A 144,179-nucleotide genomic window follows, 5' to 3' on the forward strand; every position below is an offset into this window, starting at 1 on the left:
ATGTATTTCACCCCTCATTCCAAACATCTCGGGCCGTGGGAAACGGGTGTCCCTGTCCTTCTGCCCCCCCCCCCCCAGTTAACGACCCTGCAAACACACTATTCCTTTTCCGCTCAGTCGAAAATAACAGCAAAGAAAAAATTTCTCTCTCTCCCCCCCCCCTCCCCAGTCGTCGAGTAATGTTTAATGCAAAATGGGAAATAAGTAAGCTAAACACACAAATCTAGATCCAATAGAGGGCGGTAAGTCAGGGGGGTTATGAAAAATCATGTGCCAAATACCTTAAAGCTCCCCCCTCCCCTAAAAATTTCAATGACGCAATCTGCGCCATGACATTCCCTTGGTGGGCACCAAGCCCAAGTTTATACATTTTAGATCCCCCTGCAAAAAAAAGTAGCAGGGCTTCTAATTGCCTATTGTATTTCTGCGCCATTGAAAGCCATGGGCCTCTTTAGTACAGTGCCCCCCCCCCCCACTCCGGTGTCTGCGGGTAAGTCGATCGGGGCCTGGTGGTGGCACCGCTTTGAAAAAGCCCTCTCGTAGACGGACGTGGCCTTACATAGCCTAAAACTGCGTTGTGAGGTTTCCAAATTTTGCACGCAAAAACCCCGAACCGCCCAGTTTGCACATGCATATTATCAGGGCCTTGTACGGGAGGGGCGGGGGGGGAGAGAAAAGGCACCTGTTGGCCCGAGCCTGAAGGGACCCGATATTTTTAAAATGAGAGGTGAAATATATGTAGGGATGTTGGGTTAACAATATCGAGGAGACCCGTAAAAGTCATTTGTTAAATGAAACAGAAAAAAAAACAGATCCTTGCGTCTAACCAAAATACGAAAGTATCTTCTGCATTTATTCAAAAACTTAGCCTCTATTTGTCTGTATTCGTTATTATCGGAATCATTTTATTCAATGGGACTTTTAGTTTCACTTTTTAAGAGTGAACCGACTCAGTTTTTCGCTGCTCAGTATTGTGATAGCGCAAGATGTAATTTCTCGGGAATTGTTCGATCAAGCAAGGAAAAGGACGTCATTCTGCTGCTCAGTCTTCGAAACTAATCCGGCATTTTTTAACTATAAAAACGAAAACTATTTTTAGAAAATAATGCTACAACTGTTTGTCGATTCGTTTGTAATCATGCATACGTAATGAATGAGATTATTTAACTTATTTTTGAGGCGGAAAGAGATTTTTTTTTGTCATTCAGAACAATGAAATTTTAACATTTAAAATGCCACACTGTCTTTCAGACAAATGTTTATGAATTTGAATAAGTTACCTGTTGTTTTAACCTAAATGATTGAATATAATTCCATCTGTGATATATTTCTTTAGTTTCCTTGCATATTTTAATTCGGTTACTAATTTTCGTCTGTAGCTTTTGCACATGGTTAACTAAATTAGGCATGGTTAAGTCTGCAACACAACGCAAAAATCGTGTTTTACAGTGTCCTTTTTTGAAGATTCTTTTGGAAAGGAAATCTATGCAGTTATTAGATTAGTTTTTTGTTCATATCATAAAATCTTTTCCTTTGCTATTATTTATTTGTTGTACTTAATTATGTTATATGTCATCGTGTGCCGAATTCAGTTGGATTGTTTAAGCTAAGGCTCCTATATATACGAGCCGACGCATCAGCTTAAGATTAGCCATTTTGGATCGGAGCGCGTGTTTGAGTGGTTGTCTTTTCTGGCGAGTTATCGCGTTTGGTGATTGTTCACTGTGAGCAATTATTAGCGGCACGTGAATTATTTATTAAATAAAATATTATTTTCGGCAAACTTGGCGAAATCCGAAACTTTGCTGTGGTAACCCTAGCAGTGCAACAATTAAAAATCCGATCCAAAATGGCTAAACTTAAGCTGATGCGTCGGCCTATCTATATAGCGGCTCTAGTTTAAGCGTCTGAAGAATTTTCTTTTCACGCATAATTTGTCGAAAGTACTGAGCCAACAGACATCACATATAAAGGTTTCAACATACAAAACCATTTGTTAGAAAAGAAGTATTAGTCCTTGAATTCTTGCAAATGGGGAAGAAGCTTTAAAACATTGCAAAGCATGTGCACCGACTACCTGCAAAATTACTTCTTTTATTGAATTTATTATTATTATACAGTCGAACTCCTTATAACGAGACCTTATTTAACGAAAACCCGGATTTAGCGAGGAAATCAGAAGTATTTGTAAGGTATAATGTTAAGTCTATGAGAGCATTTCTCGGTTTTAAGGAGTAAATCCCGCTTAAAACGAGCAGAATTTTTATGATATGTTAATTTCTATCGACTACCAGCTCAGCTTATTCTTCCAGGAAAAAATTCCTTTAGCATTCGGAAGTCAAACGAATGTTAGTAATGGGTTATAAATCCTGAGAACAGGTGATGACGGCCCTTCTTTTGTTTTTTGGAGTAAAAAAGCGTTTGAAAACTATATATTTAGTGACGCCAATGTTATCATTTCCGAGGATATTGTAGCTCAAGTTCAAGCTAACGAAGATTAAAAAAAAAAATACTGAAAGTGACTAAGATAACGACAAGTGTAAAAAAATTGAAGCTGAATAATAGCCCTAGCCCGAATGTTTTTTGCTGTGCAGAAAAACTTAAAAAACTTTTTTCAAACTCACGGATGCTACTGACGATGTTTTTCGGGAAATGATTAAACCTCTATTACTCGTAGCACAAGAAAGAGACAAAAAGACAGTTTAAAGTTAATTATCTAACTTCTTTAGTAATCAATTAAATTTAAAAAAAAAAACTGTTTTAAATGAAAACTTGGATTGCTTCTACAGTCAACACTCGTTTATCGCGGTTAATTCCTTCCAGACTTTACCGCGATAGCTGAATTTCCGCGAAGTAGGATTCTAGATGTATTTTTCTAATTAGAGCGCATAAAACTTACTTACGGCAATTTAAATAGGTTTTTAATCATAGTTAGAGCCCCCTAGACATAAAACAGCACCCTTAGCCACCATTACATTTGTATTACTTAATATATTGCACAAAATATGAGAAAATTAGATATGTTAGACGTAATAGATATCACATTGTTAATTATTGGGAAATAAACTACACACACGCAGTTCTTACACACTACTAGTCTATGAAACAACCTCAACTTGTTCGATGATGAATCAATTGCCCTTTAGTGACCGTAGAAGCCCGCGTTCTTCCTCTACATTTACAATACAATTTAAAAAGCTAGTACATTGTTGAACACCATTTACAGATGTATTTATCACCTAGTAATAATACAGTGATTTATACTTTCCAGTTAGTGCTTAAGGGTTAAAATGAGATAGCGATTCCTTACACTTTCTTTGACGATTTTATACCTCCACTCCCTCAACTAGTACAATTAGCCCCTCAGACCTTACTTAAAAGCTTACCTTACTTTAAAGACATCCACTTTGTTATTCTTTTGTAGAAAAAAGGTTACACGAGCGCATAAAAAAGACTAACTACTATATTTGGAAAAAAAAATAAATAAATAGAAAAGGCCGTGATGTAGTGAAGCCGCGAAAGTCGAAGCGCGAAGTAGCGAGGGACGACTGTATATGGTTTTTTCCTCGAGTTTTACGAGCACTGTTATAACGAGCAAATAGAGCTGTCCCTTCACGCTCGTTATATGCGTGTTCAATTGTATTACGAATCAGAACCTTATCCATAACAGAACAAAAGGTCGTGGAATCAAATTTCCAAGCTTGTTGATAAAATTATAAAATGTATTTAAAATTAATTTAGTGTGGGGGAAAAAATGTATTTACGAAAATATCAGTTGTTTAATGCGATGGGTCTTAAATAATATTCTTAAACTTTCAACTCAGTAAAAAATGACACAATACTGTGCTCTTGTTTTCTTTTCAAATGAAAGTTGCGTTTCAAATGAAAGAAGCAGTTTTAAACATGTAGGAAAATGAAAGAAGAAAAATTGAGTGATTTAAAACGCATACTTCTATTTCCGCTGTGAGTATGGTGAAATTAAAAATATTCGGGTTGCACTTTCCTCGGAATGAACGTTTTTTGGAAGGAATTATCCAGTTTAAGGACTTGTTGACGCGTCAACAAGCTGATAAAGGACATACAAGACGGTCCGGTCCGTAGGAGTGGCCAGCCGAGCAGCCAAGGCAGTGCGCGCCGCTACAAGAGAAATGACGCTGGTCCTTTGAACTCGAGGAACCTCATTCTTTTACTAGGGCAATAAGAATGCGCGGAATTCAGGTCATTCTTGTGAGGAGGAAAAAAGATAACGTTTCCCAAAGATAAAACGAAGTCGACCAAATCATTCGATTTTTGCAGCTTTTGCCGAACAATAAATAGCAGCTGCCGATCGTCTGCATGAAATAAATACTACAACTCAGCCATTTAAACTTCAATGTGCCGTAATGGCCTTGCCGATGACAGAGGATCTCAGCTTTCGACTTAGAAATATATTCGAACTTGCTTCAGTCGAACAAAAATATTGAATTGTTACTATTTTTTGAACAGTTTATTTTCTTGTTTTCATTACTGCTTATTTTAAATTTTCAAATTTAGTTGTGTAGGGAGACGAACAAAACGTAAGCACGCAAATACTCTCGATCATACTCTTAAAAGGAGTTACTAGAGCAGCGTGAAATTACATCGGGGTAGTAGAGGGGGAGCTTGTTCGTGACAGTCCTTACATTAGGGCCGTATCCAGAGGGGGGTGGGTGACGCCCCCCAAATGTTTTGTATCGTAAAACAGAAGAAAGTTTTTTTTTATTTTAATTTTTATGTCAGAAAAGAAAAATAAAAGTTTTTTTTTATTCTTAATTTTGTAACTATTAAACGAGTGAAAATTTGAAGAAATACAGAAGAAACAATTCTAGTTCTCATTAGCTGCAAAACATACTTGAAATTTAGACCCTTAATTAGGGTTTCCTGCTCTCTTTTCGAATTCAATTCAGGGCCGTCCAGGGGCGTCACAAATGACTTTTTCGGGCCCCCTCCATATTGTTTACCCCTAGTTTCAACCCTTGTTTTAAACATATTGGACCCCCTTCAGACTCAGGCCCGGGCCAACGGGTGTCCCTTCTCCCCCTTGAGCACGACCCTGCCCTCCTCCCCCTAAAACTCTTATAAAATTTAAATTGCACAGATTTTGAGCCAGGGACTACCCAAGGGCTAGGTCCCTAGTTTCTAGTCCCTTTCCCTAGAAGCAGTCTGCTAGTATCTGGTTACCAAGATGTGCCAAATTCAGCTCCTTGATACATCCTGAATAAAAAATGCAAAAATCACGAGTCACTCGTTTTTTGTATCATATTTTTCAAGATCAATTTTTGTGACTGATATGTTCCATGTCTTGCCATTTATTTAATACCAAATTCAGTATTTCGGAAGTTATTTTATTGCTTGTTTTTTTATCTTACTTCTACTGCATACTGTTAATATCTTAAGCATGAGGGAAAAAATAACACCTTAAGAGAGACTGGTAATGAATGGGCTATGGGGATGAATGGGCCACTAACACTATATGAAAAAGTATTTGCATAAAATTATTTTACAGTGACATTAATTGATAGAACTATTTGTTCTTCTAAACTCATCCAATTTTCAATTGTTTGAGAGAAGTCATTTTTCCACTAGAGTGTGATGATCTGACTGAAAAACAATTTTTACCCTTTTCATTAAATTAAATACTAGCTAAAAAGTACCAATGCTTTCACTGCATATATGTTTGTTTGCAAGTCTTTCCACTTCTGTAAACTTATTTCAAGATGTATTTTGATGCTATTTGAATTTCATGTGTTAAAAATATCTGAATATATTTCAGAAGTATATTTGGGGCTGAATGGGCCTCTAGATCATGATTATGGATGGGCCACTAAAATATGGATTTTTTTCCTTTTTTTCTGATTTTCTCCTTAATATTAAACATAACTGGCTATCTAAGATTTAGATTATTGTCTTGTTAGAATAGGTTTATTGTAATTTCTAAAATTTGCACATTTTAACCCTAAGAATTAGCTATGTTAGTCACAAGTGAAATTCTATTCTTCTCTGAATTTTTTAGTTATTGACCAGTATCAATATTTCACCATTTGGATTTGATATAAGTGATTCCATCCAGTATTTAATAAATAAGTTGGATTAGAATTGTGTACTTTTGCTTTGTTGATTTTGCATGATTTTTTGAAAATATCCCATTGCTTGCTTTTGTAGACTGGTGCATATATTTAAGTATATTTATTACTTGTCTGTTTGAAAATCTAAATAATAATTCTTATTGATTATTAACACTTTGTAAGTGATAATTTTACCAAAAGCAATTAAAGTTTTAATTATTAAAAAATGTATAAAATTTAAAAGTACAATTGTAATGAAATTGATAAACTTGTTTGCTTCTATTTTTAATATATTTAAGGAACTTTTTTAAAAGCTCAAAAAATTCCACATATTTCCATTGAATTCATTCAGTGGCCCATTCATTGCCTTCAAATGGCCCATTCAGCCCCATGGTTGGGGTAAATGGGCCAAATTTCTATATTTTTATTTTCTATTATCATTCATAATAGACACTTTCGAATCCAATTTATAATATGACTTTTTTATGTAAATACATAAGTAAAATAACTAAAGAGCCAATTTTCAGGTTAAAAAAAAAGCATTAGAGAAAATTACAAAAATTAAAAACCAAAAATTGGCCCATTCATTACCACTCTCCCCTATTCTACTCTATTTCATTTTCTGCACTACTTGTGATTGAAAATTTTTTGTTTTGTTTTGTGTGAGAAATATTTCGTTGCATTTATTTAAAATGGGTGTGTCTTACAAAGTTATAATCATTTTGTAAGACTGTGCAATAAACTTCTGTGAAGTGCAAATGAAGTGCTATAAATAATTTTAATTGTTCTAGACTCTGAAAATTATTTAAGTTTTTGAAATTCTTTGAAAAGTTCTTCAATTTTGTCTCTTAAGTCTGGGGGGGAGAAACCCCCGGACCCCCTGAAGTTATGGGTGTTCTACATCCAACTTTGAGGGACATTCTCCTGTTATCCTTACCACTACAAGGTGAATAAAAAAAATAATAAGAAATACAAGTAACAACAGTCCAGGGGAATCATTAAAAGTCCAGACAAAAAGCATCTTCTATTAATTTTTTAATGTTTTAATGCATGTATGTGTGTCTATATGTATATACTAGCAAAAATACCCGGCGTTGCCTGGGTCAGTAATAATTATGAGAAAAAATCGTTACTTGCTTTTGTTTTCTGGTTTAAGTGAAAGAATTTAAAACACATCTTTTTGACGTGATTAAAAATCGAGTTTCTTCCTTACCCATAAGAGTAAAATAGCAATAAGTATAAAGAACAAGATAGTATTGATTTAGAAACGAAAGCACTATATTTAAGCATATACAAATTTCCAAAACATGAAATTATTCTTCTCATGTTTAAAAAAATTAATCTGTTGATACTTTTTTTTTTTAACATGGAGTCTAAAACCTTCTCTGTATTGCTATTGAAGTTGCTCGTAATCCCCTTATACTTGCTTTAGTTATTTTGGGAAATTTCAATCATTGTGGGCTCTTGGTGCGATTTTACCGAATTTGCGGGAATCGTTTTGGGATACCTTCGATGATGCTCCCTCCTTCTTTCCTTACTTTTGTAAAACGATATGATATTAATTTTCGTTACAAAGATATTATCGCCAGGTGCTGAGATACTTTTGGTCACCATAAAATGGTGCTAAACAGTTTCATCCGAAATGTTTCCAAAATAAGTAGTAAAATTTGGCGATTGTTTGAAATTGTGCAAAAAGGAAAATTAATGGAAGTTTTTGTTCTGTTTATGGATTTGCCTAATTTAGTTGCTGGATTATTTAACACAATAAAGAAAGTTTTTTAAAGATTCTTTGATTGGCGATATTTTATTTACATGGTGAAAGCTGAGAAACATTATGACATAGTCTTCGGCTTCAAAAACAGCGACGTTGAAAAAAACTGCCAAATGCATCAGCTACGGAAATCTTTCTGCAAAAATTTTGGCTATCTGCTGGTTGATTGGATAATGAGTAAGTGTTCAATAAGCATAAATAATAATAAAAACCATTAATTACATTAAAGTTCCGTTTAAATGGAAAATGATTAGCCAAATCATATATCATTTGCCAATCTTGTGCAAAAATCTTACTTCAAGATTTGACTTGAGAAAAGCCTTGAACAGTCACAAAAAGCAAAGATAGTCAACAATCCAACAATTGTCGCTATCGACAGGGAGTTGAGATGATACACTAAACACTGTATTGAGTTCAGGAAAGCCTTCGAACATGGAACTAAAAAGCTCATAACTCGTTTTTTATTCTACTTAGAAATTTCGAATAGGTGCCATCTTCAGCAGAAAAATCAGAGCTTTCGATTGACATATAATATAAATATGTGCAAGTATTTTTTCATCCCTATGTTAGAGAATTAATACGAAAATTGTATTTTATTGCTCCCCTAAGGGGGTTTTGCGCCCCATAACGGGACGAAAACTACCCTATGTGTTATTTTGATGCATAAGCTATATTATTGTAAAGTTTCATCAAAATCCGTTTAGTAGTTTTTGCGTGAAAGAGTAACAAACATCCATATATCCATACAGACAAACTTTCGCATATATAACAGTAGTAAGATGTGTTAGGGCAATGTGCAAATCCGAGCCCCTCCCGAAAACAATTTCTGGATATAGCCTTGCCTTACATGCGTATAAATTACCACACTATGGAATTGGTAGCAATGTTATATTCCAGGTTCTGGGGAGACCCTCAAAAATCCCCTCGTCACTCGCCTAATAGGAGTTCAGTAGTATTTGTTTTGCGGTATTTGAACCCTATAAACAGTGAAATTTTAAATTGATTATTGTTCTGGAACTTTTTGAGATGAACAGAGTAAGTTAACATACAGATATATATTTCAAGAAAATAATGGAACAAAATCATCGCTATTTCATTCTTTTCCGTTGTATTGAATATCATTTCATTATAAAAGAAACATTCTTCATCCTGCTTCTTTGTTTTTACATGCATTTATTAGTTATCTTGATCTCATTGGGGGGGGGGATGTTCGTGTGGTGGGGGAGGGGCACTCGTATACTGCACACATGTACATTATTTGAAAACTTCCTCATTATGTCGATCGAAATATAGCAAGCAAATAACTAGTAGCGGCGATTCGAGATGGGGGTGTTGTTTAAAAAAAATATTACCAAATGTTTGTAACACCTCAAAATACTTTGGGGAAAATGAGTCTAATTCATATCTAAGTGTTTCTTGAATGAAAGTTATTCTGTATAAAATTCATCAAAATCTTAAGAAAATCGTGAGTTTAGCTCACGACTTAGTACATCAATTTCCACTTATCTGCTTCAATATTCTCAAAGACAGTCCTAACAAAATTTCGTACTTTTTTTCATATTTTTTGGCAGCCATGGCTTTTAGTCCCCCCTTTTTTTTGATTGGTTGATTGTCCCCCCCCCCCCACACTTTTAAGCCTCAATTGCCGCCACTGAAAATAACGTGCCACATCAACTTTGGGTCCACGCTCCGACCTCATTGTCGTTCGTTTGTCCCCTGCATTCTATAATGATTCTTGTTGATTATGTCTGGTTAGTACATTAATATATAAACCAATTTAATTTGCTATAAAAAGATAACTGTTTCAACTCTAATCCATGATTCCTAGTGCTCTCTGCTTTTAAATTTCATTTCACGTTTAATTTTATTATTTTATGTCACGATCGTCATTTTTACCATTTTTGCGGAAGTAGGGAAGAGGAGACAAAGTCATTTGTTTGCTGACCTTAACAAAAGTACTTTTCTGGACCAATGACTAAAATCAAATGATTTTTTTCTCTTTTTTTAACACCAATTATTTAAATAAAGTTCTAAAAAGTTAAAATAACATAATTTCATACATAAAGTATCCGAAGAGACATTCATGAGGCATATATTTTGAGGCCTTTAAATCACACAAACATTAAAAGATGTTTCCAAAATTATTTCAAACTGATATTTTAAATGGATTTTTGTAGGATAACCAATGTTTGTGGAATAATGGACTAATGCTTTTTGAAGTTTATTTGGAAATTTGCATATAACTGAAGTGTATTTTGTGTTTATAAGAAGTTTGCACTCACCATTTTGAATTTTTTAACCTTTTTTTTTAAGAGTTAGGGTTAATCTGATCGATCCTTTAATGGAATACATACCTGTATGCGCAACTTAATCTAAATTTCATAACTTCTTTAAAAACAGCATCCGGCACCATGCCAGTGAAAGCATTTTAATTATTATTTAATTGATAATATGTAATTATATTTTTTATAAGAAAAAGAGAACACTTTTACAATTCTGTGTCTGTTTTTTTGGGGGGTGGGGCTGGGGACGAGTTAAAGGAAAAACTGCACCAATGCAGTGGATGCCCCCCCCCCCCCCCACTCTTAAACCAGTAGACAATTCCAGCTGTTTTCTTTTATAAATGGATGGAAGGAAGTTACTACTTTCAATATGCTAATACATCTAAGAAAAAACTATTGAAACATTTTCTTTAAAAATTTGGAGTTGTTCATTCGCTGGTGTTGGTCTGCTAAACCAGACGAGATTCAGTGAAACATTAGAGTTTTGGCTTGGTAGGGCGCAATAATAGTGTAATAATTATGCAGATAAGTGAAAATCATTGACGGTAATTAAAAGTATCTCCCTCCCCCAAGTTTAGTGGCAAGTGGACTAAACTGGTTCAGGGCTCATTACGGTGCACATTAGCAATGACTAACTGCTTAAGCCCAAAAATCAAAACTTATTCAAAATAAGTTTTGATTTTTGTTTATTTTCTAAATTGAATTAGTGTCTGGTGATTCATGATTTATTTCTATCACTTATTGTTCTAACTAGTGGATACATTTCCCTGGCATTTCGTTTGTTTTAGTCAGCCTAAAGTATTAATTCTATACAACCAGATATTTTTAAATAGCCTGTTTTTCCATACATATGAACAGTCCAAGTGAAAATTCATCACAATATGGACTAATTAACTTACTGTCCATAATTTGGTGATTTTAAAAATATTCTTTATCGTTTAAAAGACATTTGCTTTAATGCTTCTAATCACTTTAATTAATGATTCACTTAAATTATAAATGAGACACATTTTTTAATTACAAAGTAATATTGCAGTGATAATAAAATGAGGAATATTGCTGTATTTTTTGAAGAATGCAATGAAATGATGTTTTGATTTGGCAGGAAATCGTATCACAATAAATTGACATTTTACTTTTACAAAAAAATTTCTATTTCTCTGTTCTTTAATAATTTGTTAAAATTGCATAAAATTATATACTTTCAGTAATAAAGAGAATACATGTTTGTGAAATTTAAATTTTTAATTGATGTGTTTATTTTTCTTTACAGGAATCTGCTGCATATGTATTAAAGTTAACTTCAGACAAGCATTTAAAAGAGTATGAAGAAACTAAAATTGATTCTTTAAATGGCATTTCCAAAATGGGAGTTTCAAGTAAGTTTTTGACATCAATTCAAACCTGAATTCTTTCTAAATAAAATTATATTAACCTCCGATAATGCATGTTTGATCTCAATAGTTGGTTTTGTATCGTATAGTCACCTTGGTCACGAAAACCAGTCAAACCCACACTCAGGCAGACATTTTCTGAAAATTGTTGAAATGGTGCTTCAATTTCTAAACGTATCAAGGAGTTTGGCTCTAGCAACTTTGTCACTGATCTTGAAAGTATATTTGAGGCAGTGAGAAGCAAAGGGATGTAAGAGGGACATTTTCAAGTTTCCAGTAAAATGCATATACAGATTACGTCCTAGGTAGACTTTCATTGAATTTTTTTTCTAAATCATGCTAAACAGCAGCACCTACCAGGGCTACTAGTACTATCTCTTGCCCCAAGACAGAGGAGAGGCTCACCTACCATTTGCACTGGTTATCTCCAAATTTTTAATTTTGCCACTTGCATCCCTTTGCTTCTCACTACCTCATTTCTTCTTTGAAAACTCCCTGAAAAAGCGAAAGTTATTGGTGTCAGATCGGGTCAATACTGGTATTAAAGTAAGGCAAGATAACAGGGCCAAAAACACTTTTCCACAAACTTCACACATAGAAGTATTCCTTCTTTTGCAAAACTGTTATTACATGTTATCCCCCCATACACTCATCATGAAAAAATTTAAATTATGAAAAGTGACTCCTCTTGGGCCCGTCAGTTCAGAATTTTTCAATAGGGGGAGGGGGGAAGAGGGACTTGATGCATTTATTGGGAAAAACAACAAATTATGTACATATATGCACAATAACATGGTTTCCAAAATCTGGGGGAAAGGGAGACCTTCCTGATTGCTCAAATGACAGACCTGCCTTCTCTACAATGTTGAGCTGTTTATTCCCTTGAATTTGAATAAGTTGTACTTATTGTAAGCTTGGCTTTGTATTGTGTATGTTGCAATTAACTTTATATCAGAATGCTAATGTAATGCTTTTTGTTTTTCAGATGCACTTAAATACAAATACCCACCTAAGGGAATTGATTTTCAAGAATCATCATCTGACAATATAACACATAATAATTTACGAGCTCCAGAAGTTTCAAGACATGAAAACTCCAATTTTTGCATTACTGGATTGAGGCATAAAATTCTTCCTGATCCTCCTAAACTTATGTATGGAAGTTCTCTTGCTAACTGTGAAGTTTCATCTAGCTATAGATCAAACTCCATAAACGATTATTCAAATAGTGATGTCCCACCTCCTTTACCTCCTCCAAGAGGTACTACTTGTCCACCACCTACCCCTCCAAGAAGTACCCCTCCTTTACCACCTCCAATAAATTCTACAATTTTAAATTCACAAACTGAACTTGTAAATTCAGCCACAAATGGTGTTAATCACAAGCAGCAGTACATGAGACGCATGTCACCGGTGCCAACTTCTTCAAGACAAGCACTCAATTATACTTCGTCTGCTAGTTCTACTCCACAGCGTGGAACAAGTCCAATAACTTCAAATCGCTCTCCAATGGTTGTGGTGAATAATTCTCAAATTCATCAACAATTGGCTCAACAGTTACAAGCTTTATCTGTGAATTCCAATGGTTCATCTCTTTCTTCTTCATCCAGAAATGATACTTCACATCATACTGGTAGTCATACTGGTAGTCATACCGGTAGTCATACCGGCAGTTCACAAAACGGCAAATCTTGGTACTCTTCTTCTCCACAGCCTTCTTATGCATCATCAAGTTCTGGAAGGCATAGTCCAACTCCTACAATAAGTAGTAGTGAATATTCTATCCCTCCAGTTTTTCAGCTAAAAAGAACACCTCCTCCAGCTTACACTCCACCTTCCTCATATTCTCCATCCCCACAGCCTTCTCCACAGCACCGTGCTCCTTCTCCTGGTGCTGCTGTAAGTGCTGTGACATCTGTGCTTTCAAGACCATCTGCTCTTCAAGCTTGGAGCTCCAGGCAAGCCAAATCACAATCTCCAATAATAATGCAATCTGTAAAAAGTACTCAAGTACAAAAACCTATTCTTCAAACTGCTGTAGCTCCTACTGCGCCACAACCAACTTCCACCGTTTCTCCCACATTTACGTCTACTGGCCAACAACCAGCTGTGTCAAGTCCTCCTCCTCCATATCCTATTCACAAAGCAACATCTGCTGTCAGTATAAATTCTACAATGTCATCTCATGATTCTAATAATTTACACCTTCCTTCAGCTAATTCAGTATCTTCTGCACGAACAGTGGAATCATCAAATCCACCACCTTTATATCCTCGAAACCAAAATAAACCTCATCCGACTACAATAAATCATGGGAATGATCCCCCTCCACCTCCATATTTAATAGCCCCGAGTGTTCCTCAACCAGCCATACCACCTTCACCTTCTGTACCGCCAGTACCACCGTATTCTAATCCGATGTGGCAGACGCTTTCCTGTTCATCACAAAATATTGCCAATCAACCTCCTCCATACCTTCCTGCACCCTACAGTCATAGGCATGTTCCAGAACCTTCTGTTAGTGAATCCAAGCAGACATTATATTCTTCAGAAAATCAGAATAAATGGACTGAACAGTGCAACAATGTGTCTTCTGAAATTTCTCCTATCGACAATTGTCCTTTATCTAATGTTCCCACTACTGATCCACCAAGTTATGCATCTAGCGTAGCAGCTCTCACCGCACAGAGGGCGGCAGCAATGATGACAAAGCTCAACAACAACGTGCCAACTATTGTGAACAGTGGACCATCAAATTGTGCTTTTAGTACCAATTCTTCTCATATAAATAATCCTTGTGTTGATCCAGTTTTTAGTAGTAAGGGTGGAGATACGAAAGTCAGTTCAAACCTTGTAAATACGGTTGAAAGTATATGTACTTCTCAAATAACTGCTCTTCCTGGTTCATATGTGAATATCAATAATACAAATATAAATGGCATGCCAGAAGACGCATTTTCATTTTTCGACAATCACCACACTACAATTCATCGCAAACCATCTCCAGTAGCAATGGATACAGCCAGCTCCGCTTCTCGGTCTGAATCTCCTGTCTCCAGGGCAATTAATCAATCACCTGTTTCTTTCATGTCGACTACATCAACTTCTTCACCTTCTACACAATCAGATTCTACTCATGATTCAAATAAAATGATGTTAAACAAAGTGACCCACGAGTCTCCCCCTCCACCGAGGAAAATGCTTTCTAAAGAGAAAGAAAAAGAACGCCGTGAAAGTAAAGTGAAAAATTATTCTCCTGCAGCCTACAAATTTTATATGGAACAGCATTTTGAAAATATACAGAAATCTCTTCAAGAAAGAGCCCACCGTCGTCAGCAGCTTGAAAGTGAGATGGCTAAAGTAGGTCTCTCTAAGGAAGCACAGTGTGAAATTCGAAAAATGTTGCATCAGAAAGAATCAAATTATATCCGATTAAAAAGAGCAAAAATGAATAAATCCATGTTTATGAAAATCAAAACAATAGGAATTGGTGCATTTGGTGAAGTAGCTCTTGTTAGAAAAGTAGATTCTAATCAGTTATACGCCATGAAAACGTTGCGCAAATCAGATGTCTTGAAAAGAAATCAAGTTGCACATGTTAAAGCTGAAAGAGATATCCTAGCAGAAGCAGATAATGAGTGGGTCGTTAAACTTTATTATTCTTTCCAAGATGATGAAAACTTATACTTTGTAATGGATTTTATTCAAGGAGGTGATTTAATGTCCTTGTTAATAAAATTAGGAATATTTGATGAACCTCTAGCAAAGTTTTACATAGCTGAGCTTGTTCTGGCCGTAGAAAGTGTTCATAAAATGGGTTTCATTCATAGGGATATTAAACCAGACAACATATTAATTGACCGTGATGGACACATCAAGTTGACTGATTTTGGGCTATGCACAGGTTTTAGGTGGACGCATAACTCCAAATATTACCAAAGAAATGGTAAGTGGGCTATTGTTTATACGTTTTGCAGTTATGATTAGCATTTTTTGTACTTTATAAATAACTGATTTTTAAATGAAATAATTTCATTTTTTGGCAGCATTAGACAAAACTTTTGTTTAATTTAATTTTAAAATGTGTCAAGGACTTTTCGGACACCCTATATTTACTTTTTCCTGAAATAAATATTTTCAGTGTGCAGTAAATTCTAAAAAAATCCACTTGACTAGGATAGTGGGTTTTTTTCAGTGGGCCCAACCCAAAAACCCTGGTGAGTATTCTCAGTTAGGGCCGGGTTTCGTTCAACTGGGGCTAATCCCAGGGGTGCCCACCTAGAAGAGGTCATGGTGCAGACTGCAGCATTGAAATTTTTAAGGGGGTTGTTTTGAAGCATGTTTTTCACTTTTGGGATTGGAGGGGGGGGGGGGTGCTCTTGCATTTGGAGGAGTCTTTGTGATATTTAGGGGGGTGCCCCTTTGTTCTTGGATGGGGAGCACCCCTGCTAATCCAAATGTGGTAGTTTATAATAAAATAAGGGCTTTATGACAGCCCTCCCAGAAGGTGAATTCTGCTAGTGCTAGCACTGTACAGTATACTCCTGATTATCCATGAAATAGGGTGGCACAGTAACTCCAAATAAGCAAAACTGCATATAATCCGAATAATAGGTAAAAAATTATATTCGGTGCCTACAATAGCTAAAAAATATATTTATAATACTCATGCACACATTTAAATTATAACTAAAAACTTTGCTACATTGCATCTACTAACATTGAATATCAAAAGTATTTGTAAAATCTTACAACAAACAGTAACACATTCATTAGTTAAAAAAAATAATTGTGAAATGATTCGCAGATAATTCGACCGCCGATGATTTACTGCACTTACTAGACTATGAGGGATTTTTATGGAGATTGTATATATATATATATATATATATATATATAATGTTTTTGGTTTAATTTTCAATTGATTGATAAGCTTTGTAATAATAATTTTTTCATTTTTTTAAGGTGAACATGCTAGGCAAGATTCAATAGATCTGGATGACAAATGGAGTAATGAGTGTCACTGTAAGCCTAGCAGTCTAAAACCACTAGAAAGGAGAAGGAGAAGAGAACATCAGCGATGCTTGGCTCATTCCTTGGTGGGAACTCCTAACTATATTGCTCCTGAAGTCTTGCTCAAAACAGGTAATTAGATGTCAGAAAACTGTGGATACAAATTTGTCACAATACGATTGAAATCGGATAAGTGCACATCCATCAACTTGTGCACATTGTGTTGTTCAACACAATGTTACATTCTAGTTAATTATTATTTGCATTTAATTGCAATCATTACATACATCTCTGTTGATATTAACAAACATAAAAATCTGAAGGAAGTCCAAGAACAGTGATGGATCTGTGAGGACATAGTCTGAAATTCAAACAATGTAATAAAGGGTCAGGTAAGGTCATGCTGTCTGTGCACCAGTGACATTAAGGAAGATCTTGTAACCCTGCTGAGTGGTGAGAGCTCTGGTATGACCACCTATGAATCTTGAATTGGTAGTTTGATCAAATTTTGGAGTGAACAGGAAACATTCTCCCAGACTTTTGGCAAAATACCATGGGTGGTTGAGAGGAGTTCTCCCTAGGATGGTTTAGCTTTAACAAGGGATGAAATTTCACTGGAAATCTACATAGTTCCCTACTTAATGTTATATATTTGTAAAAATTAGTGTAAAACAAGTATATTTGTACTAAATGAAGGTTATTTAAAGGATGCAAAGATTTTAAAGATAGAAAATAAAGTATTTAAAAAATAATGAAATACTCTTAAAATAACCAGTGCTGTTTCAGTTGCATTTCAGAAACTAGCAGCTAATGGCTCCCTTTTTGTATTCAAAAACATTATAAATGCCTGAAATTCTTGCTATGATATATTCTAGGAGGCATTTTTGAGTTTGTTTCAGCCAGGGTTGGCTTTTTGCCGGCAGAAACTGGTTTTTGCCCTGGCAGTGGCAGAAACTGGTTATAACCGGTAAAAACCGGCAGAAACTGGTAGAAACTGGCAAAAACTAGAAAACGCTTTGAATAGCTCTAGTAATTACTTAATGACAGGCAATTAAGTAAAATAAAAAATATAACTCCATTTTGTCATTGCAAAAACTTAATATAATAGTTATTTAATAATTAGTGTAAAAATATATTAAATAACAAAACTGACATTTCCAAAGCAAAGTAAAATTTATCATAGTTGAAATTGCTATGTGTTAGAAATTTTAGCCTTGTAATGTTGTAAGTAACAAATTTTTCAGTTTGTTGTTTATAATTATTTTGTTTGCATTTAATATAAAGTGTAATATATATATATATATATATATATATATATATATATATATATATATATATATATATATATATATATATATATATATATATATATAATCAAGCAGTTACTGATAATCATTTACTCTCCTATATGCTCTATCCAAAGTATTTGGGAGTAAATTTATCATGTAATCAAGAAGAAAGTGCATGCACTTTACTCACAAATATTAACCCTGATTATGTACCTTATACCATTGCTTTAAAAAACAAATCGGCCCCTTTTCCCAAAACCTATTTTTCCAATCACGTTGTAACAACTACTCCAAATACCGCATGGTGGTCCAGTTTGAAAAAATGTGCTATAGATGAAAGTTATGTGAATCTTGCTTGTTCTTTGAGGATAATGCCAGCTAGTTCTGCTGGGATTGAAAGAATCTTCTCAAATTTCTCCTTTGTGCACAACAAATTGGGAAATTGGTTAGGTTTAGAAACAGCGTCAAAACTTTTATTTTGTTACAGGCTGCTACAGTGGGAAAACAATGTAAAATTTGATTTTGAACGGTGATAGTGTTGTAAATAAATTGTATTTGGGTTAATATTTAATTATTTTTCTTATACATTTTCTACTGTATGTCAGGAGTTGCATTTATGTCATTTTTTGAGTTTCTGCCAGTTTCTGCTATGCCGGTTTTAACCGGTTTCTACCAGTGGTTTTTACCGCCTCGGCAGAAACCTGCCAACCCTGGTTTCAGCATCAGTAAATGTATTTGATTTCTTTTTTTCTCAAAGGGGCCAAAATGGCACCTGCTCACACTTTTAGGTATAACCCTTTAGTTGTGTTTTAAAAAGAAGACAATTTCCTTGAAAATGTTATATTATTACACAGCACAATAATTTAGGAAAAGTCAAGGAAGAATTAAGCTTTTTATGAAAATACAGAGGAGCAGTTAGAATAAAAGAAGTGTGCTTGGGGTCAAAATCACCTCTCCTGTAACTCTCATGTTAAGGGCAAAAATTTCATCTTTCCGATTTTCTCCTCTGGTGTTAACTTACCCTTTCGAGACAGATAGATACCCATGAAAATAAAAATCCATAATCTAGGAGTGCCCACGTAGGAAGGGTGATGGCGCAGACAGCACCATAGAAATTTTTAGGGGGGAGGATGTTTTGAAGGGATTTGGGGGGGGGGGGGCACCTCTGCAACTTCAACTATATATGTAACTCCAGGGTGGCAATACAGATCAGGGAGATCAGGGAAAAGTCAGGGAAATATCAGGGAATTTTGAAAAAATAACAAAAAATCAGGGAAAATTGATTTTATGAAGAAAAAAATATTTTTTTGCTTTACAAAATTAAGTACTCTAATTCCCTACGCATTTTCCACCAATTATCTGTTTAAAAAAAAAAAAAAGTAAAATAAATGAGATGCGATTATACACTGCCGCATATTTGTGCATCTTTTTTAATAAACATCAAAGTATTGAATTTTACTTATTAACCACAGGATGAACTTCCTAAGATTGCTCCTGTGTCTGTTAGGTTGTTTATTTTACCTAGCTTGAAATTTCCTTATACGCTTTCAATGCTACGTAATATAAACAACCATACAGGCAAAGAGGAAGCCTTCATTAATACCTTAACTCCTTTGCCTTTATTCCATTGTCTCGAAGTAGTTAGTGTACTGTAATCACGATTTCAAGAAGAAATCTTTGGTTTTTGAATTAAGACCTTAAAAGTTTAAAAGTTATTACTTCTTCGCATTTTTAATTTAATTGCTAGAATTGAACTTTCAATAAAAAAAACTTTGTTTTTTGCTGTTATACTATTTGTTGTCACCGCAGATTATAAAGGTTTTCTTTTCTTCAGACTTAAGGGCTTCTTTAATTTTATAACCAAGTTGTATTTTTTTTTTATATATTTTGAAATTAATTAATTGCTTTTTTCTTTTCTTTTTTTTCCTTGCATTTCAAAGTTGTTTGTTACAAAAGCAATCTAAGATTTCTTTTCTTGTTAAATCATTGAGCTTTTTCTCCTTATCTTCCGACTATGAAATCACTACCAATCACATGTATAAAGGCTTAGAATTGCATTTAAAATTTACTTAAGATTATAGCTCCTACTGTATATAGGTTGGAAGTTTCAAATGAATATCAAATGCAAAAAACTTAGTTCTTTAATTAGGGCCAACATTTTTAATGTACGAGTAAATATTTACTACCATAATTGTGAAAAACGTTAAGTCGGTTTTTAATTAATATCTCCGGTAATTAAAGTTCTACAAAAATGAGGCCAAGCTAAAAACACTTTTGATCAAGTCACCTTTTGAACGAAAAATGAACTACCAAAATCGGTTCATCTGTTTCAGAGCTACGATGCCACAAAAAGACACACTGATACACACTTTTAAAACTCATTTCCCCTTCATTTTTGCAACAAGGGGGGGGGGATACAAATTGGCTTCTGAAATAATACCTTATAATTTAAATAGGGAATAAAACCTAATTTAAACAGAGTTTAAGAGTCTTTTATTCAAATATCTAAAAGTTTTTAGAATAGAAATAATCCGTTTAAGATCCGTCAAAAAGTAACGGATATGGATACAGATCTTTATTTTCCCTCAGATATCTACGGATATCTGGAACATCTCCTATTTAAAACATCCATTGGACAACAAGAAGCACTTATTTATTCAATAGGGTTTCTCTTGTTTCTTTTTCATTAAAATACTTGATATGGTGTTTATTAATGCCTTGTTATTTGTTCTTAGGCATAGTGTTTCTATTTCGAATTTTCTTGCTAAATTTGTGTTTTTTCTTCTAGGTTACACACAGTTATGTGATTGGTGGAGTGTAGGTGTTATACTTTACGAGATGCTTGTTGGTCAGCCACCTTTTTATGCAAGTTCTCCTGCAGAAACACAGTTGAAGGTATGTAGATGATTTGTGATTCTTTAAAAAAATACATTTACTTTCAATTAGTACAATGCAATTTTAAATAATTCTTTCGTACCCCATTTATAAATTCTCAAAAGTAGTCAATTTTCGGGATCTTTTATTCAAACTTTTTTATACATGATTTTACTTTTTAAAAACCTGAAACCCCGAATTTATAAGCAATCAATACATTGTGCTGATTCACAGCTTTTGTTGTTTTGGCTGGATAAGTTGAAATCATGAGCAAAGGAAGGTCGGGGAAGGGGTTGCCCAAATAGGGAGATGTTCTGAAAAATTCAAAGCTTGCTAGTTACAACAGATTATACAAACTCAATTAAATCTCTTGCTTGAAATTTTTCATCCCTAATGTACATTAAAATGCTCATTAGTTATAAATTAATATATAGCACCAAAGGATATATTTTCTGCTGTACTTCTGTAGTAAAAAAAATAATCATAGAAATTTGCATACAATTAAAAATTTTGGATATTTACTTGTATTTTGTCTGAGGCTTCAATGGTAAACATCCATTTTTAGATTGGGGGAGGGGTGAGGGGAGTTTTTTTGTGTTTTTTGCGGATCATAGTATCAGAAACCTCATAGACAAGTTGAAACACATTATTATAGATGAAAAGTTGGATATTATTGGAATAATTTACACCAGCATTATCAATAATGAAGCAGATTTATTACATTTTCAAGATATCTGTGCACCTGGAAAGTTAGAGAAAATCATGCAAAGTCCTTAACTTCAGCGAAAATCGCTCAAACATCATGGAAACTGACAATTGGTCAGGATTCTAGAACATGTTTACTTTCTGAACTTAACAGATTTGGTGTAAAATGCTCACACTTAGCCGTTTCTTTTGCTTTTACGCTTGTCTTGATTTTTACGCATTCCACAGTCTGATTGCATCCACTACTATAAAACTCGCTCATTTTTCTTTTTTATGTTTTACCTCTTGGACATTAACAGTTTTATGTTTGGCATTATTTTTAACCCTTCTTGTATGTCTCATTGTGTACTTGAGGATATTTCCTTCTAATTTTGGTGCACCCTTTCAAAAATTCTAGTTCATTTGCATCTGAATTGATTCAAGAGACTCTTAAAAAATATCATAAATGTTTATCAGTGTCTTAAATCAATTAAAATTTTAGAAAATAAAATTGGTATAAAGAATTAAGGGCGCTTAGAACGGCAATAGAAGCAAATTCGGGAATTTGCATTGATAACATTTTTAAAACATCGAAAAATGTTGCAAGTTACACAAATTCAGGAATTTTTCAATGTTTTTTAGCATATAAGGTAGTTTAATTGTTAGGTAAGTTAATGTAATATTTTATTTTTTATTCTTATCTATTTATTTATTGTGAATTCAATAAGTTAGTAATTATAAAATTATTGTTAGTCAAAGATTTTTTTAAAATTTATTACCTTTTAAAAGAATCAAATGTTAGATTCTTTATTTGTCTTTAAATAAAACAAGTATTAAAACATTTTTAAAAGTTTAAAACAAGACAGGGTTCTTACGGGTCATGGAAATCCTGGAAAGTCATGGGAAAAAATAAACCAATTTCAGACCTGTGAAAAGTCATCGAAAATTAATATTTTCATAAAAGTCATGAAAATTTATTTCAAGTCATGGAAAAATGTCTTGGGCAGTAAGAAAGCAACAATTACTAAAAGAGCGCTAGAAAATTGAGTGATTTAGTAATATTGCATATAAATTGAACGATCTCAAAAACAAACCCCGAGTTTTGGAATCCAATTTCATCCGCTTCTGTAACAGCCGCTCACCTTTTTTTATGATGTGATTTTAATACTGGGGCATTATTAATTTTGAACCCACCATTATTTTCAGTACTTCTTATATTTTATACTCTGTAGTAGTGAATTCACACTTCTTGATTTTGCCACACTCCCTCAAAAAGTGGAATTCAATTGCATCCGAGTTTGTTTTAACTACTTGTAAAAAGTTCATTATTAAATTTTTCAGAGTTTATCTTGAAATGTTGAAGGTTTTAAAATGAAGACTTTAGTCAGGCAATAGAACTTAGAAATAGGGGAATTCTAATACTCTAAAACAGTAGTGCCCAACATATAGCTCACAAAACTGATCCTTTTAGCCAGCTGGAATATCTGGTTTGGAAAAATGCATTTACTGTAAAAAGTGGCTTTACTTTAATGAACGAATAGGCTGTCCAGTTACATGAGTGATTAGATGCACTATTGACATCAAGGGGCAGTGATTTTATGAAGTAAATTTATTATTTTAAACTTATTCAATTTTTATCCCATTCATTACTATTCTGTCCTATTTATTAAATATTTATTAGACATTTAAACATCAGTGTATTGCATTCATTATATTTTTATTTTACTTAAATTTATGTGATGAAGACAAATAAGAATAATTTATTACTTTCAGCAGTATGCACTGATATTTTTTTCAGTCACAAGTAAATGCTCCAATGAGGTAATGGCACTCATGTAAAAGTTTTCTAATGCCCATTTCCGAAAAAATTGGCAAGTTTGACATTAAATAGTACTATTGTCTTCATGTAACAAGGTCATGAAAATATTTATGAAGTCATGAAAAAGTCTTGAAAGTTTTTTATCCAAATCGAGTATGAACCCTGAATAAAATAAAAGTCAAACTAAATTTAATGCAGGGCTTCCCATCCCCCCTAAGAGCAAGGCGTACCCCCCAAAAGCAAGAGCCCCCGCCCGCAAAATGAGAAAAATACCCCTAAAAACACCCCTCCTAAAAATTTCAATGGCGCCGTCGGCGCCATGATCCCTCTAGGTGGGCCCTTTTAACGATTGCTGTTCAGCTGTAATTTTTCAGTGCTATTGCCACAAGATTGAAATTCTTTTTATTTTGGGAAATAATTTTACAATTAAAACTTTTTTTCACAGGGTGGCGACGGGAACTGTGAAAAAAAGTTCCCTGATTTTTCCCTGATTTCCCTGATTAAGTTCACCAAATTTCCCTGATTTACGTTACCAATGATAATGGTTATCTTTCTTTGCTCTACTTGAAATCCATTGTATGTTTGTATAAAATGCAGTATTTTAAACATTTTAAGTTGTGTAAAGTTGCTGAACTTAAGATATATTTTAAAAAGATGCTACTTTTTTAATAAAGTGGTTTTAAAAAAACATATCAAGTCAATTTTTTGAGGGGGGGGGGGGGGGAACCTACAAAACAGTATATTAAATTTTTCTATATGGAAAGATTCTAGAAAATTTTTAAAAAAATAATTTACTTCCAGAAACCACTTAGCATAAGAATTTCAAGAAACTATTAAAATTACTCTTAAAAACATATGTGCATTTATGATAGAACTAAAAAGTAACTGAAATTATTTTGAACTAAGTTTTCAAACAGTATAATAATCGTTGCAAAAATAACAAGTAATAGCGAAAGAATAGAAGTAATGTGAGTATTCTTATATAACTAATTGACATATTTATGCAAAACAGATGAAAACATTTGACATCCATTCATAGGGAGCTTTTCTCTAATCAAGAACATAGGTTTTAATGAATGAATACAGCATTTTAACAATAAAAAAATAAAGATATTTACTTAAGTACACAAGTTAACTCTATTTCAAATGATTTTAGTATGCAATGAAACAAAATTTTAGATTGCTTTTGTAACAAACAAATTTGAAATGCAAGGAAAAAAAAGAAAAGAAAAAAGCAATTAGTTAATTTCAAAATATATAAAAGAAGAATACAACTTGGTTATAAAATTAAAGAATCACTTAAGTCTGAAGAAAAGAAAACCTTTATAATCTGCGGTGACAACAAATAGTATAACAGCAAAAAACAAAGTTCATTTTATTGAAAGTTCAATTTTGGCAATTAAATTGAAAACGCAAAGAAGTAATAACTTTTAAGCTTTTATAGTATTAATTCAAAAACCAAAGATTTCTTCTCAAAATTGTGATTACAGTACGCTAATCACTTCGAGACAATGGAATAAAGGCAAAGGAGCTAAGGTATTAATGAAGGCTTCCTCTTTGCCTGTATGGTTGTTTATTTTACGTAGTATGGAAAGCGTAAAAGGAAATTTCAAACTAGATAAAATAAACAACCTAACAGACACAGAAGCAATCTTAGGAAGTTCATCCTGTGGTTAATAAGTAAGATCCAATACTTTGACGTTGAGGAAAAAATATGCACAAATATGCGGCAGTGTATAATTGCACTTCATTAATTTTACTTTTTTTTTGAACAGATAATTGGCGGAAAATGAGTAGGGAATTAGAGTACTTAATTGCGTAAAGCAAAAAAGATTTTTTTTTCTTCATAAAATCAATTTTCCCTGATTTTTTGTTATTTTTTCAAAATTCCCTGATATTTCCCTGATTAATAAAGTTCCCTGACTTTTCCCTGATCTCCCTGATCTGTCGCCACCCTGTTTCAATACATTTAGTGGTTGAAAGATTATTGGGAGAAAAAATTTGTTTACATGTGAATTCTTATTAAAAATTTTTGTATGATGTGATGGAAACCAAAACAAATATTATCAAAAATTTTAGATTTATAAATGTAGCAAAATGTTAAATTAAATATTTTTTGATTATATCATGTGTACCACTAGTCATTGTTGCATTAATTGTTTTTAAGTTATAATCGTAGCTCAGCTCATTGCGTTTCAATTTAATTTGAATTTTTAGTAAGATATGTTAATTTTCCAAAGCATAGAACAACAATTTTATTTTCACAAAACACTACTTTAGATATTCTGGTGAAAATTATATGTTTTCTAGAAAATTTTCGTCCAGCCAGCCATGGAAAGTTACAAGCAGAACTTGTGGAAAGATGGATTTCCAAACTCTAAATGTAGCAGATACCCTGCATTTGTCTGGCAGATTGGGTAAGAGGTCAAAAGGGATTTATTTTTTGTTAAAGACGCTTTTACTTGTAATGAATGATTAACCTAATGATATTGAAATGGTTTGGGTAGGAATTGTTGTGCAATAAGGGTGAGAAGTTACGTTTGGGAACATTTAGTTTACCTTTATCTTCCTGTATTAGGATAAGATCATGTGATAAGAGACATTGTTTCACAATTTAACTAGCTTTGTAGTTCATCATATGTACAAAAGTGAGGCTGAACTAGTAAAAAAAAAAGCGAAATTGATTATAGTATATCAGTAGTTATCGCTTATAGCCATACAGTTTTGTACATGGTATTTTACATTACATGCTGATTCATCTATGGGTTAATTTGCAACTAAAGAAAAATGTTGAGCCATTGCTAACTCATCAAATGTTCTCAAGAAAGAAAGAAATCAGAAAACTATTTTAAATCCTTACACCCCTAGCTAGATGTGATCCAATGCTGCAAAGATCCTTTTACATAGATTTATGTTCAGGATTGTCTGGTTTTTTTCCCACTTTGAAAAAAAAAAAAAAAATCTGGAAAAAAAAAACACAATTTTTTTTCCTGGATGCTTTAATTTAGAAATTAAAAAGCCTGAACTTAACAACAACAACAAAAAAAGTTAATTCTTTTCATTTGAGGAACATTTTTTGAATCAAACTACCACACATAAATTAGTGTAGCACACATGATAGTAAGTAAAATACTTGGTGAAAGTTGAGGGGAAAGGGGGACTTGGAGTTTCTTAGTGGTAAGATGTTTATTTAAAAAAAATGAGTTATTGATAAAGTTAAAGTACATAACAATTAATAAAATAGAGCACATAGCAGTTTCAATACCAACTAATGCATTTACAAAATTAAAACGAGACAAAATGTCATGATGTTTTGAGTCTAGAATCAAAAGTCATAAAATGAATTGACAAGTTGGTGAACATTGGACTGGTGGTTGATGAAGAAAATCATCAACCCACCAATAGAGTGTGGCTCTGATAAGTTACGGCTTGTCTTCTTTTTGGAGAGTTTAGTGAAAAAGAGGCGAGTTATTGCTTAACAGATTTGGGTTCAAATGCTTTCGCAAAACTTTTGTAAAAGCAATGAAATTTAACTTGATGCCAATCACCCTTCCTCATTACCCCAAAAGGGAATAAACATTATCAAGGTCAAGCTTCAACTTATCTGAGCCACACTATAGCTGAAATAAAACCTGTACTGTTTGTTTATGAAAGCAAAAACCAGCATTCGGGATAGGTTCCATTTAAAAAAGGGGCAATAGGTTGAGGATGGGTACTTTCCATCGCACTTGCAATCTGTTTTTTCCAATGTTACTTTCACTTTGGTAGAACTGTTGAACACGTTATTTTGCATCCTTTTACTTTTGTGTTTCTTTCCCTATTTTGATAAAATCAGAGCCAAATTGGCAAGGAGGTCTCAGCTAAGGAAAACAAACAGAACCTGTCATCTAAAGTATTTGTTTTCACTTTTGGTTTATCAACTAAAGCAAACTTAAACACAACTACTTGTGGTATCCTAAGTTGTTTTAAAGTACATATAAATTTAAAGAAAAAAAAAGTATATTCTTTTTAATTCTAACAAATATTTTATTTAAAAAGTATAATGGTACAAACATTTACTATCTTGACATTAGATTTTCATATGATTCAAAATTACGAATTTGAGATTATTATTTTTTTAATAATTAAAGTTACTTATGCTCAAACATTTATACCATGACCATGAAAAATAAATCCTTTCTTTTTCTAGTAATAAGTAATATTGTTACGCAACCACGTTTGACTGCGTTGAGTCATTTTGTTGAATGTAATTACTTCTATAGTAAAAAATTGCCTAAAATTAGTTGTACAAAAGTGTATTTAACATTTTCTTTGCACATTTATTAGATTATGATTAATTTTTAATAATTTTGTGTTATTTATATGGTTAATGGAATTATGTAATATTCCTATTGCATCATAGCAATAACTTAATTTCTAAAACATATGAAATTTTTTTTTCCATCTTGTCCTATTTCTTCCAGTGTGCTGGACTTTTTAGAAGAAAGTGAGCAAAACTGTTCATGTTACAAACATCCCTCCCCCCCACACACACATTATAGCCCATGTACTTTAGTCTTATTGCCATGTGTTTGTACATAACCATGTGCTAACAGCAGTGTACGCCAAATTATAGACTTTCATAAACAAATAGTCCAACTGCAATAGGTTAAGAGAATTTATATTTCTAATTCTTTTTACAGGTGATCAATTGGGAAACAACGTTAAGGATACCTAAAAAGGCTGATGTTTCTGATGAAGCTGCAGATTTGGTGTTGAAGCTCTGCACTGTTTCCGATTCAAGACTGGGCAGGAATGGAGTTGACGAGATTAAGGAGCACCCTTTCTTCTCAGACATGGATTTCAGCAGTGATCTCAGAAAGCAGCCAGCTCCTTATGTTCCGAAAATTAGATATCCCACAGACACATCGAACTTTGATCCCGTCGATTCGGAAAAACTTCGCAGTAGCAATTCAGAATCGAGTGATGAGGGGAATATGGATGATTCTAGTGATAATAACAAACATCCAGAACATGCGTTTCTAGAGTTTACTTTTCGAAGATTTTTTGACGATGGTGGCCAAGTTTATCCCACTAGAACTAATATAGAAGAACCAGCCGAGAAGAAAAGTTCTCCGGTTTATGTTTGAAGAATGAAGTATTTAAAAAATATATTCTTGAGTTTGTCTAGTTTTACAAAAAAGGTAGTGACTTTCATTTAGGCGCGGCATTCTAGTTATTAAATGTAAATATGCTACTGAGACTTAAAAATTTTGCCAGTATTGACATACTTTATATTGTATAGGTCAATTTTGCATCCAATGTTTGAAAATGTATAAAATTGCCTTTGGCATTAAAACCATTACCTTCTTTGGCTTTGTGTATAAATGTAGGTGTTGATAAGATTTAAGAAAACTCACAAGTAATTAATATCATGTGGAAAACTTTCTGACAGGTTTATAAAAATCAAATACAGTGCCCGCCGCTTATTAAAATCACATTCGTTCTGAGGACACTTGATTTTATAAAACGGCTGATTTTATAAACCGGCATGCCTATTCTCACTTAAAAAATGAAAGGTTTTGAAATTTAAATACAACTCCAAAAAAGAAATAAATTATTTCATTAATTTTTGTTTGAAGTGTTCCAAAATACAGTTGACATTTTAAATAAACATGAGGTACATATTTCTTTTTATTTGCACAAGGGTTTTAATTAAACAACAATACAGTAATACTTTACCACAATGGAAAAGTTAAGATTCAATCTAGTTTGAAAGTTAACAAAACGTTAAAAAAGAGTTTTGTAACTTTATACGTTATATTTTCCTCTTTGCTCTATAGTGCATTGGTTAACATCAAACACTTTTTTTGACGTCTATTAGAGAGGGCAAGTTTGACACTGAGATCTCCTCATCTTCTGAGATTCCTTCACTTCTTGGTGATTCTTTATCAAAATTTTATGTATGACGTCTAAAAGTTTGATTTTATAAAACGGCGATAGTGATTTTATTAAAGATGGTTTTAGCATGTGTTTGATATTGCAATGACTCTGTTCTTCCAGTTTTGGTTTTAAAAAGCGGCTGATTTTATAATCCAGTGATTTTATTAGTGGCGGGTACTGTACTTAGATTTTCTTTTATGTAGTGAAATGAGAATATAAAAAGGGCTGTGGTGATCTCTATCCTTATTTCTTTTAGTACAGTAAAACCTGTGTAACTAGACCATTTGCGGTGCAGTACTTTAGTGGTCAACTTAGACAGGTGGTCAACTTACAAAGGGTTTGTTATGTGATTCTCAGCCAAATTTGGTGCATATTGGTGGTCAACATAGACAGGTAATCAACTTACAGGGTGGTCAACTTTACAGATTTTACTGAATGAAACTTTTGTAACATTTAGTTTGTTGAAACATTTTAAATTATTTAAAAATCAGCACTAAATGTAAAAACTAATATTAAGTCAATGTCTTATTCAACCCTATGAAATTTGTGGTTCAAATTTCTATCATTCAAGACGAAATTCATAAGCTTTTAAATGCTGACTTTTCTTTTCATGTGTTATGTGTCAACAATTGCTCCGGTGTTATCTGTAATTTCCCCATGGAAAAACAGACATGCAATTTTCTTAGTATGTTATTTAATTATGTGTACAGCTTGTTTATGGTGAAGGTGAAATATGCATTTAAATCATATATGTCAAGAGAAAACTCTTCCCAAAGGAGGTTATGATGGTTTATTTGCCTAATGCAGTTTTAGCTCAAAATATATGGATGTACCATGCTTAAATAATACAATCATGTACTTTCATGTCATCTGGCTTCAAATTGAAAAGTATGTGTTTGTTAATCAATGTAAATAAGTGTTTTGATTTCTGGAAACTTGAAAACTGCACGTCTATCTAGTCACTGAATATAGTTCAGTTGATTTCTATAACATTGAAATAAAGCTTAGCGTTTATTAGTTTTGATAGTTTTTTTTACATGAAAGTAGTTTTTGTACATAAAAATATGAGCTAACTGTATTTAAATTTCCATTTTGTTTCAATTTCTTAAATGATGAATAAATAATTTTCAAAAATGATTTTCTAATATAGATGAATATTCCAATTTATCTATGAATTTTCCTTTTTGCACAAGTAATCTGCTGAGCTAAACTTCGTTTCATATTAAGGCAAAAATTAAATTTTATTTATGTTTTAATTTTCCCAGCAAAATTTGTTTTGCCACATAACTAAGTCAAGCCCATGAGGTACTTCAGATCTTACTCATACATTTTATATTTAAGAAAGCAACTTTTTATCCGAAAATGGATGCACTTTTTGATGAGATTTAAATGGTAAAAACATATTTGTTCAACAGTTTGAAGTCTAAAAGCTGCTTCAGATCTTTCTTAAACATGTTATTTTCGGAAATAGTTTCAATCAGAATGTAATTTTTATGAATTTTATATGGTAAACATATAGTTCTGCTACTAACTATATATCCAAAATTTATACACATGAATACTCCTTTTTTTTTGGACATTGATAGTAGTTTAAACGGTACTAATCCATAATTCGGTTTATTTTCTTAAACAGAAATAAAAAATTTAAAGCAAAAATATGTTCCAGATTTGACTGCATATGAAGCATTCTTTTAACCAATTACCCATCTTATACTAAATGGAAAACTAGAAGAAACATGTATGAAGTGTATTTTTATATGTATGCATGCATATTTATCATAAGCAATTGTATGGGATTATATTGCAATTCACTACTTGCAATGCTTTTTTTTTATGAGAGAAAGTACAGTTCTGTTAAAATCAAGAACAGAGTTTGGTAATAAAAAATAATTTGATAATAGAGTAACTCATAACAATAAACTAGACTATTTAATTTCATATAAAATATCAAAACATACTAGTTTTAAGATGACATTATCTGAAATTCACCAGTGTCATTGCCAGTCTTAAAATACTGACATATCAATCATTCTCAAGTTATGCAAGCTTTGTCAAGTGCAACAGTTCTTTAATTTTAAATTTCAGAACTGGATATGAAGCACTAAATATCATCTTGTATGGTAGTAAAAGAGATCAACTTAGTAGTCTTGCAGATTTATTATAGTTTTACTGTTTAAACATGTTGAAAATTATGGGTGGGTGTGGTTTTAGAACATTGGGATTTAGAGTTATTGTTAGGACTTTTTAACACATTGAACAGGTCAGCAGAATCCTTGCTATTTCTTTGTTTTATCAACAGTCATGAAAATCACTAACTCTCATTCCATGGGCCTAACATTTTTTACTAAATGTTAACCCCCTTTAATTTTTTACTAAAATCTTTAAACTAGTGGATCTAGCTTCTGATTTTAAAGGGGGTCATTATTAAAATTTGAGCTCACCATAGGGGAGGATATTCAAGCATAAATAGAGTCCGGAATGCACCCCTAATAAATAATTTCTCAGAATTGAAGCCTTCAAAATGCTGTTTCAGGGAATTTCTACCAGCTTCAAGGGGGTCTTGACCCCATGACCCACTGCTAAATGAGCACTTGCTGCACTATAATGTATTACAACAATGACTTATATGTAGAGATTAAACTAGTGCTGTGCTATTTATTCTATAACAATAATATATATATATATATATATATATATATATTTACACACATACACCTTTTTCAAAAAATAGAGCTTCATTATGTGCTGGAAAAATCCATCCATTTTTATAGAAATAATAACTTTGAAGTGATATTTCTTGCTATTTGCATTCATATTAAGTATTATTCCATTGCTAGTAATTAAAATCAGATTCAATATTGTTGTACAATGTATTTGTTAGAATTTGTAACTAGTGATATGGAACATTTCTGTGCCTACACGCAAAATGCCTTTACATAGTGGTTGATGATGCAATTGATTACTAGTTTTCTCTCTGTTAAAATGAATGTTTATTTCCCAATTTTCTGTCAAAGTGCCTTGATTTTTTTTAAACTGATGCTTTTTAAAATCCTTTTTCTTATGTTACAAAATTAGCACAATGTACATATTTTGCTTTTGTTTCAAGCAAAATGAGATTTTCACTTGCACCCAGTTTTCCATTTCCAATATGTGCTGTAACCTGTATGAAAATATGTAATCTTGTTACATATCAAAATAATTAATTATCATTATAAATATAGTGCATTTTCACATGTTATTTTATTTCCGGCTCAACAGGTATTGTAACAAAGGATTTTTCATTTAAAACCAAAAGTGATTTTAACATAAGCGCGATTACAGTCAAAGTGCTTGTAAAGCTTGACCACGGATGACCTTGAAGCAGAAACACCATTTGTAACAGGTTTGTTATTATTTTGTAATAAATAGGACTAGTCTGGATGCACCTCTTACTACTTGGCATTATCTGGCTGAGTCTATCTATTAGAAATGTCACAAATTATGTTTCCGCTTCAAGATCACACGCCATATCTTAGTGGTCAAGCTTTACAATACATGTTTGGCATCTTTGATCTAGTGAAAAAGAATATTTATGCTTGAGCTGGGGCTTTTTCTCTTGTTGCAGCATGGCTTGTACATTATTTTTGTAAAATCATGTAAAGAATATCGACATATTCAACTTGAGCATATTTTTACTAATTGCAACAAGTTTAATTGTCTTGTTCCCATAAAAGTTCTGCCCTTGTTATATTCATTCACTTGATTTTGTTATACACATTATCTCTAAGAAAAAAAAGGAAATTCATTAGTATTTTCATTTGTTACTAACCATATATGCTTCCTTCCAGTTGATAACATTATAGCAGCAAAATTTTATTTTTATTTTTCTATTATTATGCTAAACAAAACAATGTTATCATTTCAGATTAACTTTAATAATTCATTTTTTTAAATCTTTATGTAATCAAGTAATATAATTCAAGTCAAGTGTTATGCTGACAGTAAGTGCTGTGATAAATACACTTAGTAATGTATTTTGAAAACCTTTATGATGCATTGATTAACAAACTTATGCTGTAAAAACATTAAATTTAGTTGAAGAATTTTATAATGTTAGCTGTAGGGGAAAAAAACTAGCCTAAAACAACTCAATGTTAAAGAATAGGACACACATTCTTCTAAGTGGTATATGTAAAAGAAACTCTAGAAATTGGTTATATATGTAAAACACACAGACATATGTAAATATTGCATTCTTTTCTCTCCTCCTTGTATAATAGCGTGTCCATTTTCATTAACACAAGTGTAAATATAAAATAACTCAAACCTGCATTGGCTAAGTGTGATTGTTTATAGGAAATTGAAGGTTTACATTAAAGGGCATTTGTTTTGCCTTTCTGTACAGATTTTAATAAAATGTTTGTTTTTAATATAAACATTTAGTCTCTTGATTTCTCTACTTTCTTTTAAGTTACATCTCAGTTTATAGTGGGTTGCCAAATTAATGTGGACATTCAAAAAATTTCATGATTGGATAAAGAAGTAGTGAAATTAATTCCAAAAATCTTACTAGTTTAGCATAATTGACTTTGATTATGTCCCAGATATATTGCACTTAGAAAATACATTTTAAAGCATAATAGAAGGATAAAAAAATTTAATGAATAAATAATAGAGTATTGCGACAATTTTTGTCACGTTTCATTGGGCCTTGGATAAGGCTTCAACTTGAATAGGCATGCTTTCTATACAGAGTTTTGTACATTCTTTTATCTTGGATACATTATGTTAATTTAGATAACAATCATTGGAACATACAATTACTCATCAAAGGAAATGTTTTAGTTATAAATTTTAAAAAGGATATACTAAGAAGTAAAATGTTTTAAAAAATTTATTACATGAAACTATTTACAGAGCATTAAACTTTGCTTATTCTGTCCCATCTCCATACTGAACCATCATCACATACACACAACAAAATTGAGCCATCTTTATTCAAACTTGTTTGTCGGATAGGACTGTTACACTTTGGATGAGTTAACACTGTACATCTGTGGAGGAAAAATGAATTCATAAGGGGAATATATATATATATATATATATATATATATATATATATATATATATATATATATATATATATATATAACAGGAATTTTGTTTTGAAGTTTATTTGCAACAATTAAGTGGAAAATTTTTTAGAGTATGCTTTTATCAACCTTTTTGCTGCAAGGTGCGCAGAACTCCAATTTAGACCCTGAACGCAGTTGTTTCACTACTCAACGAAGGACTCATGCTAGAACCAGGGTTGCCCGAATTGGACCCAATGGGTTTTTTTGAAACAAACCCATTATTTAGCCCACTTTTAGGTTTTTTAAAATTTTCTGAGAAGTTTTTAAAAAAATTAATTAATTTAAATATTTTCACAATTTAAACTTTTTTTATTTGTTCTTCACCACAGACAATGAACATAAAAAATGAATTTTGAACTTTAATAGAATTTCTTAAAGGCATTAAAAAAATACTTCAAAGATTTTAAATAAATGTATTTAACTTTTTTCTTAAACTGGTCAATAAATAACTCAAATTATCTTGACCAAGTCCTTTCACGTCTGATTTTGTCAATATTTGTAGATTTTACAGAGGAAACTAATCTAGTTAAAAGGCTTTCATGTGAATTATTTTCTGCTAACCAACACGTCACAAATCTCGAATAAACAAGGTTTTTTTTATAGAAATAAACAGATTTTCTTAACGGTCGACAGAAAACAGAACAGGTAAAGTATTTTCATTATCTTACGAAAAGTTTAATATTTCTTACTCTGTACACAGAAATAGAAAAACAGGCAACATAAAATTCAAAGAAATGTTTTGATTAAGCGGGAATTCAGTAAAAAGGGATTTAAACTACTTGAGGTTCTACAGTAGTTTTGCATAACAAAATGAAATACAATAAAGTAAAATGCAAAAAAAAAAAGTGTAGTAATTAAAAACGAACAATAGATTTTATCACTCAAGAAGTAACTTCGCCTTAACTGTTGGTAATAATGAAAATTAAAAAATCTGAAACTTCACCATTCTTGGGTTTTTTTGTCTTTTACACTTTTCTTCAGAAAACGCTGAATTTTAACTAGTTTTCCAGCTTTTTTTACCCGAAGACAATTTTTGCACTTTGTCCATATACTTATGCTACAAGTACCCCACATTTTCCCTAAAAAAAGACAAAAACCCACATTTCCTTAAAAAAAAGGTTTTATTTAAAAAAACCCTGGGTCCATGTTTTTTTAAAAAAAACCCGGGTTTTTGCCAACCTTGGTTAGAACAGACTTTACTACCGTATTTTCCTGCATATAATACATTGATTGTCTGTTAAAAAAAGCAATGTTGATGTGTGGATTATCTGTGATTTTTTTCTTAACACCAGCATACTGAACCTCAATAGTTACACAGTAGAATTCACCAATACAACATATTCATTGAACGCCGACTGAATGTTCTTCATTTTACAAAGCTTGTATGTTCTTTCTCGCTGCCCACCTATATGTTGGTTATTTTATGTTGATTGAATGTTCCTCTTAGTATGCAATTCCAGCCATGTAAAATAAACAAGAATACAGTGAATTTTGAAGCCATTTGCACAAGATTAGACAGTTTGCTCCTTTGTCTTGACTTTTTGTTTTTCGAGTAATTAGTGTATTGTTATCATGATTTCAAGAAGAAATCATTATATTTTAGATTATACTTCAGATTAATTTTGATTATGCCTTCAAAGTAATTACCTTTTCACGTTTAGTTGCTCAAATGGTATGTTAAATTCAAACTTTATTTTTTTTATATCGTATTATCCGCGGATTATACGAAGCACTTTATTTCTTCAGGACAATTTTAGCAACTGCGGATTATAGGCTGCCCGTGGATAATACGCAGAAAAATACGGTAAGCTGAATTTCTTACTTAAATAAAGTGGTACCATTTTTAACATTGGTTTTTATTTTTAAAAAATATGAAGGCACGGCAGCCCACAACCCAAGTTCAGCTAAAGCAAACCAAGTTTAGTCAAACAAAAGCACAGCTGTGCCACGCGTGTTCTTGAAGCAACTCGGGGCACCTTTGACCCCCTGTAACTTCGTTATGGATAAAACATGAAGCCTGAATTTTAAGGGAGTATAAGTTACAAGGATATGCGATATTGAAATTTTCATCCCATTTATACTAATAACTAGTTGCATTGCCCGGCTTTGCACATTCTACCTTGAAAATAAAAATTGTGTCAGATGACTTATATTCAACAATCAGGCTTAAATAAAAGAAAAAAAAACATCATGCAAAATTTCCCCTTTAAACAATGACGACAGATATCAAAATACTTTTAAGAAATTAAAATCAGAAAGATAAATTTAAAAAGCGTAACCATGGAAACACAAAATAAAATAATTTTACAAAATTAAAATGATAAAGAAGGAAAAAAACTATGGATTCAAAAAGCGTAACGGTGGAAACGAAAAATAAAATGGTTAACAACTTGAATTGAGATGAGATTTTTGGAACTTGATTTAAAACGGCTTGTAACTTTTTTTCTTTGAAGACAGAAGCTTCGACCATAGGTCGAGAAAAATCTGGAGTAAAAAATGTCGCCTTTTTAAATGGTGTCAAAACGAAAACTGTGGGACAGTTCTTTCACTTTACATAGATAGATTAAATGAAGAAAGTTTTGCCTAAATTTCAGCTAAGCATAAAAAAAAATTGAGCTAAACTGCCGCTGTAATTAAGTTACAGCATTGAAACAAATTACATAAAACAAGGAAAATTCTACCCTTTCCAATGATATATAATATTAAAATATGCAAGCAATTTTTTACCCCTATATTCGGGAATTTATGTGAAAATAGAGCCTAAATTGAAATAAATAAAATAACTATTTATTAGATTTTTTTCAAACTGATCTGCAAACCTTTCTGGTGCTGAAACAGATTTACCGTGAAAATTTCAGCGAAATCGACCAGGTAGTTCTTGAGTTTTCACGTTCACACAAACAGACGCTTTTTGGAGACTCATTTTATACTACGTAGAGATTTACAAATTATTGCCAGTTGAAGCTCTTGGAATTTTTTTATACAGTTAGTATTTGGCATGTAAGGGAAGGAAAAAAAAGAAACTTATAGAAATTTCAGTCACGTGATGTTTGTTTTACAGCTGCTTTACATTATTGTTGATTAATTTTCTGACAGATGGTGCTATCAAGTAGGAAATCCTTTATTAGTCAGTGGGAGCTTGGCATTGTTACATTTAATAATGAATACAAGATATACAAAAAATGATGACGGCATAAAATTTGAATTTGTATTGTAAAACTGATTTGAAGGTAGTACGAAGCAGGGTTTGCCAATATAGGTAGGCTTTAAATAACTTTTTCATGTTTTGATATTACATGATTTTTCTGAGCCCACATGTAATCAATTTTACACAGCACATGATTATAATAGCCAATGTTCAATATAATAGCCAATATCAAAATTAGTTATGTTTTATTTTCATTAATTTTCGTATTCATTTGAAATTCTCAAATTTTTACATGAAATGTATATTTATATAGAAATTAGAGACATACCGAGTAGCACTTTGGCCGAGTACCAAGTACTTGGTCTTTCATTACTCGGCCGAGTACTGAGTTACCGAGTACTTGGCCTTTCACTACTCGGCAGAGTTACCAAGCCAATTATGTTTTAAGAAGAACCACCGACACACATGTGATGAATTTTGAACTTACTGGAATTGTAGTATAGACCTCCTTGTCCATATAATAGTTTTTAAAACTAAATTCCTGTTGAAATTTAATTACACATTATTTAAAAAATTTTGTTTATGGCAAAAATTCTACAAAAAAAATATTTTTAAAATTAAAAAATAAATAAATAAAAGGTATGATTAATTAAGTTGGAATTAAAACAAATTATACCAATCTATTATAGTTCTAGTCTCCCAAACATAAATAATTTTTAAAAGCAAATAAAAAAATGTGCAGGAACACTGCAGACCAGTGTTTCTGCGTTACAAGGAACGTCTTTTTCAGTGCATAAAATGTGAGCTAAAGAATGTAAAGACATTCCACAAAAAAATCCGACTTTTGTCGGATGCCTTTAAATCCACAAGCTCACATTTTGTGCATTGAAAAAGGAATTCCTTGTAATGCCAAAACACGTGTCTGCACTGTGCTTTTAACGTTGTTTTATTTCCTTTTATTTTTTAAGCAAAGGTATTTTTATGTTTCTTATAACTAATTTTTGTTTGTAGCGAAAATCCATTTTTAATATAAAAATTCCATATTTTCTATACTTACCTTTTTTGCACAATTTTTAATATAAAAGTTTTATTAACTTTGGGGACATTAAAATAAAGATTTATTCCATTGAAGCATTACAAACTTCATTATTCTCAAAATTTAAATTTTGCTTGTAAATTTGAATTGCAAATGATTGCAGAATATTATATATATGCTTGCTCTTTTTTTTATAAATTTTAATATCTCTCTTGGGCAATATTCAATTTTTTGCAACTACTCAGCATTGGCCGAGTAGCTGATCAAAAGTTGGCCAAGTACCGAGTAGTTACCGAGTACTCGGTACATCTCTAATAGAAATAATGAAAGCAAAAATTAACTTTAAGTCTACGTATTATAATAATATAAGAAAACAAGCAACAGTAAATTGAGGATGCAGTTAGCTTTTATTGATTCTAGTTCAAATATCAGATATATGAATCCTGGTATGAAGATTAGGGCTCGACCGATGACATTTTTTGGCCGATGGGCCGATGCCGGTTGTTCAAAGATAGCCGATTGTTTTCCTCCAAATGGCTGATTGCGAATGGCAAAAAAAAAAAAAATCTAACAGAAATAAATTGATAAGATTGTCAGGGATTTAAAGGATCATTGATTCATTTCACTTTACTTCCTTTCTACAAATAAGAAATTGTAATTACAAAAAAAAAAGAAAAAATCAGATTTCAACCTAAATTTTTATTTTACGATCACCCAATTTATACTTCACAAGTTTTTTCGGCACATCTGTACATGCATATGTACCTAAGAACATATAGATGACCGAAATATCTATTTTGAACGCCTCCTTAGTTAATTATCACAAATTCTCTTGTGATGGCTTCATGCGCATAAACTTGCGTCACTCAAAAATGTTATGAAATAGTAAGTTGAAAACTCATATATACGTCATATCATCTGAAAGTTCGAGGACAAGTTGTTTAAAACCTTACCCTGAATAGTTCACATTACCGAAGTATGTCTATCTACAAAATACTCACCTTGAACGACTATGCACTTCAGCCAACGTTGATATGACAAACAAATAACATAACGTCTCGTCGGACTTGACTCCGTGTGACTCTTACCTGTTCCAAGCAAAAAACATTTGCATGGACGCCGCTTTCTTCCGTCAGGAGAAGATAAAGCTGCATCACAGAAGGTAGCCGAAAATGGCTTCCAGGAGTGTTTCCAAGAGTTATATAAAAACTGGCAGAAGTACATAGTCTCTCAAGGTGCCCTTTGAAGGTGGATGTGCTTAGGTAATGTGAACTATTTTGGGTAAGGTTTTATACAGCTTGTCCCCCGAACTTTTGGATCGTACGACGTACAATCTGTATAAGGTGTAGAGTTATGCTTCTCCTTTTTTGACTGCTGTATGATGGAACAGAAAGAACAGCAAAATAAATAAATAAAAAATAAAAATAAATAAATAAATAAAATAAAAATAAAGGAAGAAAAACAAAGAGACTGTTTAATAACCAATTGACTTTTTTTAAATTGAACATATAACTAAAATTTCAGTAATATTCTAATAATGTATGGATTTAGGTACACTAAACATCGTTAAAAAACATTAAATTATGTTGTTTAATCATTCAAAAAAAAAAATAAGAATAAAACTATGAAACCGTCAACAAATTACGCAATAAAAGTGGAAAGATTGCACGTAGATATTTTTTAGTCATCAGATTAAACTAAAAAGGGAACAGATAAATTACAATATTAAATCATAATAGGAATATTTTTATACTTATTTAAAATTTATGAAAGGAAAAGTTTGCATTTTTCATAAAAGCTATAACCGTGACATAAATTTTGCGAAAAAAAAGAAATAGCCACGAAAAGAGCGAGGTTCTTAAAACGCAGCCACAGTAAACATATTCAATATTTACATCAAGTTAATAACTGAATACATATACTACTTGATCTGATGTTTTCACACGTAATATTGAACAATTTGATTGTTTAATCTTTTATGAAGCACTACAAACAAGTTTAAATTAAATTTTGAAATTTAACAATAATTTTCTGAAATTTAAAAAATTGCATAATAGAAAATCCTAAGAAACTTTTCTATAACATATTATTAAAAATATGATGAAAACGAAAATAACTTATTCATTTATTATTATATATATATATGTATATATATATATATATATATATATATATATACAATTGAGTTCACCATGTTCTGAAGACAACTTCTAATGGCTCACGGTGTTTCGAAGCCAATTTTTGGCTTCACCACATTGGCTTCAATACGTCGGTATTTTAGAGACGTTCACCACTTAATGAAGCCAGTAGAGACGTTCGCCGCGTTTCGAAGCCACTGGCCCAATACCCTTAAAAAAAGATTCAATGAAAGATATTTTGTTTTATGCTCTATTAACCTTTTATAATTTATTTTGTGCCATTTTAAATTGATGTACATTTTTGAAACTAATTTCAGCATTTCACTTTTTTTTGCCAATGTTTTATAAATTTTTCTAAAAAATGACTAAAATTCTTGTGCAGAAAATATCACAAAAGAAAATTCTTTGGAACATTTTAACTTAGGATTTCAATGAAAGAGAAAATGTTGTATAGTTAACCACAGCAACTTATGAAGACATAGCTAGTGAAAGTAATCTTTACAGTAAATTTTTGAAGAAAAAAAACCAGCTGCAATCAAAAACAATCCTAGCCAAGTAATTTTAAAAAAATCTCATGCTTTGGGTTTCTTTCAAGAAAAACAGTTAAACTCGAAGGGTTTCCCAAACTATAAAAGGTTCAGTACCACTGTTATAGCCTAAAATAAGGATACGTTACTACTTAGTTTAAGGTTGAAAATACTACCTTGCTGATCCAGGGTCATCAACATCCAAATCCCATACAAAGGCTCGTCCAACCTGATTGCCGAGAGCCAAAATCTGTTCAATGATAGAATAAAAAATTTATTGCTTGCCAAAATATTTAAAAAATAAGGATTAATTATTTGATAAAATACAGTGAGTGAGATTTTTGAATATTTGTGAATATGTAGCAACTTCGGCATAGCCAATTGAGGCACTGAGAAGCAAAGGGATGTTAAAGTGTCAAAATTAATAATTTGGAGATAACCAGTATGAATGATAGGTGAACATCCCCTCTGTTTTGGGGCAAGAGACGATACTAGTAGCTCTGGTAAATGCTGTTATACAGCATGAGTTAGAAAAAATTTCAATTAAAGCATACCTAAGACCAGAACTTAAAACATGTTTTACTCAAAACTTGAAAATGTCCACTTACATCCATTTGCTTCTCACTGCCTCAATTTTGCTGTATGCAAGCAACTTCCAGATTCTTAATTCTGCTATATGCCATTTTTTGTCAAACATTTAAAACTTGTCTTCAGAATACAATTTGTAGTTGAGTATTTTCCGGTAGATGTAAGTTTGCAAAGTCTTCTTTCATCACATAAGACAAAATTTCAGGTCTTCCTTTGTTGTTATTCTTACCATAACTTTTTTTCAATTAAAAAAAAAATCCTGCTGACAAAAAAGTTACGATCTACCTTCTTTCATGATCAGTAAACTTCTTACTTTTGACTTTTTTACAAAAAGAAAAAAAAATGGAAAAATACAATAAACCTCGATTATCCGAAGTAATTGGGGCCGAACCTACTTCGGATAATCGAGAATTCATCTATAATCATTTAGTTTAATGTGTAGTATCGCCATTCAACTGTTATGGCTATTTTAACTGTTAAATAAACTCAAATTATAAATGAAAATTAATTTATTTCTGAAACAAAATTTACAATGGTTTAAATGAAAGCTTTATCTGGTACAAATTGGCCATCCTTTGCCGTGCAGCTCTATCCTGAAGTTTTCTTAAGAACATGAGTTTAGAGGAATCACACTGTTCCTGTTGTTTCAACCAAACAATACTTTTTGAGAAACTCTCAAAAGCATCATTGTAACTTATCTTATTTATTCCAGAATCATTCTCATCTTCATTATCTTCTTCTTTTCGAGAATTCCGGACTTCTGCTACTAATTCTTCATCATTGAGCAACTGGAAGCCTGCATCTTCCATGTCACAATTCAACCAATCTGTGATTTCTTTATCACCACAATTTTCAAAGCCTTTCATTGTGCTAAAAATTCTTGAAAACTCAGTATCAATATCTTTCTCAATGTCTGTAGCATTTACATCTGCACCACTTGAAAAATTCGGTAAAAGTTTTCGCCAACTTCGTCTTAGTGTTGATTGCGGCAAAGATTCCCACGCGTCACTGATCATATAAATGCAGTCTTTGATGTTGATAGTTTTCCAAAACTCAATAGTTAAAACTGTACCAGATTCAAAATCTCCTTCAAAAAGTAATTTTCTGATCAACTGCTTTCTTTAACGTTGCTTTAAACAGGGTTGTGGAGTCAGAGTCGGACTGATTTTGGGGTAAAGGAGTCAGAGTCGTTGAAAAACATACCTGCGGGTTTCTTTCTTTTCTCTAATTTTCGATTACTCTTCTTACATTAAAAAAAAAAAAAATAATAACTCACTACAAGTTGGTTTGATTTATGTATAAAGACCTATTAATAAGAAAATAAGCACCACTGGCAACTAACTGGCTTCTCTATTTATCGAACTTTCACTTTATGTAATAGCTACTTCCACCGACCCGCTAGTTTGCTTGTTTTTTTAACTTTCTTTAAATAATGGCAACTGTCATTGTCAGCAAACGGGTTTTGTTGCCTAACATTTACAATAATCACTTTCAAATAAAAATTTTTTATTTCCAATGGCTGGCAGCAAGAAAAGGTTACAAAGAACAAAATAGGAAAAACAAACACAATACATAGAACAAGGAACAATACAGAAACAATAGAGTGAAATATTTAGCTGCTGATACGCTCTCTTGCTTCCCAATAACGGTCACACAGGCTACGTCTGGAAAGCTGGGTGCAAGTGTGCAAGTGACGAATGTCCATTTCTTCGTTTGAATTGCAAAGGGGACAATTGGGACTCTTCACAATCTTTAAGCGGTAAAGATGTTTTGGTAAACAGTCATGGCCAGTTAAAAGTCGAAACAAAGCCACTGACTCTGCTCTTGGTGGTGAAGGGACAAAATCACGATTTATAAACCAAACTTTGTGGTTGCTTCTAGTTTTTAGGTCTTGCCAAAAAAAAAAACTCTTGATTTTTTCCTTATATATAACTTTATTGCATTGAATGAGACTGGCTCATTTGGTAGTTGAATAATAGCAGACCCCCTCTTGGCCAGAGCATCAGCAAGCTCGTTTCCTCTAATCCCACAGGTGTGCAGGGATCCACTGCAACACCACTTTATTATTCTGCTGCACCAGATCGTTAATGAAACTGCGACATTCAGAAATTTCCTGCGATTTGCAGCTCTTTATCAATGCTATCGCCTCAATAGTCGCTTGAGAATCCAATAGGACAACGCATCCCTTAAGTTTAAAATCACGGTATTTCAACTGATCTAGAGCCAGGTGTATAGCTTTTACCTCTCCATCGAATGCAGAGGCATATTTACCAACAGGAATAGAAAAAGAAAAGTGCTCACTGTAGACGCCTGCACCTGCATTTATATGGTCTGCTACTCTTGACCCATCGGTATATATATGTATCCATTCACTTTCGGGGTATTTAGTGTAAATCGTCTCCAGAGCAATGGCCCTAAGAACTACTTGGTCAGTCTCACTCTTTAAAACAGGCTGTATCAAATTTAAATCATAATTCACTGGTTTGTATTCGCATGGGTTTGTTGGTAAAGGGAGCGACTGTAGGTTAGAATTGATGTTATACGTTCGTTTTGTATCAAGCGCAAACTGCACAAACTCCTTTTGCGTTTTGAGAGATCTTGGGTGCAACTCCGGTTTCCATTCGTTTCTAAATGGTATTCTTTGCATTTTTTCAAATAAAAGTAGAGTTTTCTCCTCTATGTATGATTTTATTGATCTGAAATTAGTAAATAAAAACAATGCATCCAGTGGTGTTGCTCCTGTTATTAGGCGGAGTGCTTGGTTATGTATAGTTTCAACTCTGTTCAGGACATGTTTTGATGCAGTGCTCAGTACCTCACAGCAATAGCTCATTAATGGGAGAACAAACGTCTTATATGTAATTTCAAGCTTATTACGACTACAGCCCCATTTGCAGCCCGCCAGCCGTGTCAATACGTTTAAACGTCTGCATACCTTTTCAACAGTCTTCTCAACGTGGGATTTCCACGTTGTTCCTTTCAAATAAAAATAATAACATATTTTTTACGTCAATCTCAGTTAAATAGCAAAAAGAATGTAGGGGAAAGCGGGGCACATGAGAACAATTTTTGTTCTTAATTTCTCAAAAAATATTATCAATTTTTCAGAGAAATTGTGTCTCCATGATTAAATAGTCTTTTATCTGTGCCCTAGATTTTTTTCAGATTTTTCAAGAAAGTATTTATTTGCTTTATGGATTTTTTTAAAAATGTCTTTAATTGTTCACATGTGCCCCTATATGGGGGCACATGTGAACAAGCCTGGGGTACATATGAACACAATTGCAAAATGCAGGAGAAGCATCATATTTCAACAAAAAACTCCCAGGCCGAGGACTGCTGATGGCCTTTGAAAAAAGTGAGAAAGGTGACAAATTTGAAAACAAAGGTGACTAAAAGGTGACAAAAAAGTAACTAAAAGGTGACCAAAAGCAATTTGTTAAGAACTCAAAAAACAGAAAAGGATTATCCCTTTTTACTGACTTTTACCAAAATAGCCTATAATTTCTTGTAAAGATTTCTTTACAATTTTGGAAATGAATATTATAGGGCTAGAAGTAGTAAAATAAAAATTTTAAAACATTTTCAAAAAACTTTCAGTGTAAACTCTATGTAACCTTATTATATATATAAATATATATAATCAACATAATAAAGCTTGAAATTGTGAAGTAAAGAGCAAGATGATGCATTTCTTGAACATATAATTTATGTTATTCAATCACATTTTTAGTATTGTTTTTTTCTCTCTTTTTTTTTTTAGCTTATTGAAAAATTATCAGCATTCTTTCTTTTTTCTTAGTAAATACAAAGCATAAATATTAAATCGAAAGTCTTGACAGTAGAGAATAACTGAGAAAACCAATTTGAAAAATCAGACTTTAACAAAATGATAATTGTACTTACAATGCAAAAATAAAATGATGTTGAAGTACGAAACTGAAAATATCATTTCATATGCCTGAAAATGTTCATGATTTTTTCTTTCTTGTTTTATTTATTTTTTATTTTTTTAGCAAGCTCTGAAAATATTCCATGACATGTCCAATGGAGGTAAAAAATGTAGTGTTAAATCAAGTTATTAATAATTACAAATACAAAAGTGACGACCAGCAACAGGCTGTGGGCCCAGCTAAACTGGTCCTAGTCAATTTACAATCCCCAACTTATCAGACTTAGGAAAAAAAAAATAATGCCGAATAAGCAAGAATACTGTCATGGTCTCTTCTGATTTGATAAAAATAGGGGTGATAAAGATAACGATGTGAGGGTACTTTTGTTTTTTTTTTCAATCTGAGGGTACATTTGCTTTTTTTTCAATCGGGACTCATTGACTCATTTGTTAGATACGTTGGTTAACTGTTTTTTTTTATTTCTTTTCTTTTTTTTTTAAACATAAATTTATTCCTTATTGAATCTAGGAAAATAATATCACATTTATCAAAAATACTGTCGTTGTGCATTTTGTTTCAAACAAGTTTACAGCAGTTTTTTTGTTCCAATTCAATAAATAAATAAACACTAACCGCCACTTATAAAATCTCTGGATTATAAAATCAGCAGCTTTTTAAAATGAATGTGGAAGAATCAAATCATTACATTACTAAACCATGTTAAAACCGTACTTTAATAAAATCAATCTTGCCATCACATAAAATAAAGCTTTTAGCTAGCATCTGCTTCTAAAAGCTTTATTTTTACTGGAACTAGCCATATAAAGCATTGAAACCTAATAAAAAAAAATTCGGAGATTCTCTGAGACACACTAAAAAAGGAAATGTTAAGAAATGTTTACACAGACCAAGTTCACTTCGCACTTGCGCAGCAAAAATAAAACCCAAACTAACCATTTCTGTGCAAACACAAAGTGAAACTATAAACACAAACCAAAACTTTTCCCTATTTCGCGCTCAAAGAAGACATTGGGGCATGCCTCCTTAACCCATCACTCCTTTTTCAAATCGAACCGCTTGTGGCTGCTTAGTCGCGACTTTCGAAGTCAGTAAAAGTAAAACAAGCAAGTAACACGCCTGGCTAGAGATGCCTGGCTAGAGATGAGTGTGAGATTCAGAGACTTCAGATGACGTCATTTGATAAACACGGAAGACAACTTGCATTCGATGACCATTCACTCAACAAAGTGTGTAGAAACAAATTGCACAGCTGAACTTTAGTCGAACAACACTATGGCCAGAAACACAATAGGAAACAAAATGGCGTTTAGACGAGACTTGCGGAAAATGTGTCTAACGGTCGAAGGGGGATAGAAAGACTGGTTCTGCTCATAGGGTGCAATTGCAAGCAATAAAAAAAAAAATCCTGGATTTTCCAGTAGCATAGCTATTTTTCTTAAACAACAACAAGGTGGGGGGGGGGCATATTTAATGCTGCTTTTTTAATTAATTTCACTGTTAAAGCTATCATTCAGATACTTTTCAAGGATTTAATTATTAAAAAAAAAAAAAAAAAATCCTAAGACATTTCAAAAAAGGTGAGAAAGGTGACAAAAGTTGCAAAAGGTGACTAAAAGTAACCAAATTTTCAAAAGGTGACTAAAGGTGAGAAAGGTGACTGACTCCTCGGCCTGAACTCCTTAATATAAAACATGTACTTATATACAAGGGCGCCCATATAGGGGGCAAGGGGGGAGGGGCTCGAGCCTCCCTTTGAAATTAGAACTTCCGTGCTTTTAGCACGTTTTTTTTGTAAAAATATAAAAAACATTTCTTTTCCAGTTGTTATCGAATAAGTTATTAAAAATGTCAAATTTTTATGACTCTAATCCGTCCTGAAATTGGTTTCCATGGGAAAAATATCCTGCTAAGCAATGGTTAAAATATATGAGCCCCCCTTACAGTTTTGCATATGGGTGCCCATGCTTATATACCAAACACATTAAAGGGTTTGTAACCAGTAGCTTAACTAGGGGGGGGGGGGAGGAGCGTCATTTAAACTGATAAAAAAAATTAAGAGTTTTTTTTTTAACATAGAATTTTAAAAAATGCTTTAAAAACATTTAAAAAAAAAAAACTTGCAAGAAAAAGAGCAAAAGGGGGGTATATATAATCTACTGAGAAGGAACATTGGCATCATTGAAAACAATTCTAAAAAAGAAAATAAGAAAAAAAATTACAATGCTGCCTCCTATTTGACAAATCAATTAATCAAAATGTTCAAAAAAAAAAAAAAAAATTGGGAAGTTGCAATGACCTTTGATGACTTCCCATGTGGAGGACCCCGGGAGGGGGGGGGGGGAGGGCAATTTCTTCAGTTTGCCAGGGGCGCTAGACCCAATAGTTACGAAACTGTTTTTAACCTATACTGTGTCAGTTAAAATTGTACAGTAATTGTCCGTTAAAAAATGTTTCTTCCGAACTCTATGAACCTGCTCACTGTTAAATTTTAAAGCTATGTAGCATGTTCTAATTATTGAATCAAAAAGAAGAAAACTTATAAGAATAAATGCAAAAAATATTTTATTATGTAAAGTTTATTCTTGTTTATAGCACATTCAAGTTTCATACACATATGATGATGAATTTTAAAATTATTTTAAAGTTAAGTTTTTTGTTAAAGAAAAATATTTTGTCTTTTTTACTTGTAAATTTTATAATTAAAAAATAATAAAATAAAAAATTATTTAAAAATAATGTATAATAATAATTAACAATGAATTTGGCAACCGATGGTAGCAAAACAATAATTTAAAATCTTTACACCCTTTTTCAGCACTCACAATAACCCTAATATTTATATTACGGAGAGGATATAGGAACTGTTCACATGTGCCCCTACATGTTGCAGGGGTAGACGTGATCGACTTGTCACAGATAGAACATTTTCCACACAAAATATAGGACAAATATAGGACACATTATACGAATAGTTTCGCTATGAAAAAAGAAATAATATATTATTTAGTTATTCTTTCAATGATTTTGTTTAAGAAAAACCCTCAAACAAAATTATAACTTACACCTGAAATGACTTTCTTGTAGTTGAAAAAAGAATTTTTGAAAAAACAGTGTACTTTATAGACAGGAAAAAAAAAATTTAACAAAGTGAAATATTGATAATTAATGAGCAACTCACAATTTTTGCAGGGATAGAAGTGTTACAAATATATTAATAAATAAAACCGTCTTTGTGTTGAGAACTAACAAGAATGTAGCACAAATATACAGATATTTTGTGCTATAAAACATTGGTTATTTCCTGTTGATAGTTTATACAGGCAATAGTAATACCCTGTATTGCCACATTATAATTATACTTATTATTAATGACTTCAGTCTTGCATATTTTCCAGTTAGAAAACTCAATAAAAACTTACTTAACCGTTCAGCAAATCTTTTCTTCCAGAAAGAATATTTTTTCAAAAAATAGATTGCTTAAAAATATTTTCCATCTAAATTGAACAAAGGATATTTACATTTCTAAAAATATTTGCAACTCATTATTTACAAATTTGTGGATAGCTTTAAGCTAATCCTTTTTTTCCAATTCCTCTTTTGCAAGCTTGAATTTTTTATTTCCTGCATCAATCAGAGTTTGAGCAGCTTCTATTTCATGCATACTTTTGTTTTTAAGTCCATCTTTCAATCTTTGGTTGCCACTATCAATCATAGATTGAGTAGAATCTATTTTTTCTTTAAGTTCCACTATTTTATCTTTTTTGGGGGGTGCTGGAATGTTTTCTATTGCCTGAGGTTTTTTGCATCTTTTTCAAGTTTTTCTTTTTCTTTTTGCATCTTGTATTTTGAATATGCATCTTTATAAAATTGAAGCATTTCTTTGGTAATTCTAGCATTTATTGCAGTGCCATTCACTGAATCTTTTATCAACCTCAATCCTCTAATAACATCAAGGCTTAAAGAGGATCTTTCAGAAGTCTGCATTCTTTTATTGATAGAAAAACCTCTTTCCACTGATGCCTGACCATGTGAAAAGGTGAAAATGGCTTTGACTAAAAATCCCAAATATTTGTACTTTGGAAGCTGATCACTATTTTTTATTTCAAGAACATTTTTCCAATATAAATCAATTTTTTGCCAAGCGCCATTATTAAAGCTCCAGTCTTCGAGGGTTTCATCATCATTTGCATAGAGAAGCCACTCATCTGTTAGCTTGTCAACTGCGTTCTCAGCTATCACTTGGGGCAATATGTTCACAAAGCATCTTAAAGATGGTAATGTAACACGTGAAGGTTCTTTTCTAACAAGTGGCTGCAAAATCTTAAAATTTTTTAAAAGCTTATTCTTCAAAGGTAAATTTTTCTGCAAATATAAGGTTACATTTATTTAAAATTCTTTGGCGTCTGCTAAAAATTCAGATTTTGAAGCTGGAGAGAGTTGACTTATTAACTTTTTGGCATTGTTGCCCACATATATATTTTTCAAATGAAACACTTCTTTATTATTTTGATATCGGCTAAATCATCACCATATTTGTTTTCTAATGCTGATTCATTGATAAAATGTCTCCTAAGTTTTACAGTCGACGCCCAGTATAACGACCACACATTATAAAGATCGTCCCATTATAACGACCAGTGGTAAAAGTCCCAACTTTGTTCCTATGAACTTTACGCTAATTCGCCTTTGTTATAACGACCGTTCTGTATCGTCTAATCCAATACAACGACCAAATTCAGTGGACGCTATTTCTGGTGTTCTTCCCAATAAAACAAATTTGTAGCTTGAAATGACCTTGTTTATTGTTTACGGACATCTGCCTGAAGATTTCAATGTATGTCAAATCCAACTTTGAGAGGGGGGGGGGGGGAATTACCATTCACCACAACTAGCATCGAAAAATAATGGGAGGAAAAATCGAGAAATTTCCAGATTCCTAAATGTTTCTTTGAAAAGCAAAAAAAAAAAACAAAAAAAACACAATTTATCACCTATATCTGAAACGGAAAATAATGTTTTGCAAAAATCACGTCTGCTAAAAAGGCAAACGTCTGTTTCTGGTTTTATCTTCATAAAGTGTAGTGGTAGCAGATTTGTAAGTGTGTAACATTTTCCTTTCTATATTTTCTACTTTAAAAGTTCTTTAATACCCTGTCATAGTATTTTGCACACGATTTTTCTAAAAATTCCTATGATAAAAATAATTTGGGCATTTAACTGGAATGTTTGAAAAGTACCATTTCTTTATGGAACAACGGGGCATGCATGATGACTGTGTATATTTTTTAAAATTATACTTCTTATAACGACCACTCGTTATAAAGACCTTTTTCTCTGGGACAGAGATGGTCGTTATATCGAGCGACTGTATTAACATTTTACAGAGCTCATCGTACAAAATGTGAATCAATGTAGATTTTTATTGAAATAATTTTAATACATCTTCAAATACAACTCCTACACTAATGATAAAATTTAAATATACTGGTGTCAGAGGAGATTCTAAAACTTTTTTTATACTGGCATATCTGTCATTTTTTAGCAGTCTGGGATTGTCTTTTGGCAAGTCCTGAAGAAAGTATTCTCCCAAAACTGGAAGCAACTCCAGGGCTCTTTCGGCAACCGGAGTGATCGATAACCATCGGTTACTGACATAGCACAGGATCTTTAAAAAATCTAAACCAAATTTTTCCACAATGATTTGCAAATCCTCCTTGCGTGATGGAAATTTGGCAAACCAACATTGAATATTATTTAGAAAATCTGTTATGTTACAAAAAGGATCTACTGCAATACCTTTTCCAAAAGCATTATGCACAATGTGCAAATGGCAGGGACCTAAGCTCACTAAACCAAATTCATGGAAGGTTTTGACCTCCTGGTCAAAATATAACTTTAGATGTAGATTTGTTAACATTAGGACCATCTGACCCTAACATACGTAGATTTTTTATTTCAATTTTAGAAAGCCTCAAAATGTTGAAAATACTGTTAGATATATCCATATAGTAGTGGAGCGACATCGATGGCAAAACATCGATGTTTCAGAACATCGATGTTGGAATGTTTCCGAACATCGATGTTTTAAAACATTGATCTTTTTGTCAATATTTAACATACATTTCTTAATATACTACACTACAAACTTACTTAGATAATAAACTCTAACAAATGTTTCTTAATGGATCAGGGAATTCTTTTGGCATTGCGTCTAATTTAAGCAATACAAAAGAATACGAACCCAACGAATATATTGAAACTACTGAACCGCAAATCATGAATACAATTTAATAGGAATAATTTTGCAACATCTTGGTACTATAATAAGAAAAAAAATGATAATAAGACATGCAACAATTATTACAAACTAGTTAAATATGCAAAAAAATATATCATAGCACTTACAGTCAGTTGTATGATGAGAAAGAGTTAAGCAAATTATATTAAAGTTCGACAATTATTATTAAGAGCAAGAAATATGTTTTGTACTGTTAGTGCTATATAATTAAACACAAATTGTGAGTAATTGAGGGACGGCTTGTTGGGGGTAGACACAGTGGCGGATACAAGTGAGGGGGTCATTACAATCCCCCCCTCAACCCGCAACAGTGTTTGAATGTTTGCCCGAAAAAATAAAAAACTTGATCGAAACCGTAAGAAGTGTATACAAGGAGGAGAGGGGATGGATCATGGGGGTCATGACCCCCTCCTCTCATCAAAATCTGCGACAATACTTTGTAATCTGTTTCAAGGTTCATTGGATTTGAGTATCTTGAAAAAAAAAAAGCCGCACCGAAACCATATTAAGAAACAGTAAATAGTTCTCGATTTTTTTTGGGGTGGGAGGCGGGGATAAACTCATTTTTTTATTTATAGCTTATGTATTTAAACTATGTAGACAGTAAAAAATAGCTTTTCTTGAGACAGTTAGTCTGCGGCGCTGGGTTCAGGAGCCCCTATAATGAAAGGTAACAAAGAAGTGTCTGACGCCCGTTTGCTTTTTACAAGCAACAAATTTAATCAACCATAGTTTTTATAAAACCATGCCCAAAGCTTCAGGCATCGCTTCAATCGATAAAACATTTGAGTCCGTAAATATAATTTTTAGATAGTTCAGTTTTTAGTCGTGCTGAGTTTATTTTTAAATAGTTTATTAGTTTGAATCAGTGCTTAGGATTTATTACCGTGCAAGAAATGTAAAATTTGAGTGTCGTGTTTGCCCACCTAGGCAGTGGTGGATACAAGGGGAGGGTCATAGGTGTCATGGCCTCCCCTAAAACATCGACAATATCCGTTCGCATTGTATTCAAACACGTTATGGATAAAATGTAATTGATTTCAGTTTCTGAATTATTTTTAAAAGTAAATACTTGAAATACTACTTCTTTTAATTGTTTATAAAATTTATTCGTGAGGTTTTTGTCCTATCAGGTGCCATATTCCTGACCGATGTGGTATTTTTTAAACACCTAAGCAGTCTCAGAAATTTTTCATACCAAAATCCGTAAGTTTATTCACGGGGGAGGGGGAGGGTCACTCTTTAGCATGAACCCTCTAAAATGTTAGTCTGTATCCGCCCCTGGGTAGACGGAAAGTAATTCCCAATATTTGGTGTTTAAGCAATTTCTCTTTTCGCTGACTATTATACAGTGAAACCTCCCTTAACGGACACTCCCGAATAATGGACACCTCTAATTAACGGACATTTTTGCAAGTCCCAGTCCTTCAATATAGGCCAGTCCATGTAATTCACTCTGAATAACGGACACTCCGAATAACGGACAGTTATTTCACAAAAAATTTCCCTTGCGATCGTAGCTCTTCCGTTTTTTTTTTTTTTTTTTTCACAGAATACCTTAGTAACTGCTTGCCTTACAAAGCTTTTCATCCTCCACAACTGATATTCCCCCCCCCCCCCCCATTTCCTTATCACTGTTTCTTGAAATTAAAAGGATGGTAATGGGCAGAGGCAGCGATTGGGGCTTAAAAGTTGGGGGCAGAAAAAAAAAAGGCATGGTACTTTTTGCGGGCAGCAAAAAATGAAAAAGAAAAAAAAAGTCATAATTTTGTAACGGCTAGTTTTGAGAGTATTGAAGCAGATAAGTGAAAACTGATGTCAGTCTAACAATTAACGTTCGTTTTTCTTAAGATTTTAATGAATTTTGTGCACAATAACTATTCAAAAGTTAAGATAAATAAGATAAAAAAGAGTGAAAGAAGCGCCGGAAACTGGGCGCTTTTTCTAACTAGGGCTCTCGAGAGATTCAATTGAGCAGACCGACGCCAGTAGTAGTCGGCTTTATGGCGCTGTGGTTTTGTTGGGTTGTTTAATTTTTAGACATGAAAAAGATTTGCCCATACCCAAGGTTATATTGCCAAATGTCAATCATGCAATAGTGATACTTGAGAAAAAATAAATAAATTAACCATAAAAAGTGTGGGGGGAGTGGAGGGGTTGCTCTGCCGAATCGCCGCCGTTGGTAATGCAAAAAAGAGATGTCAAACTGTTTTAACTGATTACTTTAATTGATTAGATGTTTTTTAAGACAAGTGTGTGCTGTCAGTATACCTTTATTAAGAATTACACTTGACGTAAAATGTAGTAAACCTTTCGCAATTGTTTCGATTGTGTTCTACTGAACAACAGTCCATTTTGAAAAAGGTAAATTAAGTAGTTCCTCCTAATAGCGGACACCTCCCAATAACGGACAAAACTTCTAGTCCCTTGACTGTCCGCTATTCGGAGGTTTTACTGTACCAGGCAGAGAAAAAACTCTTTTTTCCGATGAAACAAAAGTCGCCATCACAATCAAATACTTCGACACAACTTTTAACAGTTCTGAATTTTTACAGTTATAATATTCACCGTAGTAATATATAGGATTCTCCTTTAATTTAAGATTCGGAGCCTTAGAATCGACTGTAAGTTCTGGCAACAGACTACCAGTGTCGAGTTCTTCCAATAGCTTTGACCTCTTCCTCACCCTCCAGTTATCTTTTACCATCTTGTACCGATCTTCCCAAAAATTTTATCCTTTACACAGAAAAATCAAACTTTTTAAATGTGCGCAAATAAATGAAATTTTTGGAGCAATTTCATAAGTAAACTTAATTACCTAGCGACAAAATTGGAGAATTTTACTACAATTTTCAATTATAATACAAAAACATCAACATCGAAACCAAAACATCGATGTTTCAAAAACATCGAAAGTAAAACATCGATGTTAAAAACATCGATGTTTTAACAAAAACATTGATGTTTCCAAAACATCGACATCGATGTCGCATCCCTACCATATAGCCGTTGCATGCCTCAACTGTTCACTTCCTATATAACTTTCAGCTATTTCTTCCAGTCTTATGCTCCAAAACCTCACAAAAACATCTAATTGTTTGAAATTCTGTTCATTGAGAGTTTCATCGAACATAATTTTGAAGAATTGTGAGCTTTCTTGAAATTCATCAGTTATTTGTTTCAAAAAGTATGGACCAAGACCATGAGAAATAGCATAAGATATTTTCCGGTCACTAAGTTACATACATCTAGGCAAATCTGAATCTGGAAACATGTGCTGAAACAAAACTTGCACCGAATCTGATGATTTGAAGGAATAGTTACTCTTAACCAAATGTATAATCCATAAAATTTCGAACTTCAAAATTTTTTCTTCCTCACTCATTACCCAAGCAGTAATTCCACTGTTCTTTGAATTTATATCTAAACTGATACCTTTACCACTCGTATCCATAGGCGGATTTATGGGGGGGGCAGAGGGGGGCAATGCCCCCCCAGTTTCGGGAGGACTTTATGTAGTAACAACACATCTTCCAAAAATTTAAAAAAACATATTTTTTTTCTTTTTTGAATAGTTTAGAAGGGCATGGTTGGATTTATAGGGGGGCATAGGGGCAATGCCCCCCAGTTTTGGGAGGACTTTCTATAGTAACAACACACCTTCCAAAATCTCACAAAAAAATCAACTTTTCTTTTTTTAATAGTTCAATAAAAATGAAGGGAAAAGCGAATGTCCTTTTCTGATGGGAGAAAAGAAAAGAGGAGCGGGGGGGGGGGGGGGGGGGGGGTAGGGAACGAACATTAAATACAAATAGTACAGCTGTCACTGAGGTGCTGAAAATGTGTCTAAGTTCACTTTTTTGGACTGAAAACCATTTAGGCAAGTATATGAATGAAAATATAGGCTAAACGAGCTATACATTAAACTGCAACACTTATAATAATTGACGATTATTTTAACAAATTAGAACCTAAAGCAAAGGGGACCCCCCCCCCCCCCCATTCGCGTTAAAATAACGATCTACTTGTTATGATTTATGTCCACATTTCAAGTATTATTTGTGCCTTTGAGAAATTCTAAAAAACAGTTTTTTTCCCCTTCTCTCTCTCTCTCTTTTTAAAGAGAGAGAGAAAAAATAAATACTACCACACACTGAATAAATTTCAGTTATCTGAGTATTCTGATTAAATGAATCTTTTTACTTAGAGGGAGAGTACAATTTTACTTACTTTATAAATACTGTTTAAAAAGTAAGGTGTCATAATCATCTAAGTCTAAGTGAGTCAGTCCTTGTTATTATTGAAATCTAAATAATTGAGTCATCAAAAGTTTTGGAAAAATTTGCTGAAATTTTATAAAAGTTTATAAAAACTTAACAAAGTTTGGTAAAATCGTAAAAATCCTTTTACCGTAAAAACTGACGAATTTTCGTAAAAATTACAAAAAATCAAGCAAAAATTTGCAGGTAAGAGCGAATTACAAACAGGGCCGAATTTGACTATAAGATAAACAAGCTATTGCTTAGGGCCCCTGCTTTGAAGTGAGTCCCTAACTCCCCAAAAAGTTTCATGATTCGTTCCTTAAAAAATGGGAATTTCTTGAAAAAACTAATTTCATTTTTAAGTACTTGAAAACCTTGAATATTTGGAAACATGTGGCTACAAACCTTAAATTTCAAAATTTCTAACAAATGGTAGAGGGGGAGGAATGACAAAATATGTCAAATTCAGTTCCTTGCCACATCCTGTATTAAAAGTGTAAAAATCACGATTCTCACGTTGGTAACATATTATTTGGAATAAATTTTTGTGACTCACATGTTTCATTTCTTGCTATTTATTCAATCCCGAATGCAGTATTTTGGAAATTCTTTTGTATTGATTGCTTTTATCTTACTTCTTCTGCATATTGTCTATCTGTTTAGCACGGAAAAAAATACACACTACTTCTATTTCTTTTCGTTTTCTGCCCCACTTGCAACTGAAGAAAAGTTGTTGTCATGAGAAATATATGGTTTCTTTTTTCTTTTAAATTTAAAATAGCTTTTTCTCACAAAGTTAGAACAGGACTGTAAAAATTTACAATCAAGTACTAAAATATCAGAGACTGGAAAGCACAAATGAAGTGCGTTAAATAATTTAATTTATTCTAGAGTCCTTGAAAATAATTAGATACGTCTTTGAAAATCCTAAGCAAAATGAGCTCCAAATACTTCTACTGCATATTGTTAATCTGTTTAGCCAGGAAAAAAAATGATACACTACCTTTCTATTCCTTTTCACTTTCTGCACTACTTATAATTAAAAAAAGGTTGTTGCAGTAAGAAATCTATAGTTTATTTTTTCTTTCAAACTTAAAATGGCTGTTTCTTACTAAGTTTGAACAATATTGTACAACTGTATAATCTAGTTATCAATTTCTATGTCTATCCAATTAACCTTTAAAAGGCTTCAAAATGCAGAATTTTATATCCGTTTTACAAAATTTCCTCTGGGGGAGAAACCCCCCGGCCTCCTAAAATTGGAGATATTCAATTTTCCACTTAAAAGGGAGCCCTGCGTCACTCTCTTGATACCAGCTCCCTCTCTTAAGGTCAATTCAAAAAGGACAGCATGAAAACATACATTAATGAAAACGACACACAAAAAAATAAAGCACGGACTTATGCATCACAGGAAACAGACAAAAACATGGGAGTGGGGGCAGTAAAAATGTTGCTAAAAAAAAAAAAAAAAGAAAGAAAGAAATCCTGCCCCCCCAGGAACTCAGTCCTAAATCCGCCTATGCTCGTATCAACAACAAACAGAGCTTGAGAAGGATCCTTCTGACGTTTTTCGGAGTTTTCTTTATGTTTGAATGTTTGAGCATGCTGCCTCAATTGTGAAAATCCACTATTGCTTATGGACACTGAACAGTTTCAAAAATGGTAAGAAGCAGTAAGATCATCTTTTCCTTTGGAGCACCATGCACCAATATTTGTACCATTAATGTCCTCCTGGTTCAACCACTCCTCACAAAATTTTGTTAAACGATGCGATTTTGCCATTATAATTTCACATATTACAACAAAATACGATTTAACATCTTAAGAGACTTACATTCAAAGATCCCGAAATTCCAAAGAAAAGATTGCATAAAGAATATTAGAACATTACGATCAGAAAATGCACTGAACACAAAAATATACCCGCGACAGCAAAAACGAAAACCATGCTGGAAAACAAAACAAACGGCTGTTGCCAAACGCAAAATTCTAAAACCGACTTCAGACTTTGTTCTCGAAACTCCACCTACTACAGTGACGTCATATTGATGACCAATGCGAGAAGATGCCTGTTGCCAGATTTAGTCAGTTGCATTTTTAAATTTGAAATTCGTCTGTAAACATACTTTCCACGAAAAATCCGTAGTCAGATACTTTATCTACTGTTGTTTTAAAGAAATAAATTAGATAAAAAAAGGAATATAGGAAATACAGGACATTTTCCAAAAATATAGGATGATTTTGATACTTTTTTTTTGAAAATATAGGAAATATAGGACCACTTCGACCCCTGCATGTTGTGCTCACAAGTGCCCCGTCATCTACCTTAGAATTAATTTTCAAAAATAAAGAATTCTCAATTTAATTTAAAAGATTAACATTGTCATAAATTTACTCAAATGTACGTATAATGGTTTGCAATAGTTAAGTTTAGCTTATTAGTTAGTTTAAAATATGTTTTCACATGAAGAAGACAGTGATAAAATTACAACTAGCATCTGAAAAAAAAATGAAGTTGTCACCACAGAAAAATAAACTGGTTCATTGCTCTAAAAGTTTGGCTAAGAAGTCGGGTAGTCTATTACTGGAGAATTTTTCAAGATTTTTTGCTTGATGTTAGCATAGTAAAACATACCATGTTCACATGTGCCCTCCCTTCCCCTATTTCTGGAGTAAGTCGGGGAAATATATCTGTTTTTTAAATGTAAAGACTATCAGAGGCGTAGCTAGACCCGACTTTCGGGGGGGGGGGGGGGGTCTTCTTTTCTATATACGTATATATATATACATATATATATAAAATTAAGCAAACAGAATTACAAATATTAAACAAATTATAAATAACAAATGATGATAAAAAGGAAAAATGCAAACAGCTATTAAGTAGGAATAGAAAAAGAGTGAATCCAGAGCTCATCAGCCGTGGAGGATTCATTAACTATGGTCAAAAGACCAAAATTTTAACTATAAACTAGAAGAGAATGTTTAAGCTCCAGTACATGTAATATAGAGTAACAATGGGCAAACGCACCACTTGCTAAGCTAAAAACAATAAACTAGAGCTCAAACTTAAAACTAACTGGATTCACTCTTTTTCTATTCCTACTTAATAGCTGTTTGCATTTTTCCTTTTTATCATCATTTGTTATTTATAATTTGTTTAATATTTGTAATTCTGTTTGCTTAATTTTATATTTACTTGGCTTTTTAGTTTTGCTGCGTTGCGCATCTATGGGCTATTGGTGTGGTTTTTCAATATTTTTCACTTTTATTATATATATATATATATATATGTGTGTGTGTATGTATGTATGTATATATCAGAGGTCGAAATTAGCATCAGCTACTTAGGTGCCATTGGCAACCAATATTTTTTTCTTAGGTGCCGTTATGCTTTACTTGGTTGCAATTTGCAAATGCGTTCAATAACATGCTGAAATTTATACTAAACTATAATATGCATGAAAACAAGCTGATATATATGTACAATGCATTAAAATAATGCATTTTGGAATCACCTGCTAAGTTTATACAAGTACCATAATTACTATTAACTTAATTTAGTGACATAAAACCAAAAAAAAAAAAAAATTGACAAGATGCAAAAGGATTGCAATCTCGAACACGATACGCAATTTTCCTCAAAGTACAAGTTTAGTGTTGGAATGATTTCGAAAATAAATTTATTCATTAAAAAGAAAAACAAACGCAGAAAATAAGTTAATCTGAAGTGGCATGCGACTAATTGTCAAAAAATATTAATATATTTACAAGATGCAAAAGGATTGAAAGGTCAAAAGCGAGAATACACTTCCCGCAAAGCACGTGCTCATTGTCCACATGTTTTGAAAAAAATAATATACTATAAATTAAAATAAAAAAGAAAATAAGCTAACCTAAAGGTAGCATATGTAAAAACAAATTCTAGATTTTAAAAGTATTAAAACATTGACAAGATGCAAAAGGATTGCAATCTCGAACACGATACGCAATTTTCCACTAAGTAAAAACAAGTTTAGTGTTGGAATGATTTTGAAAATTTTTATTCATTTAAAAGAAAAACAAACGCAGAAAATAAGTTAACCTCAGTGTCATGTGACTAATTGTCAAAATATTAATATATTTACTTACAAGATGCAAAAGGATTGAAAGGTCCAAAACGAGAATAAATTTCTCACAAAGCACGTGCTCATTGTCCGCATGTTTTGAAAAAAATAATATATTATAAATTAAAATTAAAAAGAAAATAAGCTAACCTAAAGGTAGCATAAGTAAAAATAACTTCTAGATTTTAAAAGTATTAAAACATTGACAAGATGCAAAAGGATTGCAATCTCGAACACGATACGCAATTTTCCACAAAGTAAAAGTTTAGTGTTGGAATGATTGCGAAAATAAATTTATTCATCAAAAAGAAAAACAAACGCAGAAAACAAGTTAATCTGAAGTGGCATGTGTCCAACTGCCAAATAATATTAATATATTTACAAGATTCAAAAGGATTGAAAGGTCAAAAGCGAAAATAAACTTCCGGCAAAGCACGTGTTCATTGTCCGCATGTATTGAAAAAATAATATCTTATAAATTAAAATAAAAAAGAAAAAAAGGTAACCTAATCGTAGCACATGTAAAAATAACTTCTATATTTAAAAAGTATTATAATATCGGCAAGATGCAAAAGGATTGCAATATCAAACACCGGAACTATTATTCCGAGAAGAACGTGTTCAGTATTGAAAATTGCATTTATGATGTGTTTTGAAAAACAATTAAGCGCAATTTAATAAATATCTTTAAAAATAATAATAAAAATAAAAAAAGCGAATGAACCGCCTGCACTAATCAACAAGAAAACTACTTATTGTTTCGAATCTTGCAGTAGGACAACCATCGATGAATCCAGTATCTTCTTTTTTTCCAAAATCTTTACAGACTTTACATACCATCAGGTCTTCACCCTTTCTTTCCAACCACGGAAACTGCTTTTGCCACTTGATGAAAGTTGCAGCGTTGACCCCTTTTCCGTGTACATTTAGAAGTTGCATCTACTTCGTCATTATTTTTTTCTATTTCAACTTCATCGGCAATCCTTGGCCGTTTATTTCCGCTAGTATTTAGTGGCGTAAAGTATGACTTTAAGTTACGTTTACTCATATTTTCAACAAATAAAAAATGATGGTAGCGATGATTAAAAAAAAAAAGAAAGAAAAAAAGATGAGCGAAATCCTGTGGGAAAAAAAAGGAATCCTCGTGCTCGCCGTGCGTTCGTGTTACGACGGGGGGTCGAACTTGAAAACATGAAGAAGATCAAACTATCTGCTCAAACAACCCTGATATGAGTCCGGTTTTGGAGGGGTGGGGCGATCGGGGGTAAACAACACTAAGGGAACAAAGGGGAGAAAAGATTACTCCAGAAAGAGGAGGAATGGAGGGGTGTGCTTGCAATGACACTGGCTGCTACAGTTCGCGGGCGAAGGTGGGGGGGGGGGGAGGAGGGATTGTTCAAGCTTTTCCGACTGAAAGCGATACTTCCAGGAAATTTTCCGCGATCGCAACACACGCAGATGTTTTTGGAGACAAATCTTCCGAAAGTGAAAGCTTAGTAGGGGGGAAAGCTAGGCGTCAGTGACGACTACGTTTCAAATCGCGGTCGTCAAAATGAAACTTACAGTTGCAAAATGCGACTAACGACCGCTAATTTTGAGCTCTGGTATATATATATATGTAAATTTTTTTCGTATTAAAAAAATAAGAGGGAGGTGAATCTTACATACTTTGGAATGTGGTGCCCCAATTCCAATACTTGTGTCAAACAAAACAAAAGCAAAGAATTTTTTATTTTTTTAATGTTGTGGAAAATTCAACTTTTTTTTCTTTTCCCTCCATTTAATTTAAAGTGAAATTTTCTAGCAACGTCTTGTCAAAACCAGTCTTTCCTAATCAGGGGGAAATCAAATATCTGATGAGCGTGTTCCGTTCATTTCAGTGTGACTGCTTTAATTTAGAGGCTAACACACATCTACAAAAGCTGGCATCCCTGAAAACTAATAGATACTTCCATTTCCGCCTGTAAATTGGATGTTTGACTTTCAATCTCATCGATGGTCAGACTATAAAGACTATTTTTATTAACTTGGCTTGCACTAAAAGTATGAAACAAAATAAAAAAAAGACTTCTTGAATTATAATCCGCAAAAAATGAAATTGCTTTTCATATCGTTATATTTAGATGTTGCTTTTTATGTATTTACATTTATGCTAATTCTAAAGCCGTTAATAAAATTTGAATAAAAAAGTTAGGGAAGAAATATTGGCGGTGGAAAGTTATTCGCTCAACATCATACCATCAGTTCTCCTTTCAAGTCTTTATTTTTAATTTTATTAGCTGCTATAGAATTTACATAAATATCTTTCTGAGAGAGCAACAGCAATTTCGGGTTTTATAAACAGAAGTCTTTTTTATTTTCTACTTTTTAATCCGAACCAAGCTAATAGATATAATCTAGATTCATTTCGTTTTTAAACATTTTATTCATGTTTTGCTTTGCAGTTTTTCTTTTGAATTAAAATAAAATTACCTTCAGAAGGGTCCAATGGGAATAATGCTGCTTTGCAGACTGTACTTCATTTTCTTCACACGACGTTAACTTTCTCTTTTTCGAGCAATCCTTTTCGTCATTTTAATTTTTTTCTTTGGATTGAAAAAAGCTTGTTATCAGTTTTTCTCGCTTCATTATGCAACAACTTTCATTTAGAATGCACTATTTTAAACAGACTGTACGTTTCCAAAAAAAACGCAGTAAATACTGGCTGAAAAATCAATGTGATTGCAATGGATACTGGTTAGCAAAGGTCGTTTTGACTATGACCTATGACACACAGGTAGACCAGACCAACAAAAACCTCTATCGTCTCGAATTCCGGTTATGCTATCATTTTTGGATTCAAAGCCCAATGATCTTTAAAGCAGCAAACAAAAACATTTTCTTCAACTCAGAAACAGAGGAATTGTCTTCAAGAGCTGAGGAGGCAGTGGAAACAAGTTAGAAATGCGTTCCACGAATAGGCTTTCCAGGAAGATTAACCAAAGGACAGTCGTTTCGCGCACTTTCTTGGAAGAAGAGTAAAGGGGTGAAATTCACAGGCTTGACATATGTAAGTGGAACATTTCAAGTTCATGGTTAAAGGTCCTTCAAGTTAAAAGCTATTTCGCTGTTATCTGGATTAGTACTGTTCTTTGGTTGCTCCCTTTCTTAAAATTGCGATTCCTTAGAAAACCGAAATGATAGGAGTGAAAAGAAAGTATAATTTTTTTTAAGTGATAAAAAAAGGAAAATCGTAGAATACTGGCCAAGTTAGATTTGCTGCAATTGCTAACCTCAAGAGGATAAATAGTGAATCAAAAAAAAAAAAAAAGGAAAAAATCAGGGACCAAAAAGCAATAAAAGACTTTTTCTTGAAAAAGATATGCTTAATGTTTCTTTTACTGTCAAAATGATTCCTTAAACTCGCAATAAAGCACTTAATAATGTAATAATAGAATAAATACCTAACAAAACTAATAAAGAGGAATTTTAATCAAGAGCCCATATTGTCCTTAGTATCGATTTTAAATTTTCACCATCATTTTTCATATTTCAAATTTCTATAAAAAGTTTCTTAAGCCCCCGTATTTCAAAACTCTTTATCTCGATTTTTTTTCTTTAATGTGAAATTCGAAATGTACAGATTCGACTGTATGCAATATTCCCACTGCGCGGCTCATTCAATTAAATATATTTAACAATTTGCAGAATCTATGACAAAGAAAGGCTGCATATACGTGGATTTAACAAATCAATCTCATTTCTAAAGCGAAGTGTCAAATTTCACTCAATTATCAAAAAATTCGCAGCAGACGTCTTTATGCTTGAGGGTCACACATGGAGCAGATTTTCAATGGCATGGGGGGGGGGGGGAGCGAAGTGAATTTTTGACCTTTGTTACTCAGAAAAAAGTTGTTTTGATTTTTTTTCTTTCTTTCTCTTCCCTCTTCTTTCTCTTTTTTTTTTGAGACTAACGTTTGGGGGGGGGGGTTGTCCCCAAAACCCCCCCTTATCTACGCCCCTGAAGACTACATCTATAAGCTTGGTTCTCACTAAAATATATGAAATAAAATAAGTATATTATTTCTTGGTTACAACACTTAATAATTTCAGTTAAGCTTAAAATCTTCATATTAAGCGAATTCTAAAGCAGCCCTAAAATTAAGATTGAAAATTGAGCGAAGAATGAATAAAGGTACAGTAAAAGCTATTCGTTCAAAGCTGTATCCCGTCGCATTTTGTGTAATATTTGCTCAAGACATACATGTGCCCCTCTTCATAATATAGTGCCCTATTTATGCTTAAATTTTACAGATGAAATATAATTTAAGATTTATTGGGGAAATTTTTGTAGAATTTAAACCTTTATATTTTTTATACATATTAATGAACTTGGGGTGGCACCCACCACATGGGTATCGCCTGGGGAGGACCTCTCCCTCTCAAGAAAGATCTTTTGACTTTTAGTCCAGTTGCATACTTAAGGAAAAAGACCCTCCGTGGGAAATTTCGTGAGGAAATTGTGAGACCAATTTGAATGCATTCTTTATGGCCTATGTAACTATGCCTCACCGGGTGTTTTGCTTGAATTTGTGTCAGACCGCCTGTGTGACGTCATTATTCCAAGATGGCGGCTTCACTAGATGTTGATGAAAATTTACGGTTTTCAATTAATTTTGAGGCACATTATGAAATTTTTTCAACTTATATTATATATTTAACACTTTAATATTATTACATTTCAAATTTAAAAACAAATTGTTTACATAAAATAAGTTATTTATTTTGCTATTTTTGATTTTTGATACAGATTTTATGAACTTTTTTAGTTACCAATAGCAGTTAAAAAATATTTTTGAAAGCTTGTACGATTAAATCAAATTTATTATTCCAAAAAACCTGTAAAATTATTTACATACGCGTGTTTTGGGGTTATAAGAAGCATTCTTTTTATGTAGAAAAAATTTACAACTTCCGTTACTTAATATCGGAAGCAATGACAATTTTATTTTTTACATTTTATGTACTCTAAGTAATGAATAATTTATTTAAACTCTGATTTTAATTCAAAAATATAGATTTAAAAGTAAACAAACAGTCCTCACTTAAAGTTAATCATTTGAAGTGTCATCAATATCGCTTTGTTGGCTGGGTGCTTTTCACATAAGTCCCATCACATCGACACACACAAAGCTCAGTGCATGAAATGTTTTGAGATTTGCATTTGCATGAAACAATGCATTTGCCTTTTACACAGCTGCATCGAACTAGTTTCAAGATGAATTCAGGCGCACAAGGTAGTATACATATAACTGAAGCATAGAAGTTGTCTTTCTTTTCCCATCCGAAGTCTAACGGTGATGGTGATTTCGGGTGCTGCTGGTCAGCAAGACGCCACTCTAATACCTGATAATGTGCTCTTAAAATGTATGGGGACAAAGATGCTCTTGTAGGAGGCAAATTTTCATTTTGAGCCTCTTGCTTGGAAAACATGAACCAACGAAGTTCTTCAATATCTGAAATCTTGGTCAGCGGCACATACACGGAGCAAATAAATCCTTCAATAGTAACTTTATCATTTGCACTAAACTCTTCGATTGACCCCAGATGACTCAAAGCATCAAGAGTATTTTTGTCTGCCTTCTTATAAATTTTCCAAAAAGATGGTTTCCCTTCTTAGCAAGTGAACCTGTTGTATCACATCCTGATAGAGCATGGAGTCCTAATATTCCTTTAGTTTTTTCTGGTCCTCTAATGCGGTCATAATTCTTTTAATATCTCACTTTCAGTTTTCTTATATTTTAATACTTTCCCAAATGCTGAACATTTGGGTTGACTTGTCTCTGTAATTTTATAGGACGTTATTTCAGTCAGGGACTGAGGTAATGTCAAAAGGGAACGGGCTGCTGAAAGTGCGGTAAGAGAAAGTGGAATTTTTCTATCCGAGTCTTTTTTCTGTTCAAAAGTACCATTACAATGCTATGCAAAGTACCCTTCCGATAAGATGTGTCTTCAAGGAAATCAATGTTACCTGCAGCATAAAGTAAAAATTTTGCTTTTATCAGATCAGGAAGAATATAGATTCCGCCACTCTCATCCATGCGCTTTTATTACCTCATTCGCTATCTGTGTTTCCAAGCGTAGAACTTAAGCATAATCAATCGAAACACCTATTTTATGTAAAAAAAAATCAATTATATATTTGCTTCAGGTAGCAGAGTGCATATTAAGGCCCACACCAACTTGCAAAGGCATATCCCGGGCGTGTCGATGAACAGTTTCTTTCTAAGCTTGGTACGGAGACAGTATTTTATACATGAATATGTGTGATAGTCTTTTAGCTTTATTCAGCACGATATTGTTCTGCACCTCATAAATAGAATTAATTTCGAATTTTACGTTGCAGCACGATTTCAAAAACTGACCAACTTCGATTGGAACGGCATCAACTATCTGATTCTGTTCAAGAGATCCTGTAAATCTCCATTTCTGATCAGATAAAACTGCTTTGTGTAAAATTTTCACAGCTTCAAAGATAGTTCTCATGTTTTTTCCAATGTTTATAAAATCATCTTCTGCATTAGATAGGGTAATATCTACAGTTGTCTTTAAAGATACGCGTTGCGACTCATTTACACTTTTTGGATTACTAAATATAGCGTCATCAATTTCCTCTTGAATGAGATTTTTAATTTCTTTTCACGTTTTATTTTTCCCACTATTGCAATCGACTGATAATTCATTTCAAGTCTGTTATTGTAGTAACATTTCCCTGAACAAGAAAATTATTTAATGCACACAGAAATTCTACGTCTGTTGCTTCATTAGAAACGTCTTCTGACTTTGTTACTACATCAGGATCGCAATTTTTTCGTAAAACATTAAATACATGTTTTTCCCAGCAAGATTTATGGTATAAAATGTTCTTTGCATGATGGTCTTCTAGATCTGTACAGTCACTGACTTTAATTTTGAAATAGGAAATTTCAATGGCTTTTTTTAATTGCTGACCTGCAGAATCTTTTTTATCGCCACCAAAGGTTTTCTTACACCGCCTTTTCCGAGGCAGAAAAAACACTTATTTTTGTCACCAACGACAAAATCTCGTTCTCGTTGTATGTAGCCTACAACATTTTCTTCATGAATGGAAGTAGAACAAGATGGTTTATTCTTTTACATTTCGTGTAATTTCTTACTTCTGTTCATACTTGCTTTATGAGTGCACTTCTTGTAGCATTCTGCATGCCATAATGCGTTTTCATTTTTCAATTCTTCTACGGTTACATTCGTTAATCTATCAGTAAGTAATGTATATACTCTTTGTCATTTCATTGTGCTCTCTTCTTGATACATTCTAATACTTTATCATAACCAATGGGTTTAACTAATGGGCACTTCTTAATCTGACATAAAATACATAGTTTATAATTAATTTGTAGTCTTGATTTTTTTGAAAATGGAGGCAAAGAAACTTGTAAATGAGTTTCTGGGAGAGAAGATATCGTGAATAAAATAGCAGTGATAAGTTACGGAAAAATAACCGTACTTGCAGATTTGCAGACTAATCACCAACGAACCGGCAAACAATACTTTCTCTACTCAGAAGCTTTATCTTCTACTCTCCCTACAAATTCCTTAAGAGCACCCCTGATGTACGACATTCACATCTGGTCAAAGAGTTTAGGGGGTCAGGGGGTATACAGGTTGTTAGAATTCTGTTAAACGATTAAACAGTCGAACCTCGTTAAAACGAACTCAAAGGGACCTTTAAAGTGAATTTGTCTCAACAGCAGCTTGTTTTATCCGAAAAACAATAGTGTTAGGTGTGTTAAGTGATTTTAAACAGAAGGACGGGGATCGCAAATGTAGTTCGCTTTAGCAGTAGTTCGTTGTGATCGTGTTCGAATTAACGAGGATCGACTGTACTAATGTTTAGTGATCTTAGCCTGAAAATTAAAAGTATTTTTAACTGCGAAAACTCACTCGAGGTACTTTTAAAGCAGCTAATTCTGAGAGTCAAAGTGAAAAAAGAAGATTTATCAGATTTTTTTTTAAAAATAAGTTAATAAAAAAATTAATTAAATATTTTGCTTTTAATTTATAGTAAGAAGATGAACTGAATATTAATCAAATAAATTCACCAGAAAATTATCCCAAAACACCCAAAAATTAACTCATAATTGCAAAAACACATCATAGCCGTCATCTTGGATTGATGACGTCATACAGGCCGTCTGACACAAATTCAAGCAAAACACCCGGTGAGGCATAGTTACACAGGCCATAAGGAATATAAAAAAATTGGTCTCACAATTTCCTCACGAAATTTCCCACGGAATGTAGTATGCCCCCCTACTATTTTCAAAAAAGCCTTTTTTTCTCTCAAGTTAGTTTTCAAAAATTGAAAGCACATGATATAAAGAACACCTATTTGTTAAACATTAAAGAGGAGCACATTAATCTTTTTCAATTTTTAAATATATGGGATTTTTAAGTAATCTTACTTTTATCATTGTAGCTATTGGAAAATTAGATTTTCAAATTGAATTTCTAACGTTGTATCCATCTTTGGTTTACAATAAAATACAACGTGAAAATTTCATAAAACAGAATTAAAATTTCAATCTCTGTTTAGAGGTTTTACCTCCTTCCCATAAGGGGGAAGGGGGGGGGGAATTGAAAAAAAAATTAAAAAAGCCGGAGTTGGAATTGGATGTTTGAAAATCCAGGAGTGGGAGTCAGAGTCGGCGGTTTTCCATCCGACTCCGCAGCCCTGCTTTATAGACTCCAAGACTCCATGATCCATAGGCTGCAACAGAGACGTTGTATTCCGGGGCAAAAATTAACACCGGATGTTACTCCGGATGAGCTGGACAGTTGTCGAATAACAGAAGCGCTCCATTCAAACGTTTTTTTTTCTTGCCAAGATTTTACTGCTGGCACAAAAATATCAAAAAACCATTTGGAAAACAAATTAGAATCTATTCAAGCATTTTTAAAAACTTTAAATAGTGTACAGAAAGAACAGATTTGTGGACATTCTTAATACATCTCGGATTCTTACTTTTCCCAACAATACTTAGTTCAAGCTTGTGGGAACCCGATGCGTTGGAACAGGCTAATACAGTGACCCTATCTTATTTGTTTCTTTCCGGGAGCAGAAGTTTCATTTACAGCAACTAAAGTCTTTTCAGGAAGGGCCTTTCAATATAGTACGATTTCATCACAGTTGTGAATTTAATCTAGGGATAAATTCTCATCTCTCATCAATTCTTCAATTTTTGCGACAAATGAATCAACTGCTGCGACATTTCCAGATAATTTTTCACCCCTGATATTGAGTTGCCTTATACCATGGCGAATTTTGAATTTCTCTAGCCAGCCACTACTGGCTTTGAAGTCATCAGAAGCACTACGCTTCAAGTTGAGAATCAAAGCTTTTTCTTGAATCATTGGCCCAAATAGGGGTATTCCTTCATATCTTTTCTGCATAAATTATTTGTACAAAGCCGCATCTGTATGCCAAATGGTTGCTTCTCTTTGTTCAGTGACTAATACTGGAAGTATATATTTGCACATGAGTCGTCATTCGCAATGAAAACGATTTTTATACCTTGATAGACAACATTTTGTGCGGTTTAATACTTTGTTGAGATTGAGTTTACAGCAACCTCTCAAAAATAAGTCTCCCCCCCCCCTTTTCTTTTGCTCCTAGAAGCCTGTCCCGTATTTACTGTTCCTAAATCTGGCAACCCTGGTTCTAATGTACATAAAATTTTAACAGATCAATCATAATCCCCAATCTTAATAGTTGTAGTGAAATTTCATCCAGTATGTGTACATTTAGTTTTGAAATAAATACATAAATTTTTAGGCAGGTTTAAATAAACTTGGTGTACACCATTTTTTCTGATAATTATATGTAACTGAACTCTGTTTATTGCTTTATCATTAAACAATAATAAATAAGGGTACTTTAACATTTATATCTTATTTGTATACATCCATAAACAAGCCTTTATAACATAATAATCTACACCACGTGGATTATATAAAGTTTTCATTAACTTTTATCGTAAAATATTTAATTAAGCAAAGGGCTCTATTCAAATTTAAATAAAAAAATATTTTAAACATTAGAAAAATTAGATTATGCAAATGTTTATTTTTAAAACTTCTAATTCCAACTCAGAAAGCAAGTCTAGTGTTACATTCTTTTGATTCTCACAGCTGAAAAAAACAATATTAACAATTAAAGCTTTTTTTTTTACGGTGTCAGGCATAATGATGCAAAACTGAATGACATCAAGGTCCTTGTCGCAGTAAAAAAGTCCTTGACAAACATAGTCAAAGTTGTTATTTGGTAACAGTCAATTTTTTAATAACTGTCTGCCCTTTTAATTTTTGACAATTATTATTTCTGCACTTATGTTTTCTTTCAAGAAATCATTTTATACATTTACTTTTCAAACATAATATATTTAAATAAACAAACCTTTTGTTCAGCATCTAATGAAAATCTCATAAACCATATTTCACATTCTTTGAATTCATAGCGTTGCACGATAGTTACGGAATTATCTGCTGCAGAAATTTCTTGCTGTTCAAGTTGCCCAGGTTTCCAACAAATGATGCAATTCTCACAGGACTAGATTGAAAAAGTAAAATCATCATTTAAATTTTTATTCATGAAAGAAAATTTGATTCCTTGAGACTATTTTGCAGCTACAAGTTGAAAAACTAATTAGACTTTTAAAAACAAATAAGATCATTTGTCATCAAATTAACTGAATATCAGGCTTTTGATAAATCAGAAACATATCATTTTTAGTTCATTGATAAACTAAATCAGTTCAATAAAAAAAAAAAAAAAAACGAAATTTTAGATTTTTTAGATTTTAGGAATTGGAGTAATTTATTGAAGAAAAAACTGCAAATTTTATGACAGTTTCAAATTTTTAAACAGCTAGAAAGAAATAACTATTTGACACAGAAAATTGAAATTGATGTTTATTCTCTCCGACCTTTATGATCTTGAAACTAATATGTAACACAATTATAGCAGTAAAACTTTCAAAAACTTTAGCCAAAACTATTTATTTATTTAAACTCCCCCAATCACCAAGTTGTGATTGGAAAAGAGGAGACGGGGAGGGGGGGGGGGGACAGAACAGGTCATGAGCGACCAAGCACTTGCTGGAACAATTTTGATACATACAGAAACACATAAAAACGCATAAAACACTTTTAAAAAAAACATAGTATATAAGTGAAAAAGAAGTTAAATGAGACTGATGGCTGGAAATTTCAAGTCGTCTGCTTGTGATATGAGTAAGGACATTATTTCATGGATATTCTTGCATGAAACTGGATGAGATATTTTTGGAATTATAAGTAATGGAAAGAGCTGGTTAGAGCACAGTTGAATATGTGATGTTCTGGAGTTTCAGGTTGACTGCATGCACATAATGGTGAACTAATTATCTTAAATTGGTGTAGATACAAAGGAAATGGTCCATGTGCACTGAGAAATTGTACTTCTATTGGATGTTTGCAGCATGGTTTTAGTTTCACTATTGGCAGGAAATCATGAACCCTCCGACCAGTTTCTAGCTAAAACTAATAAACTTATTAGGGTTTTCAAACTAGCTAATTGCAGATACAGATATTTTAAATAGCCTAGCACATTATAACTATTTTATAACTACATATAACCTAGGAGCAAACAGCCGAATTTGCTGAGTGAATGAAAAACACGGATTGAAATCACTCTAACTAAAGTAAATGGTCTAGATATGCATAATGTCAGGTGCTTTGGTATACAGTTTCAGTCAGAACCTCATCAATTGAAAATAGCTTAACAAGGCATATTGCAACACATGAAATAGTCATTTGTTCCTGTCAGTAAACAAACTATCACTTTATAGCTTAAGCTTATCTGATCAGATGAAATTTGATTAATCTGACATAATTATCATGGCTTCAGAAATTTCACGTTAAGAAGGTTCGACTGTAATATGCTTTCATATTTCATGATATAAGAAAGAGGCAGAGTAGTAGGTGCTTTCGTTGTGTTAAGATGGAATTTGTAAACTAAATGTGAAACACTGCAAATATGAAAGCAGTCCGAATGTTTGAGGGCTGCTGGCATACAGTATCTGGGAGAAAAGCAGAATTGACCAAGGAATCGGCTCTCCTGCCAGATTTCTGAAGAAGTAATGACAAGGCATATGGTTTAAGTTGTTTAAATATAGGTTCTGAGTACCCCCATCATACTTGAAGAACTTGATACCGTTTCAGAATTTCAATGTAAAAATTTTATCTAAAATAAGTTTCACTCATTTCATTGAATAAAAATATACAAAACACCATGGAGAACTCTCATTTAGTTTCTTTCATACTATAAAAAATAGCCCATATGGCGAGCAAACTTGGAAACATGTAAAAGTCCTTCATGTTTCCCTTCAACTTGTACAAGTCAGAAGAAAACATATTTCAAATTGTTTTGGAAAAATTGGGCTGCCTAATTTATGCATTATGATACTGACAAAAAAGAGTGAGAAAGTGAAGAACCTATTGAAGAGTTCATTTTGGCAAAGCTTGAGCATATAAAGCAGTAAGGTTGTACCGACCGCTTTTATGCCACGCCCCTAAGGCAGAACTACATACAATATACCGACAGTCCAGATATCATATCCAATTGTCCTTGTTATGGACTGATCAATCTATACTTTATATATCCAAGCTTCGGCTTCAATTTACGAGCTGAACCACACCATGGCTGAGGACTTTCGCTAGTGAGATAAATTTACTTTATCTACCAGTTTGTTGGAGTTCTCAGCTACAATGGGACGACATCTGCCTCCAGCTCGGTTATTCACAATTGCAGACTGATAAGTTCATAACAAGAACGAAGCTGCAGTCTATGGATCGGATAACCAGGCTGTCTGGTATACTGCATAAATAGGGTTGTTTCTCATTTTTAGATTTATTTTTCCCCAGTTAGAAGAGAGTTTAAAAAGTTGTTTGCACCGGCCTGACCGTATATTGCACGTATCATTAAATGGAATGATTTGGATGATTCTAAATTCTAAAGTTGATGACAAAAAGATGAAGATGAACAAAAAAAAAAATCCTTAAATAATGGAAGCATTTATTTTCAATTATGAAACAGAAGACATTTTCACTTATCAAACATGAGAAAAATTGCAAATTATGATTTAAATAATTTAAAAAATCCAAAGCAAAATAACAAGTCCTCCTCTTTTCAAATAATACATAAAACTCATTCTTAAAATATTGCAAAGAAAGAAAAATTCATATAACATATTTTTTAAATTTTTGTGGTTAGTATCTAGCTTTTCAATCAACTTCTTCTAATGTTTTCTCACAAATAACTTCTTTGAATGACATTAAAGTTCCACTGTATATAAATGTATAGGTGCATGTATGAGGGAGTCTATCATTTTCCCTAACCACTTCACAGCATTTCTACAAACTATTGAAACTTGCGTGATTTAGGGTTTTTTCTGCGCAGCTAGTTGCTTTCTACCGAGCAGGAAAAAGCTTATCAACTTTAAGAACATACTATAATTTCAATAACATATTATGTGTGTCTCAAAAAGAAAAAAAGAATTATATAGAAATGTGTATTTATTAATATCTTCCAAATAAAGAAGAGGAAAAAGCAGCAAATTTTACCTTTGACAATACTAAGTTTCCCATCCATCGGACACAATCAACGTAGTTCATATGTATATCACGAGTTGTGAAGATTGGAAAATGTTGCTTCAAGGTATTGAAGGGCCTGAAAAATGTTTAGGAACATTTATTAAGTTAAAAAAAAAAAAAAAAACAATAATAATAACATTATTCACAGATTTGGTAAGAAAATATCAAAGAAGTCGAAAAAATTTAAAACACGATTCTCAGAGAAATAACGAAGCACAAAAATCTGTAGCAGTGCATTATATTTTAAGAACTATTAAAACCTAGTTTTATAAGTTTAGAAAATTTGAATCTATATAGACCAAAAGAAACATATATATAACAACACAAAAGTTACGAAGAACCTTTTTTGATTGGCCATAAACTTTGCCAAAATGCCCATAAAAATGTCTTTTTTTTTTTTTTTTTGAGGAAGAGGAAAAACAAGAACTAGCAATCAAACATAACTTTCTGAATTTCATCCCTTAAAAGAAAATTCGTTGCCACTTTTCTTCACTCTAAATTGTACTCTCCATTGAAATACTATGCACATCAAGAGAGCTTTTTAAGTTGCATTTACTACTAATTAAGCATGCTTTAGGTATAAAAAATGTTGCGTTGCTTCCAGTTCTGCATTGCTACTTCCAAATTGTACACTTTGTTTGCAAACAGTTTTCATTTACATTAACTTCTGCAAGGACTCTACACCAAAATGAAGATAACACAAATAGCTGGTAACAGGCATTGGGCTGCTCTCCTTGTGTTTTCGTTTGGTTCAGAAAGCATTACAAGTGTTCCCAAAAGTTTTTCAAAATACTCCTTCACTGATTTTAGTGCATCAAAATGTGCACTCTTAACGTGTTACAGATAATCGTTTAACAGACACTGAGAAATGTTCAAGAAGTACATGCCATTCATGGGTGGAGACAGGGAAAAAAGAATTTTTCTTTGATAGTCCTGATATTTCTTACAAATGCTGAATTTTTAGCAAAGAAACGCTGTCTACATAAAATAATAAGACCATTAGATCTATGCACACACTAAAAATAGACACACTTTTTCTTTTATGATTGTTTGAAGTCCACCATTTATACCAGCCACGTTGACGACATTGTTATATCCGTGTGAGAGACACAACATTAAGTCTGATGCAAACTTTACTAAGTTTAATGCAAACTTTATTCAGTAACTCATCCCTAATGTCAACAGCTTCCTTTAAGAGCGCTGAAGCTCAGGAGTGCTTTTTTTTTCACCTTTCCAGCTTACAATGCTAAAATATCTAACTTGATTACACATTTGTGTGTTTTACATCTGGTGTATTGGCAAATATTATCCCAAAGTATTCAGCAGCTTCAATTTCTGTAACAAACAGTTCCTTAACATGATTTCGTAAGCTAATAAATTCTTTGTGAATGAGTGTTTGACGAAAGATAGAAGATTGAGGCTTTTGATCTAGAGCTGTTTGTCTGTAGAAATCTTACATGTTCTTTTAAAATCGGGTCATACTTTGGAACTCATTTCACAAGTTTCAAGAGGATTTCTCTCTATTAAGATGTTTCACCTTTTTTCGTGTCCACAAAAAGGCAAATTTTGCATGGCAAGAAACAATTTTACATCAAACAAAATATCTCTCCAAAGTTTCTTTCCTTTTTCCATTTCAAAAATGCATTCTGCATCAATAGATTTGCAAGCTTTCCTTTTCAGAAAACTGCACATTGCAGGGCATCTAGGCAATCGTTCTGAAATGGAAACACTGGTTCGTTTTTACGTCAGAAAACTTGTGCATCACAAGTAAATGACCTTGCAGTATGCAAATTTTGAGTATCAATACTAAAATCAGGTCATATTTTTTGGGCAGCAGTTTCTCATTAAAATTTTTCAAAATTAGACCTGATTGATGAAAGTTGTTTCAGCGTTTTATCAGTTTTACGTCATCATTCGTTATTTGCATAGCACATTTCATCTCGCTTATTCTTATAGTTAACAATTGGTTTCAATAAAGTGATTTTATATAAACTTTTGGGATGCACTTTAGTAGATGTTTGTTGCCGTGAATGCACAAGCCAAAATAATTTTCAAAGGATTAAAAAGCAAACTTACTTATTACTTTTAACTGGATTGTAGTTATAAGATTCTCTAATGGCTGTTCGCACTTTTTCTTCATTGATTTCCCAAATCTTTAAAGAGTGATCCATTCCACAAGACACAACTTTTTGACCAAGAAGATCAAAGTCCTGTTAAAATAAGTGATAACAAAAAAGTACTTAATGACAAAAAGTAGTCGGAGAAAACGTCATGATTTTGAACTTAAAAGAAATAATATACGGTCAATTCGCGATAACTCAAATATTACTATAACTCAAAGTTTTTATCAAGTCCTGATCCCTTAGTCTTTAATTCCATGCTAATTATTCTCAATATCTCGAATTTATCTTCCTTTAACCCAAAGTTTTTTCAAAGGTGAATCAAAATTAATTTCGAAAGAACGAAAAAAAAAAAGAAATAAACAAGTGACTGTAATAGAAAAATTAATTCACCTTCACTTGCAATTCCTGCACAATAGACCTCTAAAGCAAGAGGAGCACCTGTTGAGCCAATGTGCGATAAAGGAGTTACACATGCCGAAATGAGTTGGCTTGTTTTCTTTTCTTATACTGTACTGTTTACTGTTTGACATGTTGCTGGACTACAAATTTGCTTTTAAGCCGTCAAGTCAACTGATTGTACCTTTATTCAAAGGCCAACCTAAGTTAAGATGCGTTCCCCTTCATTCTTTTGTTCGATTATTTGTTGATAAGTTCCTGAGAGACAGAGTGAGTTTATTTCTTTACTAATTAAGATGTCTAAGCAAATACTCTGCCAATGATATTAAAAGAAAAAGAGATGGTTTTTAATATTAAAATGTTGAAAACCGAAACTAGGGGCAAGTCGAACTTCCGATAAGTCAAAATTTTTCGTCGGTCCCTTTAGATTCGAGTTATTGCGAATTGATTGTATTAAATAACATATCAGGTATAAACAGCTGGAGAAATAAGCTGACGTTAGCCATATTTTGCAATTAAAAAAAATCATTTGAGGCCTAGATTTCTGAACCTACCTGACAAATTTGACGCCATAAACTTTAAGATTACATTGAAGCATTTTTTCTACCCCTTAGTCATCATGATGGAGATATGTGATTGACAAAAGCACTGAAGTGCAGTTTAGAGTTGGATTGAAGCGAGAAACTAGTAATAACATTTTTTCCATGCAGAGCAGTCCAAAGAGAGGACGGCGTCCGGGGCAAATATTTTCTGACGCCCTGTTCCCACACATAATGGTGGGTGTTTTTTGGAAAGTATCGAACATTTTTATATCAATTATTATATAATTAAACATGCAATCTGAAATCTAATGTGTTAGATTTTAAAAACTACTTTGAAAAAAAAAAGAATAATACTAAAAAGAATTTGAAATGTGGTAAAGCTTAGTGTTAGTTTATGGCGCCCCTTCATATATTGGAGCGCAGGGCAATAGACTCGCTCGTTCCCCTCTTCCAACAGTCCTGCATCCATGTTTGTTCTCCTTGCAAGCGTTGTCTGTACTGCTACTGGGATTACAAAATTGTTCAGTCCATTTCTGCTGCTAAGAATGTTTCACAGGGACAAATGACATCGTGGTTATAGAGAGGCAAAACATCAGTCAATAATATAGAGCATTATTGCTTTTAGTTTTATACAGCAATCCTGATTTTCATAGAGAGACAGATGTCAAATTTTCAGTTAACAAAGCAACATTTGGGAGAAGCTTTTGATTTCTGCTTTGCTTGGAAGAAAAGTGCTTCTGAAAAGCATCAAATGCCAGCAGAAACTAATGGTGACAATACTCCTATTGATTAATTAATCATGTAGGGATTGGTCTTGCCATTTTAAGAATGGTAATTTCTACATTGAGGACATATTCCCAAAATGTGAAGAGAACAAATTGGAGGCATTACTTGATTAAGGTCTGAGTCAAACACAGAACATTTTGCTGCACTCCTTCATATTTGCCATACAGGTTTTTATCAAAAGCATAAAAAACAGCAAATAAAAGAGTTTATCGAAGTAATATTGTTTTAGAATTAATTTTCCAGATATACTATAAATATATTATTAATGATTACAATATAATTGAAGCAAAAATAAAATCAAACCATTGATTAACATTTAACTTTTTGGCATGCTGACTCTAATCAATACGGTTGGCCGAAAAAAAACTTTTTTTTAAATTTCGATGATGGGTAGTGCGGGAAAGGTGCCATTGGCCGAGCAAAGTGCACATAAAAAATTTGGATTTTTTTGCGCAATTTCTTGATTTGCTGCAATTGGGTCGAAATTTCGTAAAAATGATGTTTTTTCATGTTTTTAATCAAAATAAGGAAAAATAGTACGTTTCTATTTTTGAAGGTGAGTTGGGTGGAAAAAGTGCCATTGGTGGCATTAAACTTCCTTAAAAAAATTAAGGTATGTGGGATAGTTTTTTCCTTTGCCACAAATGATTAGAAGTTTTGGCAATTATCAATTTTTTTAACATTTTCAGTAAATTTTCTCAAGTAGTAAAAATTTTGTTTTCGCCACATTTCTCTGCCGTAATTATATAGCATTATCACATATAAGGCATTTTTAGATGCGTGGTGGGTCATATATGAACAACTTAATGCACATAAAATTTTTAATTTGAAATGTGCTATTCAAAAATTTTGTGCAACTGCATTCAAAATTAAGGTTAAACAACACAGAACTTAACAAAGCACTGAAGATGGTGTAGATTCTGCTTGTACTTTCAACTGAGAGTTTTTATCTACACCTATTTTAAGTAATAAAAGCTTTTTGGGAGTTGAATTTCTGCATTTTAGGGCTTTTACTTCCGTTAAAGTATTGCTACAATGAAAGCATATTTTCCTTCGTGGTCATCTGCAAATTCCATGCTATTTTAGTAGTATTTCTACTTACTACACACAGCTGGCGCAGAACTTCAGATCCTAAAATTGTTTCGAATACTATGTGTATTTCAGTATCTTGTTACGAAAGCCATTTCGTGATTAGAGGTTGGCTGATATTGGTTGAGAACCATATCGAAGCATATTGTCATATTCAATTAACCTGAATTTTAATTTTGGAACCTTAAACCTTAAACACTTGACTTAAACTCTTTTCATTGCAATTTTCATTGCTATTTATTCAATTAATATTCATCACGTTTTGATTATTTGGCTTGGTTTTTTGTCAGTTTCCATTGCTGTGGTTGCATTCTTGTGAATTCTTAGGTTGGCCATGTTATTTACTTTTTTTAATCCCTTTTGCGTACCCTGGTCGTTTCTTTAGGTGAGTCATATGGGCAAATCAATTCATATCACGAACAGTGCGAGACATCTAAGGCAATCTTTTTAAGTTTTGAAGTACTTAAGTCAAGCAAAGAGGCAACTGTGAACCACCTAGACTACGTAATAGGCCCTCGTTGGCTGTCTTAAAACTCTGGAGAGCACAGTCCAATTCAAACATTTGCAGAACTATCAATAATGTGTCTTGGGTCTGTGCTCAAATTTTCAGTATTTTCCTCTGCCAAATGCATGATAGAGATAACCTAGAATGATAGCATAAGTAGGTTTTCGCATGCCATCAGCTTGGGTTTGATTGGGCCAGAAAGTTCTTAGGTTCAGTACTTTATCTTATTTATCAGGTGTCAGACTGGGAGTTCATTCATATAAAAAATATGCACCAAATGTTGCAGTTCTTTATTTATTTTTCTTCTTTTTTTTAACACCTGCAATGACACCGTTGTTTTTTTGTTTTTATTTTCATGTTCTTATGTAAGTGCCGTTTTTAGTTAAGAGATAATTACTTTGTTCCTTTTTAAAAAGATTTATAAGTGATTAAGAACAAATTCTGCGTTGCTCCTGTTGGTTTTGAACGCAAATCAAACAGAGAGCTGCACTAAGTTTTCTAATAGCATATTTTAAATAAAAAAAAATATACGCAATAAGTAGTTAATTTATAACACACCACGCATAAAAATGCATCACATGTGATAAAACTATATAATTATGGAAGAGAAATATGGCGAAAACAAAATTTTTACTGTTTGAGAAAATTTATTGAAAATGTTAAAATAACTGAAAATTGCTAAACTTCTACTCATTTGTTGAAAAGAAAAGAACTATACCACACACTTCAATATTTTTATGGGAGTTTAGTGCCACCAATGGCCAATTTTCTGCGCAACTCTTTATCAAAAATAAAAACGTACTATTTTTATTAATTTTTGGCTAAAACCATGAAAAAACAGTATTTTTTCGAAACTTCAACCCAGTTGCGGCAAATCAAGAAAGTGTTCAAAAAAATTCAAATTTTTTATGCGCACCTTGCTCTATCAATGGCACCTTTTCCGCACTACCCATCATCGAAAAAAAAAAAAGGTTTTCGGCCCACACTACTAATCAAGAATGTAGAATTTTGCCAGAAAATTTTGAATTTATACTTTAAATAAAAATATATAAAAATTTCACTGATTTACCACTTAACAAAGTATATTCCAGCATATAACCAGAACACAATCACTATTGAATATACAATTAAAACATATTTGCTTAAGCATAAAGTTAATGTTAGCTAAGTTAGAAAAAACTCACAGCACTCAAGACTTCATCTCTGTGACCTTCAACACCGCCAAATATTGCAATGCACTGATCAGTTTTAATGTTCCATAAACGTAGAGCATGATCTGTTAAAAATGAAAATATTTTTTTAAAAAATGGAAGCTATCGAAAATAATCCCTATACATGCATCAACAAATAACTAGTGCAACTAATTTCCCTCGTGTTCTAATTATGATCATTAGTTTTTAATCAAAATAACAACTATACACATTTAATCTATACATCGAATCGTATAGCTTCAGTCTTCTGGGATGCTAGGCCATTTTAACACAATTCTCATGCACAACTTTGATGATGTGGAACATTTCTTTAACTTTGTTTTGTTTTTAATATGAGTCAAAATGCAACGAATTTCATTGATATGATGTACAGTAGAACCTCTCAATAAGGAATATTAAAGGGACAGCAAATTTTATCCCTTAAATAGAGGTGTCCCTTCTTTAGAGGTATTTAAGTAGATGCATGCTATGTTAACTCAATATAATTTTGTAATCGCAAACATAAATGTTGAAAATGTTTTATACTCACAATTATTTGAATTTCGAACTTTATTAGTGTTTTCCCTAGACCAAAGTGCTTTGTGAAATGTTATATACAGCTTGCTGCATGATATATGTTTCTACAGTTTCCAGGCCGTGTAAAGCATTCGAAAAAGTAAGTTTTGATGGGAGTTTCATTATCGCTTTCTGCATCACAATCAATATTCGTTGATTGCTCCCTCGCCCGCAAAAAATTGTTTTTTTCTAAGCCAAGAAAAGGCTCTTTCTGCTTCGGGACAGTATGGATAATATCATTTGGAAAACAATCCAATAAATCCTTACTCAAATTAAAAATAAATTTTTTTTCCGGCTGTTCAAATAATTTGTTAATTCAGGGTTTATTATTTTGTAAATGGAGATTTTTGCCTTCATTTTAGAAGGGGAAAAAGAAAAGTAGAGATTTGTTAAATCAGGGTCCAACTGTGCGTGTATATATATATATATATATACACACACACACATTTGATAGAAATAACATTTACTATGGGGGAGGGGTAGGAGTTAAGTACCAATAAGGAGAGATTTGATAGGGATCTTTTAGATTTAAGAGTGAACTGAAAAAAATCTATGTATTTGTGATTAACATCGCAAGCATTCACTTTAATGGAAAAACTCAATAAGATAATGTATCCATTCACATGTCCATGTAATCAACAAAAACTGAACAGCAGATTTTAAGCAGCTGAAATTGCTTATTAAGAATCAATGCAGAATTGTTAAAATAATAATAAACCAATTCAACTTATTTAATTTAGTGTGATCTTCTCTCATCTTTTGATACAAATGACTTACAATCGATTCACACATTTCAAATATAATCAATTGATTAGCGTTTCCGATTCAAACACATTTCACATCAAGGATTAAAATAAACGTCTTGTTTTTATTTGATTTATTACTTTCTTCTATATCTAATATATAGAAGAAAGTATTGGATTCGTGCAAATTTTCGAATTTCGACTGATTCGAACGTTTTGAGGTGTGCTGAGTACATTTCGACTATTTTTGGAAAATGTCTGTCTGTCTGTGTGTATGTGTGTCACGTCTGTGTGTGACCAGTTTTTTGTGTGCGCCTCTGCTCTACAGCAAAAACTACCGCATGAAATCGAACGAAATTTGGTACACATATGTGCCCCTATGTGAACTTGTGCCCATTGGTTTTTGGCGCGAATTCCTCCAAGGGGGGTGGAGCAATGGGACGTTTTTTGAGTTACGCGTGATTGCTATTCCTCAGGAAGTAACTGGAAGAATCAAACAAAATTTGGTCCATATGTTGCCAGTAACAGGAACAGGTGCTGATTCAATTTTGGTGTCAATAACTCAAACGGGGGTTGAGCTATAGAACGTTTTTTGTCGTCAATTGTGACTGCTGTATCTCAAGAAATAATGAACGGAATGAAAGAAAAATTTATCGGCGAGTAGCCCTTAGTGGGTAAAAAACCGGTTTTATTTTGGTGTCAACAGCTAAAAAGGGGGTAGCGCAATCGCCCATTCTTTTTTTTTACTGTGAGTGCCCTATCTCAAGAAGTAATGCTACGTTCTGGTTGAAATTTAGAATATATGTGAATCCATATGGAAACAGGCTTTGGTTTAATTTTGGCGCCAATCGCGCCAAGAGGTGCTGATTTATTTTTATTATCATTATTTTTTTAGCGAATAAAAATAGCTTTATTAATGCAACAATAAGAAAGATAAATCGTAATAGATTGTCGTCTGCGTATTTCTCGTGATTTTAAATGTATGGAAATGATCGGAAATATTATCTCAATGATTTAAAATTTTTAACTGTTGCCATCTTATGTTTGTTAACAAATAAAATATTTGTAATTAATTCAAGCAAGGCTTTTAAAATAACTTTCAATTTTTGCTCTTTGCTTTGCTTTTGCAATAATTCAGACATTGGGATGGTCGTCAAGTTTTTGCATGTGTCATTTTGTTTTTGTTAGGAATATTGCTTCCTCGTCAAGCATGGGGAGGGATCAGAAAAAGGAAAAATATAGAAGAAAGTTTCGGGATGGTCACAACATACTAGTTTTTTGGTGATTTCAAAAATAAATGCACATTATATAATATCTTATAACCCTTATGCTTTTTCAATGGGCAGGGGGGGGGGGGACCTTGCATTTTTTCATACTATGATTGAAAAAGTAGATTAAAAAATATACAAAACATAATCAACAAGAATAGTTTACCTTTGCTAACAGAGAGCAACAAATTGCAATCAAAAGGGTGAAATTTTAACTCATTAATTGCATTCCCATGACCAATGTAATGCTAAGGGAAATAGAAAACAAAATCAATTATAAAATCAGTAAGAAACAAGTACTCCTAAAATCAAATTTAATATTTGCACACAAGTTCAAAATTGTTTATCAAAAGAAAATTTAGCAAATACACTACTTTAATAGTCTTCTGAACAGCTGGTCCAATGATTCTTATTACACCTCTAGTTCCAGCTGCAGCTAAGAGAGGATGTCCACTAACGTCATCATAAGACCAAGCACATGTATAAAAATTTTCATCAGGCTAATTGTTAAGAAAAATCACAGGACAACGAAAGTGAAACAAGTCATTAATGTAGTTTTATATTTATCATTCAATAAATTTCCTTCTTAATTGGTAGTAACAACTACCTTGCATAGAACTAAAGCAAATCCAATGCATAAAAATAAATTAATATTTTTACATCAATTAAAAGACCACACTAAACAATCTTGGTATCATATTTAAATCTTAGGACTAAGGTTTTAAAGTCAATAAAAAGAATTTTGTTCATTTAACACTGTAATGAAGCTAAATAAATAGAAGAAATGAAAAAAGTCTGCGAAGAATGCAGAAATATTGCAGACAGAAAAAACAAATTTATTTATCTTGAATTATTAAATTAGAACTTTAAAGCACTGCTGAAATTGAGTTTGAGTAGCTAACTTTTAACATCTGCTATTAGCTTCCGATACAACTTATTATTTTCTGAACAGAGTAGACAACAAAAAGCAAGTTATTTCAATAAAAATTTCCCGCATGTGGTTATGAAACGAAAAAATGTGTCTGTTGCCCCCAACAAATCTTGTGAAAACTACTCTGAACAGAAGAAAGCAATTTTGTTCTCATTACAAAAAAATGTTTTAAATTTTTTCTTGATTTACATGTACATTTTTATTATTGTTGTTATTATTATTATTTATTTATTTATTTTTTGTTTTTTGACAACGAACATTTAGCATTAAAAAAATGTCTTAAACGCTTTTGAAACATGTTCGCTATAGCATGATAAGACATTCATAACCATTGGCGAGCCATTAAAAGTTATTTGAGTCCTGGCTAAAAATTTGAATTTTCAAGTGTGCCATTTGCAATTTTAATGTGCTAGTTTGTGAGTGATAAATAGCAGGAATAGTAATGAAAAGAGAATCAATTTCAATGGGACATTCTCTTTTTCTGATAAAATATGAGTATAATAATGAAAATTTTAGGATATTTAGGACCAAATTCACAACAGTTTTAAATTAAACAAAATTTAAGGCATTTTTTTTAAGTAGGAATTTTAGGAAAATTAGGCCAACTTCTACCCTTGGTTCTGTTAACAGATGTGATGTGAAAAGTTCTCTCGGGAAGGAGGAGCAGGGGGTACTGAGCTCTCCTGAAATGTTAAAGGGAGAGCCACAGATTTCATGGTTCCTACACCTTTGCTCATTTAAATTATGTTTGCTATCATAATAGTATACAAAACCTTTTATCTGGGATCCAGAAAACTGAAAACTTTTTGCTTGATTTTCCTGCCCTCCTTCATTAACAAGCATTTTCAGCAATTTTTGAAAAAGTGAGTATTTTTTTGAAATACCTAGTGGATATGAATGGTTTTCCTCATTAATACCGTATTACTTGTGTAAAATTCAGAAAATTCAATACAAAACTGAACTTCAAAGATGACGGGTCGTTTTATGTGCAAGGTAACATTTATGTGTTCAGTAACATTTTCCTTAAAAAAAAATTGAAAAGGACAATCAAAAATTTGAAAATTTCCCAATTTTATTCCAAAGAAATAAATGCTGATGCATTTCAATGCAACTTTTTATTGAATGGCTTTCAATAAAGCCATTTAGAGCATAAGTGACAAAGCAAAAAAGTGCAAGAAACACTGAGTACCAGATTGACAAATTTTGTTGATACTCAATTGTTGATCAAAAGACTGCAATAATAAAAAGTAATTTAAAACGCAAATTTTTATTGCTATTAATTCAATGCAAAACCAACAATTAGCAACTATTGCGGGTTGTAAAAACAAAACCTTTACAAAAACCACATTCACAAAAAGGACAACTCTTTTCAGACACTAATATAAAAAAAAAAAAATCGCACATTCAGGCTCACCAAACATAATCCTTACTTTGCATTTTCTTTCTCTTCAAAACATTATTGAATGCAGTGTTTTTCAAATTCTTCCTTCAAAGTTTTAAATTTTTAGGCATTAGATGGTTTCTTTCATTTAATACTTATAATGATATTTCCAATTTATCAGCCTTTCTGAACAGTTTCTTTCATATTTTAAGATGCATCACTATTTATAACACTAGTTCAGGTTTTAATCAGCTATCCAGAAAACCAAGAAATTCAGTAATCTTGGATAGCAATGGTTCTGAACATGCCTGATTATTTGGTTATAAAAATAGTCAAGAAATTGCCAAATGTATGAAAAAATAAAATAAAGACCCAACAAAAAAGTTTTAGTAATCTACAAACAAGGGGTGCTTCAAACTTAATTTTTAGGAGGGCAGAAATTCTGAATTTGCCAAATAGAACTCCAAATTTTGCCGAATAGAGCTCGAATTTCACCAAATGATAATAATTTTGCCGAATTACGCTAATTTTGCAGAATAAGGAAATTTTTGGAAGGTGCGCCAGTGTCTACAATAATAAGTTTCAAGCAGAGCAGGGAGTCTCTGTTTCAAATGCAGTTCTACTGTGGCAAACACATGGGGTGTAAAAAATGCCCTTGCATTATAGCTCACAAGGCTTTGTAAAAAGGGAGAAATTATTCAGGAAATATTTAGAGGGAAGACAAAGCAGAAGCAAAAAAGTGATCTCAATGTCACTACAATTTAAAACTATGCAGAGACTGTGTGCTAAAAGTTGAACACGAGACTTGACTATTACATTATTTATACCTCTTTAAAGAATACTGAGGTGGGATTGACTGATTTTTCATCCAGTGAGCTTAAACTAATTGCTTTATCTTAAAAACCAATATGCTTCAAGTAACTCATCTAATGTCCTTAAAAACCTGAATACTGTATACTAAGACTGGCAATATCAGAACTTTAATACTGCGATATATTGCTCTCCAAATACCAATATTTTGATATATTCTTGAGGGGGGGGAGGGTGCAAAGGTTACAGTTCAGAGCATATTATGTCGAAAACCAACAAAAAAACATTTCCAAATATAATAAATACAATTATTTCTCTAACTCAAAACTTTCCTGGAAGGGGGGGAGGGGGCGTGCAAATGGTATAGCTCAAAGCATGACAAAAGGTGTTTTGCAACAAAAAAGTTTTAAATATTCAATTCAATATTTCGTTTATATCTCTTAAGTTGAGCAGTCTCAATAATTTGAATGTACTTTAAACTGTATTTCATACTGACATCTTAAATAGTTTATTTTTAGTCCTTTAATAACTCTTGCTTTAAGACTTTTCACTTCTTAGTTTAGTAACATTAAGTAAAATACTAGTAATAAATCTTTAAAGAATGCAGTTATAAATTTTGGAAACTTTCACACCACACACCCATTATGCACACAGAACTATGAAATATTCCTTTAATTTATATGCCACTAGCTGCATTACCCAATGTTGCACGGTCTACCTCGAAAATAAAAGTTTTGTCTACTGACACATGTTTGACAATCAGGTTTAAAAAGAAGGGAAAAAAAATAGCACAAACATTTCCCGTCAATGTATAGAAAGCACAATTTTATGACTCAAAATTTAAATTTAGACATCATGGTTTTTTTGTAATCATTCTGGATTTTCTGGTGAAACCTCCCAAGGTGGTCCCCCATACACCCCATTTTGGTAAAAAAAACTTATGTGAATTCCTGAACAACAACAAGGATCGCTGCGTCATGTTTGGAAAAAATCAGACAAAACTGGATTTGCATAAGGAAAACCAATTGTGGGGTTGTATTTGCACCCTCCCCCCTTTCCTCATAGGTAGGGAAAAACCTCTATGACAATTCCTGATCATCAAAGAGCCACTGTGCCAAATTTGGCAATGATCCGACGAAAACTGTGGATCTGTATAAAGAAATCCCCATGTGGGAGGGAGGGTGAGCCACATTGCGAACGAAAACTACTCTAAGTAAGTTCTTGAGCATCAAAGGACCTGTCTGCAAAATTTTTGCAAAAATCTGACGTAAACTGGATTTGCATAAGGAAAACCTCCGTGGGGTGTTTTCGCACCCCACCCCCTTTCTCATAGGTAGGCGAAAAACGCTCTATGAAAATTCCTAAGCATCAAAAAACCGCTGTGCTAAATTTGGCAAAGATCTGACGAAAACTGTGGATTTGTAAAAGGAAACTCCTGGTAGGAGGGAGAGGGGAGTTCTGATTGCGAACAAAAACTGCCCACTGAGAATTCTTGAGCATCAAAGGACCTCTCTGCCATACATGGCAAAAATCTGAGGTAAACTGTGAATAAAATCATTATTTGGTTAATCAAAATATATTATACATATAAACTATTGTTTTTTAACACATATTTTAATATTGATTTTAAAAATGCAATTAATTTTTCTTCAGCAGATCCAATCCAAAATCCATATTAATAGGTAAATCAATTATCATCAATGTCACTATTTCAGAAGCAATTTAACCGAAAAACGAATACGAAAATTTATTCAATTTTCAATTCCGGTATTTGAAGACAACTCTTAAATTGAAGTCAAAAAATACCAAACAAAAGAGCTGCAACCGTTACGTTACCGACATAACGTAAAACTGTATGTATGCTTGGATTTGCTTTGCTATAATAAATATGGCTTCAAATCCGTGAATGCATAGAACTTACATAAAAACCCTATTTTCGCGCATTCATCACAGAAGTTCTGTCAGTCAGAAGTTCCCAGATGTACGTAATTATTCAGCTAACCCAACGAGCGTCTATTTTGGATTTGTTATAAAAATTCAAAGTTACTTATCTGTTTCAAATCAGAGAAGAAACCTTTCTATAAAAATACTTTATTTAACATGAACACCACTTGCTTCTTGCAAGATAAAAAGGCAACTGAATATATGGTGAAAATCAAAACATGTTGTTGAAAACCCAACAGTTGGAAATGCAGTTACAAGTGTACATGCAGTTACATGTGCAGTTACATGTGTGCCAACACCTGATTGGTCAACAGCCAGAAACTAATTTAAATATCCAATGGACCAATCACATGTTGGCTACAGTTAAGACACTGAAAAATTAATAAATACTCAATCTAATTTTATGTTAATTTTAATTAGTAATTAAATATATATCTTATTTTATTTATTTATTTATTTTTTAACATGAAAGAATACTCTACAGGATTCTATTTGCGTATCTGAATGCAACGAGTGAATTCTTCTATGGCAACCCTGTTGGCTTTAAACACGGGGCAGCCTTGCTTTCCAAATCCACAAAACACTCTCAGCACAAAAATTGGCGATATATAATTTTTTTGTTCTGCAAAGCACGAAAATACTTGAAAATTTTGCTCTAATCAAGGTCAACGAAAAAAGGCATGAAAATCGGTAAAACTTCTAGGAAATCTGGAGGAATTGGCAGGCATGATCTACTTATTAAGCACAAAAAAATATGAATGAATACGTACTTTTAAGTCGTTATTTCAATTAGTTCATAATTAAGTCCGGTTCTATATATCAGACAGATTGAAATCTGAATACTGTTACTGCGGTAATAAATATATATCGATATATTACGATATATCGCCCAGCCCTACGGTACACTTACCTTACTCACTAAATTGCATAGCAATCATCATGTCATATACCCAGAAAAATACAAATTCATAATAAAAACAAACAATTCGAAGGATACGTCAGGATCAGCATAAGCCTGAATCAATTTAAAATTATCTTCCAAACATTCATAAATTGTAACCTATGGGAAAAGTAAACACTTCATATACTTATATGTATACTTGTGAATTGAACAAACAAACAAATAAAAAATGAATGAAACAAACTCAAAGATAAACACATAAACATGTACTTCTGTCAATTTTGAATTTAGAAAAACAAAGTTCAAAGTGAATTTTTGCCAAAAAATAATAGCCATAAGTTTTGATTGATAGCTCATCTTTTCCAAAACAATAGACAATACAAAGCAGACTATCTCAAAATACACTACTTCTTTTCCTTTCTTTTTTTTTGTTTGACAAATTATGTTTGAAAAAAAAATCTCCTGTTTTTACTAATTAAAGGAAATTCCATGCCTATTTGGTGATTATAAACTATAATTTCATTGATAATTAAAGAAATTGATCTGTTCCATGATAACACACGTCCACGTAATTCCAGGGTTTCCCAGGTGGCACTGGGCAAGTTCAAATAGGAGCAGCTTGACCAGCCGCCTTACAACTTGGACATGTCACCTTGAGATTTCCATGTGTTTGGTCCTTTGGAAAAGCACCTGATAGGGAAGTGCTTCAACTTGAAACTCAAGGACACTGTGAAGGATTAAGTCTCGTCACTGCCACAGAAATTCTGGGAACAAGGAACCCTTCGGTTAGCTAATCAGTGGGATTGTTATGCTTGGACCTATGGTGCATACTTTGAATAAAGTCTCCATTTACACCCACAGTATCATTTGGTACTGTTTCATTCGAACATCCCTTGTAAATATATTTATATGATTTTAAAATTTTATTCATTTACTTTTACAATTATTGATTATTTAAGCAATATTTATTTTTCAATTTAAATCATCATAAAAAATGCATACATTACACTAACAGAGGTAACACAAGTCATTAACTTTTCACTATATCCTACCTTTTAGCATATTAACAATAGTATAGTGCCATAAGATTGATATGATATTTCTAACAAAAAAAAAAAAAAAAAAAAAAAAAAAAAAAAAAACAAGAGGCATGGATTATGTGCCGACTAATAATAAAAAGTCTATACTAAATTAAAGCTGTCCACTGGTGACTGGCTACAAGCTAAAAATTTTAAATTTTAGGTCTAAAGGGCACTCTATAGACGCTTCTAAAAAGATAAAGACACAATCCATAAAATACTCTTTGGAATAAGAACATAGTGCTTATTGTGAACAAAGTACCATTATTAGGAAAAGGAAACATTGCCCATAAATCTCCATAAGGATGAACAGTTCTTAACTTATCCCATTTGAACTAAGACAGCCGTCATAAATCCAACTAAGATAAAGATGGTCCCAAAAAATTGTTATTAGAATAAAACGTCCTTAAAAATTTTACTAAGCACATATACCCTTAAATTCCTATTTCAATAAGGAGTCCTTAAAACTCCAATTAGAAGTCTTATTAGGATAAGCAGACAGTTCATAGAAATCCCTTTAGGAAAAAGACTGTCATATTCCTATAAGATCGCAGTTGTTAAATAACTCCATTAGGAAACAGAGACAGCTCCCAAAAGTCTGTTAAGGCAGAGACAACCCCAAAAGGCATGTAATATGCAGGGGTAATTAATACCATGTTAGTACAAAAATACTTTCATCTTATCCTAAAGTGAAAACTATTCCATGTTGGTTGAAAGGTGACTGAAATTCAATTACAAGTGCAGCAAAATGAGAAAGCTATATTAATAAGAATGCAAAGGGTAAAAAATATTTTAAACAAAACATTTTAAAATAACACAATAAGCTAATTTGTTTGGCTTAAATAATGCACAAGTTTTATGAACTAATTTAAATATATTTCTTTACATTTGATTTCAATATAACTAAGTAATAAAGATTCTTAAAAAACTCACTCTGTTACTACCCACAGTAGCAAAAATATTTTGACCATCCTTCAGATAAGGATTGAACTGGACACCGAACAGGGGCTGGCCATGATCTTCCTAAAATAAGAATTATTTGTTGTTGTTTCGTTATTTATACATAAAATGTCTAATAAATTACAATACCCTTTTAATTAAATTTAACAAAACATTTTTATATATGAAATACAGAAATTTGGAGTTCAAGCCCTACTGAGGAAAATAGTAATGCAATGAATAAAAATATATTGAAATACCTTGAGCATAAGTTGCTTTAAAATAATATGGCATTTCGGTTTGTGTACTTGAAACCAAGTTAGTTAATTTTTAATCCTTTAAATAGTTTTTTGTTTTTGATGAAAACTTTTAGGATACCATAGTCACAGTTAGGAGAAAGTTTAAAAAGTTGTTTGCAAAACTCCTGAAATCGCTACGACTTTAGTTTTAAATAAATGTTTAAAGTTGATGTGGGAAACAGGTTTTTAACATCGCAGCACTGAGCATATGACATTAAAAATCAAGGTCCCGCCCATAGCTAGATAATACAGACACGCTTGTTTACCTTGGGAGTGGATAGATTTGATGCTGTGCAGATAAATTTGTTGTAGATATGTGCATTGGTTGACAATTATTAATAATATCCATACTAAACACTGATTATCATCAAAATTTGAAGATACTGTCAGCCCCACTTAATCAGGTAACGGATAAACAAATACACCGCTTATAGGAATAAAACCTTCCGGAACCGAATATTTCCCCATAGACGTAATGTTAAAGATCCCCCCTTAATCGAAGTTTCCCCGGATCAGTGGTGGATACAAGAAGAGGGTCATGACCCCTTCCCCCTAAACCCTCGACAATAGTATCCATCCACCATTGTGTTCAAGCACTTGATAAATAAGATATAAACAATCTCGGTAAACTTTTCAATTCATTAATTTTTTTTAAAGTTAATATTTGAAATATTGCTTCTTTTCAATTCTTATGTAATTTTTTCAAAACATTTATGCTCTAGTAAGTTGTGCCTTATCCCTGGACGACTTAGTGCATTTTATGGACCCCCAAGCAGTTTCAAAATTTTTTAGAACCAAAACTAAGTTCGTTTAGGAAGGGGGGGGGGATATTTTTCAGCATGACTCCCCCCCCCCCAAATGGTAGTCTGTATCCGCCTCTGTCCTGGATAATCAAATAATATGATCAGCTTTTGCTTACTATAATATCAGCTTTCACAAAAATGACAAATAAATTAAGCAAGAACAATTATTGACGTAAAAACGGTAGTAATATTTTTCAGACAATAGGCAAGAAAAACAACGTTCTTATCCCTTTAGAAAATTTCCAATATTCTACCAAAAAATAAAGCTATTGCAGACAACAATTAAATATCACAAATAAATGTACACATTTTAGACGCTAAACACTTTAAAAAATTTAATACAAAACACGGTAGACGAGGAGGGGTCACAGTGAGTCGGAAAAGTATTCCCGAAAGAACTTGAGCATGTAATCCACTACTATGAGATTTTTCAAATGGATTCTACTGAAAAAAGGTACCAAAGCAGATATCATAACTGAAGTTGCACGTTACTTTTTGTAATTTTCATATGTACTTGAAACGTACATACTAATTATAAAATTATTTTGTTGTTTATTTAACTCGTTTCAAAAACTTTTTGACAATTAATTATTTCCTTTAAATAGCTATATTGATTTATTTATGTTATGCTTTAAGACAAAAGTGGTCAATTTAGAAAGGTAAAGAAAATTTCCCCGCTTAATCGAATAAAATTTCTTGGAACCGAAAATATTTGATCAAGCGGAGCCAACAGTAATTTATAAAAAATATTAATTATTGCTTTTACAAATACATGCTTGAAAGCAAAAAGCATTTTCTTATTACAAATTTTACCTACCCGCCACATATTGATTTTCATTTCTAGATAGTTTTGAACTATGTGCGCAGATACTTTAGATTTTTATCTCACTATAATTTCGCCTAGTGCTGCTACCCAAATACGCTATTTTCGCAAGTACTAGATGCCGATTTGTTCAATAATGACTTCTAGGTAGAACAAAACTTTTTGTACAAAATTTAAATTTAACATCCGAGTCTTCTCTCACCTTAAAATTACTTTGAATGTGACAATAGTTGTACTATGGTACTAATACTGTAACTTTCAGTCATTGTTAAAAAAACATGCGTTTGTTTGCCAATTATTATGCATTTAGATTTGTTTACTATTTGTCAAAGCTGATTTAAGTCCAAATATTGCGATTTTCCGTTAATTAGTGCATTGTATGTAGAAGCCTAACAGTGTATCGTGTAACCATGTGAACTTTATTCTTTAAAAAAAAAATTTCAATTTTTTATGAGGGTTAAAAGAGCACACGTCCTATCCTTTACATGTATCAGAAAAGATTTTTCCTCTTTTCTGTAAAATTACCATAATGTGACTTATGTCCTTCTGGCTATGAGGTACAGATATGTGTGTTGCCTGATAATTGTGAAGTAATATCAACATTAAACAATGAAAAGGAACATAAAATAATGAAAAAAAAGCCTTTTTGGTTTTATGGATACATGATTTAAAGCAAAAGGCATTAATAACAACTCACTAAATGTTCACTAATATTTTGCCTACTCACTCACTCTATATTGAATTTCCTACCTGGATATATATAGTTTTCGAGTTGTGTGCGCAGATACTTTATATTTTGATCCTTCTATGCTATTGGGTTGCCGAGTATTAAAATATTCAACCTAACCAAATATTTCGTTTGTCTGCCGAATAGGCAGTTTTTCCAATACATTATTATACATAAACCGAGCATTTGGTGTATATCTAATTATGTGTTTGAACACAATTGATAATATTGACAGAATAATATTGACACGGATAATATTGACAGCCCTTGGGGAGTCATGATTCTCCAATCTTTAAAAGTTGTTTGTTTTTTTTACAGGTTTTCTTAGTTTGAAGCATTTTTGTGTAATACAAATGACAGTGTGCACTGAAATAAACAATAATCAATTCTACATTTTTACATTGTGGATCGCAAAAAAACTAAAAAATTTATTTCATCTTAGAAACGTATATTAAAATATTTGAAAGAAATTGCCATCAATTTGCACAATATATCACACATAAAAATTACCTTGATAAAAGTGGTACATTTGTAAGCCAATTTACAGTTTTTGAATTTCCATCTGCCTTTTCCTCTTCGACGACCCCTATTAGTCGGGGTATCACTACGAGAAGCATTGTCCAATGTAGAACCACTACCAATGCTAGAAGTTTCATCCTAAAAAGGCAAAGGACAATTTGAAGAAAAAGAAAAAAAAATTTCAATGACATTTTTAAAAAAATCAAAGAAAAAAATTGCTTTTGTAGATAAATAATAAATACATATTGATTACTCATAAAAAAAATTTCAACAAACAAGTTTCAAGTCAGGATTTTTCTTAATGACCAATAAACAATGACTAGTCGACCTGTGCGGAACTCCACACTGTGCTTCAAATCGTTTCATGTAGCATTTCGCTCTTTAAGAATTTTAAAAAAAGAACATTATGAAGAAAAATCAAAAAAAGTTAACAAATTAAAGTAAACGCAAAAAAGAAGGCAGGTAATTTGAATACATCAGTAACAAAACCTCCTTAAATCCAACATTGTGATAATGTGATCATCGCTAAACTTTTTGCTGTAAATATTTTCAATGCAAACATAAATGGGTAGTTCTCAAAAGGTGGGAACAAAAAAGTTAACTCTGAGCCATTTTTACAATTTTGAAATTTGACATCAGTTTTGCTTTTATTGCATAGTATACAAATATCATATCATCACTAGAACATCTTATACAAACATAAATATACAGTAGGTATTTATAAAATTAATAAAAAGCAAATTTAATGATCAGTCTGTAGGTAACAGATTTTGGACATACAGTTGTCCAGTAGGTAACAGATTTTGGACATCATCATAATGAAAGTTTTGCAGTTTTTGAACTTTACCAATGAAAATTTTACCTATTTTTAAATTCTGCAATGAAAACTAGAGGATTTATGAAGTACATGAATGACTTTGTATGCTGGTCTTAAAATAATAAAATTTTGTTATGGTTTCGTAGAATCCGGAAAAAAAAACCCATCCATTTTGCCAGCGCAGTGATAAAGTCGCCAAAACTAACTCTGTTGGCGAAAATTGGAATTCCTCGATGGTAACCCTTTGCTTATCGTACGCTGTGAGTTGTCGCTTATCGGGGTTTGCTTGGCGATTTTTGCTGCCTTTTTATTTGCTTAAATGAGTTCGTTACGATCTAAACTTGTGTTTCTACTGTAATTTATGTAATGTTTAGAGATGTAAAATTTCGGGAAATTTTGAAGTGGTGGAAAAAAAACGGTTTTTTCGGGAAAAATTGATTTTTTTATGAATAAATATAGGGTATCTTAATAGATCTGTGTTTCTTGGAACATATAAAGGAGTAAGCATTAAAAAATATATGCAATCCACAAATCTTCTTTTTCTGTTTGACAGAAGTACACATAAAGGTAAGTTTAATAGGGAAGTTTTCGATTTTTCAATTTTATTTTTATATGATAGAATAACATGTATGAACATCATAGGTGAAAAAAATTTTGCGATACGAAAATTATTTTTTTTTTAAATAAATTTTTAAAGTTCAAGCGCTTCTGACGTCAAATGGCATAGGAAGTGACGTCATGGGCTCTTCTGATAGGGGAGAAACCGAAGGACGTGCATTCGACTTTGAAGACGAAACGTAAAAGGCTTATCTCGCATTTAACTCCTCGCGTTTATGGAACATTAAACCTCTCATCCTCTCGGAAATATTCGAATATCATCGTTGATGTTACTTGAGAAAGATTATTTAGATTGTGCTTTAAGGAATCCGGCCTCCATAGTGTGTTCAAAAGGATTATTGAATTTCTAAAAATTAAAATATCAGCACGCTCAAAATGTCCCTAGCGAAAACAAGGGATCTTCGGCGGAAGGCTGCCCATTAGTGCCCTGTGACGTAAGTTCGTGACGTTTCAGATGAGCGCACTTTTGCGCGTGGATTTTTAAAAATTCATTAAAAATCAATCACGGTGTTTTAAAATTCGGCGATGGTGAATTTTTTACTTTTGAGGGTCAATTAACAGTATCCAATAGCCAAAATATGAACATTCAATAGGTTGCAACTTCCCTATAAGGAAACAAAACCCTTTTTGTTTTATTTATTGTCCCAGTTTTCATAACTGAGAGCTTTCTTGGTGAAACACCAGAAATAAGCCAAGTCGTCGTGCAGCCAATAATATTGGGTAAGGTGTGTCTAATCATAACAATTACATTTTCTATTTTAGATTGCCTGTGAAACTTAAAATAATGTTTGTAAGTTATCGCCCTATAGCCAGGGCTAAGGCAGAAATACATGAAACACACCGCCAGTTCAGTCAATTTCAGCCGAGGACTGCAGTTTCGTGCTTATTAGCACTCATCAGCCGCGCATAGGAAGTGAATTATACCATGTCTGAATATACCATGCCTTGCCTTCAATCTTCAAGTTGAACCGAACCATTCTTCGGTCACTCGTCTGGTCAATGCTAATTTTGTATTAGCTACCCGTTTGCTTGGCACCCTTGGCTTCCTTAAGGGGTTCTCCACCTCCAGCTCAGTCACTTCCTATGCCGGGCTGACAAGTGCTAATAAGCACGAAACTGCAGTCCTCGGCTGGAATTGACTAAGCCGGCAGTGTATTTAATCTATTCCATTGTAGTCGGTAATCTTAAACCTGATACTTATATTTTCGCTTACATTATGCTTAGCTTTCTGACTGGAGCCAAAGCTTTAAAAACACAAATTACAATTAAGCATTGATATAGCTACATGTTGCATCAAGTTTTCGTAACAGCAAGGAGCGTATCCATCTCATCTAATTTATTACGCAATTTTGTATTATTTAGTGTTTTTGTGTGTCCATGTAATGCGTCATACTTGTCTAATTTTTTGGTGCAGATCATTCGGGTCGGGCCTGAACACTTGTTCTTCTGGTTACCATTCGAACGTTCTGCCGATTGAGCTATTTAGCTCTGTCGGTCACAGCCCAAGTTAAAATTATAAATTTAACCTAAGACCTCAGCTTGATGCTTTAAAACAGGTTTTTTTTTTTGACAGAAAAAAAAATTTTTAGACTGCGGATCTATTTTTCGTCATTAGCTTGCACGATAAGCTTTAAAATGAGATGTAAATCAAAGAAATTGATCAAGAATTGAGGAAGGATTCATGTAGGAACAAAAACAGGCTACAGAAATAATACATAAGGATAAACTTAAGACTGAGAACCTTAAAATGTTATAAAACATTTTTGTTTAACCAATTTCCTCGTTTACCAGACTTTTAGTAAACAGACAATGCTTATGAGACTCAGAAAATGTAGAAACTAAAGTACATTTAATATATTTATTCAATGTGAACATGCAAGTATATATATATATATATATATATACAGCTGATATATATATATACAGCTGATTTTAATCTAGTTACGTAGAAACTAAATTCCTCATTAAAAATTTCAATTTGAATGCATGAGATTTTTTTCTTTCCATAAACACTAGCATTGTATTTAATTAAGAAACTTATAGTAAGTCAAATGAGCCAGCAATAAACAAAATTTATCAAAATGGAATAATGATATTTTTCCTGAAAATATTAGCTTTAAAAAAACAAAACTGTTTTATAGATTTTTTGCTTCAATATTAAGAAGTAACAGATTTTTACAAAAGTATATTTTTTTCAAACTATTTACCACCCGAAACACATTCTCGTGCTGTATTAAGATTCTCTGCATAGTTTGTAACACTGCCCTCTCATTATTCAGTGTTGAAAATTTGAGCTCCAAGATTAGTATCTTCTTCATCATCTGTTTCGATTTCACTTAAATTTTTGCTTTGGGATTCAATAACTGTATCTTGATCGATCATTACATCCGATGTTAAGGCTTCATCATCTATTTTTACATTATCAAAACAAAGGGCTCTTTTAACAGCCTTTTCCAAAACTGAAGAAGTTGTTTCTTCATCTTTTTAGAGTTTTCTACTTTTTGCTATGCATTTTTTAAATAGGACATGACATCTAATAGATTGACACGGAATTCACGTTTACTGTTAAAGCAGTCTGGCATTTCAAACTATTTATTAGCAATAATGGTTTATTTATTTTATGAGCTTTTTTTTCTCCTTTGCCTTAAGTGGAATTTTGTGCAAATCATCTTCCTCAAAAACAATTGATTTAACACTAATTTTTAGCTTTATCTGATGAGGAATGACATTTACTTCGCAATAAGCAAAATTTCGTGCTAAGCGAGTTTGTGTTAATGGGGTTTAACTTTATTGTGATCCTATACAAAGCCCAAGGACCAGAAAGGATGATATACTGGTCCACAAATAGTATGACAGGTGCCTTTAACAAGTGATCAAGCTAAAATGCTTTTCTTAAGACTTTTTTTCCATAAAATCGGCATAATGTAGTTAATTGATTTTAATGCAAAATTTAAAATACTAAACTGAGAGGCAAGAATAATTTACCTTCATGTAAAATCTCAAAATTAGGGGATATTTCGATAACTAGGAATCTGGAGCGGACGTCTCATGTTTGGCGAAAATAACTTTATTTTGGAAACCCTGCTGATTTATAGTAACCCTATGTGAAGAGATGTTTTGTTTCTATTTGCTTAGATTTGCAAACGAAAAATACCTCTCGCACAGGCACTGGAACCAAAAATTGACACCAATGAAGAAAGATTGCCAGAGTCCAATAATCGAAATCTTCCCCAAAATTACTGTACACGTTAAAATAAAATTGTAAAAAGACCACAATCGACCACTGGTCTGACCACCTCTGAATTTTATTTCATAATGGTCCGAAGCAGTTTTCAATGGTCTGATACCAGCGGACCACCAATAATTTCGAACGCTTAAAAGGAAATCTAATTAAAAAACTAAGCAATTGATTGGGAAAGTCTTAATTAAAAGGTTCTCTATTTCTACTATCTATTACTAAAATTTAATAATAATATTTCTTACAACATCATCTCCAGACTCTTCATGAGTAGAATGATCAGACTGACTGATTAGTTGCATGGCTACAGCTCTAGCTTTTCTTACAGAAGGCATTGTTTCAGTATCAGACATTCTATTATTAAACGTAGGAACAAACTTGTTAAAGAATTGGAAGCTCTTCAAAAAGAACATTCAATTATGATTTTCATTTTATGACAGGATAATTAACATTACATAAAAAACACATAGAAGACATTTTGCACTTTTTACAAAGTCAAGAATTCCAAAAATAATCATAACATTATCGAAAACTAAATATTAAAATGTCAATGTAAACGTTTTAGCAAAAACAAGTCGTCTTTGTTTCAAAACGATCGGCTTCCGATGTTGTTTGTTTGTGCACGACAATCACAGTTAACAGACTGTTAACTGATTTTCGGCCACAGCGAGCGCGAGTCGGACTACCCATGATGCCTATCGAGTCGAACCGAAAAGAAAAGGGAGGTCACTGGAGCCTCCCTAAAAGTCCTTTTTTCGGCAAGTTGGAAAGACATTATAGTCAAATTGATTTTTTTTTCTCATTAAACAAGCATGTGTGCAATTTATATGTTCGAATTTTGTCATTTGGTGAAATTTTATTCAATTTTGTAAATTCAGAATTTTCCCCTTTCCAGAAATCCTCCCCAGTTCGGAGCGCCAAGAATCCATACATGAAAATGTAGTTTTCATACATAAGGACTCTATTAGGAGATGGACTGGCCGTGGTAGCCTGATCGGTAGGGCATTGGACTCGGGGCCGGAGGGGCTCGGGTTCGATCCCCGCTGGTCGAAGACCCACCGTCGTCATTAAAGGGGACTGGGCGACGTTAAATATGCTCGTGGTCTCAATGTCCTCCAAGTGAAACGATACCTCTGGGGGTGCTAGTACCAGGTAGCTATTAGCTCTTGGACTAGTTCTAAATTCTCATTAACTGTTCGATCCGGTGATGGTGCTGCCATCTATCGGTATATAAAAAATGGAGGCAAGGCACTAGTATGCAGACCTCGACATAAAAAAATACAGTTGAAGTCAGTTGTGACTCTTGAATAGAAATAGAAAATAGAAGATGGACTGCGGAGTCGGAACAGAAATTGCCGACTCTGACTTTTAGTTCATTTTTTCAAGTCCCCCCCCCCCCTTATGGAAAGGGGGGAAAACCCCCAAACAGAGACTGAAACAGGCGCGGATCCAGGATTCAGCTCAGGAGGGGGCACTTTTTTTTTCAATTTCGGCGCCCCCACACACCTGGCGCCCCCTCCCCCCCCCCCCAAATGAATTCACAAAGAGGAAAAATCACATTTTTGTTTGTTATCCACATCTTCCTTACTTTTGAACATTCAGCTATTCTCCTGCTAGAGAAAAAAAATATTAAGTTAAAATGCATTGCTACTGGAAGCGAAAAATAATTTAAATAAACTAATATAGGATTTTAGGATAAACTAATAGGATTTTATAGTGGAGTTATCAGAACGGGTGACACCTAGAACGTTAATTTGTGGTGCCCCCCCCCCCCACTCGCCCTATCAAGAAAAAAATACAACAAGGTATTGTGATTTATTATTGCAATAAAAGTAGTTGATGCGCATAACATTTTCAGTGTAAACAATTGTTTTAGTATAGCCTTAAATAGCAAAATGCAAAAATGTAAGCGCGGATGCAAGGAAGAGGCGATGGAGGTGATAAATTGAGGGACCGTGCACCTGCCATAAACGCAATTTCAGTTCATCTTCGATGAAGTTAGCGGAAGGAGGATGGGGATCCTTCAAAAAGGTTTCAAAATTGTAGTCTTAAAAACGCGATTGCATTCCATCTGAAGTTAAAAGAAGAGCAGGTGCACAACTTGAAAATAGTTTTTCTTTTCGTTTGAAAAGGGGGGAGGGAGGGGGAGCACTTTAGAAAATTCCTTGAGACATATGATATATATGTAGTATATAACACATATACAAAAACTAACAGGACCGTTGGGAGGTCAAAACTGGGAGATGATCTTTGGTAATATTAAAGAAAGCAAATGTTCGGGGCCCTCCTCAGAATTTTTTTGAAATTTATGTCTTAAAAACGTAATTATAGATTGCATTTGTGAATGTTAAAGAAAGAACTGGGGTTTAGGAAGTGTCATCGATGCAAATAGGCTATTATCAAACGGTAAAAAAGCCCTAGAATGCCAAGAATTTTTGAACTACTAGAATACCGATTTTTTGAGTCGATTTACCATCCCCAACCAATGTTTCAAAATTAAAGCTCCAAAAGCGAATTTTTTGACAATCTGAAGATAATGAGGAGAGGGGAGTTCAAGGGGGGACTCTCCTCTGGAAGTTTTTCGAAATTGAAGTCCTTAAAACAAAGGTTTTTAGACTTTCTTTTCAATGATGTTAGAGGGAAAAATTCAGAGGTTCATCCTCTTAAAACTAACAAAGTTGTAGCTTTAAAAACACAATTTCCGTCATTCTTTCTTAATATTAGAGGGACGGATTTCAAAAGCCCCTCCCCAGGAATTTTTCGAAATTGAACTCTTAAAAATGCGGTTGTAGGCTGTATTTGATAAGGTTAAGGGCATGGTAATTTTTCGAAATTGAAAATTCAAAATTGCTACTCAGACGATCTTCGGTGTTGTTAGATGGCGGGGTGTTCGGGGCTCTTCCTCCTGGGAATAATCTCTACAAAATTAAAGACCAGGAAACAAAATTTGAGACTAACTGTAATAATTTTCGATGTGGGGGGGGGGGGGGGGGGGGAGCTTCGTGCACAACATTCTTAATTTCAGAAGGGAGGTAGAACAAATTAGCGGACAAGAATCTGCAACTGTTAAAGGTTTTTAATTTAAAGATTTCTTTTAAAAATAATTAAGGTTTTTTCCTAACATTTTTTTCCTTGTTAAAATAACTTTTCTATCCCTTAGACATGTTCCTTTCTTCCTTTCAGTAAGAAAGAATACTTCTGAAGAAAAAAAACATCAACTCAGCATTCAGGGGTAGGTACGGGTCTTGTAAGAATGTAATTAAAGACTGCACTAGCGCAGCCAGAAATACCTTCCGGAGGAGGTTTTTCGATGCAAAATACTATCTGGAGGGACTATTTTTTAATTAAAAATATCCTCGGGAGGAGGTTTTTTGATGAAGTGGATTTTTTTTAAAATCAGAAATACCTTTTGAAGGTGGTTTTTTTGCTCAAACTACTGTACTAGAATTGGCATTTATGTTAAAACCAATGGCTCTAAGGGGTGTTTTCACCTCCAAACCCCCTACTTCCAGATAGTTTTCAAAACTTAAGTCATAAAAATGCTACTGTAAATTATCTTTCGTAATGTTGAAGGGAGGAATGAGGTTTATGTGTATTTTTTTTTTTTAAAGTTTCATGAACGCAATTTCAGACGATCTTCGATGATGCTTCACAAAGAGAGGTTAGGAGGCTCTCCCTTGGAAATTTTGTTGAAATTAAAATTCTAAAGACGTAATTGTAGTATCTCTTTGATGACGTTAGGCGTTAGTGAAAGGGTTTGGATTTTGAACTTTCTCGCGAACATTTTTCGAAATCGAAGTTTCAAAAACGCAATTTTTGGCGATCTTCGGTGATGGCAGAGAGAGGAGAGGTTCGCCCCTTCCCTCAGATATTTTTGAAAACTAAAATCATAAATAAAAAACAAAATCGCAAGCCAGCTTTAACGATAAACGAAGAAATGGAATTCTGAAACTCTCTCCCGGAAATTTTTTGAAATTGAAGTCAATAATATAATTTTTGACGCTCTTCGATCATGTTAGGAGGATTAGAGTCCCTATATAGAAGCTAGCTTCTATATAGGGACTCTAAAGAGGATAAAGGAGGGCCGCCCCCTCTAGGAGGGCCTTCCCCACAGTTTTTTTTATTGCTGAATGTTAAAAAACGCAATTTTAGATGATCTTCGATAATAGTAGGGAAAAGGGGTGGGCGGGTCAGAGTTCTCAATCGGAAATGTTTCACAATTGAAGACCTAAACCTGTGTTATTAACATGTGTAACCAGGATACGCAGGGGCCTGACTAACTAAAAATGAGGCCCAAGGCCCACAATAATTCGGAGGCCCCCTGAAGGCTATTATTTTAAAAATGTGTGTATTTTTTGAACAGTTGTAATGCCATGCATAATTCTTTAAGTAATTTGGGGCCCCTTATGAAGAGGGGGCCCCAGGCCCTGGTCTAGTAGGCCCGTGCGGTAATCAGGGCCTGAGAATACGTAGTAAAGGTTGAATAATTAAAATCAATCGCTCCTCACTTGAAAAATTTCTGTAACCGCTTTTGGGAACGGGATATTCTCATGATATTGCTCCCCTAAGCAGACACAGACGCGCCCCACTCCTCACTGGTTGAGGAACGGTTAATGACGTAACTTTTTTTTTTTACGTCATTAACCGTTTCTAAACCGAATTTTTAACCGAATTACCAAAATCCAAAACTCTCCCCTAAATTTAGAGTGAAAACTTATAAGTTGCGAATAGTGCGTCCCCTAGAGGAGCGCGGAAGCGGCTCGCTTCCCACAGGTTGAGAACCGGTGAATGAGACAAATAAATTTTCCAAGTGTCGTTCTTTCTTTTGTACCTAATTCAAAAACTTACTCCCTAAATTTCAAAGGAAAACTCATTACGGATATTGCGCCTCCTAGGGGAACGCGCCCCACTCCCCACAGATTGAGAACTGGTGAAATGAACCAAATAACTTTTCAGAATGTCTTTCTTCTATGCCCAATTTCAAAACTTTTCCCCTAAATTTGGAGGGAAAATTTCTTAAGTTGCGAATATTGCGCCCCTAAGAGGGGCGTGGAAGCGCCCTACTTGATATTGGTTTAGAATCGTAAATGAGACTAATAAATTTTCCAAGTATATTTCTTTCTTTTGTCCCTAATTTTAAAACTCCCCCCCCCCCCCGCGCTATATTTAGAAGGAAAATTCATTAGTTGCAGATATTGCGCCCCTAAGGGACGTGTCCTACTCCCCACACATTGAGAAGTGGTCAATGAACCAAATAAATTTTCCAAAGTCTTTCTTTTGTACCCAATTCCAAAATTTTCCTACCAAATTCAGAAAGAAAGCGCATAACTTGCGGATATTGCGCCCCCTAGAGGGGGCACGGAAGCGCCCCACTTCACACAGGTTGAGAACTGGTGAATAAGACAAATAAATTTTCCGACTATCTTTCGTTCTTTCTTTTTGGTATTTAAATATTCGTCTAGGGACGCTTTTGGCGCCCCCTTCCTACTGGCGCCCCTGATTTTCCCAGGGAGGGGCAATTGCCCCCATTGCCCCCCCTTTGGATCCGCGCCTGGACTGAAAAGGATTTATTTGCTCCCCTGTAATGTTTAAAAAATAGATACTTTAATTCTGAAAAATTTCTCCAATGATAAATCTTTAATTACATCTTAAAAATTTCAACGAAAACATTGCACTATATTGCGAGGAGAGGTCGTGTACATGTACGTCTGGAGCGAATTTTTCACAAAATGGGGTGGTATACAGCTTTGTACGAATAGCGTTTACTGTACCTACATTACTTATCTGAATTTTAATTTTATTGGAACATTTAGAATTATCCTTAATATGAATATTTTAGGATTGACTACAATTATTGAGTGTTGTAACCAATAAATCTTAGCACTGATTTTATTTTGTACTTTTTAGTGATAACCAAGCTCTTTAGATAAAGTCTTTAGATTCATTAAAAAAAATATATATATATATTTTATCGAATCTTTTGGATTTGCTCTTTTGTACCAACACTTATTGGAAGTTACCAAGCACTGTCAGAAGTTTCCTCAACTTGCTTAAGCGATACATTCCTTATACTCTTTTATAACTGAGATCGAGGTAAAAAATATATTATTATTTTTATATTAAAGTGATTACTTCGAAAATGTCAGGCAACAAAACTGTTTGCTGACAGTTGCAAAGTTAAAAAATAAGCAAACTAATAGACTGCGGCAGAGAGTAGGTAGCTGTTACATAAAGTTCGATAAACAATCAAGCCAGAAGACAGCCACAACAGTAGGCCTTTATACATGTAATGAAATTAATTAATAGTCTGTTTTTTAAAAATTGCAAGGAGAGTCGGTGAAAATTTAAAAAAAAAAAAGTTCGGAGTCTGCATATTTTTGAACGACTCTGACTCCTTTACCACAAAATCAGTCCAACTCCACAGCCCTGAGTACGAGGGTCCAGAGTGCACTTAGCTAAAACTATGGCATCACTAAATACGCTTAATTAAGTGGGGCCATGCTAAAATTTTGGGGATAGGAGAAAAATCTCAATTTGCCGAATGATGCAGGTGCGGATCCAGAGGGGAGGGAGGTTAATGATCCCCGCTCTTCAAGCTACCAAATATAGCATTACTGAAGAGTGTGATGTTCATAATTCAACACGACTAAAAGTAAGTCCTACATTTCGGTAAGACAGGGTGGCGACAGGAACTGTGAAAAAAAAGTTCCCTGACTTTTCCCTGATTTATGTTGCCAATCATAATGGTTTTCTTTCTTTGCTCTACTTGAAATCCATTGTATGTTTGTATTAAATGCAGTATTTTAAACGTTTTAAGTTGTGTAAAGTTGTTGAACTAAAGTATTTTTAAAAGATGCTACTTTTTTAATAAAATGGTTAAAAAAAACCAAGACAATTTTTTTGGAAAGAAAGAAAAATTAACAAAACAGTATATTAAATTTTTATACATGGAAAGATTATAGAAAATTCAAAAAAAATAAAAATAAAAAATACTTTACTTCCAGAAACCACTTAGCATAAGAATTTTAAGAAACTATTAGAATTACTCGTAAAAACATATGTGTATTTATGATAGAAACTAAAAAGTAATTGAAATTATTTTGAACTAAATTTTCAAACAGTATAATAATTGTTGCAAGAATAACAAGTAATAGTGAAAGAATAGAATGTAGTTATTCTTATCTAACTAATTAACATATTTATGCAAAACAGATAAAACCATTTGACATCCATTCATAGGAAGCTTTTCTCTAATCAAGAATAAAGGTTTTATTGAATGAATACAGCATTTTTAACAATGAAAAAATAAAAATATTTACTTAAGTTCACAAGTTAACTCTATTTCAAATGATTTCAGTATGTAACGAAAAAAAAAATCTTAGATTGCTTTTGTAACAATACAACTTTGAATGCAAGAAAAAAAAAAGGAATTAATTAATATCAAAATATATAAAAGAATACAACTTGGTTATAAAATTAAAAAATTACTGAAGTCTGAAGAAAAAGAAAACCTTTATAATCTGCGGTGACAACAAATAGTATAAATGGCAAAAAACAAAATTTTTTTAATTGAAAGTTCTATTTTAGCAATTAAATTAAAAACCCAAAGAAGTAATAAATTTTAAGCTTTTTTAGTATTAATTCAAAAATCAAAGATTTCTTAATGAAATCGTGATTACAGTACTTAATTACTTCGAGACAATGGAATAAAGGCAGCGGAGCTAAGGCATTAATGAAGGTTTCCTCTTTGCCTGTATGGTTGTTTATTTTACGTGGCATTGAAAGCGTAAAAGGAAATTTCAAGCAAAGTAAAATAAACAACGTAACAGACACAGAAGCAATCTTAATAAGTTCATCCTGTGGTTAATAAGTAAGATTCAATACTTTGACGTTGAGGAAAAAAGATGCACAAATATGCGGCAGTGTATAATCGCACCTCATTAATTTTACTTTTTTCGAAAAGATAATTGGCCGAAAATGCGTAGGGAATTAGAGTATTTAATTTTGTAAAGCAAAAAAAAAAAAAAAAAAAAATTTTCTTCATAAAATTAATTTTCCCTGATTTTTTGTTATTTTTTCAAAGTTTCCTGATCTGTCGCCACCCTGTAAAATCCTTGAATCTTTCTTCATGAATGCACACTTCTACTAAAAGAAAATAATAATCTTAAAAGAGAACTGCTCTTTCTCCCTCTCAATAAATTTCAATAACCTTGTAAAAATCAAAAAGCTAAAAAATTTTAGGAGCATCAAATGGTATAAATACCTAAATAACAAGAAGGCATAGAAAGTGAAGATATTTGAAAAAAGAAATGATGACAAGGAGGAAGTAATTCCTTTTTTTAACCATTCCAGGAAGTGGGAAATTTGGAAAAAAAAGTTGGGACACTTTTAAGGATCATAAATAACAAATACAGTGAAGCACCGTTTATTTGTTTTTGAAGGGACCGTATGAAAAAAACTTATAATAGGAATACTTTAATGTGTATTAGAATCTGCAGGGACCAATTTGAAAACTGTATAACTGATAAAAATAAATAAAAGAGAAACGTATAAACGGTGCTGTACTGTATCAACAAACTCAAACATTGCAATTTTGAAAATATGCTTCATTTGTACAAAATTTGTTGATCCTTCTCCCCACAAAAAAGGTACCCAGGATATTTTTTTCCTCAAAGGAAAACCTGGAATGATTCCTAAATTTGTTTTATCAAACTATGTGGCTCCACTCCTTGCAGCTCACCAGTCCCCAGAGAGGTAAAGCGCCTGTTAAGAAGAATCAAGATTAAAACATACGTTGAAATTAATACAAAAATAAAAATTATGCCTCATTTCCTGTAGAAAATAGAATGTCAGTAAAAAGCTCATTAAATTTAGAAAAATATTAGACCCCGCTCCCCCAATAAAAAGAATTTGATACTAGACAGTGAAACACAGATTTAACGTTTCTCAAGGGACTAGTTTTAAAAAACGTTAAATGCAGGGGATGTAAAATCAGGTTTTCACAGTATAAAAAAATTATTTTTAAAGAAACACTTCAAAGAGTACCCCTCTCCTAGGCTCCAAACTAAGTTGTACCAAATTTCACAGTTTAAAGACTGCTTGCACATAGGAAAACAATAAAAAGGTATATTTGATGTATACAATTAATTGTTATCTTTTTTCTTGCAATGGAAATTTTTTTCCCCTAACAGCACAGACATTTCTATAATGGCCAGTGACACACAATAAACTCTTATTGTATTTTTTGGTTTGCTTTCAAGTAAATTACTTACAATAAAAAATATAAGTTGTTTTTCAACCTATCTTTCCTAATAAAATTTATTTAATAATTTTTTTTGAAAATTCAACCAAAAATGCCAGGGTGCAGAGCACTCCCCATTAATCCACCTATAGGACCAAGCAATAATAAATTTCAACCTTTTTTAGCTTATCTTTCTTGAATACATGAGAGTCCTATTTGCAAATGCACATAAAGAACTCACAAGAAATGTCATAATTAACAGAGGATGCTCATATACATATATTCACATATATAATATTCGCCTATAAATCACATGTATGGAAGTGTTGAAAAACTAATCTAAATTTACTTAGGTTAGAGTAAGAGAGAAATTTAGATGAAAATTTAAAAAAAAAATCTTTTGTAAAAACAATACTTTCTTTACTTAGTAACTAGGAAGTAAGAGAGAAAGATATCTTTATACCAAGTTTATTAAAAGGCTGACTAAGCAATTAAAAATCTAGATGAATACAAAAAATACTAATTACTTGACAATCCAGCATTCCTTGGAAATACTAAAAGAAAATACTAACACATGTTTTTCATCATTTTATTTGAAAGTACAGCAAATATTTTCAGCAAGCTAATTTTTTTTTCTAATTAATTACATTGCTCTTGTCTTACATGTATTTAACAAAGAGAATATATGTAACAATTTAGAAATTCATAGCAAGCAGTGAGCATGTATCAGTCTAAAGGATTTTTTTTTCCACAGCAAGATAGCCTATTCGATCAAAGCTTCAAACATATTCCAGTTTTACTACAAACCTTGTAAGTACGGTATCTACTCAAATATAAGTCATACAATTTAGTACAAAAAAAGTAGGTTTTATGTCAACTTATAACAACAAAATTTTGATACTATTTTTAGGAACAAATTTCAAAAAAAAAAAAAAAAAAATTAAACATGGACCTATCCAGGGGAGGTTCCATAGGTTCATACTCCCCCCCCCCCCAAACCATTGACCCTAATATGCATCCATTGTGCTCAAACAAGTTTGCCTTTGAGGTACTACTTATTTTCATTGCTTGTGGAATTAGTTAAGTTTTGCCTTATAAGGTGCATTATCCTCGTTTAATTTGGTACTTTTCATCAAAACCTAAGCAGTTTCAAATTTTTTGCACCCAAAACTGTAGTTTCGTTTGCAGGGGAGGAGGGTGGGATCATTCCCCGGCAAGATCCCCCCTCCCTAAAATGGTAGTCTGTATTTGCTCCGGTCCCACCCGTAACTATTCACTCAAGAACAGACCTGCAGACCCCGAAGTGGTTTTTTGGAGGGAAAAAGTAGGAAATAAGGAATCATAAATTTAAAAAGTAGGAAAAGTAGGAAAAAAATAACTTAAAAAAGTAGGAAAAAATAGGAAGAGACAGGACTACACACACGTCAAAAGGAAACAAATTTAGCGAGAATTTTATTTCTAATGTAAAATAAACTAATAGTATTTTTGATTTAAAACTGTCCCAAAAATAAACTAACAGTACTTTTGAAGTATCAAAGGAATTTAATGTAAGACTAAGCCGCAAAAACAAAACGAAAGAAACAAGCTGACAATCACATTATGAAAAATAAACTAGTGGAAACAAAGATATAAATTACAAAAATATGAAAAAAAAATCCAAACAAAGAAACACTTTTCAACAATACAGTAATAAAATTTTTAATGGTTAAAGAATAAAATGCAATATAGTAATCGCAAATAAATAAATAAATAAATAAATAAATATAAATAAAAATTAATAAATAAATAAAATTTATATTTTGGTACAATAAAACCATTTTTGTTAAAGATTTTGTTTTGTCAAAAACGAAAACATTCCTTCGAGAGCATCCATTTATCATTTGAAAATACTAACACTTTTAGCTCCTGTTGTCATAAACTATGATACAAAAAGCAAAGTAAATATTAAATTAGTTTTAGTTAAAAATAATCAGCAGCTGACATGCATTTTTGCAAAAACAGGGGCAGATGTTTGAATTTGGAAAAAAAGAAATAGACTGAAAGTACAGAACAAAAATAAATTTGTTCTCAAATATGGGACATAAAATTTATAATAAAAGAATAAAACTAAATAAATGACGCAATAAGAAACTGAAGGGCTTGTACTATGTTATGTATTTTTAGGATTCAACATAAATTTTTGTTTCGTGCACGTCATTTATGGGGGTCAGTGGTGTCAATTTCTCCCCTCCCTGGCTTTGGAAAATTAATGCATAACTATACAAGAGTTTGTGCAGTTTTTGTTCTTTTCAGATAAAATTTGCATTCACAGTATACATCCTTCGCTAGCCACCCCCAGGGGAAAAATCAAAATGATTGGCCAGTTTTAATTTTAATCAAGCAATAAAAACGAATATTGTTTTATTGGTTCGATGATTTTTACCCCCCTTCTTGTTCCAACATTTTTGTCACGGAAAAAAACATGATGGGAAACATAACATTTTTATCAAAGACAAAGATCAGTTCTTAATGTTTCTCTTTGCATAAAAGGGAAAGCATGTAGTTTCTCTCAATCCTCACCATACAATAAAAATATTCAATCGGAAATTGTTTATGAAATAGAGAGTGAGGGGGGAGCACCTGGCATCAAATGCCTGCATATATCACTTTCTATATACCCTCCCTTTGATAAGGCGTCCTGAGTACAATAACTTACAGTAGATACGTCGCATCGGTATAATTGCCGCACCCAGAAAAAGAGTAAGAGTCTGTCAAAAAAAATTTAAAGAAAATGTGCAGAATGCCGCATTGCCATGAGCGCATCAGCACATAAAAATGATGAGCAACACCTCGATATTTATGATACATCATAGTAGAAAATATCCATCACCAAAAGAAAAAAAAAATCAGTACATATTTGCTTGTGGCTCTATCCCCCAACTTTTTAAAAAAGTGAAGAAATAAAAACGGAACCTCGCATTTAAATTGACTTTCGATTTTACTCCAAACATCGGGAACCAAAAATCGGAAACGTTTTGCCCATCTAGGTTTCGCAGTTTTTTTTTTTTTTTTTTGCAAATACTCTTTGCAAAGGAAAAAAATGAAATGTTATAGATTTTATAATCATGTTTACGACTTAGAATGAACAATAATCATATTTATGTATGAAAAAAGTTAGTTTCCTCGATTATTTTTGAAGTGATCCGTTTTTGCGAATTTCTGTTATCTGTAGCTTTTATTTTGTACTAACATCAATAAAATATGCACAGTGTACAGGTTTTTCATTTTTTACTTTCTTACGTTTCTTTTAAGGTTTTACATTGCCTTTCTGTTTAAATAGAGCTCCATTTCTCTTGTAATCAACTATACAAAAAATTGGCAAATAGGAAATTCGGCTTTTCCAGCACTTCTTGAACAGTCGGCTGTTTACTTTAATTAAAGCTTCTAATTGACGGGTAAATAATATATTTTTGCATCAGAATGTGCCAGTATTTATTTCTTTATTGTTTCGTTAAAACAGTAGAACTGAAGTCGGGGAGATAAAAAGAAAAGTCGATCATAAACGCCTTAACAGCAAAAAAATCACTAACGAAAATTTTACTTTAAACACGCAAACGCCGCGTGTTTAAGCGCGTTCATTCCAGAAATTACTGCAGTCAGTCAATGAAAAGCTCAGGATCTGCTTGTTTCTTTTGCTTTTCAAAATTGAAACATTCAGAAAATTACAGATGTGACATTGTAAAAATAAGAATCAATGCACAATTAGAAGTGCTATACTAAAGAAAGAAAAAGTAGGAAAAAAAAAGGAAAAAGTAGGAAAATAAGGAGAGAGCTCTAAAAAGTAGGAAAAATAGGAACTCTTCGGGGTCTGGACCTGTCATTCCAAAATTCAGGCGGGGGGGGGGGGGGGGGTCAAAGGATTATACATTCAATACATTTCATAGAGAAAAAAAATACATAAACGAACGCGTTGAAGCCGTGGTAGCCCGATCAGTAGAGTCGGATTCGGGGCCGGAGGGTCCTGTTCGAACCTCGATGGTCGAAGATCCACCGTCGTCATTAAAGGGGATTGGGCGACGTCAAGTATGCTCGTAGTCTCAATGTCCTCCAAGTGAAACGATACCTCTGGAGGTGATAGCACCAGGTAGCTATTATCTTTTGGTCTAGTTCTAAATTCTCATTAACTGTTCGATCCGGTGATGATGCTGCCATCTATCAGTATAATTCTAAAATCTAGGAGGAAAGAATTTGATCATCCTATTTCTCCAAATGACGATTTGAAGAGTCTGTTCAAGAAATAAATTTATTTAAAAACAATTGAGTAAAAAAAATAAATAATTTAAAAAAAATACTCAATAATGAAAAAATAACTATTTGTAAAAATTCTGACTGCAAATAAAAGCTGTTCATACATTTGTATTATAACACATTAATGACAATAAGTTTTTTTATTATGTTTCATTTCTATTCTTCTTAAAGCATTCTAATTTTCAAAATTTTTTACAAAAAGAAAGGGACTTGACTTATATGTGAGTACATAAAATATTTTCTACTAATTTTAAAGTTTTTCAATGCCTGATATATTTCTATAACCAGTAGAATATATAGCATTTTGTGGATAAGGCACGTGGATCAAAAAGACCATATAATACAGTAGAAAATAGAAATATCCTGCACACTTATAAATAGCACCCTTTGATTGTAAATATTATATGGTAGATTGTTTTTAAAGGAACGATTATTGAGTATTTTACTTTTAAAAAATAACCTGTCTCGATGAGATGAATGCAACAAGAGTGTTATAAGCGGCAGAAATCGGATTTCAGAAATTTCCACCTTTTAAAAATTTAAACTCAATTTTAAAAACTAAAATTGGTGCACAATTATAATTGAAAGTAAGTTTTGGAGTGATCAAAAGCTTAATTTCAATACATTTAAATCCAGCTTTAAAATCGTCAAAGGGACCTAGAAAAACTATAACCCATGGTATGGCACTGAACGAAATAAGTTCAGTGCCGTTTAGCAGGAGCAATTTCTTCCAGTAAAAGAACAATATCATTGCAAGACTGTACGTAGATAAAGTTTAAGAGATGCCACTAAAATAGTTTAATTCCAAAACTTTACTTCCTTTTAGCAATAGGCAGCCAATCTCCCTTTTTTAATGAAAATGATCTGGAGCCTTAAAAAAAAAACACTCCTTTTCTTTCAAGCAACTTTATATTGGAATAACATTTCAAGCTTAGTATATATTTATCCTTTTTTTACATGTTTTGAAGCAGCCTTGATTTATTATTGCACTTGTTAAAATCCTATACATTTAAGCTATAGTGAATCAGGGGTGCAGAAAATGTTTTTACTGCCAACATTTCCCTCAATCTATTCTATATGAAAACTTCCCCAAAATTTTATAATATGCTTTATGTTTCAGATAAAAATTCAATCCTATTACTATAGGTGGAGATAATTTTGAAAGAAAAAAAAAGCAATTGCATCTCTAAAACTAATAGAATGAACTAGTAGCTCATAGAACTTGGTATCTAAAAAGTAAATACATGTAAGTTTTAATTAAAATCTTAAACCTAATACTTATTATTAAATGTAAATAATTATTTAACAAGTAGTTGATGAAAATATAAAAAGTAGTGATGCAAAAAAAAAATGCATCCAAAAGACACTTGCAGAAAAAAAAGGAAGAAAATTCGAATTAACTAAATTTTCCCCAATCCTAGATCACCGGATTGGCCATATTCTGCACCCGTGTAGAAAGAATCTAAATGTAATATACCAGACAACCTAGTTATCACATTCCGAGACAGCTTCAATGAGATGACATCCGCCTCCGGCTTGGTTATTCCGTTCCCGACTAAGGAATTCTAATAAGAACGAAACTGCAGTCTCACGATGTGATAAGATAACCCTGCTATGTGGTATATTGCATGTAGTTCTGCCTTACCCCTGGCTTAGGGACGGTAACTTACTGCTAAAAATATAGAGAATCTTTATTCAAAGAAATTCATTTCCAGTAATCGGGGGCACCTGCTCTTCAAAAGCAATGGTGCACCTCCCCCAAATTGAAAAAAAAATAGCCCTAAAAATACCCCTGGTGGTAACTGGGATTAATTATACAAATCATACATAATTTTTGATCAATGTTTAAAGTCTGAAGAAGTAAACCTAAATGGGATGAGTTGTTAGTTTGAACCTCCAACTATATAATTACATTTAAAATAACAAAACTTTTAACAGAGACGCATTTAAACTTAAATGGCACCAAAAGTTTTAAGTTCACTTTTAACCAGTAACTTTACCATTGACATACAGTAAAACCCCTCCTAACGGACACCTCTCTATTGCGAACAAAAAAATTTGTCCCGTTAGTGTCCGCATTAGAGGTATTTTACTGTATATCTTTAACAGAATACAAAAACTAACTCTAAAAGAACAATCCAAAATACTAGTATATTATACAAAGTAAAATGCGCATCTTTATCAGGGTAGGGGCTTTTGACAAGGTATGAATTTCACCATTTAAAACTTTAAAATATACAAGTCAATACTGCATGGCTCTTACTCATTTTTTGGTAGGCACTTAAAGTGAAAAAAATAATAAGTAGGACCATAAGGACTTTATCCAAAGCGTGATACGGGTCATTTTAATTTTTCGTCTGTGTATTTTGATTCTTCGTTAGAAATAAGTTATATATAACAATCATGGTCATTGACTTTTTATATGTGATGAATACGAATATTTTTTATACAAAGATACTTACAACTGGGCAAAAAATGCTGAGAAAAGTTATTAATAAAAAGAAAATGAGTTTTCAGTTTTTCTGAAGAGGAATTAAAGATACAAATACCAATGTGACGACCCGCAACATGCTCTTGGCCCTTCTAGGCTGGTCCTAGTCAATTTATTAGTCCCCAATGCAGATTAATGGCCCTCTTAAAGCTATCCATCCCTTTGCTCATTTAAGGAAGAGAAAAATACAATTTAAAAGAAATAATATTTTACCAAAGAGTTATAAAGCTTCAAAAATACATTGTGAGTTGATGCTGAAGAATCAAATTTTGTCTACCCGCAGTGATATGTCATCCAGTGTCCCGGTTGAACGTTTCAGAAATCTGGTGAGCCTAGTTACATATAACATCCTTCAACTGTATTTTACAGAATGTAATTTTCAGTTAAGAACAACATTACGGTGTATAATGCAACATGAGATCAAAATTATTTTAACAATGATTTTATATCATTTCAAAAACAAGTGGCTTCAAAGTTAAACAACCCATGCAATAGTGCAACAAAAATATTTACAATACTCTTTTTAAAAAATAAATTATAAAATTATGTTTAAAAATTTTAAGTATTTCATATAATTGTATTTGTAACGTAATCCAAAAAAAATTTCAAATCTGAGTTATTACAATTTTGAAGGATCATTTTTAAATGATGAAATAGTTACCTTACAATGCTTATAAAAAATAATATTTACAATTTGTACAGTTTAATTTTGAAATAATAATAGAATCAAACTACACAGCAAATCATTTCTTTTTTTAAACACAAAATAAGCTTTGATTACAAACAAATATCAAAACCCACTTCTTAAAAAGCTTGTTGATCTTAAATCAATGTCTTGATAGTAATGTACATGAAAAATACCAAAGAGATACAAGTTTAAGTTTCACTGACTTTGGCCATAAGATCATCACAAATACCACCAAGCTTACTATTTTCAATTTTGATTTGCTTGTAATCACTTTCTAAGCTTGAAATTTTAAGTTCAGCTTTTTTAAGCTGTGCTTTTAGGACAGCAGCTTGTGCATCACTAACTTTTTTAGCATTAGCCAAGTCTGTGTTTGCTTTTTGCAACATTTCTTCTGCCCTTGATTGCAATAATTGGTATTTCTTTTCTTTCTCCTGCAACTCCATTTGAATAGTCAAGACTTGTTGCTTTAGACAATCTTCATTATCTTTGTAAACTTTTAACATATTTTTACACTGTTCATAACGTTTATGAAAGTCAGAAAATGTACTCTCCAAACTTTGAAAATCAGAAGTGGATACCTTAAGGTCTTCTTTTATCTTTTTGTTTTCAATTTCTAAATCATTATTTTCAGCTTCAAGTGTCTTTAGTTTTTCTGAAAAATTCAAGGCCATAACAGACATTTCAGTCAAACTTGCATGAAAAGCAACACATAATTTACTCAAATTATTCTTTTGCTGTTCCATCTCTTCCAGCTTTTTCAAACTCTCTTGTTCTATTTCCCTTTGCCTAATGAGAAAACCCTCCTGGAGTGAGAGTTCTTGCATTTTTAGACGCTGTTGTAATTCCTCTTCAGAATATAGTGTAACAGGGTCAGGCTCTGGAACAGCACTTGTGTGATTTCTAACAACTGGAGAATCAAAGGATATTAAAACATTCCCTAAAGACTCTCTAACAGAGATATTTGCTAAAGGCTTGTTGACTATTTCTTCTTTTTTTGCAGCGTCTATATCGGTGTTCACTTCTTCGTTAATAACATTTCTTTCATTCTCTACAATAGTATCAGATTCCTGAGCAGTTTCAAGAATAAAACCCAGTTTGTTACTTTTATTCGAACATTGATTTGAAAACTTCTCATGCAAGGGATCGAAATTCACATACAGTGATGATCTTGCTACATTATTTTCAATTGCAACCTTAGAAGATCCAGCATTTTCCAGAAAAGACATGGAAGAAGGATCTTTAAAAAATTGAACAGCATCATGAAATTCATCATCTTTAAGCAAATTCGCATTTTCGTTACTGGGAAAATCAGAAAATATTTCACCCTGGGTTGAACCTATATCAGTTGAATCTAATAAATTTTTATGTCCTGCAATATTCGAATCAGGAATATTGTTTCTGGTATTGTTACTTGAAAATTCAGGAAATATTTCACAGTGGGTATTTAAACCTACATCAGTTGAATCTAATAAATTTTCATTCCCGGCAACATTATCATCAGGAACATCGTTCCTGGCATTGCTATTTGAAAAATCAGAAAATATTTCACTGTGGGTACCTAAACTTACAGAAGTTGAATCCAATAAATTTTTATTTCCTGCAATATTCACATTAGGAATATCTTTACTGGGATTGTTAGTGGAAAATATTTCAGTTGAGTCCAATAAATTCATATTGCCAACAATATTCTCATCAGGAATATCGTTTGTCTCCAGATTAGGACAAAGAGAGGGTGAATCTAAAATACTGACATTAGGACTCATTTCATTCGCAATCCCTTTTTGCAGCGATATTTCAGAACAATCTTTAAATACTTCTGAGGTGTTGTTGGTAGCATTAAAGCATGTCACATTTTGCACATCATTCAATAATTCAGTATCAGAGCATAAGCCCGAATCAAAGGCAGTACGTTCAAATGTGATGCAATTTGCATTAGCTTTATTGTTCTCATTTTCATCGCAATTGTTTCCGTTTGTTGACAATATCGAGCTCGGATTTTCTGCCATACTAACGTTAGTAAAAAATATGTTTAAAAAGAATAAACAAAACTTACATTCGTAGTTGATATTTGGAAACAATAAAGAATTTAGAAGGAAAGGCAGAAATAAATACGAAGCGCGCTTCAAATTTTATATTATTGTAACTGCTTTTGTTAGTTGAGTTATTTGATTGCTTGCCTTCTTCACAGCAATTTTTCCAGTAAATCATCGAAATATCTTTCTTCTAACAGAAATTAGCATTGTAGTTTTAGAAAAGGAAGAATTTTATTCCAAGCGTTTTTGTAAATAATTATGAATAACTGATAAGAAAATGTTTCCAGGGGTGCATTCGGAAACGCGGATCGGTCGCCTCGGTGCAACCGCATCGTTCGGAAACGCTTGCGGTGGAACCGGTGACGTCACTTAACCGCGTTCGGAAACACTGCGGTTGTTTTCTGGCGGTCGACTTGGTAGCAACCTGTGGCACCGCTGTCTGGAAGCGGTTAGCGAGATCACAAACGTCACAAAGTCTGTGTTGGCCAATCCGGTCGTGTTTCATGTTCTGATCGTAATGCCGTAGCCTACGAGAATCTGTGCTGTTGCTTGAAGAGCCTGTTATTTTCCCTTCGAAAGCGAGGGACAGGGGCAGGGAATTTCGCCCCTAGATGGCGCCTATAGCGAGGCCAACAAAGCTCTCTGACAGGCAAACACAATGTGTTTTGGACTGTCAAACTTATTAGATATCTTGCTATAATATGCATACTTTTTCAAATTTTCAACTTTCAAGCATCTAAGGCAACCCAGGATACTCTCCCTTAGCACCTGGAAATGAAAAATATTGTCCTTTGAGTCACAATAGCGCGAGGAAAACAAGCATCGAAAATGAGATAAATTCCGGTCAGAGAATTAAAGTAATAATTTCAAACGCAAAGAATGTCCTTGTTTTTCGTAAATTTTCGTTGAAAACTTCTTTTACTCTTCTCGGTGCATTTACCAGATAACATTTTGTTTTTGCCAAATGTATTTTTTACTTTTAATACGTTTTTTTTTTTTTTTTTTGTTTCATTAGATGCTAAAACCTAACTTTCTAAAAGCAGTTTTCTTTAAACATATGAAATCCAGGGGTGTCCCCCCCCCCCAAGCTTACTAACAAAAATCACCCCCTCCCGTGAAAAAATTTTCTCGACCCTTTTTCCTTTCGTATTTTTGCTCTTTTTTTTAAAATAAATTTGTTTAAAAAAAATATTTTATGATTATTTATTTTTAATAATTATTATTATTTTATTAGAAAAGTTCTGTGCTACGCAAATGACATACACAGACACACAAACTAACTAAATAAAAAGAGTATAAACAGTTTTCAAAAAAAAAAATTTAATCAAAAATAAATAAATTAAAACAAAAAAACTTTTAAAACTTTTGATTCCCCCCGGCCCCATTTAGATGGCATTTTCTTACAATTGTGAGATTCAACAAAATGAGATCAAAAACCTTTTTTACCCCCCCCCCAGAAATTGTTGATGGTACAGGCTACGTTATGATCCCCCTCCCCCCCCTCCTGTGGTCACTCCTGACGAATATAGCAATCCGAAGAAGCATAATTGTAATAAGACTGATAAAAAATATGTATGACCTTTTAGAGAATTGATTTCAATGTGAAAGGAAACAGGCGGGGGGGGGGGAGTAGGGTCCTGGTGCAGACAGTGCTGAAATTTTTAGGAGGTAGTTTAAGAATTTTATTTGGGACATGATTTAATGATTAACTGTCTTAACCCAGATTCACCCCGCCCCGCTTTGAGTTTCGTTGTCTGCTTTGTTTCACACTGAAATGAATTCTCTGAAGGTCATGCATCTTTTTATCAGAGCCAGTAATTGAAGAAGGTTTTCGATCTTGTTTCATGCAGTCCCTCTTGGGGGGGGGGGGTTGGAGGGAGCTCCGTGCAATGGAAAGGGTGTGTCATCGTTCTTGGGTAGATGGGCAACGTATCGCTCCTTCGAACGCTAAGGAGCGCCCTCCAATGACAAGACTCCTCCAAAGGAAATTTAAAAAAACTCTAAAATTCCCCCCTGTTAATTTAAGTAAAAAAGACTACCCTTTTACCCCCGTTTGCACCCAAGCGAGAAATATCCCCCCCCCTTAGGAGGAAGGTACACACCTTCAAATGCAAAAAGCACGCCCCGTTAACGGGACTCCCCCCCCCCCAAATACGATTTTAAAATCTCCTAAAATCCCCTCCCCCTTTTTATACCAATGGCGCAGTCTCTGCCAGGAGTCCCCATTCTCCACGACTAATATTTTCTTTCCACACAGAAATGAACTCTCTCAAGGTCATACGTCTTTTTATCAGAGCCATAAAATACAAGCACTTGCTTATGCCTTTTCAGATAGTCATTTAAAAAAAAAAAAAAAACCCTCCAGAAAATATTTTGATCAAAAAAAAAAAACCTCCAGAAGGTATTTCTGGCTGCGCTAGTGCCACAGTTCAAAGATTAATGTAAGGGAAAAAATGAAAAATCCAAATTTTGGTCGATTTTTCTCATTTTAAAACTCTATTGTAGCCTTAAACAATTTTTATTTTGGATGGGAGGGGGGCAGCTGCCCTCCCTTCCCTTGCCCTTACTCCTTCTAGCTGCGCCCATGATGACCAATAAAATGAAGTTCCGAAACTTACATTGACTTTGAACTGCAATTCATTTTCCTGCTACGACTTCGTACAGTTTGCTTTCATTATTTAGTATAAACTTATTTTACATGTAAAAATTTTTTCGAAAGGCATTTGAGAAAATTTACCCCCAGGGGTGCCCACCTAGAAAAGGGGGGTCAAGGTGCAGACTGCACCATTAAAATTTTTACGGGGGATGCTCTGATGGATATTTTTCTCATTTGGGAATTGTCTCCTGCTTTTTTTTGGGGGGGGAGGGTCTTTGTGATATTTAGGGGGTGTGTGCCCTTACTCTTAGAGGGGGTGAGCAGCCCTGGGTGCACAGTGCCCGATTAAGTTATCTGGAACCTAAGGTCAAACGCTCTTTCAAGGCCCTTTTGTATTTAAGTCTAAACCTCACAATTTTTGTCGTTGGCTGAAACAGTTTAAGGCATTTGGAGGCCCCTAAAAAGTGGGGGCTCTATAGTTAGTCAGTCTATTCAGTAATCAGACTCTGCGTGCGACCGGCGTGTTAGCATGTGCCCTTTGGTATAAAAAGGTTGGGGACCGCTGGTATCAGAGCCCGATCATTCTGATATTGGACATAGGGCACATTTCTATTTCAGGGGCCCCTAGAGCCCGACTAAGATTTTTGAAGACAGTGGGCATGAAAGTCATTTCGTGCCCCCTCCCCCTGTTTCCGCTGATTCTGAAGCTACTAAATATTTCGATACTTGCGTATTAACACAACCATTCTAAATTTGGTGGTACCTCATATCAGAACATTTAAAAAGTAGAAGAGATATAGTATACGATAATTCGAGTAGATGTGTTAAACTTTGCCTGTTACAGTTTACCGTAAATATAAAAGTTATCTACAATATAACTTTTAATAACAAATACAGATCAAGCTGGGAATGGTTTTGGGATTTGCAAAGAGATCAAATTTTTAAGAGGAATTTTTATAAGATATTTTTTCTTTGTCTTGGCATTTGCAAAAATATCAATGATATTATTGTACTCTATAGATTCTGAGTGAAATCATTATTTATTTTTATTTAGCATGATAAATTAAGGGAATTTTAGGCCCCTGAAATCTAAGAGGAGGGGCCTGTGCCGCATGCCCCTGCGGTAATCACGCTCTAGTTGGTATAGAACAGGGTTCTCCAACCTTTTTCACTTGTGGGCCACATTGAAAATTTTTTGAGACAAGGCGGGCCGGTCCAACAATATTTTAGCCCAAATGGTCCATTTAGCATATGGCCTATCCTCCACCCATACATCGCGAATGATATATATATATATATATATATATATATATATATATATATATATATATATATATATATATATATATATATATATATATATATATATATATATATATATATATATATATATATATATTAGGGTGGTCCTTATTTATATGGGGAAAAAAAATTTCGGAATTCAACAAGTGACGCCCCCTTGTTTTGTGGCACTATAATAAAAAGTAATCGGTGCAAAATTTGAACTCGATCGGTCAATAATAATACGTGCCCCTAGGACGTTGAACTTGAACACTTTTGATAATTTTCCCACAAATCTTCGAGTTTTTGCTTCAGATCCCATACATCGTTTCTCCTATGTTTGCTAAATATTTTTACAGCGAGGTAGCACTAAAATTAACCTTTTTAATTACTTCATATCGTCTAAAGATTTTACATTGAATAAAAATGAAATAGTGCTTTAGAAACTTTACCTTAATCGTACACTTTTCTCAATGTATCTCAATCGTGTGCATTTTTTTCCGATAGTCTTGGACTGTCTGTAAAATACTAAATTGCTTTTGTGACTCATATTTGGTAAATTGATTGTGAAATTCTTCGATTAATTGTGCTCCTCTTTCAGTAGTATCATTCACATCTTTCAGCATTTTAACGATATCTCTTCCCTCTTCTCTTTAGATAGCTTCCTTCATTTTGCCATAAATCAGTATCAAATAGGAAAACATCTTTCGATGTTTGTAACTTATCAAACAGTTTTATTGACTTGTAATTCATTCTATAAAGAGGAAGATCTTTACTAAGAAAGTATTCCAAATCATCTACTGTTATCTGAAATTTTTTATACAGTCATCAGACACGTCTTTCTATTCAGCAAGCATTTTTTTGAAGTATTCTTTTCCTATCTCCAAAATAATTCCTTCATCCAATACGGACAAAGCTACAGTAGCCCTAAGTACCATAAGTGATTTATGAATTTTTCAATCACTGCTTTTGCTGCATGTTTGTCATCATTTTGTACGCTGCAGGTTTTTTAAACACTAGACTTTATATTAATTTAAAAGGCCTAGAATGGGTTGCTGCGAAAAACTATATTTTCATACAACATTTAACTGTAAAACAGCATTTACGGGCATTCTCTTCATGTAAGATGAATTTAAATTGTTTCCTAAATATATAAATATTCAAACAATATATTCAAACAATTATACTTCCGGTATTGTAAGCCGCTGTATAAAACACTGCAGCTTGAACAGTTAGCAATAAAGAGCAATCATCTAAGATATCACATATACAACTGAAGAAATATCTCAGAAATTCTGAGTAGCTGTTCAACATTGGGACCTGAAGCTATCATGGTGAGCCCATCGGCGTTTTTTTCCAGTTACATCTGGATGTAGCTTTGTATCCCAGGGAATAACTAAAAAATCTAAATTTAAATTCATGAAATCTGATTTTACCTCTCGAAGATTTTCTCTTGCTCTCTTAAGGGATGTACGATTGCTCATAAGGTTATTTGGATTTAAATTTACTGCATCTACATAGGCTGTTAATAAATGAGCAGCATCTTTGTCCCTAATATGGCATTTGTCTAACATTGATGAAATGCGAGCAGATATCAATAGTTTGAAGCTTTTTTGCGTTGTGGTAGACCAGATATAGAAAAAAAGTTCAACAGGTTAGGATAGATACCCATTTCGGTTTCTAAATCGTGTGAATTGCAAGAGGAATTTGATGATAATAAAGTACTATGTACTGAAATAGAAGACAGTTTAAAGTATAGATTTTTACATTATTCCGATCTGGAATTTTTTAAAATTTATATTTTAGATATGGAAAATAGAGTTTATTTTTATGGTAGGGTAATAGAGGATTTTTCAAAATTTAAATTATAAAGAATGCATAAACATTTAAGTATATAACTAAAGAACAGCGAATTAAAATATAACTGTCATTACTTATATTTATAGCACGGAAACCTAGTGAACCTATTTGCAACACCTATTACATACACAGAAAATTTTCTAAATCAACACCCCCAAAGACTGGAGGAGGCAATTTGTTGTCAAAAATCATTCATTAATGGCCTATTCCATTCATTAATGGCTTTTAGAATCCCTTGTGTCCATCTTGATGGAAAGAAATGTTCCCCTGCCGTTTGGTTTGAAACGAGCTCGAATAGCGGTATGGCTGTCTCAAGGCCATTCGTGTACATGTACCCTATGTAATATGTAAAATTTTACAGAATGAAAGTGAGAGAATGGTTGATCAGGAAGTAGCAACATCTATTGAGATTCAAAATTACTTTAAATAAGAAATCTAGGAATATTTTTACATAAAAATGAGAAAATCCGCAATTTTTTTCTTCGAAACTCAAAAAAGGGGGCCCTAGGGACACGTGTTAATATTCATGGATTGACTTAAAATTTTGCATGGATCATTTATTTGTATAATGGAACAAATTGAGGGGGCGTCGCGTAAAATATCTACAACTTCAAAAATAAGGACCACCCTAATATATATATATATATATATATATATATATATATATATATATATATATATATATATATATATATATATATATATATATATATATAAATTAAGCTCTCAGTCTCAGTGGTAGTTTTTGAAAATTGCTGAGCTTGCTTCTAAGTTACTATATTTCCTTAGACATATTTGCTCTTAGCTAAATGAAATTGTATTTTAAGTGCCCTTAAATTTCTAACAATAAAACGACAGGGAGTCTTGTAAAATTTAGAATAGTACAGAAAACTGAAAGAAAATGTATTCTTTGTCACAAAATAAAGTGAAGTTAAAAAAAAAAATTATATTAATTTGAATTTTTGGCATCTTGAATTCAAATTATGTTTTTCGCAATCACGAGCGCATGTGTGTATGAATGCGCATGTTTGTGTAGGCTCATGTGCGTGGGTGGGTGTGCGTGTTGTGTATGCAGTGCTGTGTGTGTAGGCGTTCATGTATGTGTGTGTATGTAGGCATATGTGTTTGTGTCTGTGTGCAGGCATAAGTGTGTGTATGTGTATTTGTGTGCGTAGGAGTGTGTGTTTGTGTTTGTGCGTAGGCATGAGTGTGTGTATGTGTGTAGGCATGAGTGTGTATGTGTGTAGGCATGTGTGTGTATGTGTGTAGGCATGTGTGTGTATGCGTGTGTGTGTAGGATATGGACGCAACCTGTAGACGGTTTTCGCAAGAGGAGCAGCATCGTGAGGCCGGTCGACGCGACGGTGGTGCTGCAGAGGGTGGTGGTGGGAAAATAAAATCATAGGAATTCAAAACAGTCAAATGAGAACAATAAGCAATCATAATTGCTCAAAAAAAAAAAAAAAAAAAAAGGCTAATGTTCGGCTTTTGTTCTAAAGTTTCTTCACAAAATTCATAATCTAGCATTAGAGTTTGGAAAAAAACATTTAAATCTGGTGTCAGCCTAGCACATGTTTTCCCTGGTGCCATGAAATGCTCAATGCCAGGAGAATGTAGCGCGGAGAAAAGAGATTTGTTCTCGGAAAGAGCAAAAAGAGAGATTGCTGCACTCGTAGTTAACGGTAAAAAATGATTAACTAGCGATTAAAAATATTTTAAATAATTATTTGTAATTAAAAATAAAGTCTCAATTATATTTCCCACGAGACTGTCTCTGTTCCAAAAAATAGAAAAAGTTTGTAAGCTTCCCGCGGGTCCGGACAAAATCTGTTCACGGGCCGGAGGTTGGAGACTCAAAAATGCTACTTAAATTATGAATTATAGTGTATTAAACTGTTTTGTATGTCCTCGTAATCTTCGACCATAGAAAGCGATGAATGACTGTCGAAAGCCAAATTTAATACAATCGGATGTTTTTTTTTTTTTTTTTAATTTTATTAGATTTCTGAGCTGAATGGAGGATAAGGAAATACAAACTGCTTTCTTGTATCCCTTCCAAATTGGGCAATCGACAATCGAGTACTCGGATAAAAGTCCCCCGTCGGTCTTCCCCCCAATCTTCTTGTCGTTCATTGGGTGGTGTGTCATTGAAAGAATTTCCCCGAAAACCCCATTGGCAATCGCTTTGTACTCTACTAGGTGTTCCTATCCCCCGGCGTGTCTCTGCTATAACCTTCAGAAAGGAAAACAAAGAGGTTTGCAGTTGGAGAAACATGTGTTGTCTTTTAACAACTGAAATGTCTTTGAAGATTGCAGCTCATGAGAGTTCGAATGTTTTTCGATATGTTTGGTTAGTTTTATTTAATCAGTACACAATTTTAAAATATCGATTAAAAATTACGTTACTTCATATTCACAAGTAATCCTTCAAAAGTGTGAATTACCGATTGGAATAAAACTTTGCATATCCTTCGGTACAACATTTAAATATATTGAACACGTGTTTTTTTTTATCGGCAACAAACTGCTTTAACGGGATGAAATTTACCCCTAAATGTTCGATAATTGGGATAATAGAGGGTACAATATATTCTTTCACTTGTAATTTTGAATACTAAAATTCAAATAATGATTGGCAGTTTGAAAAAAACTAAACAAACTAAAATTGACGTGTTTTTGGATTTTTCTTGTTGCCTATGAACAATTCCATGTCAGAAAAATCGCCTTCTTGACTAGAGGCGGATTTACAAGGGGGGGGGGGGGCGGTGGGGGCAACCGCCCCCTCCGTGACCGTCGTTTTCTAAAACTAATAATATAGAATTGAAGGAATTATTAGCAATCGCTGCTAATTTTTATCCAGTACATTCCACAAATTTGCATTAAATTAAAATTAGACAGTTAGTGTAGTCGAGGATGAACAGCGTTACCCACTTTTTTTGTTTGAACCTAAGCTTGCCCCTCCCTCCTTTTTTGAACTTTAATAATTTTTATATTTTTATATGTGTCTTCCAACCAATTTTCAATCATAATTTGAATTTTTGTAGTTAAAATTTGAAAAAAAAAAAAAAAAAAAGAATATATTGTACTCTTTAATATCCCAATTATTCAGTACTGTCGGCCCCGCTGTCGAATATCTTCGGTTCTAAGAAATTTTATTCGATTAAGCGGGGTATTTGATTAAGGGGGCAAATGTTCTTTACCTTTCTAAATTGATAACATTTGTCTTAAACGTAACAATAATAAATCAATAGCTATATAAAGGGAATAATTAATGTTTTTGGTAAAACGTTTTTGAAATAAGATAAATAAAGGACAAAATAGTTTCATAATTAATCTCAAGTCCGTATGAGGAAAAAAAAAGTAACTAACAACTTGGGTTTTGAAAATTTTGCTATCTTTTCTCACTTTATTATTTTTTTGAATTAAGTCCATAATAGTGGATAGCTTGTTCAAGATCTTTGGGGAACGCATTTTCTGACTCTCTTTTTCCCCTACTCGTCGTTTACCGTGCTTTGCATTTAATTTTCATTAATCTTAATTGTTGTTGAAAATGTGTATTTTTTTTTATTCACTTTATTTCTCGAATGTGCTTCTTTTTTTTTTTTTTTGTAATGACAAAGACAAAAGAAATTTGATAGAATAGTGGACATGTTTCGATGTAATATGCAAGTTGTTTTTCTCTCCCGTTTTGTCGGCGAAAACTATTGCTTCATATTTTTAAGTCAATAATTTTCCTTACTTAATTTATTTCTAATTTATTTTTAAAAAATGTCAGCAAGAATATTTTCGAAAGCTGATCAATATTATTCGATTATCCGATGAAAATATTCGATTAAGCGGGGATCTTTAACATTGCGTCTATGGGGGAATATTCGATTCCGGGAGGTGTTATTCGAAAAGCGGGGTATTCGTTTATCCGTTTCCCGATTAAGTGGAGCTGAGAGCATTTAGAGATCAATTTCACCCCATTAAAAGTATTTATTGACGATAAAAAAGTACGTGTTTAATATTCCTAAGTGTTCTCTCGATGTGCAAAGTTTTAATTCAAATCGGCATGCGACACTAGGTCAATGTTACTTGTCAGCTTATTTCGTCTTTCATAGAATCCCTCATTTCGGGGGCAGGGAGCCTCTATAACTGCGCCCTTGTGTGTATGGGCCCCTTTAGTTACAATAAACGAAATTGGTGAGGAAGATAACGCTGTCCACGACATTTCCTTTCTCTGGCATAGGCAGGATTCTGCTTCGGGAGGGCACAAATTTTTACATTAAAAGCACTACCAGATTATCCATTTTTCATTAAATATGTTGAGCTATGCCATGAACATTTAAACTTTTACCAAATCATCAATAAATTGAGAAATTAAAGCAAACATCAATTAATCAATTTCTTTAAATTTCATACTTATTTTTTTTTCTTTTTAATATTTTCCAATTTAAGGGTGGGGGGCAGCTGCTCTTCCTTGCTCCCTCTCCCCTCTTGGCATGGCCGTGGTAAAAATGCAGTTCGATTTAAAATTATATTTTTTATTCTAAGTGATTTAAAATATGTCACATATGGTTGGATCCGGTAAAACATTTCGTTTAAAACTTCTTTTATCTTCTGGGTGCATTTACCAAATGGCATTGTCATTGTTTTTGCTAAATGTATTTTTGAGCTGTTAAGAGGACTCATCCGACAGAAATTTTCTAGCTTTCGGGAAGAGAGAGAGAGAGAGAGAGAGTTGCAGTGTTTTTCTACCCTCTCTAAGCGGATCTGCTGACAGGTTTTGGATAATTCTTCCCCCTCTAAACGACTGTCTATGCTCAAAATTTATTGGCAGTGGGCAGCATAACTTTCTTTATGTACTGCAACTGGAAATTTTGTTAATCATTATGTTCGTTGTTTGTTTTCTAAATTTGATTTATTAAAATGCTCTCACAGTCTACTTTTTATGCAAGAAGGATATGCAGTAAGTTCATAAACATTTTGTTTTCGCGCAAAATGCAACATTAACCTTATCATTCTGAAAATCAAAAGCAGACACAGGGTTGATAAAGTAAATTACAGATCACTCTCCGCCTCCCCTTATCGATACGGCACTGAAATTGTCCGGAAACGTATTATTCGGACTTAAAACATGCTGATTTCATAATTCATTGAAGAATAAAAATAAATATTCAAAATAAATTTTAGAATTAGCAAAGCATTCGAAAACAAAAATTTAATTTGTTTCAAACAAAGTTTTTGGCAATCTTTTTTTTTTTTTTAAATTTTGTTCGTAGTACAGCGGATTTATCTATGTTTTTGAAAGTATAATAGTTTTGAATAAATTTCAGGTTTTCTTTTCAGATTTTTTGTTTACGCTAAATGTTTCACAAAGAACCCTAATGAATCGAAACAGTGTACAAGTAAAACCATAAGAACAGTGATTAATGAGAACTATAAAATAGCCCCTTTTTCGATTTGTAAACTTCAACAAAACGCCTGTAAATAACGTTTGAGCAAAAAAAGTCAATAAGATATGGGGTGCGTCCTTCCTTCCGGGAACATGATAATTCCAAAAGGGGGCATGAGCAAAAACAAAAAAAAAAGCTTGAAAAAAAAAGCTTAAATTTTCTGAAGGAAAAGTAAAACAACATATATTCTGACGTAATGAGATGTCAAACACATATTCACATTTATACTGAAAATGCATTCCTAACAAAATATTTCAGGGAATGCCCGACAACTCTCCTACTACTCTCCTACTTATGTGCGAATGTTAAATAGCTCAAACAAAAAAATCCAATACTATCTTCAAATTTTATTTACAAATGCAATATTTGTATTTCATTGTGTTCGTTACGAAGACTGGTAAAAAAAGTAGTCATCTTGACACTGCAACCTTTCGTTCATAAGGAAAAAAGTACAATTGAGGACCTAAATGGCTACTGAAAATACTTCACGAGTCCTCAAACAAATTAAGAGTTAAAAGGTTTAATTTGGATAATGGATCCTGATCCAGACCAGGATCTAGAATATTAGTAGGAGAAATCTTCCTTTTTTTACTTCCTTTTACAAAAAAGGAAGTATTGTATTCGCGAAAAAATTTTCACTCAAAAATCGCCCTTAATTTCCATTTTGCTCACCCCCAAATGAATGTTGAGTTTTTTTTTCGATTCGACCACATGCGGAAAAGTGCCTAAGAATGTATAGACACGCGAAATATCCATTTTGACCATCACCGAGGTAATTACAACGACTTTTCTCGTGACGTCTGTATGTATGTGCGTATGTGTGTATGTGCGTATGTGCGTATATGTGCGTATGTATCTCGCATAACTCAAAAATGGTATGTCCTAGAAAGTTGAAATTTGGTACATAGACTCGTAGTGGGGTCTAGTTGTGCACCTCCTATTTTGGTTGCATTCGGGTGTTTCTAAAGGGGTCTTTTGCACCTTTTTGGGGGGAAATCATTGTTAATTTCGATGCAAACTCAAGTGGTGTTATAATTTGGCAGTCACTTGGCGATATATCGCCAGTCTTTTGGTTGCCAAGTTTTGTCGCCAACTTGGCGAAAAATTTGGCGATTTTTTTTTTTTTTTTTTTTTAAATCTGCTTTCAATGTGGCCATTGCTAGTGATATTTAAAGAGTTAGAGAGAGAATCCCATTAAAATTGCAATAATAGGGAAATAGCATTAAATTGGTGTAAAAGGAAGTCATGTGATGCACACATCAGCTCGTTTTCTTTCAATTTTTTATTCTTCGTGCTTGAAACACTTACAACTTTCTTCAAACCCTTTGAATCATTACCGTTTGAAAGAAAAAAAAAAAACACGTCATGCTTCAGTTAATAAAGTTTGGGAAATTTTTATTTTCGTGAAAGTCGATTCCCCCCTCTATAATGCATGACTCATTCGCCCCTCCCAACAGGATCGTCTGGATCCGCCACTGAGATCATGCACTATGTATTGAATCGCCCATTCGAATGCTATGGAGCGGCCCCCAATGAAAAGACTACCCAAATTACCCCCTGTCAATTTCAGGAGAAGAGACTGCACTTGTACCCCGTGTGCACCCAAATCAGAAGTATTTCCCCAGGATGACTCTCAAATGTTATGGAGCACGACCCGGTAACAAGCCCCCCCCCCCAAAAAAATGAGATTTTCAAAATTTTTAACCCCCCCCCCCCGAGCAATTTCTGCCAGGAGTCCCCATCATGGCACTCCTATCTTTTTCCACACAGAAATGAACTATCTCAAGGTCATACATCTTTTTATCAGAGCCGCTCATCTTGCACTATTTAAAAAGGATAAAATTTTTGGATAGTGCGGGATAGATATAGTGTGGGATATGTTAGGAGAACCCACTGGGGCTCATAACTGAGATTGCACTTTAAAAAGCCTTCAAAAATTACCCACATCCCCTCCTCCGGAAAAAAAAATAAGATCAATGAGGCAGTCTGCGTTAATAACCCTCTTGATTTAGGAGGGTCATTTTATAGGGTTTGGACAGTTTCGTTCTTTGGGAGTGTTTCATAGCAGTTGAGAGGTCTGTATAGGGCGGATGGGCTTTGTAGTAGCAATAAAATAAGATTGAAAACCATCTAATATTACCCCCCCCACCCACACACACACACATACTCCAAAAAGAAAGAAACAGCGGTGCGGTCTATTTGTGTCAGAAGTGCCTATGAAGGGGCACTCATGGTGCCGGTTCCGCCATTCTAATTTTGAAGGAGGATAATTTTTATAGGGAAACTAATTTCATCAGTCCTGTAGGGGGGGGGGGAAGCGTTGAGATCCCTGTGGCCATGTATATGTACTGAATAAAATTGCTAAATAACATCACATCTTATGCTTTGGCATAGGCTTTCCTTTAAGCTCCAAAAATTGAAATGTATTTAAAATAAAAAATATTTACACCTCTTTAAAAACATTAAATTTTAAGGGGGGAGCAGGAGAGGACGATAATCCAGCTAATTTAGTAGAGAGATTTTATAGTTGATTTTCAGTTTCTCCTACCCTCTGAAACAGCGGACCTATCTAGATAATCAAAAAAATTTCATTTTTTAGTGAGAATCCAAGCCAATCAGGGGTGTCCCCCCCCACTACTAAAAAAAAATCTCGACTCTCTATTCCTTTTTTGTAGCTCATGTTTTTTTTTCTGTTTATTTATTTACTAGTGGTACCCGCACGGCTTTGCCCGTAATAGAAAAATTAAAAGGTCGCCTGTATATTTACAAATAATGTATGGTGAATTTTCTCGCTAATTGGCTTGTACCCATGTTACGGTTCCACGTTATGATAATTTCGTATCTCGCTAATTGACTTATGCCCATGTTACGGTTCCGCGTTATGATAATTTCGTAATTTACTCGTCCATCTTATGATATTTTTGTTCTTAAAATTCGATCAGAAAAAGAACAAAATCGAATTTTCAAAAAATCGCTTCGAGGTGCACACCCCCATGCTACAAACTAAATTTGTGCCAAATTTCATGAAAATCGGCAGAACGGTCTAGGCGCTATGCGCGTCACAGAGATCCAAACATCCATACAGAGAGACTTTCAGGTTTCTTATTTAAAAAGAAAAGAAAAGAAGAAAGATAAAGAAGTAAAGAAAAGAAAGATAAAGAAAGATAATTTTCAGAACAAATTCTTTCCCATTTTATTAAATTTCCGAGAAGAATGGGCTTAAAATTGGAATAGAAAAAGAACAAAATCGAATTTTCGAAAAATCGCTTCGAGGTGCACACCCTCATGATACAAACTAACTTTATGCCAAATTTCATGAAAATCGTCCGAACGGTCTAGGCGCTATGCGTGTCACAGAGATCCAAACATTCATACCGAGAGACTTTCAGGTTTGTTATTTAAAAAGAAAAGAAAAGAATAAAGATAAAGAAGTAAAGAAAAAAAGATAAAGAAAGATAATTTTCAGAACAAATTCTTTCCCATTTTATTAAATTTCTGTGAGAAATGTGTTTAAAATTAGAATAGAAATAGAACAAAATCGAATTTTCGAAAAATTGCTTCGAGGTGCACACCCTCATACTACAAACTAACTTTGTGACAAATTTCATGAAAATCGACCGAACGGTCTATGCGCTATGCGCGTCACAGAGATCCAGACATCCTACAGATATCCTGACATCTTCCGGACAGAGACTTTCAGCTTTATTATTAGTAAAGATTTATTTATTTGAATATTTTTATTTACTTACTTATTTATTTTTAATTATTATTATAATTATTACATTATTCGAAAAGTGCCAATGACATACCCCATATACCCGCACACACACGCAAACTAAAAAGTTAAATGAAATAAAATGCAAACAATAAAATGAAATAAATTTAAAAAATAAAATAGAGTAATAAATAAATAAAAAATAATTAAAAAATCCCCCCCCCCCACCCCGAATGCCAATTACGATTTATATGACTAAAATACGCAGTTGAAATTATCTATATTCGCTTTAGCTCCCCAAAAAAAAGTTTATACTTTAAAAGTCAGGTCACTAGAGCCAAATTATCAATAAATTGAGAAATTGAAACAAATGTCAATTATCAATTTTTTGAAATTTCATGCTTTATTTTAAAATATGTTTTCCCAATTTAAAGGGGCGGCTGCCCTCCCTTGCCGCCCTCTAGATACGTCCATAGTAATAATGCAATTCGATTTAAAATATGTTTTTTATTTTACGTAATTTAAAAATGTGTAACATGGTTGGGTCCGATAAAACATTTCCTTAAAAGCACTATTCAAAGCTTATTATGAACATTATTTGGAGGGACATTCTTTCATTGAAGTACCTTAGAAGCTGAACTTTAAAGTATCCAACAATATTTCCTTTCATCTTCAATTTTATCAATTATTTTCTATTCAAAGCGAAAGCAAAACCGCTTTTTAGCACGCAAACATATGCAATCGTGCGGGTTTGTTGGCAACGCTAAAAGCTCCATCTATCGGCTCAAACTGAACTATATTTCTGGTCCCCTTTCAGCTTCGGAAATCGGTCGAAAATGACAGGCTCCTCAGACAGAGAAGCGTTGCATCCTCGTAGGCTACGGTAATGCACGTGACTTGCCTATTATAAAAGTTACGCGTTGAAAGCAAAGCTCAACATGCTCAACCCTCTTCTTAATCGAGGCAGTAGTCTTAGTATCAAAAATAAAACCCTAGTTTATAAGATGATTATAAGACCAACGTTCCTCTATGGTGCGGTCTCGTGGGGGCAGGCTGCGAAAACCACTATATGTAAGATTCAAAAATTGCAGAACAGAACCATTAGACAAATCATTGACGCGGCATGGTGTGAACGTAACGTTGATCTGCACAACTTCCTAGACATTGACTCAGTCTCAGTCTACATTATTAAAACTGCACTAAAATTCTACTCCTCCCTCAATGCTCACAGTAATAATCTCATCTCATCTCAAGTTAACTATATTAACAGAGATGATAAATATCCTTTCCCAGCACACACCATGCATCTAAATTATGATTCAATGAGCACGAAAAACCACCCCCAACCAAACCCGCAGCTTGCCCTGCATCAACCCGGCAGTTCTCTTGCTCCACGTTAGCATGTTTTGTATATAGGCGCGTATTTACTCAAGTATTTTTATTTTTCTTATTTTTGTTTCTATCCATGTTTATTATATAATCAAGCTACCAGTTTTTTATCTATCCTGCTATTCTGCGTTGCTATGTCCAAAGAGAACGGCCGGCTTGAGAAGCCCCCGATAACGCACCAATGAGGTTCCTTCCCTGCCAGGGGATAGCCCAGCTCTCCCATTGGCCCATCCCACTCCTCCTTCTCCGGACCCCCCTAAGGGGCCCGCGCTAACGAAACGTTTGGTCTCATCTATCACTTTCAACCTAACGAGCATGGCAAAAGGACCTCACCGGTCCTGCAGGCCTCAACATACCGAAGCCGAAGCCGAAGCCGAGTCTCGTTTGCTGCTGAACTAGAATTACCGCAGTTTAACCACGAGCGTTCGGAAACACAGCTGTTCTACCGGAATTCCTGGAGAAATTCCAAATACGTCATAACCACACCGGACTAACCATGCGGTGTAACCGGTGGATCGTTTCCGAACGCAGCCCAGTTGTTATAATAGACAGTTAAAAAACTGCTACGTTTTTGAACCGCGTATGATTGTTTATTTCATTTTCAAAAAGGTCCCAACTTTTCAACGGCGTTGGGCAGTTATTTGTTTTATTAAGCAAAACCTTTGGCATCAGACAAGAAACGAATTAGACACAAATTGTGTTTTAATTAAAAGAAAGTTTAATTTGGTTGCTCTTCTTATGTTATTGTTTTAACTTTACGCTTTTTGTAAAATGTCAGGAGAGAGAACTATCAGCGTTGTTCCTTGGTACAAACCGTAAGTATAATACAATTTCTTTCAATCATGCTTGATAGAAGATGAATTTTCTGTTTCTTAATATGTCACTATGTGAGCAAAATCGTGGATTGTGGCTGCAAGTCTTCTAGACTTCTTTATCTAGGGACCGATGAACAACTTAATATTTACTTCTAAATGGGATGCCCACGGGGAATGGAAGGATCCCAGGGCCGACTTAACCGTTGTACATTTTAGAGGTCGGAATGTAGGGGATCTTAATCTCTTTTTTGGGGGGAGGGGCTGAGTTTTTTATAAAAAAACAGAAATAACCTTATTTTAAAACCATTTTCAATCTTCACAACTTTTGTTGAAGTTGCCACTTACTGAAAAAAGAAAAAATGTCTCCCCTTATTGCATATAGCACAATTGCGTCTGGAATCATGTAATTTTAAGGTGAACTTTAAGTAAATATGTCGGCTAACTGGTTTGTGTTTGCCACAAATAGATCTGGTTCAAGTTCATCCTGTATTAAGGAGATAGAAATACAATAGAACCTCGATTAAACATAAGGTGTCTGTTCACTGAGCCAATAGTGAAATCTATTTAAAAAAAATTATGTACAGTATAACTTCGATGAAACAGCCCCGATTTAACGACTTCTTCAATGAAATGATACATTTAACTGATTTGGATTTGACTGCTCTGAATGTCTATGCTCTTCGATTTAACAATATCCTTGATTTAGCAATAATTTTTTTCAGACCCTTGACAATCATTAAATCCTGGTTATATTGTAAAGTTAATAAAATGATAAATTTTCAATTTGAAAATTAAATAATTTCTGGAAATTTGTGTTTGTTTCAATGCAACTTTCAATATTTCACTGGTATTGTCAAAAAGTTTAAATAAATGTTAAAACTTACTACAAGTAATTTTCCATTTTAGTTTTTTAATCGTAAAACATTACTTTTTATGTGTTCATTTTCATCTTTTAGAAATATTCTGTTGTAATTTTAATCTATACTTTAAAAATTTGCGATCCTGACAAGTTTTTATGCACAGTTTCTATTAACTGAGATTTCTGATATCCAAGGCACTAGCGGCCCCAATTAACTTGTATAATCGAGGCTCTACTGTAGCTTGGGATAATTTTGTTGATCATAATCAAATTACATCAGAGTTGTTACATCAAATTGCATCAGGTGATGAAATGAAATCAAAATCTTAATATATAAAAATCAATATCCTGAGATAACATATATCAACACACAGCCAATACTGCTGAAGCCTCAGACTTGAAATTTGGCTGGCATGTTTACATGATTACGAAAGTATCCACTAAGAAAGAATTTTTCGAAATGTCAATTAGTGCGGAAGAAATTAATTAAAACCCCTTAATTTCTACAAAATTAAAACCTGTAGTTGAAATTTAAATCCCTTATTTTCGAAGGCTTTCCTCCATTCAAATCATTTATCAGTACTTCATCTCAACTTTTGGTCGATATCGAATTTAAAATTTGATATTGTTTTTGTTTCTCACGTGATTCTTTGAGGCTTTTCTCAAGTCAAATTATAATGCTTCTGTCTTTTGCCTTCACTTTTTCAAAACTGAAAATGAAGTTTTTAAGAACATCAGCACAGATAAAATATATAAAGCATTTAAGTTTTATTTCCCATTGTAAAAGTTAATGAGGGATTTTATGCAGTTTATTATTAGTTTGCATTGGCAAAATTTTATTTTACTTTCTGCAACACATTTTCTGGACCTAATTTCTTTCTGCAAGAATGCTCCGTGATGTGAAAAATGAACTAATGGACAAACTTAAGTGCAATTCATTTCAAAAGTGAAAGATTTATTTACAAATTTCCCACAACTTCTTATTTAAGTAAATTCATTTATACAAAAACGAAAAGCATTAAAGCTTAGTATCAGGGCTTCCAACATATTTTCAGTTTTTGCTAGAGAAACAAAAGAACCTTGAGCTAAATCTATATGGTTAAAGATATTAACACCATGGTAACAGCCCCAGAGGCAGAAAGTTTTGGTGCTGTCTGCAACAAGCTTTTAGAACTTTCTAATCTGTCTGCAAAATTTTGAGTGTGGTTTCAATAAAAAAGATAAACAAGACGTTTTTAAATAATTATTTTTGAAATGAGGCAGGAGGTGCTACCCCCCCCCCCCTCCCTTCCCATTCACCTCCCTAAATTATATGAAGCACTATTCCCCTCTCAAGAGCAACCCGCTCAAAATCTTTCTCAAATTCCCTACCCCTAAAAGTTTCAATGGTGCAATGCAATCTGATGACCCCCACCCCCTATCCTTGGTGAGCACCTGACATTTGCTAACATGCATTGGCTATTGAACAGGGGTCTGTCCAGGATTTTTCACAGGGCCTTTTTTTTGGTGAAAAATCAATTTATTTTGTGAAAAGCAAATAATATTGGTGGGAGGGGGGAGGGGATTGTAAAATGAAATTTCAAAATGGGTGTTTTTGTGATTTTTTTTCCATTAATAATATTAAATTTCCGTTAAATAATTGAAAAAAAAATCAAGCAGTGGTTGAGCATTTAACTCTTTGAAACTCTAAAAAAAACTCAGAATTTTGTTAAAAATATCTAAATTTCGTGATTTAAAAAAAGGAGAATTTGTTTATCTCATAACAAAGCATACTAAACATAAAAAATTCGAAAAATCGGATTCTCAAAGCGGATGCAAAAAGATCGCAATTCTCAAAGTGAAGGCTCCAAAAGTATAAAAACGGCTCATAAAAGAATTAATTTTTTTAAAAGTATTTTAGAATTGCATTTTAGAAGCCTGTGATAAACATATCATTAATATTTATCGACACAGTTGCAGCAAAACTAAAATTAAACCATCTATTCAGCATTTAAATTTTTGACTCATACACAAAAACAGAATTTGGTTTTAAAATCTTGAAATGATGGTTTTAATAGACTTTTCATTTATTTGCCTCCATATAAAGAGAAGTTAGCTTCAAAAAAAAAAGTAAAAGTTCGATTCTCATATCGGATGCAATCAGATTGCATTTTTCAAAAGGAAAGCATTAACTGTGTAAAAAAGATTATTAACGAAAAGTAATTTTAGAACGATAATTTTAAAGCTGGTTTCAATTCGCTAATAAATGCTTTTTTTTTAAAGTCATTAGCGGGCAGAAAATGTCTTTACACTGCATTTTCAGAGAACGTTATAACAGCACCACTGCTAACGATATGATAAAACAAAGAAGCAAAATTATTCACTATGTTATTAGTTATTTCTCGCTTGCATCACCGAAATGTGCTGACTTTTTTTTTTGTACAGAGAAATATGCATTATTTTGATTTCAGATTTGCTTTTCCAGTAAACAATTTGAAAAAGATTGTTTTGTTTTGGTTTATATGTGCCACCGCAGGCCGCCACACGTGCTCAGGTGTGCAATCCTTCTCTAATCGCGTCAGCAGTTCATACAAATAAATGTCTGACAGTTGCAGACAGCTTTTTTTTTTCTTTTTTTCTCCACAGTTTTTTTTTTTTTTTGCGGACAACTTTTATTTTTTTAGTGCAGACAGAGCTGTCCGCAATAAGGTTTCATTGTCCGCAACGATGTCACGGCGTTTCTGCCACTGCGGTAACAGCAATTGGTAAGTGTGAAAAACGAGCTGATGTGTGCATCACATGACTTTCTTTTACTCCAATTTAATGTCATTTCCCCATTACAGGCAATTTTAATGTGATTCAATAGTTTACTCTCTAAATATCACCAACAGTGACCAAATTAAAACAGATTTTTAAAAAAAATCGCCAAATTTGTCGCCAAGTTGGCGTCAAAACTTGACGACCAAGAGACTGGCGATATATTGCCAAGTGTCCGCCAAATTATAACACTACTTGAGTTTACATCAAAATTAACAATGATTTCCCCACAAAAAGGGGCAAAAGATCCTTTTAGAAACACCCAAATGCAACCAAAAGGGGAGGTGCAGAACTAGACCCCATTAGGAGTCTACGTGCCAAATTTCAACTTTCTAGGACTTACTGTTCTTGAGTTATGCGGCATACATGCGTACATACAGACGTCACGAGAAAATTTGTTGTAATTAACTCGGGAATTGTCATAATGGATATTTCGTGTGTCTATACGTTCTTAGGCACTTATCCAGCTGTGGTCCAGTCGGAAAAAAAACAACTCAATATTAATTCGGGGGTGAGTAAAATGGAAATTAAGGTCGATTTTTGAGCGAAATTTTTTTCGCGAATACAATACTTCTTTTTTTGTAAAAGGAAGTAAAAATCAAATCTAACCAAAAGCAATGTAAATTATTATACCAATTTATATAATACTAATGTAAATTATTATACTAATTTATGTAATACTATGTAAATTATTATGGAAGAACCCTTCCCCAAAGAAAAAAAAAACTAAAACATGTATGTGATTTGAAAAAATAAATAAGGATCATCCCTTCCCCTCTCACAAAAAAACTGAATTAAAATATGCATTGCACAATTAAAAAAAAAAAGTATCCCCCTCTCCCCAAAAGGAAAATGAATTTGATTAAAATATGCATTACAGTTTGAAAAAAAAAAAAAAAAAAACTAAAATATGCATGTGATTTGACTGAAAAATGAATAAAATCCTCCCATTAAAAAATCACAATTAATATATGCAATACACAATATTACAAATAAAGTATTTCCCTCCCCCTAAATGGAAAATAAATTTAATTAAAATACACATTTTAGTTAGAACAAATTGAAAATTCAACCACCTCCCAGAAAAAAGGAGGGATTTTATTAAAATATTCTATGCATGAAAAGCAAAAATGAAATCCCCCCCCTGACCCCTCCCTCATATGAAAAAAAAATTAAATCAAGTACTGGAGCAAACAAAAGTTCCCTTTCCATACGAAAAAAAAAGAATTTAATTCGACTATACATTTATAAAAAAAAATGCATAGCTCTTCCAAAGAGAAAAGATATTCATTCATACAATCACCCGATTGGTCATCCCAAAATACCACACAATTTATCAAATATTCCATTCGGAACTCCAGCGCTTGAATACGCTACCTTGCGGTGATTTACAAAACTGCCGATGAAACTAAAACATTGCCACGTTGCGTTCCATGTGTGTCTGTTGACGTAAACACAGGCAGTTTGTCCTGAGTATTTATTAACGCAATCGATGTGTCTTAGTTTGCTTTCAGCTACAGAAATTAATTCGTCCCTTAGTAGTATTCTTGAGCTTCTCAAAATAATGTTAGTTTTCCTTATTTCTTTCGAAAAAGTATTAAATGGTGGAAGCGTCAACAAGAAAACTCTGGATTAGGGGCATTCCAAGGTATTTCGCTGTTACGGACTCTACACTTCATAAGGATGTTTTAGCCTCCTACTCATGATTAGTGCAAATAGTAAAATTAAACTTTTTATAAATGATTAGTCCTATGTGTAGTTATGTCATAACATTGAAAAAAGTTTAGATTTGTGTTGAATTTCTAAAGATATAGGATGATATATAGCATGTTACGGACTCTACACTAAAAAGACATGGAAATTTTTGCTTAAACTATCTTCAAATTTTCTGTGAAAGTAATAACTACTCTTACGTAATGAAGGTTTTCCACTATGTCTCAGTTTATCTATAATACATTTAAGCACCAAAATATTTTTTAAAAAGGTAAAAAATATTTTTTACGGAATTATTTACGGAAGAACTGCACGATTATGAACATGTTACGGACTCTACATACAGTCGAACCTCCATATATCGAACTTCCATATATCGAAATTTTCTATATATCGAAATCCCAGCAAATTTCTATGTTCGTTACATAGAAAAATTGTTTCTATATATCGAAAAAATCTCTATATATCGAAATATTTTTCGAGACGTTCGTAATTTTTTTTTCCTCTTTAGACTGTTTGTCTCATGAAAAATAAAGGTTAAGGGAGAAAATGATGTTCTTTAAAGGTTGCTACGAAACTTATAAGGAATCTGGGGTCGAGGGGTGTGTAGATAGGTCGTTGTTTCATTCTAGAATTCTTCAATTCCCTCAAGTTTATTTCAAATATCTTAGTTGTAACCAGTAACATTGTAAAATTAGTTTCAAGTCATCCCTTTTGTCTGTTGATTACCGTTCCTAGTCGTTTTAGCTGCAGTAAAAATCATTCAAGTGAAGTAGATTAATTTTTTACTTTTCTCTCGATTTGTCAAAACGAAAATCCCCTCATGTTGCGGATCAAGTTGAATTGACAATGAATGAAGATGTATGAAGGCGCAAAAATGTAATTTCTGTTATTTTTTTACTTATTAACTTTCATTTAATCCGATGCTCGTATAAATTAGAAATTAGGTTTCATACACGAAAATTAGCTTTAATTTTAATGTTTTAGGAGATTTTTAGGATAAAATAAGTTTGTTTCTATATATCGAAATTTCTATATATCGAATTTTTTTCCGGCAATTTGCTACTTCGATATATGGAGGTCCGACTGTATTTGTCACGTTCGAGTATTGTTTGAATTATTGTTTATAGAGTGTAAACAACAACAATACTACCTCATTGTTCAATAGTTACAGTGATAGAATCAACTGTTATGACTATTTCTTCATCATATATGTGAAAGGTGCCCACCTGGGGGGGGGCATGCCGCAGACTGTGCCATTGAAGTTTTTTTAGGGGGTGTTTTGAGGGTTATTTTTCTCATTTTTGGGGAGAGGTTTTTGATATTATGGGGGAGGGGGGTCTGTGTGATATTTAGGGGAGGTGCGCCCAAGCTCTAGAGGTGGGGGGGGGGTACCAGATTGAAGGTGGCCTCTTGTTGGAACAGACCAAGTGATATGTCGATTTCTTCAGTCTTGAATTTGATATTAGAAAAGATAGGTTTTAATGCAAATTTCACTAACAATTCAACTTTAATAGTAGAACCTTGGTTATCTGAAGTGATCAATACTGGACCATCTTCGGTAAGTCGAAATTTCTGGATAAAATTTTTTTTTTTTTTTTGGGGGGGGGGGGGGGGGGCGGGACATGTTAGGAAAAAGATGTTTTTAAGCCAATACTTTTTAAATTGCATTTTTAAAGTTAAGTTAAATTTTCTGTTAATTCAATTTAAAAAGGCAACATTTTTTGCTTCAGGAATCACATATTTTTAAGCGACAAAATTTTGTTCATTTCCGGTTTAAATAATTGCATTTAATTAATTAAATGTATGATCAGTCTCAGCCATGTATGGGACAAAGGATCTTATATTTTTGTTTAATGGCCCTAATATTAATGTACTAAATGGCATCTGACATGCCTTACTTTGTTCCTTTCTTTTCACGTGAAAGTGATTTTTTTCTTATTTTTTGTACAATATATACTCGTATTTTATACTGGAAATTTTTCAAATGTCACACTGGAAATATACTGAAATTCGGGATCACCAGATCAGTCAACATCCCATAAGATAATAGGGTAAATTGGGACTCGTTAGACCAACCTTGATAATTTTAATATCTTTTTTTTTTTTTTTTATTTACGACCAACAAAAAGTAGTGCCTATAGTTCTACAATTCCTATAATGAAATCATATTGTACAGTTATTTTGAACAAATTTCAGAAACTTATTTTGGCAGTGCTACTTTTAATTGATTAACTCTCATAACTAAGCAACTTTATTTTTTTAAATGGTTCTCATGAAGAATGAAGCAATAAATTGAATTCCTCTCCTAAAATAAGTTTTTTTAGTTCTTACGTATTAGCAGTTTATTTTTTTGTTGTAGGGAAAAAATCAGGACAACTTTTTTTAGACCAAGTATCTGGGGTATGTTGCTTCACTTTTAGAAAACACACAAAAACGTTTAGAACAATTAAAAAAGCAATACTCCAGTATTAGCAATAGTGAAGTTGCTAAAAACACAAACTGTGCTGATTGTTGAAAAAGTTTAACAGTAGATGTTGGTCAATTTTAATTATATTGATCTTTAAACTTTGGTTTTTGATTCTAATCATAAAACATTTGTTTGGTACAAATGTTGGATAAAATTTAACATTTAAATTGTAATAGAAGTTGGTTTTGTAATGTGGGGACACCGGGACTGTGGCAGGTTGGTTCACATCACAAAGTTCTCTTAAAGTATTAATGGGGAAAAAGGTAATGAATTAAAAATTTTCTGGGGTGGTGAGAAATATTTAACTCATGGTAGAAAATAAAACTACGAATTGAAATTTATGATGAGATAAAAAAAAAGAAGAAAAGTAGAGAGCCAGACCAATGTGCCCTGACTCCCCCTATACACTTACTTGTTCAGTCAAAATTCTTCTGAAAGTCAAAGTTTTTTTTTTTTTTGAAGTATAAGTTGTAATTTCCTTTAAAGGGCTACTTTTTTTTTTCTTGTGCAGGCTGTTCAAACATTTTGGTAAAGAAAGAGCTGTGTTGAAACGGTTGCCAAATGTAGAGTCCGTAACGTTTTGTAGAGTCCGTAACCAAATTTAGAAAATTAATTAAAAATACCGAATTTAAATAATCATGAAACTTATTTTAGGATATTGTAACACCATAGGTGATGTTAGAAAACATTAAATTTAGTGATATGAAATACATAAATAAAAATTTTAACAAAACTTTTCTTCTAATTATTGTTACGGACTCTACAATCACCATTTTCACAACTTTTAATTTTTTAACGAATGCACTTTTTGATTAAAATTATTATATGTATTAGAGATAATCCTTTACTTTATTTGTCCCAAGCACCAGTTTTGGCTTGAAATTCGGTTCAAGTCACTATTGAAGAAAAATTCAATGTAGAGTCCGTAACGTTAAAAGTTGTATTTTGATGTTTTGATTGCGGTTACATGGATAATATGAAGTAAATGAAGAAAAAAATATGACATGCGTGTCCTTTGGAATGTGCTTTTTTAATATATATAAAAGTTTTAACTTTTAAACAAGTTTTGTTACGGACACCCCTATGTCGCAAATACCTTGGAATGCCCCATTAACAAAATTGGATAACGTTATACCAGGTAAAATTTTTTATTGTTTTGTATGAATTTGTAAGAATATGAGTTTTTTTAATCTTAAATTAATTTAACTAATCATATTTTACAGCAGCATTTAGTTGGAATGGACAGTATGCAAAATATTTTCTTGAATTTATTATCGTAGAACAAAATGAAAAATGTTTAACCGAGAAAGAATTTACTTTATTCCTTTTATTCTCAGCTGAAAGGTTTCGCCAAATTTGTTTAGGGTTATAGTTTTAGTATTGTGCGAGCAAAGTAGCCTTGGCGAGATTTCGCGTTTTTAGTTAAACCATTTTTAATTTTTATCATGAGTGGAATAAAATGATAGTAAGATTACAGAATTCGAT

The 144,179-nt window shown here is 33.0% G+C and overlaps 3 protein-coding genes across 3 annotated transcripts in view; 1 reads left to right on the plus strand and 2 right to left on the minus strand.

Moving 5' to 3' along the window:
- Positions 1-28,886, plus strand: part of LOC129216005 (serine/threonine-protein kinase LATS1-like) — a 45,546-nt gene extending 16,660 nt beyond the window's left edge. Inside the window, exons 3-7 of the mRNA XM_054850142.1 lie at positions 11,410-11,515; positions 12,516-15,476; positions 16,496-16,675; positions 20,621-20,727; positions 27,892-28,886. Coding sequence (XP_054706117.1) covers positions 11,410-11,515; positions 12,516-15,476; positions 16,496-16,675; positions 20,621-20,727; positions 27,892-28,338 — 3,801 coding nt within the window. The 3' untranslated portion in view covers positions 28,339-28,886. The remainder of the gene's footprint in view (positions 1-11,409; positions 11,516-12,515; positions 15,477-16,495; positions 16,676-20,620; positions 20,728-27,891) is intronic.
- A 4,994-nt stretch (positions 28,887-33,880) lies between these two features.
- LOC129217271 (polycomb protein eed-like) lies at positions 33,881-99,633 on the minus strand. The gene is made up of 12 exons (XM_054851539.1): positions 99,268-99,633; positions 94,341-94,487; positions 91,173-91,262; positions 89,257-89,319; positions 83,568-83,693; positions 83,360-83,441; positions 80,601-80,692; positions 76,052-76,185; positions 73,946-74,051; positions 70,740-70,892; positions 41,271-41,344; positions 33,881-34,164 (listed from the first exon to the last, which is right to left on the minus strand). Exons 1-12 carry the CDS (start codon positions 99,433-99,435, stop codon positions 34,032-34,034), a joined length of 1,368 nt encoding a protein of 455 aa, XP_054707514.1. The 5' UTR covers positions 99,436-99,633; the 3' UTR covers positions 33,881-34,031.
- Positions 99,634-115,917: 16,284 nt separating this feature from the next.
- On the minus strand, positions 115,918-117,402 carry LOC129216504 (transforming acidic coiled-coil-containing protein 3-like). Its single transcript, XM_054850718.1, has one exon. The coding sequence runs from the start codon at positions 117,400-117,402 to the stop codon at positions 115,918-115,920; it is 1,485 nt and encodes a 494-aa protein (XP_054706693.1).
- Between the last annotated feature and the right edge of the window lie 26,777 nt (positions 117,403-144,179).

Source organism: Uloborus diversus, chromosome 2 (genome assembly GCF_026930045.1).
Source record: "Uloborus diversus isolate 005 chromosome 2, Udiv.v.3.1, whole genome shotgun sequence".
NCBI lineage: Eukaryota > Metazoa > Arthropoda > Arachnida > Araneae > Uloboridae > Uloborus > Uloborus diversus.

Bases quoted from the DNA above. Each gene is read 5' to 3' on its own strand.
- LOC129216504 (XM_054850718.1), bottom strand. From the start codon at position 117,402: ATGAATTTATTGGACTCAACTGAAATATTTTCCACTAACAATCCCAGT.
- LOC129217271 (XM_054851539.1), bottom strand. From the start codon at position 99,435: ATGTTCTTTTTGAAGAGCTTCCAATTCTTTAACAAGTTTGTTCCTACG. The intron at 89,320-91,172 runs GTGAGTTTTTTA...CTTTTCCCATAG, and splicing joins CTACTGTGGGTAGTAACAGA to GTTACAATTTATGAATGTTT. The intron at 76,186-80,600 runs GTGAGTTTTTTC...TTATTTTAACAG, and splicing joins GAGATGAAGTCTTGAGTGCT to GACTTTGATCTTCTTGGTCA.